This window comes from Oryzias latipes, chromosome 21 (genome assembly GCF_002234675.1).
Source record: "Oryzias latipes chromosome 21, ASM223467v1".
In the NCBI taxonomy this organism is placed as follows: Eukaryota; Metazoa; Chordata; class Actinopteri; order Beloniformes; family Adrianichthyidae; genus Oryzias; species Oryzias latipes.
In genome coordinates, this window is record NC_019879.2 from 10,216,194 (window position 1) to 10,338,089 (window position 121,896).

Genomic DNA, 121,896 nt, shown 5'->3' on the forward strand with positions numbered 1-121,896 from the left:
TGTCAGCAGGATATTACGATAATCTTAAATTATAATATAATAATAATAAACTTTATTTGTATAGCACCTATCAGAATAAAAATCACAGTGCTTCAAAATAAAACACGATAAAACACAGTCAAATACAATAAAACACCAGAAAACAGTAAAAAACAGAAAATAAAAAATAATAAAGAAAATGCAATATTAAAAAGATAGGTTTTTTAAAAGAAAACACTGAGTCTGCAGATCTGAGGCTGAGAGGAAGGGAGTTCCAGAGAGAGTCACCCTTAGTCTTTAAACAAGTTCTCTTAACGACCAGCAGACCCTGGTCACAAGATCTCAGGGACCTGCTGGGAGTGTACGGCTGCAAAAGGTCTTTTATGTAGACTGGTGCTTGGGTATTAAGAACTGTGTAAGTTAAAACCATGATTTTAAAATACACTTGGTAGCGGATGGGCAGCCAGTGCAGCTGGATTAACAACGGGGTAACGTGTGAAAACTTGGATGAATTAGTTAAAAGCCTTGCAGCAGCAATCTGGACAACCTGGAGCCGTTCTAAAGATTTTTTGCTTAAACATGTGAAGATGGAGTTGAAGTAATCAAGACGAGATGATATAAAAGCGTGGATGAGCATCTCCAACTCAGAACGCGACACAATTGGACTCAGTTTTGCAATATTTTTAAGATGATAAAAACAAGAGCGAACAAGTGAGCCGACATGAGAGTCAAGGGATAAAACCGGGTCTAGAGTCACCCCAAGGTTCCTGACAGACGGCTTGATAAGGGAAACAAGTGGACCGAGCACCTGGACTATATGGGGGAGGCAACTGACTAGAACCTTAGTTTTGGCTTCGTTAAGTTGGAGAAAATTATCATTCATCCAATTATTGACTGAATTCAGACACTTGCGTAAAATCTGTATTTTAAAAACATCCTGGGGTTTAAAAAAGACATAAAGCCGAATATCATCAGCATAAAAATGAAAATTGATCAAACCCATTGCCTCAGATTTCTCCTTGAGATTTTTCCCCCATCATATATTCTGATTGGTTTTCCAGTTTATTTTGTGATTTTACATTTGTGCATGAGTTGTCTTTTTGGTTGTCTAATCCCTTAATATCTAAGAATTAAGAAATTGGACTAAAACATGGAAAGAGATTCTAAGATTCCATCACAGATATATAGGCCTACAAATAAACTTTTTTAAACTTTGCAATACTTTACAAAACTGAATAAATTCTTGTTGTTTTCTTGTTCAGGTTTAAAATACTTTTAACCGCATATACCCATTTGTGTCATACTTAATAAACACATTTCTGAGACTCTTGTCTCATTTACATGATCAGAACTTTCCTCAAAAACCTATCGTGCACATGTTTACTGGCCTGTAGTTCATCATCATTCCACTAGGGGCAGTAGAAAAGGCTTTTCTTGCCCCTGTCAAAATTGGTTGCTTCCATGAAATCTCAAAAACCTTTTTGGCAATAAATAATTTAGCTAATTTTCAAAACTTAATGTCGAAAATAACTATTGTTAATTATTTCTTAAATAACTTCTTGCTGTATTATAATGTAATTATTTTTATAAGGAATTATTTATAATACAGTTACAGCATGTTAAAATGTGTGGATCAAATTTGAGACAGAGGGTAAATAACATGTTTTTTCCTGAACATTGATGTCAATATTTTTGCGTCTTAAACTAAAATTGTTGTGAGCAAAAACTAACAAATTACCCAATGTATGAAAATTGATATTGTGGGGAGCCAGTTTGGCTCGTGCTGGTTTGCGGCGCCTTCCATCCGTGAAACCAGGGTTCGAATCCGTGCTGCTCCCTATTCCCTTGTCTGCTTCTGTGCCGGTCCCAAGCCCGGATAAATTGAGAGGGTTGTGTCAGGAAGGGCATCCAGCGTAAAACATTGCCATGTTAACCATGCAACTCAACCTCGAAAGAGTTGCTGTTTCACTGTGGCGACTCCTGATGGGAAAACCCGAAAGAAAAAGATTATCTCATATTTTTGTAGAATTCTTCAGAGGGTTTAAAAAACATTTTAATTCCACAAAATTGAAGCTTTTGTCATTTTTTTATATATCAAAATCAGAATCAGAATATGTTGTTGTCCTTATGCAGTGCACAATGAAATTATCTTCAAGCAGTTCAATAAATACCTATTGAAGTAAGAAAGACTGTACAATAAAATATGAATGATTATTGCACAAAAAATTAAAGTACAGCCATAGCATGTCACAGTGGATTGGCAGGGTATAATGGGTTATGTTAAGTTTGTGAGGGTGGGGGTGCCACAAGTGTGGGGGTGGATGGACTTTACAGCTCTGGGGAAGATGTTACGGTTTCAGTCACTTTGTGTTTTGTTCCTTGATTTCCTGTTTTATTTTGTAGTATTTCCTGTTTTGTTGTTGTTTCGAGTTTTACCTTGCCCCATCAGTCCTGAGTGTTTCCACCTGTGTCTTGTTGCCTTGTATGTATTTAAGTGCTGTCTTTCCCTTCCTCCTGTGCTGGTCCATATTGTATTCTTCCCCGGTTTCTGAGCTTAGTACATTTCTAGTGTTTCGAGTTTTGCCTGCCGTATGCAGTGGTCTTGTTTTTGTCTTTAGTTTTGTTATTAAACCCCGTTCTCCTGCAACCTCCTGCCTCCTCTCCTCTCTGCGCCTGGGTACTTCCCATTCCCCCCGTAACAGAAGAAGCTGTATCTCAGTCTATTTGTTTGTGTTCTGATGCTCTTGACTCTTTCCAGAGGGAAGCGATACAAACAGTTGGTGTACCGGGTGGGTGAGGTCTGCAGCTATGCGACCAGCCTTCCGTCGGACCAGGCTTTCATGTATGCAGGGCTATACAGGGATATACGACTTGAAATAATCAGAAAAGTAATTTGATTACATTAGAAATGTCCATCCATCCATCTTCTTTACCTGCATTATCCCTTTTGGGGTCACAGGGCTGCTGGAGCCTGACCTGGCTACTGTTGGCCAAAGGCGGGGTACAGCCTAATAGGTTGCCACTCCATCGCACGACCCACAATCACTCCCACACACTCACAATCTAGAATAACCAATCAACCTATGAAGCATGTTTTTTAACTGTGGGAGGAAGCCAGAGTGCCCGGAGAAAACCCACAAATGCATGGGAACAAACTCTACACAGAAAAGTCCCAGCTGGGATTTGAACCTTTTCACTGTTAGGTGTAAGCGCCAACCACTGCACCACCATGCGGCATACACGTCTGAGTCCAAATTGTCCATGAAGTAGAAAACACCAGTTCAAAAAGGGGGGAACATTAGAAAGTTCAAGTGACACCAAATTATAAATGTCAGACCAGAAGACATTTATGTGTTTATAACTTTGTTATAAAGTTTAACACATTTTCATTAAAGGATTTTTTTCTTTAGTTTTGAGCTACCAGCTGTATCAAGGAAACTAAACCTATCAGTTTAGACAAATTCTTTAAATTTTAAAAAGGTATTTAAATACTCTATTTTATTGCACTTGATTAAAAACGCATATGTATGTACGTTTGCACTCCACCAACTAGTTTTTTGTATATAGTGTACCGTTACAATTTTTTAAACAGTTGATTTTGCCTTTGGGTTTTTTACGTTTTTTTTTCTAACTGTGTTTCTTAAAAATTTTTGTTAGATTTTCTTTCCTGTTTTCAGTCATTTCCACTTGATTGCCACTGCTGATGTGGTTTCAGTGTTTATCTGATCGACTGCCAAGTCCTCCATATAATTTACAATTGAATTGTTGATCCAAATTAAAACCAAAATAATTTGAAAACCATTTTTCCCTCCAACTCCCATGAAACTATTTTATTTTCTATTGCTTTCATGTACATCCCTAAGAAGATGCTTTGATTTTTCAAAATTTAAATATAGACCGGTTCAAAATCTGTGGTTTGAAAGCTTGAAAACTAGTAGAAATATTGTCCCGATTAGAACATGTTACTCTGACTGGGCTGTTCTCCCACCAGCTAAAATATACACAGAATCGTCTTATTTTTAAAATGCTTCTTAAGGTGCTGTCAACTAAGAATAGCCACATGGAAGGAGGTTAATTTAAACACTGCACTATTTGGAGTTCACCAAGAAAATCACACACTTAATGCGTGTTTGGGTCATGAAAACTGACCAAGAGTAAAACGCACAGAAAAGAAAACTTCCCATGAGCCCTCTCACCATCATTTATACATATCCACCTTGTCATTGTACTAGATTTACCAATGAAACATTATTTTTCTTTTTTTGTTTGTTTACCATGCACAAAGTCTATATTTCATAGTCTCTTTAGTTTTCATCTTCTTGATGAGATAATTGCATTCTTATTGTTCAGCAACAGCACTGGGTTTTATCTAGAAACCTTTCTGGGTTTCAGGTTTCAAGCTTCCATATCCAATTCCAGAATAGGATGAAAAGCCTGGAAGTGTGGAATGGTGAAGTTTCTAAGATTGACTGTGGACCCTGCCTCCGGCTCGTCTCGCGCCCCCAGCTGTCCCCCAACTTCATCTGAATGACGTCCATCTGCTGCGCCATTTAAATATGTAGATTTAGAATTAGATAAGCTAATTCTTCTCTAAGAGTTGTGATACATTGTCTGTCTGTCCTGGAGAGGATCGCTCCTTTATGTGGACATCCCTGAAGTTTCTTCTTTTTTTTCTGGAATCCATTTTGTTTAGGAGTTTTTCCTTACTGCGAAGGGGGGTCTAAGGGCAGGGATACCCATTTTAGTTTAGTCTGTTTATTTTAGCCACTACCTATTGAATTTATATGACCTCTTGTTCTTTATGATTTCATGTTTGTTATACAATTACCGGTTTGAAGCCCATTGAGATGACTATTGTTGTATTATTGGGCTGTATAAATCAAATTGAACTGATTTGAATTAAAATTACCTTCTCTGGTCGGTTTAAGAAGAAAGCAGTTCTTCGATGAGACTAGTTCACATGCACCAAAATCTGAAAAAAGCAAGCTGAAGACAGGATAACTTGATGTTTGTTATCCAATGATGGCTGTAATCTGATCATGAGAAATCCAACTAATATGTTGATTTCTCTCCAAGAAGCCACCACTTCCCACATGTACCCAATTTAATATTTGGAAGTTTTGTATTAGGCTTATACTAAATAGGCTAATAATAAAAAACAAACAAACAAACAAACAAACATGGGAGATAGAAGTCACGCACCCCAGAGTATCGTTGTGTAACCAAGGCAACTGCTGTTTCATCCATGCAGAATACAAAGAGAAAACAGCAGTCATATGTTGACTGTTTTGATAGAAATCAGTTCCCATATTAGCAAAGTCAATGCTATGACCATTGATGTTGTACTATTGATAAATAAATGAAGGGCTGCGGTTTTGTAAGTAACAGGAAGTTCTTCACGTTCTCTACAAAGACTGGGATTTTCTGATGATATCATTTCCAAGGTCAGTCTGATATGCTCACTTTCAGTTACTTTTGTAGGCAAGTGAGCATTAACTCCTATGATAAAATATTTGTAAAAACTTTTCACCAACTTTTGTGTAGCCCATAAAACCTCATTAAATGTTCTATTCATCCAAACTCTTGTTGGGGAGATGAAATGTGGTTGGGGGGAATATATTCAGCTGTTTTTATTTAATTATCTTAGGTTTGTACATTATTTAAGATATAATTGATTGATTGACAAGTTGGTGGATTAATGGTGGACTCAACAAGACTGTCATCTAACTTTGTGTCGCTCAATTGGTCATTTTTGTAGAGCATAGTAAACTCCAGTCAGTTTTCACATTCCAGGTAAAACACCCACTGTGAGCATGAAGCTCCATTACATACATGACAGTTTATGAACATGCCATAGTTTAAATCATTGACTGTATACAAGAACTGGACCGAGTAAGTATGACATCCCCCATACTAAACGGCTTACATCCGGTATAGGTACAATAACTGTTCGGCCTACAACAACCGTTCGGGGTCCTTTGACTAATGCTGACGTCACATTATGTGATTCGCTGTCCGTTGGTCCGATGATGTGTAGATAGTGATTAGTCTGGACAAATTACTATACTACCATAGAAGAAGATATTATGAAGTCTGTTGTAAACAAGCAGAGTTCCGAAAGAGCAAGATTATCTTCTAAACGTGCTTTTATTATTGTTATGATTATTATTAAGTCCATTTGCAGTCGAACGGACTCCAGTCTGAACCCTTCTCCGGACCACACACTATGACAAAGCATCTTCCCCGCCTGGAAACACGAAGCTACGAGACTCCAGCTGCTCTGATCAATTAGAGACACAGTTCATTCTAACAGCCACAGATCTTTTTACACAGTGGGTTGTGGAAAAATCTCTCCATAAACACCACAAAGAATAATGTCAGACACAACTTAGGAGGAAAAAGACTTTAGGTTACAAAAGGAAACGTGAGATGAAAATATATAGTGCCCGAGCAGATCTCCACGCTACATAGTTTGTCCAAGTGGGGCCACCGTAGTGAAACTCGAAGGACCCTGAACAGTTGTTGTAGGCCGAACGGTTATTGTACCTATACCGGCTCCGACCAAATGACCTAAATTCAGTTGCCATTTTTTGTGATACAGACATCCCTATGTTGGAGCCACGATGTCAGTAAGCATTGATTGATCCAAGTTGGTCGGAGTCAACGTTTCCATGACAATCATGTGTGGGCTTGTTGGAAGTCCACACCCCTACCAGGTTTTAAATGTTCAACGTGGGCGCCAGCAGCCACCACCTACTTTTGTTGAGACATCTGATTAGTCAGTTTAAAACTTACATAACTTGCAATAAAGAATATGTATAATGAAAAAAGAAATTGGATTAGCCTGAACATGTTAAAAAAATTATATTTTACAATAGTATGTCAGTATTATTGGTTTAACATATATTATAATATTTTTTTGGGAGTATTTAAAATGGAAAAATCGTTTGGTCCGATAAGTTTGACTCGAGTCCTGAACCTTCTGTTTGGTCTGTATTCAGATTGCTGAATACCGGACATTTCTATTTTGAATCTAACCTTGTAAACAAAATCATGTGACTAAAGATCTCTTCAATCATTGGTCAGGAATTACGAGGGTGGGTAATTAGAGTAGAGGCAGAAATTATGGAAGTCCTGCGCTTTGCAGTCCTTGTCGGGATATTTCATTCAAACCTTATATTTCACTGACCAATTTTCAACATTTGTATCAAGGTCAGGCTCGACACTTGTTACCGCTGCTTTGGTCCGGTGGAGACATGCTGCAGGGCGGTTCCTGAGGAGACGACGGCTAAGAAGGTACACTGATAAGTGTTGATGACATATAGATTGTCGGAAAAACTGTGTGAGAAGCAATGTGTGTTGCGTTAACAGTTATTTTAATGAGCCTGCATTCATCCGACCACATTTCAATGAGTTGCTGTGTCTCATCGTCATGGCTGCTTCTTTCTTCTCTGTTTACAGTATTCAGCTTGGCTTTTACAACAAGGATTTTTTTTCTCTGTACATCCCAAATTATTGTATTCTTAACCCAGCCCAAATTAGCAGGAGACAAAACCACTGGAAAACTGACTGGATTTCGCTGTTCTGTAACATGGAGTTAGTCTCTGTATTGGGACCATAGTAGTAGGTTTAAAGGTTGTCATTTGGACTTAGTTTTTATAAGATAAACCTTCTCTTAATAAGAATGGTGGTCTCAGGTTTATTCTTCCATCCATGTAGAGCAGTGTTCTGAAACCCAAACAAACCAAACCAGTTTCACCTAGGTCATTAACAGCTGAAAGAAATGACCAGGTTGGAGAGGGTAGCCACTGTCTCCCCAACCCCAGCTGAGGCAAAGGACTCCTTACCACTGAAACCATGTAGTCCAAATAGACAAAACTATCCAGTTTCAGGTCTGAGTACTCCCCCATGAGTACATATAAACCAGCTCTTTTACCATATATTTCAGAATTGACAAAGCCTTTTGGACAAGAGGTGAAACGTCTTCAACTTTAAAAAACTAAGTCCAGATGACAACCTTTAAATCTACTACTATGATGGAACCTACCTGGATGAATGTGTCTTCATAGACATGTATTGGGACTGCTGTTTTTCCCTCAAATCACAAAACAGAAAAACTTCTGTTTTTCAAAGTACTTTCTGCACTATAGGGCGCACCATCAATAAATGGTCTATTTTCAAACTAATGTCTTACATAAGGGACAACAAATTATGAAGTGAGACAAAAACAAGTCAGTCAGACTGTATTAACTGTGTTCACAGTAACTTTAGAACATGATTGTGACACGCTACACATTAGACGTGTTAGCGTATTTACAATACCTGTAACTCCAAACCTTGTTGGTAACACGTAAAAAAACACAATCTGATACGCTAGCCACGTTAGTGTATTCACAATAACACACAACCAAACATTTAGACCGAGCACCATGTATCTCTCATAAATCGCATCGACATCCATGAGTACAACCAGAAATAATCCATTTACACAAGGGGCTCCGGATTATAATGCACACAGTCATTTCTTGGAAAGAATTTAAGATTTTTAAGAGAATAAGGCAATTATACTTTTTCTCTTCTCAACAGTGTGGGTGAAGCGATAATCAGAGATTTTTTGTCTGTTAAACACAGACGTGTAGATCTGAGTTTGCGTGTTTAATCTGCTCCGGGGTTCAGTTTAGTTTCTACACCCGGCAAACAAAATGGAGAGACAGGTAATCTAAGATTTTTATGTAATTGAGACATCATGGTAAACATTTGATGACCCACAAATGTAGAATTACAATACAAGACCATGAAGTCTAAACTACCTACTGATCTGATGCTTGTACCAAACACTTAATATTTCTTTATGTGATCCTTCCTTCTGGCCTTCTAAACCCACCTGAGGAATCATGGTAATTACAGAGAGCCTTTATGACCGAGTGGACCTCAGTAGAAGCTTCAGAGAGAGATCTCTCCATTAATGAAAGGCCAGACAGACCCAGCCAGAGCAGGCCTTCAGGGACACCGGCTGTTTGACTTGGCTCATGAATAGGGCCGAGGCACAAGGCTACAGTTGTCCATAGGCACAAGCTGCAAAGCAGCAGGTATTTCCTGACCAAATTTCTCTGTCCTATTGGTTCCAGTTATGCAGTAAAGAAACATTACAAACAGAACAAGGACAAGAATTAGTCACAATTGAATCTGAAACTTCATTTTTCGGAAAGTGAGTTTTTTTCTTTATATATATTTGTGAGACGCTATGTAAGCTCCTCGTTTTGCACCAAGTCCTTGTGTTTCTCTGCACGCATTCAACCCAGAGTGTCTCCTCTTTTCTGGTTCCTCTGTTTTTCCTGATGGCCAGATGTTGCTCGTCTCTCTGTGTTAAATTCAGCGCAAAACGCTAATCGCAGAAATGTATCCTGGCGTTCCAAGAACACTTTTCACCATTACCCTAATGGACGTTTAGGAGGAAGGTACATTTAAGCACCTGCCATCACTGCAAAAAAATAAATAAATAAATAAAACCAACAACAAATATATGGATGTTTTTGCAGCATTTGCCTGTGCTTCATCATCAATTTTGCCCCTTTTCTGAAGATCCGCGGGGAATAATGATTGTAATTTTCCCACATTAAGCCCCCCTCTGTTACGGTTTCTGTTTCTTTGCCCTTGTGGTTTGTTTCCTTTTTGTTCTGTGATGTTTTCAGTTCACTTCCTGTTTTAGTTTGTAGGGTTTCCTGTTTTGTTTTGTTGTGAGTTTTACTTTGGTTCCCCATCCTGCCTGATTGTGTTCACCTGTGTCTCGTTTGTCTGTATGTATTTAAGTCTTGTCATTCCCTTCCTCCTGTGCTGGTCCATAGTTTGTAATTGTGCTGTTCCCTGGTTTTGAGTGTTTCTGTATTTCGAGTATTCTAGCCTGCTGAAGCAGTGGTTTTGGTTTTCTTGTAGTTTTTGTTATTAAACCCCCATTCCCTGCATCCTCCTGCCTCCTCTCCTCTCTGCGCCTGGGTACTTCCCTTCTCCCCCGTTACATTATGGACCAGCCATACCAGTACCCAGCAGAGGGGACCTGTCTCTGGTGGACCCCTGGGTCTTCCCAGGTCTACAAGGACTTTAAGGGGAGTCGCCTGGCCGTAAGAGGGGGTCGTCGTCATCACCGCCGCCCCCATTCTGAGTCATCCCCTGTTTCCTGGATGGAGCAGGACGTTTTCCGGCATAGGTCCTTCCTGGACCCCCTGGACCAGGACCTATGGCTCTGGGATGACTTGTTTCTGGAGGAGGAGGGGGCCGCGACCCAGTGGACCTCGGAGTGTTTTCAGCTCCCCGCCTCCTACTTCAACGGGAGTCGACTGGCTGTAAGAGGGGGCCGCCGTCGTCGCCGCCGCCCTTCTCGGCGTCCCGTCATGGTTCCGGAGGTGGACCTGGAAGCTCCCCAACCCGGTCCTGTGTCCAGGAGGGCGCCTGATGCACCCCAACCCGTTCCGGCTCCAAGGACGGTGCCTGACCCACCACGACCCGTTCCGGCTCCGAGGGCGGTGCCGGAACCACCGCGACCCGTCTTGGTTCCGGAGGTGGAACTGGAGGCGTCCCAACCCGGTCCTGCGTCCAGGAGGGAGCCGGACGCACCACGACCCGTTCCGGCTCCAAGGAGGTTGCCGGACGCATCTCCTCCCGTCCCTGCTCCCAGGAGGGTCCCGGACGCACCACGTCCCGTTCCGGCTCCGAGGAGGTTGCTGGACGCAACTCCTCCAGTTCCGACTCCTAGGAGGGTCCCGGACGCACCTCGACCCGTTCCGACTCCGAGGAGGTTGCTGGACGCAACTCCTCCAGTTCCGACTCCTAGGAGGGTCCCGGACGCACCTCGACCCGTTCCGACTCCGAGGAGGTTGCTGGACGCAACTCCTCCAGTTCCTGCTCCGAGGAGGGTGCCGGACCCACCACGACCCGTTCCGGCTCCGAGGAGGGTGCCAGAACCACCACGACCTGTTCCTGCTCCCAGGAGGGCCCTGGACAGGGGGATGGCAGACCGGAGGGAACCGGACGTCTGGCCCGAGCCCCCCGCACCGGACGTCTGGCCCGAGCCCCCCGCACCGGACGTCTGGCCCGAGCCCCCCGCACCGGACGTCTGGCCCGAGCCCCCCGCACCGGACGTCTGGCCCGAGCCCCCCGCACCGGACGTCTGGCCCGAGCCCCCCGCACCGGACGTCTGGCCCGAGCCCCCCCCACCGGATGTCTGGCCCGAGCCCCCCGCACCGGACCTTGAACCCGAGCCGCTTGCCGCGGACCCCGAACCCGAGCCGCTTGCCGCGGACCCCGAACCCGAGCCGCTTGCCGCGGACCCCGAACCCGAGCCGCTTGCCGCGGACCCCGAACCCGAGCCGCTTGCCGCGGACCCCGGGCCGCCTGCCGCGGACCCCGGGCCGCCTGCCGCGGACCCCGAGCCGCCTGCCGCGGATCCCGGGCCCGAGCTGCCAGCCGTTTGCTGGTCGGACAATCAAGGCCGGACGGCGCGGCCTCCCGGCCGCCCTCCAGACCCGCCTGGACGGACAGAGGGGCCTCCTGGCCGCCCTCCAGACCCGCCTGGACGGACAGAGCGGCCTCCCGGCCGTCCTCCGGAACTGCCTCGCCAGACAGAGCGGTCTCCGGGCCGTCCTCCGGACCCGCCTCGCCGGACTGCTGTTGGCCTTTTGATTGGCCTTTTGGGCCCCCTCCTCCTGGACTCTAGGAGGAACCTCGGTGCGGTTCCTTGAGGGGGGGGTTATGTTACGGTTTCTGTTTCTTTGCCCTTGTGGTTTGTTTCCTTTTTGTTCTGTGATGTTTTCAGTTCACTTCCTGTTTTAGTTTGTAGGGTTTCCTGTTTTGTTTTGTTGTGAGTTTTACTTTGGTTCCCCATCCTGCCTGATTGTGTTCACCTGTGTCTCGTTTGTCTGTATGTATTTAAGTCTTGTCATTCCCTTCCTCCTGTGCTGGTCCATAGTTTGTAATTGTGCTGTTCCCTGGTTTTGAGTGTTTCTGTATTTCGAGTATTCTAGCCTGCTGAAGCAGTGGTTTTGGTTTTCTTGTAGTTTTTGTTATTAAACCCCCATTCCCTGCATCCTCCTGCCTCCTCTCCTCTCTGCGCCTGGGTACTTCCCTTCTCCCCCGTTACACCCTCATTCATGCATAATGGTGAGATTGAGGACACAGTTTAACCAGCACGTTTGTGTGTCACCTTTGATAGCACAGAACTGTTTTGTGAGTGGTTCCGTTGAACCAAACATGAGTGTTTTGTCTTCGCCTCATGAATTCAAAAGCTGTGATTAATTCCTTATCAGTTCAGAGTCTGTACGGTGGCCCTGAAGGGCATATCACATCAGCAAATCACTCACAAGTGCAAAAGCATATTAAAGATCACAACATCAATTAAGAAAGCAAAACAAATAAACATGCTGCATTTTAGAAATGAAAACACAATTTTACAAACCAAAACACGATTCCAAAAATTGAAACAATTCATAAAACAAAAGTAATTTCCCGAAATGTCTCATAGGTTATGCCCCACCTTCCTTTTCCAGTTTTTGTGTTTCAATTTTTAACAATTCATTTTGATTTCTGGATATTACTTTTTGGAATAATTTCATTTTTATTAGAATTGTGTTTTGGTTCTGAAATTTTGTTTGGATTTCTAAAATGTCATGTTTTGTATTATTTGGTTTGCCTTTTTAATCGCCGTTGTGATCTTCAAAATGTTTTATGCATTGAGTGATTAGTTGATGTGAACTGCACTTCAGGGCCACCGTAGTCTGCCTCTTCTGAGAAAGAGGAGTATTTCAAGAAGAAAAAACACAAAAGTGAGCAGATTTTAGTCGTGTTCGTGTCATATTTCTCTTTTTGGGAATAAGTTCAAGCTTTTTGATCATTTCCCTTTCTTGCCTTTTTCATTTCTCTCTGCACCCCGACCGCCACGCTTTGCCTCCCCTGGCTTTCCTCTCTTTCCACGCTGCTTCTGCTTCTGATTTAAGCACGCAGCGGGCGGTTGTGGGTAAGGGGGCTCATGCTGTGAAGGATCTCTGTGGCTCGGGCAGAACTGAAGGTCATGATCAGAACCGCAGGATGACACTGAAGAGGTGGAAGAGAAAGAGCACTCAGATGAACTTCAGTCCTGTTTGGAGAACTCAGAGCCAAGAAAAAGCCCAACGGCAGAAGAATTATATAGATCTTGTAGCTTGATCGATGAGAACAATCAATAAAAAAAGATTTTTTTGGATGTTCTCTGTCACCTTCTCAGTGAACTTGAGAAATATGATGGTACAAGTAACTACAATGCCTCATTTTTTGCTGTTTTATCCACCTGGTCTATATTTTCTTCTTCTTATTTTGATCTTACAGACACAAAAGTAAATAAACAACACTAAGAAAGAATAAAGAAGAAGCAAGCATGTGTTTCTTTTTGTGGGAAACTCCTGGAGCCCAGATGAGACTACTTTTCCTTTTGTCTTTCACATTTTTTTGGAACTAATTTACATATTTCAAAAGTATTCATAAGAAAATAGCCTGAGGACAGAAAGGGCCGATCTGCATACTGAAGTCTGAACAGAGGACGAGGGGAGGGAAGCACATGCAAACACACACACAGTCCCGTTAATTGATTTAAGGTTGATCTGAAAGAGAAAAAAAAAATTGTTAATTAACTGATTGTGTCAGACTCGTTATGCAGGATTATTTGCAGCACTCACAGCCAAAAAAACAGGCTGGAACATTGGCTGTCAGGCAGCTGCACAGAAAGAGTGAGAGGTTGAGGGAGAGGGGAGGAAAAAAAATGTGCATCATAAGAAGGCCTCTTCACCCAGCTTCCTTCATGAATAACAAATAGAGGAGCCGGTGCTGTGACCAGGCAGCACAACACATGAAAAACATTACCGCCTTCCCTGACTCGTCTGGCTTTCTGCACATTATGCTGGTGGGCTCGGAGCATGTGGAACACTGCGGCGCTTTGTGCAGCCTCTCTGGACGTTCAGCTGCTTCCCTGCATGCAGGCAGAGCACAAACAGGTTTAAAAGCTGTAGAATAAAAAATAATGACAGATACATTTTGAATAACTTTGAATTGTCCCAGCATTCAGATCTTGGTCAAATGAACGTCTTAATTGGTCATTAACAAAATAAAATGTCTCTCAGATGAAAACAGTAGAAGCAAAATTATCTGAACAATAAAAAAAGTCAAAGTAAATCACTCGGCTAAAGTTTTAGGGTTACAACAACGATGTTTGGAACTAAAATGACGGTATTTCCAAAAATAAAACACAATTGCACAACATTTTTTACCATCTTAATATATGAAAACTTCTTATGTGTTGAATAAATGAACTGTAGAAGATTGCAACCCAAGATAGCCATGATTCTTCATGAAAAAAGTTACTAAATTAAATGTAACTGAGTAAATGCATCACATATTGGGACACATTTCAGGATGAGCTGCAGTTTTGTTTTTAAAAAGTGTTGGATTGTTGATAATGTCGACAATGTTTCTGATCATTCTATAACCGGTTGCAACATTTTTGAATAAATAAAGCAGAAGGTTTTTCTTTACTTTTAGTAACAAAATAAATGTTTGTTATAGGTTTTTATTTTCATGACGTTGTTACTCTTTTAAACCACAATCCGCTCCTGTTTTATCAAGATAAAACTAAACTCTATGTTCTTTCCTTGAAGGAAGGGGGGGGGGGTTAAAGTCTATTTATCATTTACCTTTTGGATAAGATCCAACATAAATATGCTAAAGGACATAAATTAGCAGCAACCTGGCTGTCTAACAAAACTCTGTGTGTCTTTTCCCCTCCAGATCCGTGAAAGCTGCGTCTTGATGGGCTTTAAGTCCATCCAAACCACCGTTAAGAAAGTCTCAGCAGAACCAGTTTGAGGTTTTTCTGAGGATGGAAAAAAAAGGAAGCTGGAAGTTTGTGCGCTCAGCTCTCCCGGTGCGTCACTCCATCGTGGCTTCCCCGTTTCAGCGTGGAAAAGGGGAACTATTGATATGCAGAAGGCGTTCAAATCATCCAGAGCTGCAGCGACGCAAACCTCTGACTAATTTTATGTAAATAAGAAAAACTACTGTTTGTTTATACTCAGCAGAGGCTGTATATGTGTGTAAAAAGAACATATATGGTAATGTCAAAGTATTTCCTGCAAAATCTTAACCTCCAAAGATCCTTTGCGCATGACTGAGTGCCTGCAGTTCATTCATGGTAAATTATTTTTCCTTCTTATTGTTTTCTTCTGCAAGTTGTTGCTTTTTCACTCGCAGCAGGAACTTGCTTCTCCAAATGCGGGAGGCACGAACTCTTCCACGTCCGCGCGTCCAATCAGCAGGTAGTCTGCAGCGCGTTCCTGCTGTCATTGGACAGGGACGGCAAAGGAAAACGCAGCTTTGGCACAAAGTAAACTCCAGCGAGTCTGCTGCTGTGCGCTGTGGAAAGACGCGTCGGATGGAGAGAGATGCGACTGACTGGACGGCGAAGGCTTTAAAGGTTTAGCTGCTCTCATTTCTCTATATTCAGTTAGGCGCGGATCAAAGAAAGGGGTTGGTTTTTTTTGTTTTGTTTCCAAAGTGGATTACGCACGGCGCAGCTGCGGGACGCAGGAAAACTTCTGCAACTGTAGTTTTTGTTGTGCGGGAGCTCAAAAATGTGCGTTTTTCTTTTTGAGTTTCTGAAAACTTGTATTTTTTAAAGAAAAAAAAATCTCATAGACAAGTTTTTTTCTTGAATTCATTAAAGGCAAAACGCTTATCCTGAAGAGAGCTTGATGGATTAAAAGCAAGCTACACTTTTGTTCGACACAAGTAAGGACAGCAGGGCTAAATCTATATGCTTTGGGGGATGGCAGCAGCCACTTCGAGCCCGTACCTCGCCAGTAGCAGAATTTTATCCGGCCCGGTGGTCCACTCTGAGCGCAGAGGTGGGGGCATGCAGCCGGGCAGCACCGCCGTCACCACCGTGTCTGGAGGATACAGAGGGGAGCCCGCGGTTAAGATGGTGCAGAGTGACTTCATGCATGGAGCCATGGTTGCGAGCAACGGGGGCCACATGCTGAGCCATGCCCCCCAGTGGGTGACCTCGCTGCCTCACGCGGCAGCTGCGGCGGCGGCGGCGGCAGCGGCGGCGGCAGAAGCGGGATCCGCGTGGCCCCCGAGCCCCCAGCCGCAGGAGCTGAAGAGGAACAACGGCAGAGACGAGCTCCATGCCGGCTCTGCTCTGCACCACCGCCCCGCGCATGTAGGACCCCATCAGGCGCATCCGGGTAGTTGGGGGGGCTCCTCGGCGGCGCACATCAGCCTCGGTGAGGGGCAGCAGCAGTCCCTCATCTACTCCCAGCCCGGAGGATTTACAGTCAACGGGATGCTGGGCGCGCACACCGGACAGAGCCTCATGCACTCTGGGTTGGTGCGCGGAGAGTCACCGGAGCTGGACCACAGCAACCATCACCACCACCACCACCACAACCACCACACGCACCACCACCAGCACCACGGCGTGGGCCACGATCCGCAGTCGGATGAGGACACCCCCACGTCGGACGACTTGGAGCATTTTGCCAAACAGTTCAAACAGCGGAGAATCAAGCTGGGGTTCACGCAGGCGGACGTGGGCTTGGCCTTGGGCACCCTCTACGGGAACGTCTTCTCCCAGACGACCATCTGCAGGTTCGAGGCGCTCCAGCTGAGCTTTAAAAACATGTGCAAGCTGAAACCGCTGCTCAACAAATGGTTGGAGGAGGCCGACTCCACGACCGGGAGCCCGACCAGCATCGACAAGATCGCCACCCAAGGCAGGAAGCGGAAAAAGCGCACATCCATTGAGGTGAGCGTAAAAGGCGCATTGGAGAGCCATTTCCTCAAGTGTCCCAAACCCTCCGCGCAGGAGATCAACTCTCTTGCGGACACTCTGCAGCTGGAAAAGGAGGTGGTGAGGGTCTGGTTCTGCAACCGTCGGCAGAAGGAGAAGCGCATGACGCCACCTGGACTCCCGCGCAGCCCCGAGGACTCGTATTCACAAGTGGGCAGCCTGGGACCAGACACCCCGTCCCCGTCCATAGAATGCAAGCGGATGTACAGCGACACATGAAGTGAAATTCTTCATCATTGCTCCAATTTTTCTAGAAAAATCTCCCCTTTTAGAAGATTTGGTGACATTTTTATCCCATGTTAGTGTGTTTATTTCAGAGCCTTTATTCTTCCTTAGGTGTTTATCTGCACTATGACTCAGCATCTTGGAGAAAAATATTCATCTTTAAGCTCAACTCAAACATTTAATGAAAAACTTTCCTTCTTTTTGCAGATTAAAACTGAAAATTCAACTAGTTTTTTTCCCTTGGAAAACACCTATTTTCCCTGTGATGCTGCAAAGTTTGCTCTCCCAAGTCTTTAGATTAAAGCCCAAATTTAAGAACGTGTATCCATGATTATTTTTTATAGCAATAACTTTTCCTTTTTGTCATGTCCCAATATGTTGTGATCCTAATTTAAATATTCAAACATTATAATTTTCTTAAACAAAAAAAAGGCAAACCTCCTCCTAGGTCTGCTGTGTGTTACTGTGTGATGATTCAAACTATTTATTTTTTTCCCACTGTGTTTATTTTCATGAAAAAATATTTAATAAATTTGGAGAAAAAAACATTTTCAGATAATTTCTAGTTTTTTCAGGGTCCATGTTCACTATGTGAAATATTAAATGGATTCTGTCACTTTTGAAAGGATTTAACTCGCCAGCTAAACAGTATTTAAAAGTTTACTTTTTTTTGTTTTAAGAATCCCTTTAAAGTTATGGATTATGTGACCTATCGTTGCCAGGTTTTGAGTGAAAGATTCAACGCAGATACAAGGTAATGATTTTAGTTTGTATTTTTGATCAATCTGTTAAAAATCACACATTGGCAGCAGCTCTTTCTTTCTTTTCTGCAAAAATAAGAATGTGTAAAACAACAATTGATGCCCTGTTTCCCAAATATTCCGCCAAAAGTGACAGAACTCATGGGAAGAACTTGTTTCCGTGGTTTTTGTAAACGTTTATGGGGGATATCTGCGCGGCAGAACTATAGACCGCAGCTCCATGGATGGAACACAGGCAGCCAAAGTCAGCTATCCCAGATGGCAGTTCACCTCGGCAGCGGTTGCCAAGGAGACAGCAAGATGGAGTGACACGAGGCACCATGTGATGGCTTAGGCAACTGTGAGCTGAAAACAACGCTACAAGTCACAAATGCAGCTCCACTAAGCATACGAGAACACACTCTGAGGTCAAAGGTCAACAGCAACAGTAGCTGCTGACAACTGGGACAGAAACACAGAGTGAGCACGAAGCAGAAGTTAATACTGCACCTTCCACAAGTCCATTTAGTTTGAAATCCTGCCTTTCTTGTAACCAGCAGTTAAATAACAGACAACATACTGCAAGTTTTTCATATTTTGATTCTTTTGAGTGTCTGAAAGACAGGTGGATACAATTAAGAGAAACGTTGAAAGGAAAAATGTACAAAAAAGAAATGAAAAAGCAACAAGAAAAATTATGAAATGTGAGAATTTTGCATTTATCACATCAAAAAACAATTTAAAGACACACTGAGACTCAAAAACACACAAAACAGCTTTATTTGAAGTTAAAATCAATGTTTAAATGCTTTGCATAATTTTTTTTTTTTTTTGGTGCTGCAGTTTTTCTATTTGTTTCATGCCAATTTCAGGTTGTTTCATTTTTTTTTAGCCTTATATCAATGGTGTGTGGGTTTTTTTCTTAAAAACATTTTGGGGTTTACTTTATATTTCACCAAATCTGTGGGGTTTTTTTTTAGTTTAAATGACGTGTTTTTATTATAAAAGTCTCAGTGAATTTCATGTTTTATGGTAAGTTTGGTTTAAAACATTTTTGTGTCCATTTTATTTTTTTTGAAGGATTTTCCAAACATTTGTATGCTTTCTTATTATCATATTGTCTTCTGGATACGTTTAGACCTTAGGTTGTGTTTTATCAACTCATGTTGTACCTGGAGACACAGACAGGTCTGCATGAAGCACTAAAGTCATTTTAAGTCATTAAAAAAATACTAAAATCCTCTGATCTGCCTCAGTCCAACTGGAAATAAAATGCAAATGTGGAGCTGCTGTTGTTCATCATCTACAGCTGCTGCTCATGTTCATGCTATACTTGTGAACCTGAACACTGGTAATGTGACGCGTGTTTAAGAATGCGCTAAACGCGGGTTCTTCCAGGCATGTTAAGCTCATGGTGTTTACACTGGACAAGCAGGGAGGGGCTTCTTCTTCTTTTCTTATTTTGCTACTGTTTGCTAGAGCATGTCCACCTACAGTTGGAAGAGGCTTGGTGGAAACTGTCAAAGCGGTGTAAATTTCGGAAATCTCGCTCCAGGCGAAGTATGAAAGACTAATACGGTACAATTCCATGTAAAATAGCAATCATTGATTTTTCCTCCATGATGAATTTTCAAATGGTTATCACTTTCGTGAATTAAAATACGTCACTACCAAAGCCGAGTTCCTCATTGGTCAAAGTTCCTCATACAAGCTCAAAGCCCGGTGATGTAAAGAAGAGAGATAAAGTTGAAATTGGAGAGTAAAAAAAATAGTTATAGGATAGTTTGCCATCTCTCAGTGGGTGGCGCGTTCCTGTCCCAGGTGGAGGAGTTAAAAAATCTTGGGGTCTTTTTTATGAGTCAGGAAAGACCAGAGTGTGAGATTGACAGGTGGATCGGACCAGCGTCTGTAGTTATGCGGTTGCTGTACCGGTCCATTATGGGGAAAAGAGAGCTGAACAAGAAAGCAAAGCTCTCAATTTACCGGTCGATCTTCGTTCCAAAACTCACCCATGTGCTCTGGGAAAGAACGAGGTCCCGAATACAAGCGGCTGAAATGAGCTTCCTCCGTAGGGTGGCTGGGCGCTCCCTTAGTGATAGGGGGTGAGAAGCTCAGTCAGCTCGGAGTAGAACCGCTTCTCCTCCACATTGAGAGGAGCAAGTTGAGGTGGCTCGCCCATCTAGTCAGTCCTGGACGCCTCCCTGGGGAGGTGTACCGGCTTGTCCAACTGGGCGGAGGCCCCAGAGAAGACCCAGGACACGCTGGAGAGACTATGTCTCTCAGCTGGTCTGGGAACGTCTCGTGGTTCCTCCTGAGGAGCTGGAGGAAGTAGCTGGTGTGAGGGACTGCTGCCCCTGTGACCTGGTTCCGGATGAGCAGAAGAAGATGGATGGATTTACAAGGTTTCGTCATTAAACTGCTCTCACGTCTAACATTGAATATCAATGCTGTTATCTGATGAAGTTCCAGACGCTCCTCAGGCAGCATTTGTGCTTGTTTGCTCACCTTCAGTTTACAGTCATCACGGTTTCCTGCTTCTCTGAGCTGTGGGATGATTACAGTTGCCCTACTGAGGATGTTATTACCCTCTTCCAGTTGTAACCACTAATATAATTGCTCATAATTGCTCCTAAAGCCTTGTTCAGAGGGACTTTATGGAAAGTAATTAGTACACAATTGATGCCTCCTTTAATGCTTGTTGTTTGTGTCTGAAAGCGTGACACACATACACACACACATGCACACAAACGCACACACAGAACCTGTCAAACCAATCATTTAACAACTGCAAAGCCCTAATCTGCAACTCTGTCACTTGAGTTTGTTCATTAGCATTCCTGCTGCTTGGTGTTAATTATTTTCATGAGACCGGGAATGGTTAACCACCAAGTCCAAGACTGATTAACACGCTGTGACGTTCTCAACTGAAACTTAAGATACACAAAATTCAAAGAAAACGCCACCGTTTCCATGTGAGGGAGATCAAATGTGAGTCTTTACAGTTCAACACAAAGAGGGCAACTCATTTTCACTTTGCACGTGTTTTTGTATTTTTTTTTTTGAGCGATAGAGCAACTCCAACCCAGTTTCTCAATCAGGGAGAAATCAAACATCTGCGGAATGAGTGTGTGTCTGCCACTGAACGTGACGGGCATGCATGTGTCAGCTCACTGGAGTGGAACTCCATAACGGGCATGTTCTGCGCATGGGCATGGCGCCAGCGTGGAGGAGGAAAAGCCTCTGAGCATCAGGTTGCAGATGTTTAAATGAAAGGAGCGGTTGTCCAGGCGGAGTGCAACTCAACTGGCTTGTCTCTGTAGGTGCAGTTTTGGTCTCCACTCCATCCATCACTTTAAATTGAAATCCATTTTAATCTGCTATTGGGTGATAATTATTTCTGAGTTTAAAGATGATCCTTTCATAAAAATGGTACATTTCTGTATTTGTAGATTAACACTATAAGAGTAATTTGGTTCAGTTTCTTTCCGACCAAAAGTCAGTGAAAACAACAAAGTCCAACTTTTCCATTTATAAAAATGTGGAGCTGTAGGACCCAAAAAGCTGTAGGACCCAAAAAGCAGGAGACCATCATATGGTGTCAGAAACACAAACATGACAAAGAAAAGGAACCTACAAAGAGTTGACAAAACAAAGTGACAAACCTGAAAAACGGAAAACCAAACACAAAAATACAATAAACTAAATGAAGACAGCTGTGGATGATCGACCTTTGACCTGGTGAGACTGACAAGGAAAACAGAACACGAACCCCCCCCAACACTTGGGAGGACGGGACCAGGAGGAACAGCAAAACAAAAGCTAAACTAGAAAACAGTTCAGGTTCCTGCAGGCCAGTAGGAGTGAGGGGTTACAAGAATAACCCCTCCTAAGGAACTGGCACCAAGAGGAGCAGTCCCAATGACTATCCCCAGGAGCTGGAAACATGAAGGGTACAAGGCCCAGTGACCCTCCTCCTAAACAGGAAACATCCCGGAGGGGGGCGAACCCCCCTTAGGAACAGACACATGAAGAGGAGCTGTCCCGGTGACCCTCCTCAGGAACAGAGGACCTATAGTATCGATGTGGATGTGGCTTGAAAATAGCTGCAGAAAAACTCATCTGCCATGGCGTGATGTGGATTGCAGTAGCAAACAAACCTACTACTTCAACAAAACTTCTTCTGCTGGGTCCGGGGTGTTCAGGTCATTCTATCAGGAACTAGAGGTGTAGGAGGCCAGGCATGGTAGCATAAACATAACAAAACATAATCAACTTAAACATGACCAAAAAAACAAGTGGAAACAAAAAGAGCAATTAGTAGATTACTTGGCAGAAATAACCGAAAACCAGATACTAAAATACATTGAGGGCAATTAACCAAATGACAACAGCTGTGGATGATCAACCTTAACCTGGTGATACTTACAAGGAAAACAGAAGATGACAAAAATTGGAGACACATCATAAAAATCCCAGCGCTGAATCTTCACATTGTGGAGATTAAACCATGAATTTATAAAATATAGCTTAAAAACAGTTACATGATTTGAATTCTAACAGTGTTATATTTTTATTGTATTACTTTTGACGGCAGGAGTTCCTTTCAAAATAAATTACATCCTTTGTCAGTTAAGATCCTCATACTGTGGGATTTTTCTGCAATAAAAACTTTGCTTCTGAAAAGCAAAAAAACACGAGATGAGAATATGACTTTAAACTTTCTTTGGGATAATAATCGCAAACAATTAAAAACTTTCCTTCAGTTATCTGACATGTTTGGCTTTTGGGGGACTGGTAGAGCTCTCTTGATTTAGTGTAATGTCAGCAGTGGTTAAAAAAGAAAGGAGTTCATTTTCACCTTAGTTTAATCATCTAAAAATATGACAAAACTTAAATGTTAATTTATCAAATTGTTAGCATTTTTCTTCAAAGCCAAAGAGCCTCAATGAAGGGGTAAAAGTGCCACATTCAACAGCTTGACCGCTGCAAATGTAACACTCCCCTCTGCTGGACAAAAAAGAAACTGCAGCTCAATTTTTAAACATTTTAACACCCAATCAGATTTTTCATTAATCAATTAGTTACAAATAACCAATGATAAAATTTTAATCTAAAAATAAACTGCATTGTATAAATATATACGCTTGCGAAAAATGTATATTAATAGATCAGACGTGACTTTCAGTTTTTATTAAAGCCTTTTTGGGAATTGTTGAAATTACTTTTTAAAATATTTTCAATGCAGCTGGAGCCAGCAACTCCAGCGTGCATTGGGGCAGTGAGGAGCGGCTGGAATGAGGTCAGCACCGCTAAATCTGAGGCCATGGTTTTTGACCAGAGAAAGGTTGTTTGCCATTTCTCGGTGGGTGAAGTGTCCCTGCCCCAGGTGAAGGAGTTTAAATATCTTGGTGTCTTGTTCACGAGGGAAGGAAGACCGGAGCGTGAGATTGACAGGCGGATCGGAGCAGCGTCCGTACCGGTCGATCTTTATTCCAATACTCACGTATAGTCATTAGCTCTGGGTCATGACTGAAAAAACGAAGTCCAGGATACAAGTGGCTGAAATGAGCTTCCTCGGTAGGGTGACTGGGCGCTCCCTTAGAGATAGGGGGTGAGAAGCTCAATCACCCACAGATAGCTCGTAGTAGAGTCGCTTCTCCACATCAAGAAGGGTCAGTTGAGGTGGCTCGGGCATCTGGTCTGGAAGCCTCCTGGACGCCTCCCTGGAGAGGTGTTCCGGGCATGTCACACTGGATGGAGCCTGGAAATGCCTCAGGGCCCCCCAGAGGAGCTGGAGGAAGTGGCCGGGGCAGGGGAAGTCTGGGCATCTTTGCTTAAGTAGCTGTCCCCGCGACCCTGGTCCTAGATAAGCCTAAGAAAACGGATGGATGGATGGATGGGTTGATGGAGAGATGTATGTATGTATGTATTTATATATATATATATATATATAAAATACATACATACAGACATATACAGATATATATATCTGTACATACAGATATATATATATATGTATATATATATATATATATATATATATATATATATATACACATATATACACACACACATAGATATATTATGTATTTAAGTCCTGTCTTTTCCTTCCTCCTGTGGTGCTCCATAGTTTGCTATTTCAACATTCAAGTGTTTTCAAGGTTCTCTGGTGGATTTTGGTTTCTAGTCTGTTTTTAAGTTGTTAAAGATCTTGTTCCCCTGGAACCTCCGGTCTCCTCCTCTCTGCACCTGGGTACTCCCTCACCGCCCACCGTGACATCTTTATCATCAGCTGATTGCCCATAGGAGCAGCTTTTATCATCATCTAGTGCTGTTTCAGTCAAAGGATAAAAACATTTTCAGTGTTATGGTACATCTACAGTAGTTCAGTGCTTCTCAAATAGAGGGGCGTGCTATTATGGGTTGTATCACAGAGTGTAAGTCTACCTAAAATTGTGTCTTTTAATATTAACAAAAGAAAAAAAGCAATATATATCCAAGTTCAAGATATATTAACTTTATTTTGCCACACAGAAACCCTGTTATAGTCTAAAACAGAAAAAAGCTGAAAGTGCCTGAAATAAAAAATCTGTCATTCCTTATTCAAACTAGAAACATTTTAACCAACTGAACCATTTGATGCTGAGAAAATAATTCAGGGACGGCAGTTCAGTTTCAGGTTGTTACAAACTCTGTGATACAATACATAATAGGAAACCAATAGTGGCGCAGATTTATTTTCAAGCACTGAGCCGCTGTCACCGCAGCCCCCCTTTTGCCCCCCAAGCAATTGCCTGTATTACCTGTGCCTAAAACCGCTACTACCTCATTATTTGAGAAGTTCTGCTCTAGGGGGACTTCAGGCCGTTCCCAGGCCAGCCGACAGACATAGTGTCCCCCAGGGCCTCCGCCCAGTGGGACATGCCCGGAACACCTCTCCAGGGAGGCGTCCAGGAGACACCCGGACTAGATGCCCGAGGCACCTCAACTGGCTCCTTTCGATGTAGAGGAGAAGCGGTTCTACTCCGAGCTCTCCGCGGGTGACCGAGCTTCTCACCCCCTATCTGTAAGGGAGTGTCCACAATCACACACCCATGCACTCTTACATTCACACCTAGGGACAATTTAGATTAACCACTTAACCTATGAAGCATGTTTTTGGATGGTGGGAGGAAGCCGGAAACCCCGGAGAAAACCCAGACGTGCACGAGGAGAACATGCAAACTCCACACAGAAAGGTTCAGGTTTGGTTCTGGTTCAGGTCCCCCCAACCAGGGGACTTCTTACTGTGAAGCAAGAGCGCTAACCACTGCACCACCATGCAGCCTATTTGTAAATTATGTTTGAAAATAAGTATCTGATCACCTACAAACAAACAAGATTTCTTCCTCTCACAGACCTCTAACTTCTTCTGTAAGAGGATCCTCTGTCCTCCACTCGTTACCTGTACTAATGGCACCTGTTTGAAATCATTATCTCTATAAAAGACACCTGTCCACAACCTCAACCAGTCACACTCCAAATTCCACTAGGGCCAAGACCAAATAGCTGTGTCTAAGGACACCAGAAACTAAGTTGTTGACCTGCACCAGGCTGGGAAGACTGAATCTGCAATAGATAAGCAGCTTGGTGTGAAGAAATCAACTTTGGGAGAAATTATTAGTAAAAGGAAGACATACAAGACCACTGATAATCTCCCTCAATCTGGGGCTCCCCGCAAGATCTCACCCTGTGGGGTCCAAATGATGACAAGAACAGTGAGCAAAAATCCACACGGGGGACCGAGTGAATGACCTGCAGAGAGCTGGGACTGAAGTAACAAAAGCTATCATCAGTAACACACTATGCCGCCAAATCCTGAAGTGCCAGATGTGACCCCCTGCTAAAGCCTGTACATGTGCAGGCCTGTCTAAAGTTTGCTAGAGAGCATTTTGATGATTCAGAAGAGAATTGGGAGAATGCCCTACGGTTAAATGAAACCAAAATTTAACTTTTTGGTAAGAACTCTACATGCTGTGTTTAGAGGAGAAAGAATGCTGAGTTGCATCCGAAGAACAACGTACCTACCGTAAAGCATGGGGGTGGAAACATCATGCTTTGGGGCTGTTTTTCAGCAAAGGGACCAGGACGACTGATCAGTGTAAAGGAAAAAAAATGAATGGGGTCATGTATTATCGGATTTTGAGTGAAAACCTACTTCCATCAGCAAGGGTTTTTAAGATGAAACGTGGCTGGGTCTTTCAGCATGACAACGATCCCAGACACACATCCTGGGTAACAAAGGAGTGGCTTCGTAAGAAGCATTTCGAGTTCCTGGAGTGGCCTAGTCAGTCTCCAGATCTCAACCCCATAGAAAATCTTTGGAGGGAGTTGAAAGTCCGTGTTGCCCATCGACAGGTCCAAAAACATCACTGCTTTAGAGAAGATCTGCAGGGAGGAATGGGCCAAAATGCCAGTAACAATTTGTGAAAACTTTCTGAAGATTTACAGAAAACGTTTGACTGCTGTGATTGCCAACAAAAGGTATATAGCAAAGTATTGAGCCGAACTTTTGTTATTGACCAAATACTTATTTTCCACCATAATTTACAAATAAATTCTTAATTTTTTTTCTCCAATTCTAAAATCAATATATTGTAACCCAGTTCTGCTTCAAATGTCACCACTTGCTGAAGAAAGGCCATCACTGCTCCTTTAAAGCAGAGAGCAGCCCCTCCCTCCCCTGCGTCAGCATCAACATCACCCACAGGCGGCAGGATGGCGATCGATCCGGCGGTGGAGCGTTCAGCTCAGAGGGAGATTTGTGAGGAGGACCTGATCACACAGCAGAGCTGAGGCCCAGTCTGCGCTTCCAGAAGGGCTCTGGCATCATGAACAGAGGTAACCACCCTTTGTCGTGTTAGAGTTGGTTCGCTCTCTCACGCGATGCTCAGTGATTCCGCTGTGGCTGTGATGCAGTTATGATTGCAGACGCATTCAAGTGTCTGGCAGCTGCGTGAAGACAGGGATCCAGGTAGGGAGACGTTATGATGGAGGATCATACCCCATCTTTAAAAAAACACATCAATCTAAAGCCAGGCTGGGCTTTTGTCTCAGAATCTTGTAACCTGTGAGAAATACCTCTATCCAGACGGTCTGAGCAACAGAGCCCACCCCTTGATAAAAAGGAATGTTTAATCACACACTTACTAACAGGGGATGGGAGTACAGGGGCTGTGTGTTGCCATGGAACTAGTGACTTAGTTGGCATAGCAACAGTCAGCATCACTATGCAGGATTACTTGAAAGGGATATTGAGCCATAACTTGGCCTCCACCATTAAATAGGTCCTCGCTCACGTGAGATGTGTTAATAAGGTTAGTAAAGATTTTGATTTTAACCTAAAGGAAAGGAAATGTACTTATAACCAACATCATAACTAACATAAATACATCTTTTTCAGTAGCTGAATTTTATTTTTTCCCCCAAACTAAAGTTTAACTGCTAAAAATTCAAATAAAGACAGAGTAAATAACTAAATAAATAATATTAAGTACCCTTAATATTGCAAGATTCAAGATCTATTCTTATTTTTAATTAAATTAGCCAAATCTATTAGGATTTAGTTTAGTTAAATGTTGGATTCTACTTGTAATCAAATGGGAAATTATCCATTTATCAATTTGAGTTTTTTTCTACTATATTCTAATCATTTTAGACAAACAACTCAAAGATCAAGTTAAAAGTGTTATTTAAACTGCTAAAACCGAACCCTTAGAGATAAGTCTAAAATTATTTAGCCATTGGTAGATTTTCTTTAAATAAGCAAAAAGAAAAAGTCTGCTGATGGTCTAACCAAGAATTCATATTTTAAGAAAAAAATTCTAAGATGTTTTCTCAAAGTCAGATTATTTTTCATTTGAAAAACTTTCTTAATGAGGTTATTTTTCTTGCAAGACACAAAACAAGACTTTGTCTTTTCTAAAACAAAGGTATTTTTACTTTCTTAGGATTTGGTTTTTGCATTGTAGTACAGGAATAGTGTTATTAAAACGTTGAAATAAACCATGAATAATGTTTTTTAGTAACATTCTTTCTTCAGGATCTTTTCACTCTCCTTTGATTCTCAGCTTCTGCCAAGACGGAAGCAACATACCTCGTTTTATTGACTGTAAATCTCTGTTTCTCTGGCCTGGAACAAACTGAAAACACATTTTGCCAAAAAACACAAAAAATCCCCCCAAATGTCTGCAGGGTTTGTGAATTCTCACACATGAGGGACAAAGCCTCATCCCTGCTGGAATGTTAAATCTTTTTCAGAATGTCCACAGGTCACTTTTTAAAACAGTCACAGCTGTCTGTGGCAGCTCTGATCTGTGTTTAAAATCTGTCAGCAAGGAAATGTAAGAATTGAGGCAGCTCATGGTGAGGAGCTGAAAAACAGACAATCGGATACTTTGAGGACATGAACGACTCACATGTTGAGGAAGATGGATGTGCACTATGCACAAGCTTTAGGAAAGACTGTGAGACATAACAGTCAGAGGGATGCTTTCTTGTTGAAACATTTGATCTTTTTCCTATAAATTATGTCTTAAAAATGCTTCTGCTTGCAGCCTGTGCAGTAAACCGAGGCGCTCATCCACAGTTTTTGCCCATAAGGGTGGTTTCGCACAGATTTTCACACCTCGGTTTGCTTTGATTTCAACCACGGCGCTCTCTGCTGTGAACAAAAAAAACTGGATGAAAAAATCTTGCAGTTCCAGCAGCTGCTCAGTTGGGGGCAGTAAGCACACTCTGATCAGCAAGTGACAGCAACACAAACATGAAAAGCAGCTGGTTCAGTGAGCCCTCAGACATCAGCACCTCCGCATTGATCCATGTAACATCTCAAAACTTTTCCTTCATCAACCTTCACTTACTTTGGTGTTGTGGACTGTTTTTTTATTGTTACTAAAGCACGGCTTTTGTCATGTTTCCCTTTGCTGTCACTCATTTGTCCTTTAGGAAATCTGTCTGCATTGTCACAGACATGAAGAACACCAGATGATGTTTATGAGCGAAGTGATCTGATGTAAAAGTGTTTCCAGTTGTTTTTATTATTATTATTATTATGATTATGCCGTTTCTAGCCAAAAATGTAAAAAAAAAAAACTGTCGTTTTCAAGGACAATGTTGCTGCTGAGTGGCTGGAGTTCATAAGAAATTCGCCTCTGAATTGTGGGCGGGACAGTTTGTTTACACAGTCCTTTTGTTTACACGTTCTCCTGCTATCTTAAAATCCCTCACACCCCCAAACTAACATAATCAGTGCAACAAAAATGGCGAGCGATATTGGAGCTATCCAGATTCCAGCTCAGACGAGGAAAACAAAGACGTCCACGGATCTGTTTGTCTGCAAGTGGATGTAGGAAGTTGGTGGCTGTACCCAACGTATTTTCTACGTCTCAAATATGATCTTTTCCCAACAGTAGTTTTTTTTCTGCTCCTGATTCACAATAATTTGAAAAAAGAAATACTCAGAAAAGCAAATTTAAGCTTCATTTTCTTTACATATTCCCTCAGTCACCAGACGAATGCCACAAGAGCATGTTAAAAACACCAAAAACATTGGTGTGAGTCTGTAAGGAAACCAAAGTTCACTTGGTTGATCCTCACCAAAATGTAGTCAGATAAAATTAAAGGAACTGAAATACACCCTGGTGTGAATCAAACCAAAGAGTGGCCTTGAAGCCTAAGCAAAACTAATGAGCGGTTCCGTTGATGCCACACATTGATGGATCTCTTTCTCATTTCCTGAGTCCTACAACATTCAGATTACCATGAATTTAATTCCTGAAAAACACAAATAATGAAATTCACTTATAACCTGTATCCATTACAAGCTTTTAAATCATGTAGAAGACCTGGGAAGTGACGATATTTCTTCAATAAAAATGTACCTACTAGCTCTTCTAAAAGCTTTCAAACTTATATTTGAGAACAAATATCGACAATGTGCTGTTTTGGCTTCTGTATCAGGCATGATGAACATGTTTAAAGGGATTTTTATTGTCTATTAGCTCTCCTGATGTCCTGCATTTGTCTGTCAAACCTAAAAATATCCATACGTGTCGTTTCATTTTTGTTCACATGGGCACAGCCAGCTTTGTGCTCTTGCAGTAAAATGTCAATTGAAGCTCAGACCAAAGCCTGCATGTAAAGGTCATCTGGACCAGGGACCTTCTGTAACTGTGAAAGGTTGCTGTCAACAACTGTGGCTCAGTTTATCTGAGTGCTTTGGGAAGAATGGGAGTGGAACCTGCAGCAGAACCTGCAGCTGTGTGTCAAAGAGAGCATAGACACATTTCAGGTGGTGGAGGCACTCATGATGCTGCGGTTTCACGTTGTCTCCAGGTTCTAGACGTTCATCAGCTTTGAGTTCTTTCCATTTGACAAGATGTGTCAAATTTCTAAACTGTCTAGACTGTCTTCAGACTCACCATCTAATACATGTGTCAAACTCAAGGCCCCCCCCATGTCATTCTATGTGGGCCACGACAGCATAAAAGTTTTTAATCTCTTAAATAAAAAATAAAAAGTTGTGTGTATTTATTCCTATCTAGGGGGAATCGAACTTAAAATATTGGATTGGGCAACTATACATCAGGACTTAAACACTGTCCATACAACCTAACCTGACAGAATCAAATCTAAAAGGATTTATGCTAGAGTAACAAGCAAACATATGTTTTTTTTTTTCATGCAACTGCAATTGTCACTTTAAAAAGTTATAATAAATAGATAATGAGTGATTTAACATTAAGGAGTAGTTACATTTATTTTTCATTATTTGGTTACATGTATAAGTTATATCTGGCCCTTTGAGGACAACCACTATGCTGATGTGGCCCTCGGTGAAAATGAGTTTGACACCCCTGCTCTAAAAGTTTCTAATAACACCAGCAAATATTCCTACATTTGGTCCTGTTTTTACGTTAGCCATTATTATTCCAAATTTAATAAATCCGGGAAATTAAAGAACCATTTCAAGGAAAATTGTGTTTTTTGTGTCGTTAACATGGTCTTGTGGCATTTTCCTGATGATGGAGGAGATATATAGGGAAAATAAAGCTTAAAACAGTTACTGAGTTTTTCTTCATTCAAATTCTTGTAAATGAGGAACAGAAAAAAAATAATGTATATTTTGGAAAAAGATCGTATTTGTGATGTAGAAAATCCGCTGGGCGGGCCACTATATCTTCCTGCTCCGCTCCATTCAAATGAATCCACTTGTAGACGAGTAGATCCATGTATGTTTTCGTTTTCCTGGTCGAAGCTGATATCTGTCTAAAACGCTGCCCAGCTGGGTAGCTCCAATAGTGCTCGGCATTTTTGTTGCACTGGTAATGTTAGGTTGAAGGTGTGAGGGGCTGTAAGCCAGCAGGAGAGACTGTAAACAGTTCTAAGTTTTGAGTGATGGGGATGCGGGTTGCTCCACACCAACAGTCCCGCCCACAAAACTCAGAGGAGAATTTCTAAAGAACTACTGCCGCTTTGCAGAAACTATGAACTAGACAAATATTTTTGATTTTGGCTAAAAACTGCACAATCCTAATTAAAAGATCTCACCGAATGCTTTTACAATGGATCAACAGATAATCGGAGTGGGACTTTAAAACCGGTGCATACGTTTGATTTCAGCCCACGATCTGATCATTATTTTTGGGTGCAACTGTGTCTGTTTTTTTATAGTTGCACACAAATTCTGAACTTGTTTTTCTTTTTTGGCTTCAGATGATGCAATGGAGCATCAAATGCTGTTGACATTTTCACAACAACATTTGAAAACTGTCCATTTTCCTCTTGGCTGACATTCCTGAAGAAGAACATCATGGCTTTTTGCAACGAGAGCCTGCTGGAGGATTGTCACTTCATGGAGCCAGAGCTGGAGGAAGTGGCAGAAAGCCTGCCGTCGGCGGGCAAGACTCCTCTCATTTCGGTCACGCTGCGCGTGAGCCTGGCAGCTGTGATGATTTTCATGATTGCTATTGGTTTTCTTGGCAATGCGATTGTGTGTCTGATAGTTTACCAGAAACCAGCGATGCGTTCTGGGATCAACCTCCTCCTGGCGACGCTGGCCTTCTCGGACATCATGCTGTCCCTGCTCTGCATGCCCTTCACCGCCATCACCGTGGCCTCTGCGGACTGGACCTTTGGCAGCAAGTTCTGCAGAGCGTCCATCATGTTGTATTGGCTCTTCGTCCTGGAGGGGGTGTCTATCCTCCTCATCATCAGCGTGGACCGCTTCCTCATCATAGTGCAGCGGCAGGACAAGCTGACCCCGCACCGAGCGAAAGTGCTGATCGCGGGGTCGTGGGTGTTGAGCCTGTGCGTTTCCCTGCCATCAGTGGTCGGTTGGAGGACGGGTGCGGTGGGTGTCGGTGGTGTTTGGGCGCCCCAGTGTGTACTGGGATACAGTGAGTCGCTGGCGGACCGTGGGTACACAGTGTTACTGGCTGTGGCAGTATTTTTTGTGCCATTTGCAGTCATGCTGTACTCCTACATGTGCATCCTCAACACAGTGCGCCGTAACACCCTGCGCATTCACAACCACACCACTGAGCACTCCTGCCTGCCAGCCCTCAACCAGGTCAGCAAAATGAGGCTCACTGGGCTGCAACGGCCACCTCCCATCAAGGTGGACATGAGCTTCAAAACCAGAGCCTTCACCACCATCCTCATCCTCTTCGTTGGCTTCTCTGTGTGCTGGCTGCCTCACACAGTGGTCAGTCTGCTGGCAGTGTTCAGCCGACAGTTTTACTACAGCCCTGTCTTCTATCCGGTCAGCATCGGGGCCCTGTGGCTGAGCTACCTGAAGACGGTCTTCAACCCCATCATCTACTGCTGGCGGATCCGGAAGTTCAGAGAAGCCTGCCAGGAGTTTATTCCCAAAAGCTGCAAACTGTGTCCCCGCGTGGACAGGAGCCACAGGCGCGTCCGACCCAGCAACATCTACGTGTGCAGTGAGACCCAGTCATCAGTGTGAAACAACACTCTTCAGAACTGTGGGTTCACTTTGTTATGATGCACTGATGAACATAGATCGGTGGAAACATTTACAGCTGTGACTGAGGCTGCTAACAGACGTGAAATGTGTTCTTAGGGGCATTTTTCTAATGACATAAAGAAAATGACACTCAATTTCTGAATTTGTCTTTATTTCATTGGGAATCAGGAGCAGACGAAAAAATGCATTTGAAAAAGACAGTATTTGTGACGTAGAAAATATACTGGGAGCGCCAAAGTTTCCCTACTCCGCTCCATTCTGATGCAGCCACTTGCAAACAAATAGATCCATTAATGTCTCATTTTCCTCATCTGAGCTGGCATCTGGCTCAAAACTGAACAACTGGACAACTCCAATATTGCTCACAATTTTTGTTGCACCGCTAATGTTAGCTTGGGGTTGTGAGGGGATGTAAGCTTTCGGGAGAGAGTGTAAAAAAAAAAGGATGATGGGATATCAGTGGAAGGTTAATTCCACGCCAACAGTCCCGCCCACAACTCAGAGGAGAATTTCTAATGAATTCATGTCTCTGCAGAATATTTGTCTTAAAAAATGGCATAATCATAATTAATAGACTACTGGGAGCGCTTTTATAAAAGATCAAACTATAGTTTGAGTGGGACTTTAATACATGTCCACCATCATCAGAAAAATGCCACAAGAACATGTTAAAAACACACAAAACACATTTTTTATTGGAGTGCATTTTAAACAGATCCATCCAATACGTTGTGAAGTTGATTTTCCAAGCAGCACATCAGACACATCTATGAATGCCATTGATTTATGTTGAGAAAACCAATCTCGTTCTGTGCTGCCTTCCTGTTGCCAGTTTGTCTTGTTGCAATCTAAATGTTCCTTCGGAAAAAAACTCGACAAACAAAAAAAACAGTATTCCCAGGAGGCAGGAGGTTGAGCAATCATCTATTCATTTTCTAAACCCGGTGTGTTCCTGTTTGGAGTCATAAGGATGCTGGAGCCTATCCAGCTACGGTGCACACAGGAAGAGCACTATGGCAAATGAATCATCAGAAAAACACACAACTTAGATTTACCATAAGAAACTTAAACAAAAGAAAACACAAATCACAAATCTAATCATTTTACACCTTTAATGAGTTCTTTCTCCTCACTACATACACAGCAGTCCAGTTTGTTGCAATCCTGAATTTAGCATTCTCATGAACACAGTATTTGGCTATGTCCGAATTCCTTCACTACGCACTACATAGTGCACTATATAAAGCATTCACCATTTTATAGTGCTGTTCCAAAATTGAGTGCCCTAGAAATTTCCCAGAAGTCTCTGCAAAAATCAGTGTGCTCAATAGATGGTGAATGTGGGGCCAAAATGAGTTGCATTTGAACAGCTGCTTTTAAAATCCAGGCCACTAGATAGTCCCGCACTTTATAGTAGTTAGGGAGTAGGGTGGGAATTTGGACATAGCCATTTTGTTTGTGGATTGTTTGTTTTTTCTATTTCATATCTTGATGGTGCTCATTCTGTGTTACAGAATTATTTCCTTTGTTTCTAAATAAAGTTAATTTTCATTGGTTTAGTCTGTAGGCTAGATTTATGACTGCCATGCTCCCTGTTGTCAGAAAAAACAAAAGTTCTTTAAATTTTGTTATTTATGTCACATTTCTGACCATTGCAGTTTTCAGACTCCTCATCTAGCTTCCACTGTTGGTTGTTCCTCTTAAATTTTCCATTTTTTGCTGTGTACATAATCAAACATGTCCACTGTTTTTACTCTGATACCTGTTTAAAACAAATCAAATTTGTGGAAAAGGGAGCAACATTTTGTCTTTAATTTGAATGTTTTTGATTGCTTGTTTACTTAGAGAAAATATAACTTATTGAAAAAACAGTTATTTTTTAAAATTGGTTGCATCGACAGATTATTGTGTTTTGGAAAAACAATAAAAGGTCAAATATATTATGATGTATGGAGCCCTGGACAAATTGTTCCCTCAAATCAATAATTTTCAGCCACAGATCAGTATATTGTCGGGCACAAATTTGTATTTTATGGGATCAAAATATTATTTTATGCACACATTAGGATTTTGCGGGCACAAATTAGTATTTTGTGGCCACGAATTAGAATTTTGTGGGCACAAATGATCATTTTGCGGGCAGGAATTAGTATTCTGAGGGGAACGAATTAACATTTTGTTGGTACAAGTTTGCATTTTGCATGCACATAGTATTCTGTGGGCACATATTTGCATTTGGCAGGCACAAATGAGCATTTTGTGGGCACTAATTAGAACTTTGTGAACACAAATTAGTGTTTAGTGAGCAATATTACCATTTTCTTTAAACAAATTAGCATTTTGTGCGAAGATTTAAACTTTCTTGGTAGAAATTAACATGCACAAATTTCGTGCAAAATTTTTCTATTCTGTGGGCACAAATTAGCATTTCCTGGGCATAAATTTGCATTTTGCATGCACAAATGAGCATTTGTGAGCACAAATTAACATTTTGAGGGCATAAAAAAGCATTCTGTGCGCACAAGTAAGAATTTTGTGACACATACAGGTATTTTGTGTTCACAAAATTGCATTTTTAACAAGCAATTTAGGGGGACAAATTAGTATTAGTATTAGTATTAGAAATTAACATTTTTTGTGTTCAAATGAGTATTTTGTGTACAGAAAATTAGTAGGAGGAATTGATTATACATAAAATGCTATTACATACAGGGTTGAGAATGGCAAACAGTAATTTTTCTTTCCTGTAGGGAAGGTTGGGATCCTTCTAGACAACGTATTGAATTCTAAATTTGTGATAATAAATCTAACTTTTACAATTAATTATTTTACTATTACATTAGTCAAGAAGACTCTTGAGGCATTCTAAAGCACAAAGTGCTGCCTGGTGTCAGAAAGGTTGATCTTACTGGCTGGACTCAGATCCTCCAATAAGATTTTTTTTAAAACAGTCAAAAATCATCCCTGAAGAACTAATAGGAAAACACAGAAATAGCCCTTCTATGAGCTCTAATCCAAGGAACTGTAGTTGTCAAAACAAAATCTTTTCATTGTGGAGTCGAGCTGTGGAAATTCCACATTTCCGTAGCTGGCTTTCAATAGCCTGGATATTCCCTAACTATGTTCTATCGCAGAGAGTAAATAACCATAATTTAATTTTCTTTTTCTTATTTTTATTTTGGCCAAAATGTTGCAAAACGTTTATTCATTTTTTGAATTTCTTCTCAAAGCAAAAAAATGTTTTCCAATGGAAAACTTTTATAATGCCTAGAAGCAAAACAGAAGGAGTCTGATAAATGTTTAACACAAACTTTGTGACATTCTCACATGTGGCAGCATGTGATGACCCAGCCTCGACCCTCCGGCTCCTAATGTAGACCTCATGGTTGTTTCTGGATTGTATTACAGCCCTAACATGGTCACTTAACTGAGATCTGGATGCAACTACTTGTTTAAATGGAAAGATGTTAGCAAGGAAAAAGAGTTTTATTCTCATTTCCAGGGGGTAATTTTTCTCATGTTTTACTTGTTTATCAGTCAAGAACAAACTTTCTGGTTCAAATCCCGGTTACTTCCACCACAGCAACAGTGTGGAATTTTCGAATGGCCCAAATGTAGGCTTGAGGCTGGTTGATGAAAAGTTACATAATTAAACTTCAAAAAACAAATCAAAACACATGGGAGGATAAAAAAATTAATACAACAAAAAAACACATATGAATGGTATCCTGCTGAGTCTTTCAGTATGGAAACATATGTGTCTCATCTTTCAAAATAAAAGTCTATACTGAAAATGCTTCTTCATTTTCAGGGAAAGTTCACCGTGTCTCGCTTGTTTTTGTCCAAATGACGCCATCATTTGTTTTTAAGAAACAAAGTCTAAAGTCTTCATAGTTCAAGTACCCAGGTTTACCTCCTTGAGTCTCATCTCCTTCTGCTTCATCCCAGTCTTCAAAGTGATCAAATTCCCCAACAATAAGGTATGTCAACATATATATTTTGATATTAATAGGAGGTTTGTGGTCAATTTTTTTGGATTGCTCAGAAAAGTGTTGCTTTTTGTCGTGTTGAATAAGAACGCTCTCTTAGTTGTTGTTGTTTTTTTCCTGAATTGTTCAAGAAAAAAATGTTCCCTGGTGGTGCAAGTAAAAGCTGGAAGTCAGTTATAATAATAAAATAAATACTTCAATTAGGCACTTTTTAAATTGTATTTTGATCTTTTACTGTGTCACAATATCTTAAATTTAAGTGAAAATACTTTCAAATGAGGCTGTCCATAGCAATTATTAGGTCAGCTTAAAATTAGATTGATCACAGGTAATAATTAACAAATAGCACAAAAAAATGCCTGACAGCATTGTTTGTAAATTTTATATGAAATGAATTTCATATATAAAAACAAAAGTTTAGGTCAAGAAAAGAAAACATTTCAGAATCATACTTAGAATTACTTGATGAACATTTAACTTGATGATTACGTTTAAGCAAGTTATCATTAAGAAAGTCGTTATTTTTTAGAATAGTTTAAACCATCATTGTTTTTTAAACAATAATGTACAAATAATTTTTGTTTGTAGCTAAAATTAAAAACTATTATTATTAAATATTATTTTACAGTACAGCGCCATCCAGCAGGGGGCAGCAAAGTCGCAACAGCGTCAAGGAGAAACTGGAAACTCCAGCGGAGAAGAACAGCGTCAAACATGGCGGCTGTCTCAGGACAAAATGGAAAGTGTGTTTGTGCCTCAGATGCGGGTCTGCTGTTACACCCCGAGCTGCAGTCGAAAGATTTCCTTCAGCTTCTTTTAAGTGAGGTGAGTGGAGGTTAGAGCAAAGATGTCTGTTCACTTTAAACCGAAGCGACGGGCGCTGAGATATTAGCCAAGCAGCTAACACAGCTAACTGTGTTACCTCACTTGAAGCCAGTTGAGTGGAAAGTGAGCGGAATCAATGTCTCATTTATATACATCAGAGAAAAATCTGCACCAGGGACTGTGGAAGCAGGGACCAACTCACTGAGCTGTACCTCCGGAACGTCATGCCGCTGCCGCAGAGGAGTTTACCCAACAACCGCTGGGGACGGAAGGTGGAGAGGAGCCGAGGAGGACGCACTTCTGCGGGGCAAACGTCAGAGAGGTGACCGCGAACGCACCATGTGTTTGTTGTAAGAAAAATCAAAACAAACTAGTATTTGTCTACTCGGAAGTCTCCAAAGTTTTTCTTTTTTTAATCAGAAATAAATTTCAACAGAATGCAGGGAAAATTGAAAGTGTTTTATCATGAATACAAAAGAATAATTTGAATGTCCACAAATCAATTCAAACTTTATGTAATGAAGCTCTTTTCACACCTGTGTAACTCACAGTGCTTTACATAGTGGAAACATGTCCCAATAATAAAAAACCTAAACAAAGACCTTTACAAACGATTATGAAATACATACAATAGCACAAGCGACTTCCTCAAACAATTTATTCATGTATAATAAAATATACATTCATTTCAACCGACGAGTCATTGTTTATATAGAACTTTCCATGCTTTATATTGATTGTATTTCTTATTAGTATGCAGTAAAACACATGTTAATGAACATGTTTTGTGACTATTCACACTAGGGTTGTGCCGATAGACGATACCATCGTCCATCGTGATGGGTGACTGACATCCCGATGGAGAGACACCATCGTGATGCCACGCCCCCGCCACGTTGCGAGTTGACACCATAATCCGCGGTTACATGCGCAAAATATCTTGATGGGATCAATGGTCGGATTAGAATATAACCGTGTACATGGGCCCAGAAAAACGTCTTCAGAATATAACAAACGTTCACTAAGGTCACACTTTCAGTCGGAATAAATCATTCGCACATGCGCAGTAGGGTTTGACAAACCGGAAGAGGATATAACTTCCGCCGATTTGTTTTTTCTTTTTTCAAACTTTATTGAATGTAAAAATTCAATACAAAACAATGTTAAACAGCGCCGAGCGGCTATATACATTGACATGTCAGCTCGGTAATATACGAGACAATCTTCTAAACGTGCTTTTAATAATGTTACGGTTATTATGAAACACCTGCTCGCTCATCGTTTGAATTTTAATCCGTGTGGTCAGTGCTTTTTCTTAACGGAGCCAGAAAGAAGCCAGGATCATTAGCAGTATGCTAACACGGGCTAACAACATTAGCTTTGGGTGGCGCTGCATCCTGGCTGCACGCAAACATTTGGGAATAACATCAGCCTTTATTTCGTCGGCACACGACTGGAAACACAAATCCACGTGATTTTTTGAACGGTTTCTAAGGACTGAGCGACATTTCTGCCTCACACCGCCGCTGTGTGTGCTGACGATCCGAGCTCTGCTCCGAGACACACACTTTTAGACCCGGTTCTGAGTTCGGTAGCTAGTTCCCCCAGAGCTGCGGGACGGATCGCAGTCCTAAATCTCCCACACATAGCGCTCATGTAACAAAGCACCCCCCCCCCCCGACCCTTCCCCTCAAACACAAAGCTGTAAATCCGCGCTCCGCCGGTCCACTTCACTAGTGAAGTGCGGGAGCAGACTACTTCTTTTCTATTTTGTTTGTTACTTTTTTTGTTAAAGTCACTTCCCTCAGTTTATACTGGATCATCGCGGATGAGTCATTAGTTGGGAAATAAAATAAATAAAGTAATAAAGTAAAATAACGAATAGCAATTATCTAAGACAGAAAAATTAAAAATAGCCCCCCCCCCCACGACGATATCATCGTCCATCCCGATGGTTGACAGCGAACATCGTCAACGGCCAATTTAGGGGACATCGCCCAACCCTAATTCACACACAATTTTCTAAAAACGTGGGACCAGTACTGAACTTTTTTCTTTGCCGCAAGATGTTTTCCCCAGCGTGCAACCCTCCAGCGTGTTCTACACAGACGGCGCAACACACAGTCATCATAGCAACAAGCGGACAGGGTAGTAGGGGCGCCCTAAAGCAAATTTAATTAATTTTACGCGGAACAGGGTGGCTTTAGTCTAGGAATAAAAACTGGCTGATCTGCCTCTACGAGATTACCACTGACTGTCTTTTTAGAAGAACTTTCCATCACATAACAGACTCTGGTCGGCGTTCACAGCTGCAGACACGCCCCCTCCACACGTTCACGCTGCTCTCTTCCTCCTGCCCGCTCGCATTACCTGACGGTGTTGAGCCACCACGGCAATCTGAGAACATAATAGTTATTTTATAAAACCAAAGAGCCGCAGCACAGGGAGGAAAGAGCCGCAGGTTGCCGATCCCTGGGCTAGCATCACAGATATCGATACTTTTTCTTAAAATGTTTGATTTAAGAAAAACTTTGGAAATACACAACATTTTATTCATTAAATGTGTAATAAAACACAGGCCAGAGACTTTTGGCAAATAAAAATGTTTTACTAATTACAACAATCGTAACTGAACATGCATCAAGTATAGAAAACATGTGTATTAGTAAAGGTATAACACAATAATAAAAACAATAGAACAATAAAATGCTGATTTATCCTTGCTATTATGATCTATCTATCCATCCATTCAATTGCGTTTTTTTACGGACCTCCTGTTGATTTTCTGTAGTGCTTGACGCACAAAAATCAGTCTAAACATTGACTTAGTTTTGCTTTACGTTACTTTTTCCTTTCCAATATCTTTTAAAAATTGAGAACGATTAATTTTTCTTTAACCAGAGAGCCACAAAGAGCCGCCCGTGACTCCGGAGCTTCAACTTGCAGATCTCGAGTGTTGACGCTCGGCAACTTTATTCAGAATAATGATGCCAAGTGTGGTTAGAGCACATGGTGGTTTTTTTATTCTCTTCTAAAAGAATGGGGGAAAAAGTATCTCTTTGTGGACAATTGGAGATAAACTAATTTGTTTTGTAACTTAATAAAGCGACACAAAAGGTGTCAGGTACTTGAAGTATTTGTGTTTGACACACCAGTTCTAGGAAAAGCTTGTTCTACTGCATTCCACACAACAGAAGAGGACACGGTTCACTTGATTCAAGTCCCAAACTGTAACGCTGACATTTATCCACAGCTCCAGGAATGACCAGAGCAGGAAAAGACCTCTAATCGTGTTTGACGGGAGCTCTTCTAACTCCGGCCCCGTAAAAGTGAAGAAATCAGAGGGAGCGGCATCATCAGGAGTCGCAGACCGATTAAAGCCTCCTCCAGCTGCTAATCTGACCAACCCCATTCGGAAACTCTCTTCCAGCTCGATGACATCATCGGCCTCGCCGCTCCCTCCCAGTACAGACTCGGCAAACCTCAAAAAAGAAGGAAACTCATTGGTAGGAACTTCAGTTTTGCTTTCATTTGTGAACAGCTTCTGGGGTCAAAAGACTGCAGTGTGGTTCTCACAGTCATCTTTGAACAATAATTGTGTGACTGAGTGATGTAAGCGTGTTGAAGCTGTTTGTTTTATATCTCATATCTGAACAAAGAAGAATGATGCTTTTTTTTTTTTATTGTTGACTTTTAGTTGGCCCGTGGAAGAATTGTTTCTGTTTTGAAACCATCATTGATTTTCATTGTTGTGTGTGTTGTACATTCTTTAGGAGGCGCTAAAATCTCCTGAAGTGAAGAAAAAGATCCCTCGCGTGACGTGGCCCTGACCTCTGTGCCCTCATGACGGAAGCTCCCACTTTTCCAGGCGGGCTTCTCCTCTTCCAGCTCAGCCACGCCCATCACAGTTTGCCACACAGGAATCCCTTTAAAAGTCAGCGTACAAGGCTAGCATGTCTGCAGTTTTTCTAAAAGCCGGCTGCTGACGTGGGAAACGCAGCTTTAGATTCACTACAGGATATAAAATCATTATTGATTCAAACAAAGCAAAATTCTGAGTCTGCTTTGTGGAAATCAAAGAACCTCTTAAAGGCGGATTCATGCTCTGGGAGACGTGAAACCTTTCTGTATTTTAGTGCTGTGCTTTGAAAGACAGGAACAAGTATTTTTCTGACTAGGATATCTCAGTTATGGGTGGGACTGGTAGCACAGAGTAAGCCTGCCCTCACTCCCCATTATCAATCTGTTTACACGCTTTCCCACTAACTGGAACCCCCCCCCACTAAGATTAGTGGCGCAACAAAAATGGTGAGCAATATTGGAGTTTAGATCCAGACGCCAGCTCAGACGAGGAAGACAAAGACGTTCATGGATCTGACTACAAGTGGATGCATCAGAATGGAGCAGGGAGTTTGTGGCCCGCCAAGCGTTTTTTCTAAGTCACTAATACAATCTTTTTCCAACTGCATTTTGTTCATCTGCTCCTGATTCACGACGATTTGAATAAAGAAAAACTCAGAAATGCCATTATGATCTTAATTTTCATCATATATGTCCTCCATCATCAAAAACGTGCCTCAAGAACACGTTAAAAACACCATTTACATCAGAGTGGGTGTTAAACGCAGAAAACCTTCACAAAAGCCCCTTTTTTGTTCAAAACTGATCCCACGGTAACCATACTACTTCAGTGTTTGGAAATCAGACAACACAAGTTTAAATTATGGGATGTGAGGACTTTAGGGCTGCATGGGCAGGAAAATGACTGAACATTTTTCTGAGACTGTCATGCGTTTTTTTGTGAATCTGCTCTTCCTGTGACCAGAAAGGAAAAATCTTCAAGATAGAAGACGTGTGCTTCTGGTTAAAACTGATGTCAAGGTCTGGATTTTGTTTGGCCTGTAAGCTGGAGGTTACGCCGTGTGTTCAAGTGATCAGCTTCCTTGTTTCTGTTTGCTGTCATCAAGTGTCCTTGTTGGCAACACGATCAACATCTTTGATAACTTCCTTCAGGAAAACAGCTGTGTAGTAGGGAATAAGAGACCACCGGGTTACTCAAACAAAGGGGCAAAATGGTTCTATTTTTTTCTGTGCAACTTGAAATTGATGTAAATCTAAAACAGATTTTCATCATGGTTGGAAAATTGTGTCAAGTGAATCTTTTTAACTGATGTTTTTACAATATATCCATCACTTCTGTCATCCATGCCACAAAATTGTGGATTTTACACTAAATATTGTGTTTTGGTTTTTATGATGGTTTGATGTTTGTACTGGATTTTATTTTTGAAGCAGGAAGTAAAAAAAAAACGTACATTCAAACTAAGGAATAAAGCAAAAGAAATTAGTTATTTTCAAGTATATTTATTGCTTTGTGTAAATACAGTTGATATATTTGATGTACAGTTTAGTTTTTTTCTGTTTAAAAAATGCATAGAATTATTTGAATTGGTTTCGTGTTTGAATTTTTAAAATAAACTTAATTCAACAGCAGGTTTTTCTGCTTTTGCATGATTTCAGGTGCAGCAAAAAACAGTAATTTAACCAAAAAACAAGAAAACAAAAGTTTCTGCAGTTTGTTAGAAATTCTCCTGAGTTGTGGGTGGGACTGGAGAAACCCCGCCCCCTCTTTCCCTCCCTGTTGCTTAGAGCTTGTGGCCCAACCAGGTTATTTTCTACCTGACAAATACTTCTTATTCAAACTGCATTTTTACATCTGCTCCTGATTCACAATGATTTGAATGAAGAAAAACAGGCAAATTTCTACCAAATTTCCTTATATCCTAATATGTCATCAGAAAAATGCCACAACTTTAATTGGAGTGGGTCTTAAAAGTTTTACACGTGAGTGTCATCTTCCCACAGGTTTTTTTTTTTTTTTAAATTCTTTAGAGTATCTCTGCTATAAAACAAAGTCTGGTAAGTTTCCTCTTAGCTAAACTAGAATAGCTTTAATTGACAAAACAAAAACTCAACCCCCAAAAATGCGGATCTACTTACAGCAGTAGTCTGTTAAACAGTTGTTACTACATACATTTTTAGACATAAGTGTGCATAAATATTTAGATTTCACTTCATGCAGTGTCTTATATTTCTGCAATCATTCTGTTTCATAAATAAAATGCTTTTCATATTCATGCTAACAGATATTAGTATTGATCTGTAGAATAAATCCAAATCTTATTAGTAGGTCTTTAGCTTAACAGCATGTAGAGATGCTGAAGTAAATATTCTTCTCATTTGTTTGTTGATCATTGAATAAAATGTCATGTTTCGGTTAAATTAGATGTCTTTGCCACACTCGGGGCACAGGATGTCATCGCGTTCAGTCAGGAAGCCACGCCCCACCAAGGACACGGAGCACTTCTTGCAGTTGAAGCAGTCGTTGTGCCACTGGCGCTCCTCAAAGGAAATGTACTTGCTTCCTCCCAATCCTGAGAAAGCAGAGATCAAGAGTAGCAAGTCAAATGCCATCTTTAGAGCAAACCTCCGAGGATTTGTTGGGGGGCTTACCACTGATGGGGGTGGTGCAGGAGGCACATTTCTTAGCATAGAGGTTACAGAAGCAGTTGAGACAATATGCAAAGTCATCCTTAGAGGTGAACCTCTGGCCGGACAGTTGCTGCTTGCAGCTGGTGCAGAGGAAGCAGTCCTTGTGCCAGGGCTGGTCACGGTAAGTCACGCCACCGGTAGTGATGGGCTGAAGAAAAAGAAGGGCCACACTGGAGTATTGTTTCCTCTCATGCTACGTTTACACCACCCTCTGCAAAAAGTTTGTTTAAGCAATCACTTCCAATGAAAAGTCTATTTAAATGCACGTCAATGCATGTTACGGTACAGTATGTTCACCCAGAGCATGTGTTGTGTGTTCAAGATAGCACTATACACGGTTTCACGAAAGTGCATTCAGCCTGCGGTGTTCTCACCAGACAAGAAGGGAGCTGCAGGGACGACTTCCTATTCTTTTTATTCTTTTGTTTACCAGCGCATGTCCACAACATACAACTGTTAGAAGCGTGGTGTGAATTGTCAAACCGGGGCAAATCTCATGAATTTACGTCCTAGAATTCGTCCTAGAATTCTGGCCGGGCACAAGAAGTGCGATTATTATTTTGTCTTTCGTGATCACTGTTCAACCGGTTGGCACTTGTGCGTACGTCACTACCAAATCTGAGTCCTTGATGGGTCAAATTTCACCATTTTCCCAATATAGCAGTCAAAAGTTCAACTGGTTAAACTTCCAGCGGGTGATCAATAAACTCCTGCGGAGCTCACATCTAGACTTTAAAACTTACGTAGCGATGCATGACCAGGAGTATTATGAATACGGAAGCCCGAAATGGGGTTTACGTGCAGAGACTTTTCATCAAAAGTACCAGCATGAACGCGAGGCGACTGGTGTGAGACAGACAGCAAAAACGGTCACTCCAAAAGCAGTCTTTTAAAGACCGTTTTTGTTTCTACGTACAAAATGTGCATCCATGAAATGCAAAAAATACATTGTATACAACGGAAATGCCAACCATTTGAAAATTGATCATGGAGTAGCAATTAATAACTGCGGTTTGTGTCCGGCTTGAATTCTATCACACCAAGTCTTACAATGGAATAGAGCTGTGAAAGAAAAAGCCTGGAGCAAGATTTACCAGATTTGCACCGCATTGACATTTCATACCAAGCCTCTTCCAACTGCAGGTGATGGGCAGTTGCTAATCGGGTAGCAAAAGTCCAGTGTGAACGTGTGTCACATACCCGGTGTAAATGTGGCATCAGATTTTTGGGAAACACGATAGTGTGCAAAAGGTGCCTCACCTTCTTGCAGTGCACACACTGCATGGCAAACTGTTTCTCATAGCAGGGCACGCAGTAATTGTGGTTGTCCTTAGGGATGAAGCTCTTGGTGCCAATTGGCTGCTGGCATCTCTTGCAGGTAAAGCAGGTCTCATGCCAGCTGTGCCCCTTGTGCTCCATCTTTCTGGAGCCTTCATAAAAATGTAAATGCATAACAAAACAGATGTTTTTTTTGCAAAGAGGAACACTTTTCCATCATCATTTACTAACAAAAATCAACTGATAAGTTCTTACATTCAAACAACCATCAGTATTATGATAAAACGCATAAAGTTTGATTCATCTTTAGTAAAATAAAACTATGAATTGGCTTTTTTTAAGGACTAACATGCTAGAGTCATTTTTGTGTCTTTTTAAATTAAATGTATGCTGGAAAAAGCAGCAACTCCCCAACGCCTATTGATGCAAAAATGCATTGAACTTATTGCAGCCAGCTCCATTTTTCATGGCTTGAAATAAATTCAGGCATCAAAGATTTAAACCAATATTTTTCTTATTGATACTCATTAACATTTTCTATTTTGTTTTTGAAGATTTTCTGTGAAAAGGATGTTCTTGACGGACAAAAATTGAGTCATGGACTCTGTTCGCTCGGAAGCTTTCTATGCACCTAAAGGCTCAGTTTAGTGTTTTTCTTGTTGACCTGCATTACTGTCACCATGTCTCAACACTGTAAATATTCAGTCAGTTGAATCTAGTGATCATGATTCTGCCTTCTGTACCCCAGTTTGAATCCAGTAGTGGACAAAATTGTTGGTACCCCTCAGTTAAAGAAAGAAAGTCCACAATGCTCACTGAAATGACTTGAAACGTTCAAAAGTAACAATAAATTATTTTTTTTTTGAAAATTAAATAATAAAAATCAACCATTACTTTTGAGTTGTTGATTAACAGAATTATTTTTTTTTAAAAACTAATGAAATAGGGCTGGACAAAAATTACGGTACCCATAACTTAATATTTTGTTGCACAACCTTTTGAGGCCATCACTGCAATTAAACGGTTTCTGTATTTGTCAATGAGCCTTCTGCACCTGTCCACAGGTATTCTGTCCCACTCCTCATAAGCAAGCTGCTCCAGTTGTCTCAGGTTTGACGGGTGTCTTCTCCAAATGGCATGTTTCAGCTCCTTCCACAGATGTTCAATGGGATTCAGATCTGGGCTCATAGAAGGCCACTTCAGAATAGTCCAACGTTTTTCTGTAAGCCATTCTTGGGTGTTTTTGGCTGTGTGTTTTGGATCGTTGTCCTGTTGGAAGACCCATGACATGCGACTGAGACCAAGCTTTCTGACACTAGGCAGCACATTTCTACCCAGAATGCCTTGATAATCTTGAGATTTCATTTTACCTTGCAAAACTTCAAGACACCCTGTCCCAGATGCAGCAAAGCAGCCCCAAAACCGAACTGAGCCTCCTCAATGTTTCACAGTAGGGACAGTGTTCTTTTCATGTATGCTTCATTTTTGAGTCTACGAACATAGAGCTGATGTGCCTTACCAAAAAGCTCCAGTTTTGTCTCATCTGTCCAAAGGACATTTTCCCAGAAGCTTTGTGGCTTGTCAACATGCATTTTTGCAAATTCCAGTCTGGCTTTTTTATGATTTCCTTTCAACAGTGGTGTCCTCCTTGGTCGTCTCCCATGAAGTCCACTCTGGCTCAAACAACAATGAAAGGTGCGATCTGACACTGATGTACCTTGATCTAGGAGTTCACCTTTAATGTCTTTGGAAGTTGTTCTGGGCTCTTTGGAAACAGTTCCAACTATCAGTCTCCTCAATTTGTCATCAATTTTCCTCTTCCGGCCACGTCCAGGGAGGTTGGCTACTGTCCCCTGGGTCTTATACTTCTGAATAATATGTCCCACTGTCGTCACAGGAACTTCAAGCTGCTTAGAGATGGTTTTATAGCCTTTACCTTTATGATGTTTGTCTATAATTTTGTTTCTAATGTCCTGGGACAATTATCTCCTTCACTTTCTGTTGTCCATGTTCAGTGTGGTACACACCTTTTCACAGAACAGCAACGTAACTATTTGTCTCCCTTTAAATAGGCAGACTGACTGATTATGGGTTTGAAAACAGCTGTGATGTCAATTAAAGGACATACCTGGGTTCATCATGACCCCCTGGGCAATTATCGTATTTTCGAGACCATGAGCCACTATTATTGTCACCAACTCTCGACCCTGCGGCTTATTCCATGATGTGGCCAATTTATGCTTTTATTTAACGACTGCCAGGAGCACTCCAGCAGCCTCAAAGTGGAGACTGCCTGCATAATTCTATGTCCAGGAACAAGCATTATTACTTTGACACACTCAAGCAGCCCAAGAGCATGGACCTGACTTCAGTTGTTAGACACTTAAGTCATGGTGCAACTAACTTGCAACTAACTAACTAACAACTTGTTTTTAAATTTTATTGTATTTTATGCACAGCACTTTGAGTGACATATGTTGTTGAAAAAGTGCTATATAAATAAAGGTTGATTTGATTTGATTTGATTTGATAAAGAAACACCCATGCCCAGCCGCATCCCACAATCCTTTGGTGCCATTAGAGCCAACGCGCACGTGACCGCAACTACAATATGACGCAGCTTTCAAGTTAAAAGCAATCGTTAAAAGCAGTGTGAAAAAATCCACCATCACCAACGGGTTTGGAAAAGCCAGTCTGCTGCGTCCCAGAAGTTTCCTTCACTGTTGTGGAAAAATTGGGAGGGTGCGGCTTGTAATCAAGTGCGCTCTACAACCCGGCAATTGTGGTAGTTCTCAGTCTTTTATGGAGGTACCATCATTTTTGACCAGCCCTAGCCATATTTAGGGCTGTAGCTTGTGGGGTCTTGCCAAAGGAAGCGAACCATGGTTTCCCATGTGCGAGTCCTACACCCGACTGAGCCATCCAGCCACTGACTATACAGATACTGTGAACACAGTTAAAGTCCAACCGATTGACAGACTTGTCTCAGACCCTTTTTGTTTTCCTTAATGCGGCTAATAAAGGAAATAATTTTGATAAAAGACCTTTCATTGACGGTGCGCCTTAAATCTGGTGTGCCCTGTAGTGCAAAAAATACATTGTATAACAAAAAACAAAAAAGGTTTGTGTCCTAAAAATGATAAAGCTCACACTGGGTTGGGTTATATGTACAATGGGTTGAATGGAGTTAAAATATGAGAACTCTGCTCCCCACCTGGCATGATGGTTTTCTTGCACTCGTGGCACTTGGAGGAGTACTCATTGGAGTAGCACTCGGTGCAGAGGAGCTGCTCGTCTTTGGTGGAGAAGGGCTTGTCCACGAGGGAGCGCTTACACTGGAAGCACTTAAAACAGTCTTCATGCCAGTGACGGTCTTTGTAGGACAGATCCTACAAGAAAATCCGATATTCAGATGGCGTCACAAAAACCTGTATGTGTAACTGAGCTCATGGAGAATTTGCAGCCTGTTTCAAAACTCTAGTTTGTTCCCCAAATAATATTTGGTGTGGATTTGAATCTTGCAGATGGTACGAAACTTGCAGCTGAGTCGAAGTCCTGCTTTATTTTGAAATCTCTTACCCTGGTGTTGCAGCCAATAGGCTTCTTGCATTCCTCACAGGTGTTGGAGTACAGGCTTTCGTAGCATTTCACACAGTAGGGGTTCTCCTCTCTGAGAACATACTTCTTCCCAAACAGGGACTCCTTGCAGTAATGACAGTCGTAGCGCTCGGTCATTTTGTCACAGGGTCACTCGCCTAAGACACAAAAAGAGACATTCAGCCACCTTTAGAGGAAAATATATTTTCCCCCATGTTTCAGTTCCCGCCCCTTTCATCTGCTCTCTTTCCTATATGTCTGCATCAGGGGTAAAGGGGGACTGATGAGGGGGGATAAAAATAACCCCTATCAGTCCTGCTTAGAGACAGTCAACTTCTGCTCTGGCCGCATACCAAAGCCCACCCTGCCAGTTGCAAGCTGACCCATCCATTGTCCCACCTCCAACTGTCAGCACCAGGTCTCAGCATCCCCTGCCTTAATGTGTTTGTGTGCATGAATGCACGTTCAACTGGACATCACTTCTACCAATCAGCAGCTGTGTGTAGACAGCCTGTTAAGCCCTCTGTCTGAGATGCATTACACCCCCTGTGTTGAGCAGATAGTTTTTGTACGATACCACAAAAATATAGATATTCTGACTCCTTGATTATATCTAAGTTACCATTGTGTCTTAATTTGATTCTCACGATTTAGAAGCCATTCATTAGTACCCTCACCCAAAAAACAGATCTAGGAGTGATTTGTCATTTTCCTACCACTGAAGAAGTTTCGTTTAATCTGGATTTCGACTTTGAGGCTTTTAATCCATCTCTCTAAGCACTCTCAGCCCCTCCCACATTCCCTTATTGTCTGTTGCTCTCACTGTGAATCACCTAGTTTATATAAGGACTTATCTGACTCCTAAAAATATAAAAGGATAATCTGAAAGCTACAAATAAAACCTCCAGTTATTCGGACGCGCTGTGCAGCTGTTTCTCAGCTTCTGGGGTCCCTTTGATGCTGTCCATCTGGGAGACAGAGTGAGGTAGAGCCTCAGAAAGTTAAAGCCTTTGTCAACTTTAGAACAATTCACTTTAAATTTTACTACACAATCTATATTCTTTAGGATTCTACAATTCTTACAATGGTTCATTTGAGAAGTTTTATCTTTAATGATCTGATTCAGAAGCTAAAATGTAGTCATTTCCAGCTTCCCCGAAACACTGTTTAGGAGAACATTCCTTCAAACTTAATTCCGCTATTCGCAGCCTTAAAAGTGGATAATAAAATTACAGATTAAAACTCTAATTTGAAACATCTTCAATTAAACCAAGTGCAATTCTCTGCATACCAAAACTCAACTCAAGAACAACCTGAACAAACAAAAAAATGATCAAAATATTGCACATATGAAGAAAATCTCCTTTCTAATTTATGACCTGAGTGTGTTGAGTGACGATTAAAAAAAAGTTTTCGGACTTTTGCATGAAATTGTTTCCCCGTGAAATGTTAATAAAACACATAAAAGGACGGCACAGCGCTTTAATGTAAATAAATATCAGTTTCATGGTGAGCAAGAGAGAGTGAGATAGATACAAAGATTGGAATGCACGAGATGAAGCTTTTTTCCCTTATGGATGGGAATCAATGTAGAATGAGCAGACCAGTCATGGATAACAGTGGGGGGGATGAGAGAGGGAAAAGGGTGTGCAGATGAAGAAGTGGGTGGGTGGAGGAGGCAAACAGGAGGTTGCCAGAGCAGCAGTGGGGAGCAGAAGGAGCCCTGGAGTGAGGAGGACATGAATGAAACCAGTGAGGATGGAAAGGTGAAGCAGCTGAACAAAGTTTGATCTTACCTTCCTGTTTGAGGAGTGCACGTCCGTGCTGAGTCCGGGCAGACTGAGAGAGGAGTGTCTGGAAGAGCTCTAGTTACTCCTGATTGCATTACTCCACCCACACAGGGCTAATTGAACATGGGGGAGGAGTTATAAAGGGAGGCAGCAGGGGGCCAGGGGTTTCTTTTTCTTTTTTTTTGAGATGATCTATAAATACAGCCGTGCCTCACAGAGATAACCTCAAGGTCTCTTTCAGTTGCTCACCCAGACACCAGTGAGACCATGTAAGGTCACTCAGTTGTTGTCCACTTACTCACACTCCCTGGATGGGTCACTAGTTCAGTTGCTGACATTTTTCCTTATCCTCCATCTATCCCAAGAAAATCCTTTTTGGATCACTCCTCGCCAGCCGACTTCCTGTCAGAACTCCTCTGTTTGTCTCAAGTTTTGTTTGCTTTTCATGAAACATTTGTTTCCATCAACTTGGTGTTGTATTAATCTGCAAACATTTACACAAGGGCAGTTTTCCAGTAATCTTTCATGCAAGATGGTAGCTGTGTCAGAGAAAAAATGTCAGAGATGTCTTATCTGTAGCCGTTATTTTCTTTTTTTATTTAATCGCCAATGACTTAACAGACTATTAGGTTCAGTGCATAATTTGAGCTTGCTACAGAAAAAGAAAAGACCCACTCCGATGTAAATGCTTTTTTTTTGGTGTTGTCAGCGTGTTCTTGTGGCTTTTGCCTGATGAAGAAGAATGTATAAAAAGAAAATTAAGCTCGAATTTGCATTTTTGTGTCTTGCATTGCTGTGATTCTGAGTATTTCTTTATCCAAGTCATTGTGAATCAAGGGCACGTGAAAAAAATGCAGTTTGAAAAAATTATAGTTGTAACTACAACCTCATAATACAATGGGTGGGCCATAAGCTCCATGCTCTGGTCCATTCTGATGCATCCTCTTGCAGACGAATAGATTCATGTATGTCTTTGTTTTTTCCTCGTCTGAGCTGAAATCTGGAACTAAACTGGACGGCTGGATAGCTCCAACATTGCTTGCCATTTTTGTTAAACCGGTAATGTTAGGTTTGGAGGTGTGAGGGGCTGTAAGCTAGCAGGGTAGAGTGTAAACAGATGAATGATGGATAGAGGAGCAGGCTTACTCCATGCCTACAGTCCCGCCCACAACTCAGAGGTAAACTACTGAACTACTACAGCTCTGCAGAAACAAAGTCCTAGAAAATGACACAGGTTAATTGATTTTGCTTTGAAACGTCATAATCATAATTAAAAGACCACTGGGAACACTTTGAAAGTAGAGCAAAACACTTATTTTGTAAAACCGCAACCGTCTAAGCTTAACTATCTATCCTTGTTGCACACTATGGACTAGATGCATTATAAAGAGGCATGACAACCTCCTGAACACATCTCAGAAATGTTATTTTATAAATATGACACAAAATAAGTAGAAATATACGTAATTTTTAGAAGTAAAAGTTCTTGGGGAAAAAAAGCATTGACCAAAGTAATACTTCATTTCTGTGCTAACCCCAATATTCCATTTGCCATCAATTACTTGCTTCAAAGAAAAACAAAGTTTTGGGCTTAAATAAGATACATATACTAAGGGAATAGGTGGCTCACCCTTTTTAAAATCCCAGCACAAATATAATTTTGTTGAAATCAGACCTAACCCTCTTTGATGTTTAAACATCAAATTTTGGTTGATATTTCTCACTGTGATTTCCACTTGAACAGGTAAGTCATGACTTAGCTAACTTTCACATTATATTGTGAAACAAATCTTTTTTTTTGAATTTTAGTTGGAGTTTTAGTTTTTAAACAAAGTTAAATTCTTAGGGGTGGAGCCACAGGGGGCCTGGGGGGGCAGCTGCCCCAGATTCAACCCCCCCCCCCACACACACACACATCAATATTAGTATCATTATTGACAAAAATGTATTAATCATCTACAACAATCTTCTTTAAGTGTTGCAAAAATTAACAAAAGCAACATGTTAAAAAGGACTTAAAAACAACAACATTAATGAAACAGTTTGAAATACATATTTTCAAAGCTTCCATAACTCTGGTGTTTTGCCACCCTTCCGATGTCTTCTGGCCCCCCTACCCCCCACAGAAAAGCTGACCTCAAACCAATTAGGAATCTTTGAAGCATTCTCAGGCAAAATATCTATAAGGGTGGCAATCAGTATAAAATAGGGGATCCATGCTCAAATGGAATTCGACTGGAAAGCTTTTGACTTTAGTAAATATGACCTCCTAATGCAGTAAATTCAGCAAATGACCATTTTCAGTTGGTTAGAATCTATCAAATGCTGTGGAAGTCTGTGGTGCGGATGTGGAACAGGTTTTGATTTTTGAAAAAAAGACTGCTGTCATTAGAAAGTTTGTTTAATGACATTTAGTATTTGAATATTATAAATTAATATTGACATTAATTTAGCATTCTAATGGTTAGTGACTTGAAAATTATGCTGACCATCATTTGCATTGAGTATCAAGAAAATCATAATAATAATTTGGAACTGGCTATAGAGGAAAAAAACTTTATCTACAGAACAGCTTTTACCTAATCAGAGGCAGTGTGGGGATTCAAAGGCTTTCCTGAGAAACTACTGCATGCGGAACAGATGGGAATCCAACCACTGCTCTCATTTGAAGATAATCACTTTTCCACTTGAGCCTCAGCCACTCTGACATATCATATCTGATCTGTGAAGGCACAGCCCACAGGGACCGTCAGGGATCTACTGCTGGGGTTTGTGGTTCCTGATACTGTGGGACACATTTAGTCCTCTTGGAGAGTCCGTGCCTGAAACCAGTGAAGAGTTGTTTTGACAACAGAAAACAGACAGATCTTTTTTTCTCTGTAGCCATTCAAATATGGGCTGAATCTCAACTGTAAGGCCATTTCTGAGCCTGCTAAACAAGTTTGATGCATCAAAACTGCAGGTAAAATCAAAGTCAGATGACAGTTTGTTAGACCCTGTACTTGACATGCCTTGGAGTGTTTTTATCTAATTAGTTCCCCTGTAATAGACATGTGGCATTTAGATTTTAACCCAAGCTTGGACAATAATATCAATTCAACTCACTTAATTTCAGACATGCGGTCTAACTAATACCTCAAGGGACAAATCTGTGTAATCCCCTATTAAAAATATGCCCAAGACAAGTCTTTGCATTCCCTCAATCATTGCTTCGTCTTCCTCACATTTGGCAGGCACAATTTTTATCCTCACTCAACCCACAATCCCTGGACTGGGGCCTCCACCTCAGCTGCTAAGGCCAGGGGATAAAGCTGCAGCTGTCTGGGATGTGAGGGGCGATCATGATGCTAAAGCCTGGTGCTTACGCCCGCTGCAAACACGGCCGTGTGGAAAGGTCAAACCAGGCAGACCCCATCATCACTGCTGGACAGCTAATCGTTAACGCAGCAGTCTCCAACCATAATAGAATTTCTTCTGGTCATCCAAGATCCAGCTTGCCCCCCACCCTGGAAGAAATTTGCTCTGTCCAAGTGGTCGAAATGGATCCCGGCAGCATACTTTTAAGACTGCACAGCGTCGTGATGGAGGTCTCAGAGGGGCAGTTAGGGTTGATGAAGAAAGATGGAAATATTTGGGGCTTCCTCTGTGAGAGGAGAGTAGCAACTGTCAGCACAAGTCTATTTGGAGACTCAACTTCAGCTGAGAGTCTCACAGGTTTGGGTTTCTTTAAATCTAAAATTGTTCCCAGTGGTCTTTTAATTATGATTTAGAAAAATTAAAAAATCTGTGTCGTTCTCTAAGGAAGTAGTTTCTGCAGAGCAACAGGAGTTAATTAAAAAAAAATGACTTGTGGGCGGGACTTCATCCATCTGATTAAGTGCTCTCCTGCTAGCTTACAGCCTCTCATAGTCCCAACGTAACATTTCCGTTGCAAAAAAAATGAGGAGCAATATTTGAGTTATGCATCCGTACAGTTTTGATTCAGATTCCAGCTCAGATGAGGAAAACAAAGGAGATGGATCCAAGCTTTTTTTTGGCTAAAATTCAAGGATGATTTTGCATGTAGATAAATGTATAGGTTTAATAGATTAATACTTATTTTCCAAGTAAAGATTGCATCAATATTATGCATTAAATTTTAATTAGTCCTACCAAACTCTGAATTAGTTCGATTTAGATTCACTTAACTTGTCTCATGATTTGACACATTTTTGAATGTTTTTTATTCAAAACCAATTAATTTTGGTTTGGTTTTCTTTATGAGGTTTCGCTTAACTAGAAACAGAAAATCAACTAAAGAGGAACTTTTTCTTGAAAAGGTCAAAACGTCTTAAAGTGCCAATCCAACCATCTTTAAACGTCTTTTTTAAATGTTTCAAGTGGTCTTTAAATTATGAATATGCTGTTTTTAGACAAAATCAGAAAACCTGTGTGGTTTTCTAGGACATAGTTTCTGCAGAGCAGCAATCTTCACCTCTGAACTGTGGGCGGGACCGTCGGCATGAAATAAGTCTACCCTTATTTGCCATCATTCCCTTGTTTACACTCTTTCCCACTAGCTTAAAGCCCTTAACAACTCCAACCTAACATTACCGTTGCAACAAAAATGATAAGCGAAGTCGGAGTTTGAGCCAGATTCCAGCTTAGACAAGGAACACCATGACGTACAGTACATGGATCTTATCGTCTAAAACTGGATGCATCAGAATGGAGCAGAGCAGGGAGCTTGCAGCCTGCCATAGTACAGTGTTTCTCAATTAGTGGGGGGCACGATATGATGCGATATGTGCAGTAGTAGCGGCTGTAGGCACAGGTAAAACGGGCAATTTAACGGGGGGGGGGGGGGGGTGACAGCGGCTCAGTGCTTGGAAAAAAATCTGCGCCTCTATTAGTTTCCTATTATATGACAGTTTGTAAAAGCTTTAAACAGGGACTGTGAACGTCCCTGCGGCTGCTCGCTCCCGTCTCCTGTCACACGCGGCTGCGTGACTGAGAACGAAAGGGGAGGGGTAGTGGGCTCAGACTGCAGGTGGCACGGGGCACGCGAAGAGCTGCAAACGCTGCCGGGATTGCGCAACACCAGGATCATCGCATGCCTTTAGATTCCTCAGCTAATGCTAATAATGTCATTCTTTATTAACTATTGTAGACATTTTTGAGACAACTTTATTTTCCATAAATGTATTCTTTGTCTGCCTGTCGTTTAGTTGGTCAGTATTTGACATTAAGACAGCAGGAAATGCAGGAAAACAGCTGCACTTTATGAGATCATAAATAAGCAATCGATCATTTAGAAAAAAGATCAGCACAATGTTTTGACCTGTTTCTTCAGACAAAAAACGTTAAATATATTGGTGCTGCTGTGTTAATGTTTTAGATCAATTTACATTTAATATTATTTATTGATTGAATAATTTTCCCTCAGCATCAAATGGTTCAGTTGGTCAAAAATGTTTGTAGGTGAAATAAGGACTGACAGTTTTTTGTATTTCAAGCACTTTAAGCTTCTTTTCTGTTTCAGACTATAACAGGGTTTCTGTGTGAAAAAATAAATGTAATATTTGTTGAAAGTGGATTTGTATTGCTTTTTTTTATTTTTTTATTGTTAAAAGATACAATTTTAGGTATACTTACTTAACTTTTTATAGATACTAACCTAATATATTGTCACCGTGCGGCTGTGTGTGGGGGGGTGGGGGGTTAGGGGGGTGCAAAACATTTTTTTTTCATAGGGGGGGCCTGGCAAAAAATAATTGAGAAGCACTGCCATAGTAGCTTCGACGTCACTCCTACGAGCTTCAAAGTGCATTTTTTCATCTGCTCCTGATTCACAACAATTTGAATAAAGAAAACTGCAATTTTACGCTTGATTTTAATTAATTTATTCATGTCCTCCGCCATCAAAAGAACACGTTTTTTTATTGGAGTCGGTCTTTAGGAAAGCGCACAAATAAGAACAACAAAATAAAGTTTTAAAAAATCAAAGAGTTTGGGGAAGTTTATGCATAATAAAGTTTCTGGAGCTACTAAGGCTTATGGTTCAGCTTTTCTCTTGTAATATTATCCACTCACATTACTTGGAAAGTTGTGTTTTCATGGCACAAAGTTAAGCGCATGTGATGGCATGTGACTCTTATGAAATCAGCAAGTAAACAAATTCTGAAGGATTCATGGATGATGATCTTATCTAAATATGAGGAGTCATGAAAAGAGGATTGAGCCATTCCTAAAGAAGATTCAGAATTTTCCAATTTCATATGTAAATGTAATTTAATTGATAATAAATAAATACATAAGAGGCAAGAAATGTAAAGATGTGTTTTCTTTCTATTGCGTTGCACATTTAAAACCTAAACTTTAAAATAGATTTTTTTTTAATTTGTATAACTGGAACAGCTGTCATTTTTGTTTGGTGGTGGCTTTGTCGTCTGATGGTATTATCACATCGATGATTAAAAGGCTCCTTTTCCCATTTTCACTTTCCTCTCTTGGTGCCGCCACACTGATGTGGGTCTAAATATGACATGGCAAATCCTCAGTCATTTGGCCGGGTGTCATGTTCCCCACGGTCCGGTCCTGTGGGGAATTAATGGGATATTCCTGCCGCAGCAGTGGGACAATGCTTTATTTAGAGGATGAGGTTTGGGATAATTCTTTATATTTACTTCATTTGTCTGAAAACTCAGATTCCAACTAATATTCTTTAATTATTAAGTTGTTGCTTAAAACAACAACACAAGAGCTTTAATTGTTCTGTTTTTAATTACCGGCAGTAAAAATGAAAAAGCAAAATGTATCCCTTAAAATTCTACTCTTTTCTTTTGTACATTATTTTTAGCTTTAATAAAACTTTATGAAACATTAATCATGTTATTGGTGGTGAAAAACACAGAAACACCAAAAAATAAAAATCCTTCCATCACAAATATGGATTTTACTGTGTAAATTTCTCTCACCGCACTGAAACACTCATCCATGCGTTTGTTACGTCGAGGCTGGATTACTCTAACTCCTTGTTAGCAGCGTGTCCTCAGAGTTCCTTAAGAAGTCTTCAGCTTGTTCAGAATGCAGCAGCAAGATTGTTAGCAGGAATTAGCAGAAGAGATCACATCACTCCTGTGTTGGTTTCGCTCTATTGGCTCCCAGTTGATTCCAGAATCAAGTTCAAGATCCTCCTGCTAACCTATAAGGCCTTACATGGACTGGCCCCGTCCTATATTAAGGACCTCATAGTCCCTTACCATCCAAACAGAACAATTCGCTCGCAAAATGCAGGACTGCTTGTGGTTCCTAGAATTAGTAAAAGTACAGTTGGAGGTAGAGCCTTTAGTCATCAAGCCCCTGTTTTATGAAATAAACTCCCAGCTCATGTAAGAGAGGCCGACACAGTTTCTACATTTAAAGTTAGACTGAAAACATTCCTCTTTGGACAGGCTTATTGTCAGACTACTTAGTATTCAGAGATTACTTAACTTAATGTTAATGTTTTTAAATTAAACTTAATAACAACAACTACTTGCTGTTAGTAGGCTGCTAGAAGTTGAAGTTGGGGTAGCTATGGTGCACTGGGGTTCTGTCCTCTTTTCTCCTCTACTTCTACCCTTCCTCTCTTCTCTATTCTTGATCATTATTCATCATTCAGTTCTCCATGCCTCTGTTTGGTGCAGTGCGATTCATGTACTCTCCCTCTTTCCCTCTCCCCTCCTGGGGAGTGGGAGTGCTTCCAGATTGCAGTCGGTTCATCCGTGCTCCTGTTCCTGACCGTGTACCTCGTCTCTATTACTGCTGCTACACCTGGCTGTGGATCCTGTCCCCGGCTCGACTCGACTGTCCCCCCAACTCAGTCTGGATGAAGCTCGTCTGCTGGACTTTAAACATGTAGTTGTAGTGTTAGATAAGTTAATTCTTCTCTATGAGTTCTGGTAAATCACCTGTCTGTCCTGGGGGAGGATCCGTCCTTCATGTGGACATCCCTGAGGTTTCTTCCTTTTTTCAGGAATCCGTTTTTTTTAGGAGTTTTTCCTTACAGCGAAGGGGGGTCTAAGGGCAGGGATGTTCAGTTTAGCTTAGTCAGTTTGTCAGTTCAATTTAGTATTTTCCTATTGAATTCTATGTATTCATGATCCTTTTGATTTCATGTTTAACTTTTTCAATTACCGATACGAAGCCCATCGAGACAACTGTTGTTGTGAATTTGGGCTATACAAACAAAATTGAATTAAATAGAATTGAATTGAACTAGCGCTCTTCATCATCAATCAAAGGAGACGTCGGCATCTTATTTAGGCCATGGAGCGGCGAGCTCCTTACATGTGGTAGTGGCCTTGGATGAAGCCATCTTGGAAAATCGTGGTTGGTGATTTTACAGAGGAGCTGTGGATCCAACAATTCCACATGACACGTTCAATTTTTAATGAGCTGTGTGACGCTGTGGGCCCTCCTGTGGCGTCAGCTATACAGTGACCTAAGCAGCCAGTGAGATCCGGTTGTTGGTCACGTGACTCAGTTCATTCAAAAAAAGTGTTTCCAGTGCAGTTTTGCGAAATATGTCAATTTTGATGACCCTCAAAAACCACCTCCTCCAAACACAAAAACATTTTTATGTGAATTTTTTCAAAAATGTCGTGTTTCTAATAGGCAGATTTATCATCGCTAGTCCAATGGAAATGCATCTAGCAATGGCCAAACAAGGCGGAAAAACTCTTATAACTGTTTCCATTTCAAACATATCCATGAAATCATAATAAAAAGGAGTAATATTTAATCTTCATTTTGGGATTTTGGACTCTAACTCCTTTAGAAGTGACATAAAAAAGAAAAAGCTGAGCAAAAATATAACAAAAACTGTCAACATTTATTTTATGGTGTGTTTTGGGTCGTTCCAGAAGAAAATTGCTTCTCTATTCATTCATATAAAACCGTTTCTGTTACTCAGCAGTTCAGTTGTTTTTTTCTGACCCCCAACTTTCATAATCAACCAATAAATGGAAAATTGCAAAGCCTCATTTTGAATAATAATTTATTAAAATGTCAGTTTTTTGTAATTACTTTTTTATTTCTCCACCTTTAATAGAAAAACGGGGACTATTCTCTGCTGGCTGACATTAGTCCCTCGTGTCTGTGGCTGCACGTACCTTACTAAATCTGTCTTTCACTAACTAGAACAGCTGGTCTGGTTCTCTTTCTGGCAGCCCATGCGTGGAAGACAGATCCCACAGATCTGATGCTGATAGGAAAGACTCAGATGGATGTTCTAGCGGCTGCTGAAAAACCAACTGTGCATACTTTGTGCCGACAAAATTTTTCTGGCGATAATTGTTTTCCGGTGGATCATTTGTGGGCAGCAACTTCACAATTTTTTATAGGGAAATGTAGTAAATTTTGTAACAGCTGTTGCCAACAAACAGTGACAGCTGGAGACAGAGCAGAGTTTGGGCTCCAATGGCTCATGCAGGTTGGAATCCAGCATTTGTCTGAGGAAACTTAGGGACTCTCAGAAGGACAGCACCAATTTCTTGCAGGAGGAACTGTCGATGCAATCCAACTGCAAGAAAAACGTAGTATTGCTCTGAGCTTAAGGTGAATTTCTTTATGAGTCTAGCAAAATAATATCTTTCTATGGGGTCTAGTTATATTGGATATAATTTTTTTGTTAGTTTATTATCATAATTTAGACAAAAGCACATCAATTTATCTTTGTTCATGCTGACTTTCAACATAATTCTCTTAAATTTTGCTGATACCATTTTGTTCTTTATTAATATCTCCTTTTTTGGGGTCATTATTGTTCATTTGATATAACTATTCTTTTCATTCTAATTACAAAAAATAAAAATACAAACAAAATGTTTAGTAAGTCAAAATGTAAACAGTTATGAACAGAACCAGCCTTGTATCTTCTTAAAGATGTTTTTGCTTATTTTAGATTAAATTCATTTTTTGAATTCATCCATCCATCTTCTAAACCCGAGATCTATGTCATGGAGACTTCAGTTGTCTTACAATTGATTTTTTTTTTAATCAAGTATTTCTTACAATTTCTTAGAATTTTACAAACATTTAATAAGTGTATTTAGTTGTATTTATATTCCAAAAACAGATAAATAGAACAATAATTAAAATGATTTTTTATATAGAAGCAAAGCAATAAAACTGATAAATGGAATTTTGGTTAATTTGGTTCTTTTGAAGTGTTTGCTAAAATTATTGCATATATCAACTTCTGTTGTCTATTATGGTGGAAACTCAAGGTATTACTACTGCGATGTCAATTACATAAACAACAGTGGACCTGAAATATCGCCTAAAACATTTTCCAAATCATATTATCAAATTGAATAAAGCCTGTATAAATCCGTATAAATAAAGACATTCAAAGTCAATCCTCTGTCTGTTTTTCAACATTCCACAGAAACACACCACACAACCTGCTTTTTGCCACCGAATTTTTCCAAAATTCAATTTGATCTTGTTTATGCCACGATGTGAGGCCAAGTGAGGAAAAAAGCAGTGATGAATACAAATGTCACAAGTCTCACGGATTTAAATCTTACCCTGTGACGATCACAAATACAAGGCAGATAACTTTGATAGCAATTAAGATAAGACTTGGTCAGAGACGATGATACATGCTAATAATATTCAGAGAATATAAAACTGCTCTTGTCTTCCTCCTCTGGGAAACACATATGTTCCTCTGTGATGTAAATCATATCACTCTGATCTAATTCTTTACTCTCATCATTTCTTTCTTTTTTTTGTATAACAGTGAATTTCTGTTCCCCTTTTTGGCTCTACAAATTAGGAAACTTTTCTTGGGACAGAAGATAACTGCTTCTTTCATTAAGAAAATCCATCGGAATTAATCTAGCTTGCTTGTTTTTCACATGAAAAGAAAAACCGAGTGCAGTGGCAGGAACCCTGCAGTCCTAAAAGAAAAAAAAATCAATTTATCGATAAATCAGACCATTAATTTGATCTTTTTATCTGTGAAACTTGAGATAAGTTTTGTTCTAACATCAGTGTGAGAGGTAAAATGAAGTTATTGAATGAGTTAAGTAACCTAACAAACAGAATTGTCTTTCCTAAAAAGATTAGGTTTTTTTAGACTCTTGTTGGTCTGTTTGAGACCAAATGTGCTTCCAAATACAGTCACGCTACACAATCCTCAGTGGCATTTCAAAATAAACTAGAAGCTGCGTGTTAGATTTCCGAAGCCTCTGCTTGTTTCAAAGATTTCTCAGAAAAAAAGAACAGGATGTTTGGAGGATGTGCCACGACAAAAGCCTGATCTCTCCGGCAGCACAGGGCAGCACAAGTCATTTCACAAGCCGACCTTCCTTTGACAAGTGCTTTGGTGCCAGACACATTTGGGATAAAAAAAATAAAAAATAAATACAAAAAGCCAGAACACCTAAAATCATCTGTCAAACACAGCAGTGAGGGGATTATGGTTTAGGGTTTATGTTCTTATCTGGGTCAGATTATTGCTACACTTTGATCCGGAAGCAGGAGATACCTGATGGGTAAAATTTCCTTGTACTATCTTGTGGGGTCCAAATGACCCCACCCTCACATTGACGTGTTCTCCCTACCATGACAAAGGTGGATAAAGGTGAAGAGGATTTCATGTATTCCATGGACACCATGGACACAACAAAAATCATTGAAGAAAAAAGGTTCAGCGCACTATCTTGTGGGGTCATCTGGACCCCACAAGACAGTGCGCTGAACAAGCACAAGCACAAGGGGTATGTCTGGACCCACTGTAGCAGTTTCTGCCTATGAGTGTTGTTTAGGGGTGGTTGACGTTTACGTATAACTGTAAGCCTCTGGAGGATCCTAAACCTTGATGTTCGTGGGACTCCAAAGACACTGGTAACTTCAAATATGTGCTTGCTTCTTTGTAATGGTACTTTTTGCCTCCAAGGCACGCTTACGTTGGGAGTGGGGTCATCTGGACCCCACAAGCTAGCACAAGGGTTAAGTAAAACATGGTTTAAGTTTTCAGCTGATTTCAATTTAACCTTTAGGGTTAGACTTAAAACTTGTTTTGCTAAATGAAAGACCCACTCCAATGAAAATGGTGTTTTTAACTTATTCTTGTAAAGGAGGGCATAAATAAAGAAATAGGAAATACAGTATGTGGGGCGGGCCACAAGCTCCTGATGCATCCTCTGGCAGACAGCTAGATCCATGTGCGTCTTTGTTTTCCTCGTCTGAGCTGGCATCTGGATCAAAACTGTATGTCTAGATAGCTCTAATATTGCTCACCATTTTGATATGAGTGGCTGTAAGCTAGTGAGAGAGCACATAATCAGTAAGCTTTCAATTATGGGTGATGGGAAAGGGGGCGGGGTTGCTCAGCTCCGACAGTACCACCCACAACTAAGGGATAAATTTCCAATGAACTACTGCCGCACAACACAACACAAATTTTTTTATTTTTGGCTAAAAATGGCATAATCATAATCTAAAGAGCACCGGAGGCGCTATTAATATAGATCAAAAGATGATCGGAGTGGGACTTTACACTTGACCATGATGACCCATAACAATGCCATTAATCGTGCGTCTGTAAGCTCCAGTAACTCTTCATGCTTACATCATTGTTGCCTTCGCTGACTTGTCTCTCCTTTTGTCTTCTATCAGATGTTCCAGTGTTGGTTTGTCTCTTTTTGTTCATATCGGCGACAGTTTAGCTCAGGCGGTAGAGCAGGTCGTCCAACAACCGAAGGGTTGGCGGATCGATCTCCGCTCTCCCCAGCCAGCTGCCCCCCCCCCGAGCGCAGCCAGCCTGCAGCTCACCGTTCCCCCAGGGGATGGGTCAAATGAGGAGAACAAATTTCAGGTGTGTGACAGATAGTGGGACTTTAACTTTAACTATCTGAACAAAACCAGTCAGGAAAAATGGGCTGGAAACAACCAGTTCATTTCTTTCCACTGCTGCCAAAAGCATTCCGTCCTCTTTACTAAATTAAAACATTTTTTTTCAGTCTCCTGAAAGTGGAAATATTTCAAACATAGTTACAACAATATAACCTGAGACAAGAATGGAGTGGTTTGAATGATGCAAACTTGTATTTCTCTCTCAGATAATTTGATTTTGATTTCAATTAGACCGTAAAAAAATTAGTTCACTTTAATAGTGATGACTGAACATGTTCATTTGGTTGTTTAGTCAGTGTTGCTGTTGAACGGTTTCCCCGCCCAGTCTGGTGGTTTTGATTCTAACTTGGCGGGGGGAAATTGCTTTGGGCAGATGGACATTATTGAGGTGAGTTTGGGGTCTCTTTGGCAGTTTTAAGTTCCTTCCCACCCATACCACAGCCAGGTATGTGTGGGCAGAGGAGGCACGTCAGCCAGTACTTCACATGTAATCAGTCTCATCGTGAGTAACTAATGATAAAATAATAATATGTTCACTAATCTGTTCCTTAAACACAATTTATTTGACCTGTTTTTATCCTTAAAATCTCTGAATTTTGAGAATTTCCTGTTTAATTACAGCGCAGGCCGTGAGGTCATGGAGCACTGAGCTCTTCCTCACGGAGGATTGTGCAATCCCATGTTTACTGGGCTGACTGTGGTCGTTTTCTTCACTCAGCATACGCTGATAATTAAACGAGTTTTTTAAACAATTTTTTTTAGCATTGTAGACATTTTTATCACACAACCTAACTTTCCATTGAATAGTTAAATTTATTTCATGGTTGTCCTTCATTTGGTGTTTGGATCTGACACAAAGCTGCAATGAAATGGAACAAGGGGAGACAGAGCAAAACGACTGTGCTTGTTTTTGAGAAGTTACTATAGAAACAATAAATAATTTGTTTTATGAATACATAAATATTTTTGGAAGGATTTTTACTTTTGGTTTTGCACAAATTTAGGAAAATAGGAAATCATCAAATACTTTCTTGACCAATCAGGGAACGTAATTTGATGTAGCTTGAAAGGCTTTATTAACTCTGAAAATCAAATTTATTTTCACAATAACAGGTGCAAGACGATTTTTCCACTTTTGATTGTGATAAGAAGTTATACCAGAACCACTGGTATTTCATTATTTTTGTTTTTTTTTCCCCTTTCCTGCTTTTTCTTTCCTTTTTTGATTGTTCCTGGTGTTTGAGAATAATAAGGGTTCTTCAGTTGGTGTTTTTTTCATTTTTTATTTATTATTATTATTAAATTACTTGTAGTGTATGTAGATACACTCACTGGCCACTTTATTAGGGACACCGTGCTAGTTTCGGGTTTGACCCCCTTAGGCCTTCAGAACTGCCCTTGGTGGCATCGATTCCACAAGGTACTGGAAACATTCCTCAGACTTTGGTCCATATTCACATGAAAACATCACACAGATGCTGCAGATTTGTCGGCTGAACATCCATGATGCCAATCTCCACATCCAAAAGGTTCTCTATTGGGTTGAGATCTGGTGAGTAGAGGGTTGGGTAACCAAGTCCAGTTCTCTTATAGAGTCAATAGTTCCAGCTCGGAACTCACAACCTCCACCTCATGCGCCGGGCTCTATAGGTAAAGGAGAACCTCTCAGCTGATGGCCTGTCCAGATCGAATTGAGTTCTTCTTCCAGAGACAGATTAAATTATGCACCACACACACACTTCATTTGTTTAGTTGTTTAGTTGGATTTCAAGGTTTGCAGGTTCATAGAACTACTTTGGACCTGATGCAGGCACTCAACCCCTTAAGATGTCCTGGATGAGCCCCCACTATTCATGAAGCTCGGGAAGCTTTTAATTCCTTTTCACTCCATTTTGGATGTTTCATGGTTTTATTTTGTTTGTTTTTTACATTTTGTCCCATTTATCCTATAAACTTTATGTCAGAAATAAAATATTATCAGCACCAAAAACATAATTTTTAACTTTGACAAAGTGCCCATTTCGCACTTGGAGGAAAAAACTGATTCCAACCACAAAGAAAGGGGGAGCACCGAATTGGAGGATTTGGTAAACAAACTGTTTTCATTCAGAGGTTTTGCATTTCATGACATTCTCATTTTTACTTGTCTGTAGTCCAAACAATATCAAGGAGGGGCTGCAGGTTGTCACGTGTGTCATCACCTACAGTCAGGTGGGCTTCAGAACTGGTGCCTTTAAGCCAAAGTAAACATCCAGTGATGTAACCAAAGCTGTGCTCAGCTGCAGTCCTCTCAGCAGCTAGTCAGTGAGACGATGGGGAGAATAAGTGGAGTGGATCTAAAATGGAAGCCCTCCTGCTTTTAGCAGCAGCAGCAACCCAAGTGCTGACAGTCGTCAAACTCCACGAATGAGCCCGACTCGCCTCGTTTTTCAGTCTAAGAGGAGAATGTCATGAACGAATTCTGGAACATTTACTGCTCAGACCCTCTTATGTAATGTTGCAGATTGAGTTTTGCCTTCAATTCAGCTGTGAAATCCAACAATGCCAACCATCAGGGTGCTCACCATGCCTCTCAGCTCTTTCCAATTAAAGCTTGAGTCAGCTGTTCCAAAACAGGCCCAACATTAAAGAGGTCTTCAACAAAAAAGCATGCGCTTCTGGTTATTTGGCCCCAACTTGTAATTAAATTGATTTCTTGTGATCAAAACTTTATTGTATCGCCTCAATTAGAGTGTGTGGGTAAAATACGCAGAGCTGCTGGTTATTTTTACATTTAGTTGTGACAGTAACAAACATGAAGAAATGTGTGGAATGTGACATGGTTGTATGCTGGGATGTTCTGCCCCCTTGTGATTTAAACGGTACATCTAACAACCATAGCCAATTTTACACACACACACACACACCCATACACACACACACACACACACACACACACACACACACACAAACAGTCTTTTGATTTTAGTAGTTTTTCATTTATAAACTGTTTCAGATGAAAGAATAGCAAAGTTCTGAAAAAGACTAACATTTTTTATGTCCTGTGTTTTTGCCTTCATCGCGCATGAGCACAATTTTTCAGCAACGATTCTTATATTTTCCATGATGACTGCCATCTTTTATGGTTTAACTGAAGAAAATTTGACTGCATTAGATAATTCATAATTTTGAAACACAGCTTTTTCACGATTAAATTGTGCAATTTTGCACCTTTCGTTTGAAGAATGTATGAGGAAGGTTGCCTCTATAGCTTCATTTTAATTTTTTAAAGTATGTCTTTTAAACAAATTAAGATTTTTATTTCCTTTACAGTAGCAAGGAAATGCGATCTACATGAATAACAATGGACATGTGGCTTAATCGTCTCCTATTTCTCGCTATTATCGCCAAGGGGCGACATATTCCTCCACAATCTGTCCATTTCCCTCTGGCGTTGTCCTGTTCTCGTCCCGGGGTTAGTGACGTCACAACCAGGACCGGGGATCAAGCTGAACGTGAATATCAGAATCAAACCGGAAATTGAGGCGGAGTCCTAACAAATAAAAGCAGGCTCGATTTAACAAAAAGATTCTGAAAGTTAGCATGAAAAAAGGAAAATAACCAAACTAAGGTACGAGTAAACTATAAACAACATCAGTTCACCAACAGACATACATGTAATTTTACATGTAATTTATATGTAATTTTACATGTATTACATTTAGGCCTGCAGCCTTGCTTCAATGACCATTAGGTAAATACACTTCTGACCGTTAGCAGTTGGTAAATAAAAGATTTTTTTTTTACGTTTTGAATTGCATACTCATTTACCCACATCACAAAGGATAAAGTGTAACCATAGAGCAAAACAAAACAAAATACGATTTTAAATGGATAGGGATTGACCAAAAAAGTAACTTGTTGATCTTTCTATTTTATTTAATTCTTATGAAAATTTTTCTGGATTAAATATTTGTTGTTTGATGCCATCATATGGACTTCAAAAGAAAAGAAAATAGTAAACTACATGGAACTGCTGTTAGCGAAACTGCTGAAACATCTGCAAAATGATAAAAAACACCTACACTTCAAACACATATACCGTTAAACTGTGAAGAACCTCTTTTTAGATGTTCCTCACCCAGACAGATATTGGCAAATGAAAACACATTAATTTAAAAAAAGAATAGAAAGAATAAATGTTTCTGCTAATATTCCACATTCATTTGGTTTCAAAGTTTTCTCTTCCTAAACATTCGTATCATCTTTTCTTTACATTTTTGTATGCTGTTGCTAAGATTTTCATTTTTGACATTTAAAATAGGTCAAATAGACGACAAAACACCTGAAGAAGTACAAGTTGAATATGTCTAAAAATGTACTATTTCAAAAAAGAAAAAAGTTAATTATATATTAAATAAAGATAGTAGTGGTGAATAGACAATAAAGCAATAATAGTACAGTGTACATTTTTGTTTATCACAGGCATAAAAATGTGGAAAAATGCACACGTTTGTTATCATGAACAATATTTAACCATATTTAATTAAACTGTGTTTTCTGACTGCATTTAATATTTTTCAAATTTCTAATATGTAATTTTAATTTACTTGTTTTTGCAAAAATTGTACTTTTTAATTGAATTTGCCCTGTTCAAACCTAGCTTTATTTTGAAAAATCGGAACGGAAGTGAAGAAGTGTGTATCTCCTAGCTTGAAAGGAGGCTGATCGAGGCGGAGGCAGTCAGCCTGCGACGGAAAAACAAGCGACAACACGTCGAACAGTACAGGTTTAGTCAGTGTTTGAAGAAAGAAAATGAGATAAACCAGAGGAGATGAGGACTTAAACGAATTTTTTTGTCACTTTGACGAGGGTTTGGTCACTTATTATTGTTGGACCCGCGCGCGCTATCCCTGTGCTGTGACGCTTGTCTGCCCATTCTGACTGGAGTGAACACTAAGGTAAGGTAAGCCTGAAATACACAACTGTGTGAGTTGCTTCTGCTTACATTACTCTTTCCAGCTGCGCGTGCCGTAGATTGAAAGGGGTTTTATTGGTCTACAGAATTATGTGTGGAGGTTTTCCTCCGTAGTGGGAGTGGGAGGCTCGGAGTGTCACTTTCTCGCGTTGAGACGCTTGGTCTTTGTCCACTCTGACCACAGACTTGGCTCGAATCTCGCTCCAGTGTTCGCGAACCACTTTTTAAACCCCCACAATTGTATAAATTTGTTTAAATTCCCACACTTAAAATCATCAATTAAAATGTTCACTAACAACATTTGTACTTTTTCGGTTAGTAAATATTAGAGGGGCCTGACTCACAGACCATGGTCGGTGGTGGTGGATTCCAGGCTGTGGTCCGGCTTTGTTTAAAATAGTTTCTTTTAACTTCAGTTCTACAATTTCGTACTTTTTTGCGTGGAAAACAATTTCTGCCATCATAGGTGTTTGGTTGGTGTGGTTCGAGATCCTGCTGACAGCGCTACGGCTCACACAATGAAGCACACTTGCCAAAGAAGCAGCAGAAATCGGCCGGGCGCCTGGTGCCACATGCCGAGCTTGTCAGTGCTCCTAGCGGCCGTTGGTGGGAACTGCACCATGCTGTCGCCTCATCAGCCCCTGTGGATCAAAGGACGCCTTGTCTGTTCTCTCACTGACTTGATGCTGGATATTTTTGTACATTTTATTTTAGATTTAGAATTTGGGTTTTCAGATTTAAATCCAGGTGTTTAAAGGTGCTGAAAGTTCTTGCGTGGTTCAGGTAGACTTGTCACACCTACTGCAGACACACCCTGTGCAAAGCGCTCTCCCGGTCTACAGTCCGCACTGACAGGTATGAGGAAGGAGGCTGCAGGTCCTGTACTGCAGAAACTCCCGTTGCATCATTTCCTTGGAATTCGATACTTGGAGCAGAAATGTTGTTTTAGAGATGAATTTCCACCCCCCTCTATGTTTCTGACACCATTCTCCCTGTCAGCTATTAATAACTCACTCTGATGAAAACTGTGGAGTTTTTTTAATATGTTCTTGTTTTTTTTTTTCATGAGGGAGGACATACATGAAGAAAATTTAGATATAAAACTGCATTTATGAGTATTTCTTTATTCAGATCGTTGTGAATCAGGAGCCGATGAAAAATTACTGTCGGAAAAAGCTTGTTGCTTTGACGTAGGCGTTTACAACGGCAAGCCACAAACTCCCTGCTCTGCTCCATTCTGATGCCTCCACTAGTACACGACTGTGCATCTTCGTTGACCTCGTCTGAGGTGGAATCTGGCTCAGAACTGTACGGCTGGATAGCTGCAATATTGCCCGCCCTTTTTGTGAAACCCCTAACGTTAGGTTGGGATGTGTGAGGGGCTCTAAGCTAGCGGGAGTTAGTGTAAACAGATAGATGACGAGATGTGGGGGTGGGCTTTCTCTGTGTGCCCACACCTCAGAGGCAAATTTCTGATGAACTCCTGCCACTCTGCATAACTATGTCCTAGAAAACGACACAGATTTTTTGATTTTGGCTAAAAAGAGCATCATCACGCTTTTACAGTAGATCAAAAGATGATCAGAGTTTGACTTTAAGCTATGTTCTCATCGCCCTCGGCAACATGTTTTTCAAGCAGACACCTTCGATGAGAAGTCTATGTAAACACTGTTTTATGGGCTTTTTTGCTCAAAACTCTTGTGTTCATGCCTGGCTACGCAAGTTTTTATGACAATGAACACGCGTTGGAAGTTAAACCAGGTCGAACTTTGACCAATCAAGGACTTGGATTTTGGAGTGACATATATATGGTTTCCTTTGTAATTCACGAAAGTGCCAACGGTTTGAAAGTTGATCATGAAGGAGGAATTAATGATTGTGGTTTGTGCCCGGCTGGAATTCTGGCATCAAGTCTTTAATATATTGGAATATAGCTGTCAAAGAAAAGACAAAAAAATAAAACCTGGAGCAAGATTTACCAGATTTGACTTTTTGCACCAAACCTTTTCTAGTACATGGTAGAAAAAGAAAAAAAAAGGGTACTTTAACATGCATTAAATGCATGGTGTGTATTAGAGGTCCAACGGATCACGGATGACCCTTGATGACCCCCCCCCCCCCCATTTAAATCGATTGTCCGTTCAAACCAAAGACAATTTGTGCGTCAAATTCAATTAATTTGAGTTAAAATAACAAAAATGAGTTTTTTACAAATACATCATATTGTCAACAATCACGATTTTGAATATGTGATTTAGAAAAATGTAAACAATAATTACTGTATTCTACTATGGATGTATTGTGAAGCTTCTAGGAGTGTGAATTCTACATTTAGGTTTTAAATATTGTTTTCAGAATTGCCTATTTTTATTCATATATTAAATGGATCCGTTTTTTAGTTTTTAGTCGTTTCTTTTAAAACAAACCCGATCTTTCCTGTCATCTTCTTAACCGTTTATTCCCTTTCGGGGTCACGGGGTTGCCGGAGCCTATCCCGGCCACTTGGGCGTAGGCAGGGGATACCCTGGACTGGTCGCCAGTCTGTCACAGGGTAGAATATCCTCAATCACACATCCATTCACTCTCACACTCACACCTATCGACAATTTAGAGTTGCCAATCAACCTATGTAGCATGTTTTTGGACAGCGGGAGGAAGCCGGAGATCTCGGAGAAAACCCACGCATGCACGGTGAGAACATGCAAACTCCACACAGAAAGGTCCCCCATCTTTCCTATAAACCAAAAATCAAAAGTACATTGGAGTAGAATATTACAGTATTTTCAGAACTATGAGCGTACCAGATTATAAAGCGCTCTATTTTTGAACTTTTTGTGTTATATAAGGTGCATTAAGGAAGACAATAGAGTCACAGTCCGTTGGTTAGTCAGACTTTTTTAACTTTGTTCACAGTTATTCTAGAACTCGTTCGTAATCCGCTCTGGTAGAAACTTTAGACATGTTATTGTATTCGCAATACCTCCAACTTCCGATCTTATTTGCAAAACGTAAAAAAAACAGACTATTTACTCTACGCTAACTCCCAACCTTGTTAGTAACGAAAAAAAAAAATATTACACCGCTACATATTAACTGAGTTGGCATGATCATAATAACACCCAACTAACCATTTTATAAGGGTACCTCACAAAATCGCTTTAAAATCAGTATCAGTATATCTAAGGTGTTTCAGATAATTTTTTGGAAAAAAATTAAGGTTTTTAAGGTCACCATATAGTGTAGAAAATACAGTAGTCCAATATTTTCTTCCTCCCATTTTCTGATCTAGCTCAATTGAAAGTGTAATTGTTTTCTACCTGCTAAAATTCTTAGGTCTGTCGGAGAGATGAAGGAAATATAAAGACTAGATTACATGTTAGTATTGGTTTTGAGATGATGTCTTTTTCATTGTCAACGTGATCATTTATAATAAGCGGAATGGGTTATCACACATCCAGTCTAACTGTATGTACCACAGCAGTCTGACTGCATGTAGACTGGTGGTACATGCAGTTTTGTGAAAGCATTTCCTTTTATGTGACCCTGGAATCTATCAGGAAAAGAGGGTTCATGCTGCTACCAAGCAGAAGCAGACGGAGCGTGGTGTGTGGTCTTCAAATTGAAATTGTTTGTTTTACTTCTCTTCTTCCTTTAGTTTGCTTAAATCTTCTTGGGTTAGCTTACTGCAGCACGTATCACCAGATAGAAATGCACAAAAGACAATCCTTTTGTCTTTGCTGTCAAACAGTTGCAGGGTTGATATTTGGGTTGAAGTAAATCATTAATAGTAAATGTAATTACATTACTCGTCTGTAAAACTTATGTTCAACCCATGTTCCTATAGAGAAGAGGTCTGGTGGTGGTTCCTGTGACTCAGTGCCAGGCTGCAAAACAGGCAGCAAAAAAATAAATAAATACATAAACTGAATAACTGCAGTCTCTAGGTCCTGTGACCCATATCATCACTCTGCCTCTGCCGTGCTCAACACAAATGTGGCAAACAATAACTTTCACCATCCTCACTGACACCTGAGATGCTTAGGTTGTACAGTAGTTAGGATTGTGCCGATACCATCGTCCATCGTGAAGGCTGACTGACATCACTATGGAGAGACACCATCGTGATGCCACGCCCCCGCCACGCTGCGAGTCGACACCATAAGCCGCAGTTACATGTGCAAAATATCTTAATCGGATCAATGGTCGGAATAGAATTCAACCGTGTACATGGGCCCAGAAAAACTTTTTCATATTATAACAAACGTTCACATGGGTCACACTTTCGGTCGGAATAAATCCTTCGCACATGCGCAGAAGTGTTTGAAATACCGGAAGAAGAAATGAGTTCTGCTGAGAGGCTACATACCTAGTAGGCCTGCACAATATACCGCACATTTATCGTTATCGCGAAATCAAGCTGTGCAATATGCATACCGCAAAAGACGGCAAAAATCGCAATAAATTATTACCTTAAATGTGCTAAAACAAACTCATGGCAGCTTGAAATATTGAACAAAAGAAATAAATCCCTTTATGCATTTAACCAATCAGAAGGACCCATTTACGTTGTTGATCAATCAGATGAGCCCTTTTATGTTTGATGTTTGCCTCCTATGTCGACAAGGGTCATTTGGAGTATAATTTTTAAACTGTTGCAGTGAAATGGAAATTATGTTTTTGTTTTTTTTGCTATTTGTTTATATACCGCAATTTATATCGTTATCGCAATATTAATCACCAATATCGCATATCGCGAGTTTTCCTCATATCGTGCAGCCCTAATACCTAGATATCTGGCTGCTCTGTAATATATGAGATGATCTTCTAAACATTCTTTTATTATCGTTATGGTTATTATGAAGCGCATGTTCGCTCATCATTTTAATTTTAATTCGTGTGGTCAGTGCTTTTTCTGTTGAAGAACGGAGCCAGAAGAAGCCAGGGCTAAGAGATGCTAACACGGGCTAATATCATTTAGCCTTTGATGAACATAAATCAATGCAGAAATGCTGCAATCTGCAGCTTGGCTGAACGTAAATATGTGGGAATAACATCAGGCTTTATTTTGTCGGGACATGACTAGAAACACAAATTCATGTGATTGTTTGAACGATTTCTAAGGACTGAGCGACATTTCTGCTTTGAAAAGTTCAAACACCGCCCCAAAGCCGCTGTGTGAGCTGACGGTCCGCGCTCTGCCTGGACCTACACTTTTACCGGAAGACCCGGTTCTCCTGAGTTCGGTAGCTCGTTCACCTAGAGCTGTGGGAAGGATCGCAGTCCGAAGTCTCCCACACATAGCGCACATGTAACAAAGCATCCTCCCTTCCCATCAAACACAAAGTCTGACTGCTCTGCTCAGAGACACGGTCGCTCGGTCCACCGGTCGACTTGACTAATCAAGTGCAGGAGCGGACTATGTCTTTTCTATTTTTTTTTTTTTGTTAAAGTCACCTCCCTCAGTTTATACTGGATCATGGCGGATGAGTTATTAGTTGGGAAATAAAATAAATGAATAAATAAAGTGAAATAACAAATAATAATTATATAATAATGAAAAATTAAAAATACCCCCCCACGATATCATCGTCCATCCCGATGGTTTACTGCAAACATCGTCAACTGCCAATTTAAGGGACATCGCCCAACCCTAACAGTAGTCCCATTTTAATATGCTTTTTAAAATAAATGTCTGTTCCCTGTTTGGCTGTAGACTATTATCAAGAGGTTAAGCAAGAGCTAAATGGATGAAAAGGTGAGGGGTTTTACCTAAATGTCCCACTTAGACTATATTTTTATCTATTTTAAAATCGTTCCCAGTGGTCATTTAATTATGATTATGCACTTTTTAGCCAAAAAGCTAAAAAGCCTGTGTCGTTTTTTAAGACAGTTTCTGCAGAGCGGCCGGAGTTCATCTGAAATTCGCTTGAGTTGGGGCTGGATTGTTGCTGTGGATATCCCATCATCCCTTTGTTTGCACTCTCTCCCGCCAGCTTACAGCCCCTCACACCCCCCAAGCCAACATTACCAGTGCAACAAAAGTGGCGAGCAATATTGGAGCTATCCATCCGTCAAGTTTTGACACAAATTCAGCTCAGATGAGGAAAATGAAGACGTAAATTGATGTATTTGTCTACAAATAGATGGATCATAGTAAAGTGAAGCAAGGAAGCTTTTGCCCCCCCCATTTCAGTTGTGGCATCACAACTGAGAGCTTTGTCAAATGCAAGTAGCACCTAATCCAAAAGAAATACTTAACAATGCAGTTTTAATCATAAATTCTTTATTATGTGTCCTCCATCAGGTAAAAAAAAACAAAAAAAAAACGCCTAAAACATAATCTTCATTGGAGTGGGTGTTTGAAAAACCCATTTAATTGAATTTAGCAATTGCCATCTATCGCAGGTTATTTTTAAAATGTAAGTTATTTTTAGTATGTCATAAATGAGGGAGCACAGTTCTCATCACAGGGAATTGCCTAGTTTCACTTCTCTCAGGCTAACACTGACAAGTCCCTAATGATCCTGGCTTTAGCGCAGATGTTTCATACATCCCATAGTAGGTGGTGCTACGCATCCTTTCAATTTTTACTATCTAGGGAAAGGCGAGCAGGTATGTAGAAAGGAGGATTCATAAAGCTAAAATTGTTTCTCCACTATGATCTGTCTTGTAGATCACAATTGGATTTCAGCACATTCGACTCTAACCGTCACACCGGATCAATACAGCTCTGAACTGTGCTTAGGTCGACCTCTAACATCGGCCATGACACATTTGATCAAGCAGCTCACAGAACCGGACGATTACCCCAAAAATTGGACTTTTGAGGTGTAGTGTTGTTAGTCGCATATCACCTGGTGTTAGTTCATGTAACTGTTGGTAAAATTGCTGAAATCTCCACCCTTGGTTATACTTCTGGAGAATATTAAACTTGAAATAGTACACGTCTCCCCATTTTGATCCAACAGTTTATTCTTTGAGGTCCACTGGTCGCCCTTCTGTATTTATACATGCAAACTAGAAGCTCAGTTTGAAGAACCTGTTTGGTTTAATAACCTGCTTGTAAATAAGACGCTGTAGTTGCTGTTGTGATTGAATAACCTCATTCTTATTATACCGTACATACCTGACATTTCTGTCTGGTTTAACAGAAGTAAACTAATCAGAGGTAATGGACTGTAGGTTCAGTTTTGGTTTTTGTGCAGCTGCAGAGTGAAAGCAGATTTTTATTAATACGCTTATTCAATTTTAGGGTTTTATCACCAAATAATTGTATGTCCTTCTCTAAAAATTTAAATGACAGCAGTTTTTCAACTTTTGAGTTAGAAGGCAATATGTTGACAATTCTGTGTCAATTCTGGCCTCATTAGTATTCATCAATAGTGTTCATATTGTATACAATATCCTTACAGAGATTTAGTTAGCCAGTGTCAAAACATCTAAGGAGATTTCTATTTGTCCTTTTACCAATGTGTTTAACGCAAAGAAAATTTGGTTTGGTGGAAAAAGTCAAAGTGGTCAAAAGCAGTTCACATTTTGATCAAATCATCAGTGTGTTTCCTCATTCCCTTTAGGTTTCACGTCTGTTTTCTATGTCTTATTGATTGTTTCTACTTTTAGATTATCTTTTGTGAGTTTCTTCTTTAGTGCTTTAGCTTGTGTCCTTCATATTTGTCAACCCATTCCTCCTCTCCATTTTTGGCTCCCCAGAGCTTCCGTAGTGTTAGTTTCACACGGCGGTATGGTAAGCGACAAACAACAACATCATAGCACACACGAAACAGCAAGCGACAGCACGGCTACCAGTGAGAGTGGGAACTTTGTTCCCAAGAAAGGAATAAAATCATCTGTTGTTTGGAACTGGTCTGGGTTTACTGCCACAGACGTGGAGCAAGAGACCCCCTCCCACACTGCAACATTTGCCCATCACAGTCAAAGGCAGCAGGAACCACAAACCTATTCCAACACCTGGGGGAACCTTTTATTACTGTTCTCCTTCACTCCATAACACCAAACATGGACGCGGACGCCCAACACATGTGCACGCTCTCACTCACTCTCGCACGGCACGCGCTCCTTCCTCTTACACATGCAGCACGCTGACACACATACTCATTCTACAACACCTATATAGTTAGTTCATTAGTTAGATAGTTAGTTGTTACTGTTATTTGTTAATAAATACTACTGCGTTGTACTTATGAATTGTATTCATTTGTGACGCGGCCGCCGGGGGATTTTGTGTTCAGCGGCTGGGGGGCGAGGTGGTGGTGGTGGTGGTGGTGGGGGGAGGCGGTAGACCGCGACTCCTGTTGCTTTGTCAGCACGGTGATCAAAGATCCCACACCATCACAGCTCTAGTTTATATCTTGTGGGCCAAAAAAAAAGCGACTTCTCCAGTCCCGATAGCAGATCTGAGGTCAGATCTTAACAATACTGCGGTCTTAAAGAATGTTGCCCCGGGGTTCGTTAACTACCAGGGCTCGGTACCCATCCCTAGGAAAGGAGCACAGTGGAGAACAATCACCGAAGCGGTCACTTTACATAAAGACATGTTACCCATATATACCGTGGAAAAGACGGGGTTTCTTAATTTAATTAAAACCTTAGACCCCAGATATGAGCTGTGTTGTTAATCCTTTAGAAAGTGGTGCTACTCTCGAGGTGAATGTTTGTCTCCTTTTAGTCTAGACTACAAAGTGTCACTTTAAACACAGCTGAGACTTTGATTCCAAACTTGTGTTCATTTATTTACTATTCATCCCAGGAATGGGAGTTACATTTGTCTTACGTTTGATTAAATAAAAGCAAAATTTGCTTTAAGTTGTCTGCCGTTTGTACTTATTGCTTTCCTTAAGTACGGGGGGAAAAATCTGGAAAAATCGGAAATCGAATTAAAAAAAATAAAATCGGAAATTTTTAGGCCAGATCGCCCAGCCCTAGTTAAAGTTATTTTTTTAAAATAAAGGTCCACCTTTGTTTGATTTATATCAATAGTTTAATACTCTTTTTAGAACTGCAAAAATTGGTTTTGATTCAAATTTACAGAAAAGAAATTGATTTTTAAAGACCCACTCCAATAAAAATCGCACTTTTCTGATAATGGAGGACATATATAAAGCTGCAAGCCTCCTGCTCTGCTCCATTCTGATGCATCCACTTGTAGATGATAAGATCCATGTACTGTACGTCATGATGTTCCTTATCAGAGCTGGAATCTGGTTCAAACTCCGACATCGCTTCTTATTTTTGTTGCAACGGTAAGGTTAGGTTGGAGTTGTTAAGGGCTTTAAGCTAGTGGGAGAGAGTGTAAACAAAGGAATGATGGCAAATGAGGGTAAACTCACTTAACGCCACTGGTCCCGCCCACAGTTCAGAGGTGAAGAGTGCTGCTCTACAGACACTATGTCCTAAAAAAATAACAAAGGTTTTCTGATTTTGTCTATAAACAGCATATTCACAATTAAAAGACCACTTGAAACATTTAAAAAAAACGTTTAAAGATGATTGGATTGGCACTTTAAGACATTTTGACTTTTTCAAGAAAAAGTTCCTCTTTTGTTAATTCTCTATTTGTAGTTGAGCGAAACCTCATAAAGAAAACTGAACCAAAATTATTTGGATTTTAATTTTAAAAAAGTGTAAATTCATGAGACAAGTTAAGTGAATTTAATTGAACCAATTCAGAGTTTTGTATAACTAATTAAATTTAAATGCATAATATTGACTCAATCTTACTTAGTAAATAAATATTAATTAATTAAACGTGCATTTATCTACATGCAAAGCTATCCTTGATTTTTGATAAAACAGCTTAGTTTTTCTTTAAGAGTTTATAATTTTATGCATGCGACTGTTTTTGGGTTCATATTACATTTGGAGCAAAAGGGAAATATAATGCCCTTACAGGTGCTAAGCAGTATGTGAATATGTGAACCCTGTCTATGAATTTGACAAATGGATCCATAGTTTGGATAAAACAACAACAATTACATACTCAGAAAGTTCTAAAATATTTGCCACTTTCTGAGAAAGTGGATTTCCTTTATTGAAGGTAAAGGCCATTAAGGACTCAGTTTAGCTGAAGGATTCTCTTTGAACAGCAAACAATTATAAGATTAAACAAAAACAAAATTTTTTATTTCTTATCTGCAAAAAGCACAAGTTAATTAAATCAGAGGGAAATATGGTAGATTGTCACTTTTTTCCTTGAGTGATTAAAAATTGTTTTCTACAATATTTTTATTCCACGTTCCTTTGTCTGCAGAGGCTTTGACAAGCCCTTCACGCTTTAATTGATTTAATGAAGTGGACATTTCCCCCTTTGGCTGTACTGATGCCCAAAGCATCAGCATGCAGACATGCATCGAATTATCTTACACTCTGCAACAAGGACGTTGCTTATCTGCGTTTCACAGAACCATCCGAGCGCAGCTTAGAGCATCACAGCCCACGTAACATCCATCCATCAGCGGTTCACTCCTATTACCAAATGATTGTGTTGCTGTGGAGGATCCAAAAAGAGCACTCCAAAAACATCTGCTTTGTGATTTGTAACAGACAGATGTGCATTAGCCTTGGGATTATCCAATATAATTGCTGCTTTGTAACAACACAATACCAGCAGCTGCCACTCAAAAAAAAAGTTTTCAATATTTTCAATTCATGTGTTTGGAAAATATCATTTATCAGATGCATCCGTTCTGATTGGCAATTTTATTTTCTTTAAAAAAATGTATACTTGCTTTTTGTTTCTTTAGCTTTCTAGACTATTTAAGGTTGTAGGGCCACAAAGATTACCAATTGGAAATGTTTCTAGGTAAACTTTGTAAGGTTGCATTAGAAAAACCCCACTAATATTTATCAAATTGTGGCAAATGAACTTGTGATGCTCTGCTCTAAGACAAAATAACCTGAGGGTCTATGCGACCCTTGAGTGTCGTCGTGTCGGCATAAAAATCTCTGCCAAACCACCTGTGCGAATCAGTGAAAGCTGATTTGCTGTGGCATATTGAAATAACTTTTGCTTCAGGATTCATTGTTTCCGCCTTAAAATAGGGGAGCTTTTAGTTTAATTTCTACCCACCTTATCCGCTTTTAACCCATTATTAATGTATATTCTTTTAAGACCTTAAACATTCATTACACATTCAAAATCTTTGCAGGACATTAAATTCTTCATCTGGGGAGAACCCAGTGGAGAACATTTTATCGAACTGATTTCAAAAGAATTTAAGAACGCACATTAACAGAGAGGTGTCAGTAGATTTATTTTATGTGGTGACTGAACGGCTGAGGTCACACATTCAAACAACTGCATGTGTTTGCTCAACGAACTAAACTTGTCAAACTCCTTCAACGTTGCTGATTTGATGTCCAGCCAGTTCTTTAAGCTCTTATCCTCCTGCAACAACTTCATCTATGCTTGCTTTGATTCCCCTCTTCCTTTTCACTGTTTGCCGTTGTGGCTTTGAAAGCCTTGTGTACCTCTTGTGTCTTCTGCTGTAGGCCACACCTTTTTTTTTTCCTGTGTCTTTCACCATTTCCCACTACTCTTATCATGTCCAGATTCTGCTCAAAGTCGATTCTAGATGTTTTAAGGCTGTAAATCGCCCTCAATACACACTTTTTTACACTTTTTTCAGACGGACATGAACATTTTCACACTTATCTCTTGTTTAATCTCTCAAAGTTTAAACCTTTTGTAGAAAAAATGTGTAGCGTTATAGGATCAGAAACCAAGATCTGCTAGTGATCTATGATCTATGTAATTCTGGTTAGCTGAACGCATTCTATACAGGAGACACGAAACAAAGGAGATTGATTGACAAGGTCAACAACCAATCAGGATGCAGAACAAGTTCACTGTGTCAAAAAAAGAAAGCATGCACAACTGCACTAAAAAAAATTAGCGAAATGTGAACCGCGATATAAGAGTTGTGGTAGTCAGAAGAATGTTAGCACTGGAGCTAAAGCTCTGGTGTTAAATGATTCAATCCTGCTAACTCTGTCATACGGTGGCACAAACATTTCTTGTTGCAGGTTATTATTGATAGCTTTTCACATAGGTTCCAGGTTTCATTGAATCAATAATGGAATAGCTTTATTTGATAAAGGTTTTCTCATAGCCAACAGAGAAAATGAGAAAGTGTGTGAACAATGTGTGCATATGTTTGGGCATGCATTAGGGGTGGTATTATACTGTATGGAAGGAATTTAACTCTAAAAGCGGGCCTCATCAGAACTACACAAGACAAGACACAACGCAGATCACCTGACTAATTGTTGCCACCTTAGTGATAAGGTGCCATAGGCTTTAAATTCCCAAGCTGCCTTTTTTTTTTTTTTTTACAGTGCTTTTAAATTCTGATTTAGACTCCATTAAGATTTATCTCCCTAACCAATCTAATTAGTATTTTTCTTTTGTACTTTTGTAAAAATGTATTTTGACCTGTGAAATACTTAAAACAAACCTTTCTAGTCTACTTAAATGATTGAGAGCATTTTTTAAAAGAACAAATACAACTAATTTATGGCCAAAGCTGATGTAAACACAAAGAGGCAAAACATCTGAAGTGTTAAAATTGAGCTTTATTTTTAATGTTTCTATATGCTTGGGAGTGTATACTTTAACTGAATAACAGTGTGATAGGCTTTTAGAATCTGCCAATACCCTCTCCAACTCCCTTATGCACAGATGCTTCCACTTGAGGAGGGTGAGGCAAATCATGCTATATTTATAGGATGTATGGTGGAGAATGCCACAGGGTTCCCTTGGGGGTTCAGTATTGAGAGCATTGTATTTGCCCTGCTCAATGTCTGTATCTTGCTGTCATGCACATGGTATCATATCACACTTGTTAAGCATCTGTTTTCCCTTTTTTTGCCAGTTTAACTTGGCAGAATTACAACCCGGTGTAGCCTTGGCAGTCCCTTGTGAGATGCCAGCAGATGCTTACTGACTGCAGCCTTTCTGCATTTTTATGGAATGTGTGATATCATCTGTATGTCAGAGAAGCAGAAGTGCTCTAGCATGTTCAGGCCACATCACTGCAGTAGCAGAGGAGTGTGATGGAAATTATCAGGCCATGGACTCCTGCTGTGCTGAAAACCATTTTTGGAGCAGTGCAGCTCAAATGGCTAGACAATTTCTTTCAACTTTCTTTCAACACACAGAGGAATTGGCAGTAATGGCATGCAGGGTTTTTCCGCAAACCCAGTACAGGCTATGCAAGGTGATCAACCTCTGCTTGAATACAAATACGTCTAAAATAATGACAATATTGTGTAGAAAGTTGAATTTTTTTGTCAGTACTTTTTAAATTGATCCCGGCTTGATGGATGTTTAAAAGACAGTCATTGACACCCTTCACAAGGAGAGCAAGCCGGTTGTTCATAGTGCTGTATCCAAGAATATTCATAGAAAATTGAGTAGAAGGGCAGTGTTATAGAAAAACAGCATCAGCAACAGAAATAACCCTATAGATAGCATATCAAGCAAAATGTATCCAAGAATATTGTAGGGCATCACAAAGAGTGAACTGAGACCGGAGTCAGAGAGCCACCATACTTGGACAAATATTAGACATGGACTACAAATTTTGTTTCTCTGTCAAGCCACTCAGAGACGAGGTCAGGAATGTCTTACCTGGGCTAAGGAAGAAAAAAAAGACTTTTACTTACTCTTACTCTGAAGTCCTCTTTTCATATAAGAGTACATTTTATATTTGGTTTAAAAATTAAGGCCTCAGAGTTGAGGGAAAGATTTGAAGAGGCTCAGAATCCAGGTTTCTTAAAGCCCAGTGTCTGTATGGGGTGCCTTCTCATCTGCTGATGTTTGCCAGCTGTGTTTGCCAAAGTCCACATCAATGCACACATCTATCAGGAAGTTCTGGAGCCCTTCATGCTCCCATCTACTGATAAGTCATAAGGAGATGGTGATTTTATTTTCCAGCAGGACTTGGCGCATGCCCAGAGTGCCAAAGGCACCGGTTCAATGATCATGATGCTTCTGTTCTTGATTGGCCAGCAGATTTGTCTATTTGAGGACAAATCACTGTGACATCTGGGTTTGCAATCTTTATAAACTTAGTTGAAAGTAGTATAACTACATTTCAAGCAATGTTATTATCACTTTAAAACTGTTGGATTTTATGTTTATAAACTAAACAAACTGTGTGCTGTTTACTGTCACCAGAAGTAAATAAATAAAAAGTGTCAGTGAAGATTATCGAGCGTTTTTTGTATATAAAGAGACTGCAGATAAATTTACTGAAATAATTTATGAAAATAGCTAATCTACTTTAAATATAGTCAATAATTTGAATAAAAATATACAATGATTGTACAATTCAGAATATTACGAAAATCTCGTGATCAATTATGTGACGCCATATTTTGGCATTTCCACTAATGAAAGAAGTCAGTTTATAAAACATGATGTATATTAGAAACACAGTTGTCAGTTCAATTCAAAGGTTTTTGTTTTTTTTTCTAGTTACATTTTTGTTTAGGTGTTGCTTTGTCTTTAATTTACCAATCTCTTGACAACCACAAACGGAATGGTAGTCAACAAAACTTTGAGGATGGAAAAACTGCTGAAGTTAATGGGGACGTTGACAGTAAACATTTAGATTGTGACTTTGTTTGTGACCAATATGTCTCTCTTTCAAATCTTTGTATTTTCATCTGTTGTGTTTAGCTAATTCTGATCTCCTGTAAATGTAATAATGATTTTAATACATCCAGTAAAGAACATAAATAGCTATAGCAACCATTCAGACATATTTATATTAAATAGTAAGAATCATGGTACAGTGTGTGCATTGTTGATCTTGATTACTTGGAGCTTTTGTTTTATCAAAAGCCTTAAGAGCTCATTTCTGCCTTGTGTTTATCAAACAAAATTAAGAACTCTCCTCAATCTTCTTAGGCAACATTCATGTAAATTAACGCACTAAATAAATGTAGTATTAAGTTTCACATCTTTTTTCAGTTGTTCTGCTGTGGTGTTCCCATTGGATCAGATGTCAGCAAATTATGTAACAGAGACAAATAAACATCAGCAAAAATAAAATAAAGAGAGCAGAAAATAAAGGACAGAGCCATGTCTAAAAACTCTTAGAATTCCCACGTGTCTTGGAAAAACAGACTAATTATAGATTTTTCTTTATTTCTCAGTAATCAGTCCCAGCACACAACAGGCTTTCAATCAAAACTGTAAAGATAAGGTTGTTGGAAATGTTTTCTCTTGGGGGAAAAAAAAGGAGTGGGGATGTCAGCCATATATATATACAGTATATCTATGTACCGTATTTTCACGACCATGTGGCGCACTGGGTTACAGGGCGCAGTCTCACTCATGGGTGATTTTTCAGTATTTGACACATACAAAAGGCACACCGGGTGTTAGGACGCGGGCACAATAACACATACAGGGAAAACATGCATGCTAGTGTGTATTTAAAAAAGGCAGTGGGAGAAAAACTGAGTTGGTTGTGATTTATTTTTAATTTTTTCAGTCATCAATCAGCATCCAAAAATCCATCAAAGTCCTCATCGTCTGTATCTGAACCAGTTTTTAGTACTTTATTCTTGTTAGTTTTTCGGTTTGGATCGCTTTTTTCACAAAAAGCGTGTTGCGGCGGAGCGTGAGTCCGTTTGTTGCCGTGCGGCTCCTCATGAATGATGCCGGCTTTTCAGCACTTCGAAAGCAGTGCAAGCAGAAACGTTAGCCCAAGCTTCTACAATCCATTGTAGCATAACTTGCCCGGCGTTGCCTCCCACAACAATAAAAGACGACTTTTCCTGCCCCGTTGTGCGTATCGCTACCGTGCTGCTACCGTTCTTCTTGACAGCGTATCTCACCGGGATGCCGAAAGACAGCGGCGCCTCATCCATGTTGGTGATGGGGCTGGGCTGGTGGTGTTTATCGGCGATCTTTTTACTGCAGTATGAGCGGAAAATGAATAGCTTTTCATTGTAATCCACTCGAAGTCGCTGGAGCACCGTAATCCTCGCCCAGATGGAAAGATGACGGCGTTTCATAAAACGAAAGTAAAAAGCTTCCTCTGTAAGTGTTACTACCCTCAGTCGAACGGTGACGGCAGAGAAGCTTCTCCAAGCTGATCATTAATCTATCACCTGAGTCGCCTTATTTTCCGCGGAAACTCAGCTGAGTCATCTCGACTGTCGGAGTTTGTTTTCCAGCTTCCTCCACATGTGAACCGTAGATTCATTCATCTTGAATTGTCTCGCAGCTGCTGGATTCCCATGTTCCTCCGTGTAGCTGATAGCTTGCAGTTTAAACTGCTTCAGCCATGTTGTAAACAATGTTGCTCACGCCCACACTTCCCTCCCCCATTCTCATGCCGTCTTCTTCTACGTCCCAGTCTATATCCATTCATAATTGCCCTTATGAATGGATATAGACTGTCTGGGGGCCAAAAATGAGCAAACCTATACGCAGCATGCATAAGACCTGCATGAAACATGAAGGGTGTTGAGCGCTCAGTGAGCCCGTAGGGAGAAAATGTTCATTTACATTTTTCCTACAGGCATGCTGCAAGCAACAGGTCATACCAAACACTTATACAACACTCAGGGGTACGTAAGGGTGAAGTACACTTATCACATGGATGACAAACGTACATTTCACTGTCGGCGAGCCTCAAGGGAACTGCAAAGCCCACCTGCGCTTCCCTTCAAAGTATCTACGACCTTTCATGAGCCAGAACAACCCAAAAACCCATAGCACCCACACAGGTCAGTCCATTGCAGAGGTAGATGTGACTACGGATTTCATTCATTTAACGTGGACAGCACGGACAGGCTGTTACTCAATTGGGCAGAAATATTCGGACAGTCATTGTTAATAACATCGTCATGCTTTTACAAGCCAGTAGCTCTCATAAAAACTAAGTGGGCAAAAAAAAACTTTATACAAGAAACTAATGGCGCAGGATGTCTCATTAAAATGAAATATTCTAATTCCAACATGACAGTACTGATCTAATTTAAGACATGTGCATGTGATTCATGCTTAAGGAAATTCCTAATTAATGATCTCATAATTTGAACACTTTCTTCTCATTAGTTTCTACTGTCTACCCAAAATAGTTCACACCTCAGAAATGCCTGTAAGTTTTTCCCGTGGGACTTTCAAATGATTCACTCATTGACATTTTCTCTTCGAGTGTTTCTATGTGAATAACTGAAAGTGAGCATTAAGGATCAAGTGTCATAAATAATCATGGACAGTGACTGTAGCAGTCTCGCTCTTCGGTGTACATTATTATGACTGGGAAATGAACTGAAATGCAAAAGTAAGGCAGCACTTAAAAAAAACTTGTTTTCTCTAGTCTCAAATATTTATTTATCTTAATAAGAGATTTAAAAACTCTTTACCTCTATGCATTGTTTTGGTTCAATGACTTTTTTATTTTTTGCAATTTATTAGTTAAAGCTCTTCAAGCTTGTATAATTTTAGGTCATTACAAGTTATCTTTATTGATCGCTGCAGAGGTTTGAAAAATAATTAAATCCTTGAATGAAAAAACATTAACATCCAATCACAGGTAATTAAATGTGAAATGTGGAACACATAAATTATTTGTATCTAGCTGTTTTGGACACTTTTGGTACAGATTATGGAAATGGTCGTTGTGTGAACTCAACGGACGACTAGAATTTAAATGCCTTAGAAAAGAAACGTTTGTCCGCATGTTCAACAGGTCCGTGGGGCGTTATACCGGTTTATCTGCATTGCAATTACTACAAAAGTCTGTTTTCTCATGGGAGCCTCAGGGAATCATCTGATCAAAGAGAATAATGCAGGTCCATCGCTGAGGAAACCACCAAGGAGAAAGCCTGTTTAGCAAAAAAGGGCAAAAAGAATATAAATCTCCAGGTTTGGGCGTAGTCTTCTGTTTTTTTGTTTTTTCTGATGCAGGTTGAGGGACACAGGGTGCGAAGAATTTAGAGGGCTTTATCTGGAATATGTTAGTTTCTGAAAGAGATGGCCTCATTTCACAACTTAAGTTTCACACCATGTTATGATTTAAAGATAATGTTTAGATAAATAAGCCAGATATCTGTTGGTGGGATCTAGAGTTCATTTCCTTTTCTCATTTGTGATCCTGCCTGTTCATTACATGCATTGCAAGTCAGTAATTGAGGGAAATGATCCATCGTTTCCATGTCACCTTATTAGCAACCTCTCCACTTGCTTCCTGTTGCTTACTGTTTTCTCTTGGTTGTTGTGATGTTGACACGTAAGTTATGTTTTCCTGAGTTGCAAATGACGTGTCAAGATGGTGCCAAACACGAGGTGCTAACGCTTAGCAACACAAGAGCTGTGAATAAAAAGTCAGTCATAGGAATCCCCTTCAGTATGATTCTGGTCTTTTGGTGCTGTAAAAATAATCATCTGTGAAATCACTCAATACTTTAAACTTTTTCTTTGTAGAAATTAACCGGTTTTAACAATTTTAGAATGGTGTGACCATTAAATTCAGATTTTTTACTTTTTTTTTTAATAGTGCCCCCTCACGTATCCAACGTCTCTTTTTAACCTTAAAAATAAAGAAAAACACTGTTTTAAAACTTTAGCAGTTTATTCTAGGACTGTAAAGCATTTCTGGGAAAGAAAAAGGGAAAGAACAAATATTAAAATGACAAATTACAGGCATTTTTAGTCACATACTTCTCCCATTGTCTCTTCTTTTACTAAGTACATACCGGTACTTTGTTATTGTTTATTCATTTGATTCCTGATTTACTGCATTTGAATTATCTGTATAAAAGTGCTTTAATCCATTGGGTTATTTGTTTGTTGTATAATTTTTCAAATAACTTATCCGTTCCATTTTTAATTGACCAGCTTCCGAATTGTCCATCAAAGATTACAGATGTCATCTAGATGCTGAGCTGTTAAAATGTCCTTCTGTTGCTGTGAGGTTCAACTGCTTGGAGATCGGTTTAGCCTACATGAGGTAGGGGATGTGGAAGGCCAGCACAGTGGCTGCCACTGTTGCTTTGTGAGAATAGGTAGAAAAATCCTTGTGTCCTGTCAAAGTTACAAAGTCTCAAGAAATTCTTGAAAAAAGTCTCTAGATTGGTCGCTAGGTGCTGTAGCTTTCTATAGCATACAATTTTATTTATACTGTCAATTTTAAGAAGACCAAACTTCAGCAGGTGGTGGTTTAAAACTCACATGCAACTGGGAGGAATTTAGATCTGCAGGTCACCATCCAGAGCCGGTTACAGGAAAATTGGCCGGTTCCAATTCCTGGAAGATTTATCGGTGTATCTCTAACTCTTAAAGATTAGTTCAGTCATCCAACAGTGGCTCGATGTGAGCTTCTTCCACTGCACATGAAAGGATAGGAGCATCTGGCCAACCTGGTGTGGTGTCACAGGCACATCCTACCAAATAGAGGCTCCCTCAGGGCTCCAGACTAACTTTTTTCACTAGGAGCACAGTGGCCCCTAACTGAAAATTTTAGGGGCACAACCAGAAAATTTAGGGGCGCATACCGTAAATCAACATGCTAACCAAATCTACAAATTTCCACTGTATTTCTTATAAATACTTTAATAATAGATGCAGAAATTACAATGTGCTGTTTCAAATTCAGTGTCACATTTTATTCTGCTCTTTTGAAGATGCAACAAGAAGGTAAACTGACAAAAGCATCGCTGTCATGACAGTACAAATAAGTAAAGAAAACGGATGGAAATTTATCTTTGTGACACCAAATAGGTGCAGCCAGGATGCACAATAAGCGTGTTTGAGATCACCCAGGTGAACTCAACGCTGCGCAGATCACCTGGTGTGTGACATATATTTTTGTTTTTGCTCCAACATCACCTGTCAATCATCACAAAAATATCGCGAGAAAGGGGTGGGAGCAAGGGGCAAACCTACCCGGACACAGCTGAAAACTGAACTGACTGAAAGCTGCCCTACAGACTACAAAACAATGCATTATGGGACATGTGTCCTGATGGTTTGTGTAGTTGAGTGATTAATTGAAATAATTTAAAATACCAATTCATTAAAAAAAGGCTACATAGATCACAAAACATTAAAAGGGGGAGAGGAAAATTAAAACTAAATTGAATGTTAAGGACAACTCCAACTTCCTATCCTCCTTCAGTCTTGCTGCAGATTCGCCTTCATCTCACAGCCCCCCCCCCCCCCCCCCCCCCCCCCCCCCGTTAGCTTTAAACACGCTCGAGCGTGTTTAAAGTTCAAGCCCCGTTAGCTGTCACGCATGTAGGTGTGGGACATTTATTCTCCTCAGCTGACCCGACTCCCGCGGGAGCGGTGTGCTGTCGTAACACAGCCGTGCATAACCGTTTGATGCGCCGCAGTAACCGTAACCAAAACTTAACCTTCCTCCGGGTCTGTGTGACCCAGAGAAAAGTTCAGCACGGACTGCATGTATGTAGAAAATTACGAGCGAATAGATACGTTCTAAAGGAAAGTAAGGAACTCCTTAATGTGGTCCGGGGAGGGGGCTGTCAGGTTTCCTGCTTTCAAGCCCTGTCATTGTCCCGCCCCCAAGAGTAATTTACTCCACTGTGATTGGTTGGTCATCTCCGTGCACGACAATGAAAAAGTGTCATTCATTAAAACTGGCGGCCTGCAGTAACATTAAACTTTCATATTAAGGCGGGGGCCGCAAAATATCATCTTGGAGACCGCAAATAGTCCGCGGGCCGCGAGTCGAATCAATAGTTCACTTACTCATAGCTCAGACGCACATATCAGGTTGTGATGATATTCGTCTCCGTTTCCTTCACACAGATGTTTACGCGCGCTCTATTGTCTATAGGCCCCTCCCCCTCCACGCATTTTAGCCACTTAAAGTGGCTTTCCCTTTATTCTCACACGCAGTGGCCGCCTCACAGACGGGCATCACGCGAGTGTGTGCTCGCGTTTCATGAGTATGTGCGCGAGTGTGTGTGTCTGCCTGCGTGCGTGTGCGCTCGCGTATCACTGATTATTTCATTGATCATTGACGTGTCCCTTCCAAGTTTAATGTATAAAAAAATCCGTAGGGTGGGGGAGGCAAATTTACTGGTCGCGCATGTGCGACTGGATGTAAAATTCAGTCGCACACTCACAAATTTTGGTCGCAAAATGCGACCAAATGCTCGCAGTCTGGAGCCCTGTCCCTGATAGTACACAGTGTGCAGAGCATGAAGGGCATTAATTGACCATAGTCTACAACCATTTAAGACAGATAATATAATGTGCTGTAACAAAAAAACACAGATAGGATTGAATGCAAATTAAGCACTACAGTATAGAGATGTTTTGTTTTCCTGTGAACTTAATGTGGTATGAAGTATTAGGTTTTCCTCATCCCCCAAAGCAAGTTTTTCAAGGGCCATTCGCCGCTCTCCTGTTTATCCAGTTTTCGAAAACTCTTGGACTGAACCTTAGAGGTTTGGGAAAAATAGAGAGGCGATAATGTCAAAAGTTAGCAGAAGTATCAGTTTAAAAGAAAGTTGTTTAATAATCTTTTTAGCATCTGAATGTTTCATCCCAAAGGAGCCCCGCTATTAGAGACTGGCATCTAAAGTAATGAACATTTGTTAGTCCGGCTACTATTGAAAGGTGTACAGTATTTTTAAACAGTGATCCACTTTGTATTTTTAAAGTTAAAAAGGAGACGTTTGGGTGCATAGATTAAGAAGTTTAATATAAAAGTATAAAATACTAAGTGTAGCAACTTGTTGAGGAAAAAATGACAACTTGTCACTTCTTAACAGACTGAGGTTAGATTATACTTATTAGAGAGCCAAATTTCTTGGTTTCCCCTAATTGTTACTTTGCAATAGAAAATTGAAAATAATGAAAAAAAGGAGTTTTCTGAATTTTTGTTGCTGCGTAAAATACAAATCCTTTATTTATTTATTTATTTTTGATTTATTGATTTATTCTATATCAGTTCATTTTCGTTCACATCAGAGAGAAAGATTGAGTGTGGGATCCTTTCGATGGGTGGATTATTGTCTTTGCTAGTTTTGCATTTTGGAATTTCTGTTGCCAACTCTGGACCCACGTTTACAAAGTAGTTATTGAGACCGTTTGCTGCTACATTGATGTCATAGCTTTGACCCTTCTCATCTGTAAAGTAATCTGGATAAGTTCGCTTTTTTGTCCCATATTTAATGATGTCATTTAATATTTCCCAAACTCGCTTTACGTTGTATTTATTTTTATTCAGTAGATTATTGAAGTACACTTTTTTTTAAGATCAGATTTCTTCCTTGCTTCAATAAAGCTGCTTTGTGTTTCCGATTGACAAACTTTAAGAGGATTGCTGGTTTGTCGGTGTCTCTTTTCCTGGGAAGCGGTCTGCAGATCTCCACATTGTTGGTGTCCAGAGAAATTCCATTGGACTTTAGGAAGTCCTCCACCTGTTTTTCCACAGAGCTCGTCTCCTGCTCGTCGGATTCCTCACCGTTCCCAGCAGTCACTGCATGCGCGTATGACCGGGGTTTGATTTTCAATCCGGTGATTATCACGTCGTTAGATCTGGAGATCTGCTCTTGGTCATCCATTCGTTTTTCAATTATATCCATCCTGTTGAAACACTGCTCCTGCAGAGCCCGAACCTGCTTCACCTCTCCGATAGCATCCAGAATTTGTCCGTGAACAATCTTCATAGCTTTGATCTTTTCCAGCACGAAATCAAGCATCTTCCTCAAGTCCTCATATTCCTCAGACGCTGGGTTTCTTCTCGGTGGCATGTTTAGGAATTGCTTTTCTCAATATTTACGCTTTTATGCGGTAAATAGAGTTGAGAACTGCAGCTGCTCTATGCCTGCGTGGCGTCTTCTCCGAGAACCGAAACAGAAGCGTGACCCAAAAATTGTGGTTTGAGCCGAACTAGGAAGAAAGTTTACCGTTGCATCCCTAAAACTTATATTATTGTTTTATGTTAATAAATTCGTTTTTGCATTTTGTTTTTCTGTAACCAAATCACCACGTTTGACCAAAATGTTTAAAATCCTGTTGTGTCATTATTTTTTAAGTGATTACTTTATAAATTCTGGCGTGGTTTAGTGATATTTTATTCAGATTGTAAATACATCACGCGGATTCCTGTTTGTTTGTCAAAGAAACTCTCATTTTGTTTATTTTTTGCATAACAGTCTTTTTGGCTGTATCCCAAACTCAAACACACAATCACCTCCTGTGTTTCCATCTCATAGAAGCAGGACAGAAATCCTGTTTGTCTAAACTCCTTTCACAATATTTTCTCCACTGAATTCTACTAAACTGGTTGTTTTTCTTAGAGGTAAGAATTCAAGACTATTTAACTGCGTTTTAACTGCTAAGTCCCCCCCCCCCCCCTAAAACTAGTAGTTCAAAATACTGAAAAATGAAGTAAAACTGCTGGTGAGTAAATCTCTAAAGCATAAAATGTCTGTGGGCAGAGTTAAAAAATATTGTGAGCAAACCATTCAATAGAGGCTCTCCATCCTGTGTTTGGAGTGCAGGAACGTGTGCAAAGTGAACAAGCACCACGCTGTTATTGAAGCAGCTGAAGTTGGCATCAAGGAGTAGAGAACACAACCCAAGTTTAAACTTGGAGAGCTGTGCCTGTAGAAAAAAAAAGGAGTTTAGCATTTCAGGACCGCAGGGAACTCAGTGTTGTTGATCAGTTTTTATACCATCATTATGACAGAATAATAATAGAAAATTTGCATGCCCCACGGCAAAGTACCTGAATTAAAATAGGAAACAGTAACTCACATTGTGCAATATCTCTACAATTAAACAGATGAGGGGGTTGGAGGTTGGGAAATAAACAAGAAATGTCTGTGCCTCATTGGGATTTTTGATGCATAATTTTCAGTGCAGTTTTTATCACTATTGTGTGCTTGACTTGGAAATGCTTTATATGGGACATGCTTTTGATTTTAAACCTCTTACATGCACAAAGTGACATGAACTCATCTCTCTAATAGGGGTGAGGAGTTTACACTGAACGATTAATCTGTGAAGAAGCAGCCAATCTGTGATGTCAAACAGGTATCAATGTGCAGGACTTTTCCATCTGATGTAATAAATCAATTCATAAATAGCTAATGAGACCTAATGACTTCAAATTTGCATTCATTTGCATAATTTTTAGTTGAAAATAAGTTGTTCTTCAGTTTATTTTTATGTTTACCTTAGCTTTGAAATAAAGGCCATTGTGTTACCGGTAATTCAGGCTTAAAGCATTTATGAACAGTTTCTCCTTTTAAGTCCAAATTTCCACAAAGCATTTTGCCAACATGCAAGTTGATGCTTGGAATTGACTTCATATATATATATATATATATATATATATATATATATATATATATATATATATATATATATATATATATATATACACACACACTTTTAGATACACTTTTAGACACACTTATGATAATTAAAACATTTGCACATTAAGGCATCAGACCCTATTATGAGCATTTAACAACTTTGTTTTGATTTGCTCTTTTTATTTTGGTTGCAGTTTAATTTTTTTCATTATCATTGTTTTTAGTCAGATCATATCAGATTTCTAAAATCTCAAAGCATGAACTAACCCCCAACCCCCTGAGGAAGCAGTAAACTACAGTCACAGTTACACTCAGGACCTATTCAGACGTAAATCTTTCCCAACATTGATGCTGATTTTCAATCACACGACACCACTTGGCCACAGAACTTTTAATCTACTATCTTAAATTCTACAATTCCCTTTAATTTTAATAGCAATTTATTTGGGGGATCAAAGATTCTTCTTTACAGGAAGACCAGCATAGTTTTCTTAATTTATCTTACTGGAGTTCAGGTCAACGTTACACTTTTTAAACAAAGCAGGTCTTTGAAGTTTGCTGCGGCTTAATTGATATTCAAGCATGCTCTTGTGAATGTGCAATAATAATAAATCCAAAGAATAATCAACTTATTTATTTGATTCTTTTCTTTTTATTTTCACATTTGAAAAGGAGTTGGTAAAATAGTTTTCCGGTGGTTTTACTGACTTAGAAAAGGGTAACCATAAAGCTAGACATCATTTTTACCAACTGCTGTTTGTAAGACAGTGAACTCTTAAGTGTTCAACTGACTTCCAACATTTCCACCCTGAGGCTATTTACATGCAATGTCATTTATGAAGGAAAGACTCCTCATGTGTGGTTAGGGTTTGCTTTTGAGCTTTGACTACTTTGAGTTAACATCTTCAAATATCATGATGACAGCCATATTTTTGTGGTCTGAATTTCCCTAACCTCAGTTTTATTTAGCTACAAAGAAGAAACACTTTTAAAGATGTGCTTCAGTGGTTAAGTCAAATATTTTTATTCTTATTTTGATGGCATCCATGTGTGCAGAGCCAATTTAGCACTCTAAAACCAAAGAGGAGCATCACAGGGAAGCAGATGTGCTATGGTCATGAACCCCATCTACCCCCTATGGGCAGGCACAATATGTGATGATTGTGTGTGGAATACAGGCTTAATGCTTTTTTGGGGTTAGTTTTCACACACATACATTTATGTAGTTGCTTGTAAAAGAATGTTGCAGCAGTAGGGAAGGATGTGGAACTTTTTGTGGACTTTTCTCTGTTTCCAACACATGTGACAGTTGTTAAGGTGGTTGTCAGGGCAAATATTTTTGTCAAGACTACTTTGGCCTTTTAGCCATGCAGCCATGTCAAGTTCAACTCCACCAACTAATTTCTTTACATTGACTCTACATAAGACCTGGATTGAGTGACCCCTCCTATTCCAAACAGGAAGTGCCTGCTGGCTCCAAGAAGCCAAAATCCCATAGAGACATAAACACATATTACTAAGTCAATATATTTGTCAGAACAACCACGCTTGCTCTGATACATTTTTTAACGTGTTCTTGATAATCCTTAATTTTTTCATCATTATCTCTATAATTTATTCAAGTATAAACTGGCCAATCAGATACCTTAATAAAAGCATGTGGTCCTTTGACATTTGATTGACAAATTCTCCTGAGCCTGCTTTCAGTGGTAGATGTGTGGCCTTTCAACAAGCTCACTCCTGATTTGCTAGAGCGGTTGCCATAGAAATGTTGACAGAGATCAACTTGGACCGATCACTGCTTACTGATGATTTCTGGCTCCATCCAATATGGCGATGTCCGAATAGTGAAAAAATGGCGACTGAATTGACTTTAATTTGTTGGAGCTGGAAGGAAGTCATTTTAAAAAAAATAGTTTGATTTCTATGGGTGACGTCACACTCACTTGGTCCAGTTTTCATAGATGGTCAATGTTTCTTTAAGTTCACTTGAAATACATCAGACACTGATTTGCCAGTTAGGATTAAAGCGCTCATCTTTTATTTTGCACATGGAGAACAGCAACTCACTTTAAGTGAAGGGGAGGTCAACTCATTTACTGTATATGAGAAGACTATGGGATTTTGGCTTCTTGGACCCAGCGAGTACTTTCTATTTGGATCGCAAGGGGCAGGGGTCACTAGAGCTGTGACGGTGTGGGATTTTTGATCACCGCGGTGATGAAGCAGCAGGAGTCGCGGTTAACCGCACCCCGGTGTGTGTCAGCGCGCTGCATGTGTAAGAGGAAGGAGCGCGTACCACGCGAGAGTGAGTAAGAGCGCGCACAAGTGTGTTGGGGGCGCGCGTTCATGTTTGTTGTTACGGAGTGAAGGAGAACAGTGTTAAAATTTTTCCCCCAGAATAACAGTGATTGATTCTTTGTTAAACTGCTCTCTGTAGAGCTGTGATGGTGAAGAATCAGCAAGAGTCATGGTGTCAGGACTCTTGCGACCCCCCCCCCCCCCCCCCCCCCCCAAAAAAAATAATTCTCCGCACACTCAAGAACGCACGCAGCTTGTATTGGAATTGAATACAATGGAAATTCCCCCAGAAGCCCCAGGAATCGCAGAAAAAGTAAATTATTAGCGAAGACGATTGTGATTATTATGGTTCAAATCATGCACCATATGCAGAACTTTAAAAAGAAAACAAAGAGGAACGTGCGGTGATGAGTCATCACCGCGGTAATGCGGTTATCGTCACACCCCTATTGGTCACTCAGTCCAGTTTTCATATGAGGGTCACGAAAACTAGGAGTTGGAAAGCTTTTCTATTTTTAAAACAAGTCTTTCCCAAATTAATTGTCTTGTGCTTTTGAAAAACCAAAATGAATCTTTGTTTTAAAAAAAACATAGACAATTTTTTTAAACAAAATTAAATTTAAATTAAATCCTGGATCAGATTAGTCTTAAGTTGAGTTCATTAGAAGTTCACCTTTGAGTTGGGGTTGGCATAGAGCGATCCCACCCCCTCTTTCCCTTCCCGCTGCAAGGAACTCGCAGCAGGGAGCTTGTGGTCTGCTGTTGTGCTTGAAAATTTTACCAACTTTTATTTTTGAAAAAAAAACTCAATTTTTATGCTTCATTCTGTTTATGCCTTAGTTGTGGCACTCAACCACACCTTAAACTGATCTTTACCGTAAACACAGTTTCATAGTTATGACTAAGAATGACCACCCATCCATTACGTACAACTGCTCACCACTTATTAGGGTCATGGGAACTGCTGGAGGCTATATCAGCTATAATAAGGTGAAAGCAGTATAGAACCTTGCTAGTCTCTCGCATGACCACATGTATAAAATGACAGCTTTTTTCTTAAACAGAAAAACAAGAAAACCCGAAACATGCAAACACAACACAGGAAGAATCCAACCAGGATTTAAACTAGAGCCTTCTCACTGAAAGACGACAGAACTAACCACCATGCAGGCCCATCTTGTACACAATGTTGAAAGGCTCCTTTGTTTGGTAATCAGTTTCCATGGCAAAAGTATTGGGACAGTCATGATAGACTCGTGGTTTTCCTATGTTAAATGTGTTATCCTGACCAAGAATAAACTTTGTAATGTTTATTGTCAATTTTAATTGAAGCTTCATAGCTTGGCTAATTTTCAATTTTACTTGGTACATAACTCACTTAAAAAAAATCCATAGATGGTGTGTCCTGATCCAGCTTTGAATGTCCACAGACGAGATGACACGCAGAAAACTCCAAACTTCTGAAGGAAGTTTTCCATAAATCTGCCCGTTCCTCATTGTTTTCTGCACTCTCCAAGGAATCACAGCTGCTGTCTTTGTCACTTCCTGTCTGTCAAAGTAACGCCTCAATCTTCATCCTTCTGTTGTCTTTGTTGCTCCAGTCAAAGCTGTGGTGTTGTGAATAGCTGAAGAGTTGAACTCGTGGCGTTAACTTTTGCAGCGTTGCACAACTCTCCTGTTTTCCTTTTCTTTGTTCTCCCTGTTCGCCTGTGAAGAAATCCAGTTTGACAAGCTTAGTCACTTCAACAGGACTTCATTTACAAATCCTCTGCTCTGCAGCGTGTGTTGTTGCTACTCGTTGCAGATTTTAAAGTCAGCTGTAATCAGTTTCTTTGGTTTTAAACAGACTTTTTGCCCTGGTTGTGACATCACATCAATTTGGTGGGATGTGTTTGGGGGTTGTGGCCTAGACTTTAATTCTATCTGGTTGAAAAATCATCCAACAGTTTTTGCTTTTATGATTTGATTGTCATAATTAGTAGCAATGTATGCAAGATATCAATCATTTTACCAATGGTGTAATCTTTTTATATTTTAATTTGTGCTGCTATCCTTCTCATGAATTCTAATTTTCTTTGGTAGATGACTTTTCTTCTACACCCTGCATAACCATTTTGAAGAAATATAAATCGAATGCAATGTTATTGCTGCATATTAAGTGTTAAGTGAAGTGTTTTACCAATGCTTCTATAAAACTCAGTTATGGGAACAATCTTTGTGCATAGAACTGCATAAAGTGGGAAAGGATTCCAATGACAATTTTTGAAAATACTGTAACACATTGTGCCTCGTCAATTCATGTGTCCTTATTAGGTCGGATGAAATATGAATGAATCATGAACTTTTCTTTCTATTTACTGTCAAAAGATCCAATGATCATCTTAACAGATTACTGCCTAAAGGATTTCATGCAAACATATAAAAAAATACTGAAGTATCAGAATAATTTTAATGGATTCCAATAAATCTATCGCAGATCTAGATTAGAAATTAGAGTAATGAATTTAGATTACTACTATTAATCTAATTATTACTAAAGGTTTGAAAATCTAAAGTTCTATTTTCTTCTGCTCACACTGCTTCTTTCATAGATTTGCCCACTTTTACAGTTTCATTTTCATTTTCCCACTCCAATCATCTTTTGATCTATTTTTTTAAAGTGTTCTCAGTGGTCTTTTAATTCCGATTTAGGGCTGCAGCTATCGATTCTTTTTGTAATCGATTAATCTAGCACTTTATCGATCGATTAATCGAGTAATCGGATAAAACGACTTGTGTGTTTTTGAACGACCAAAACAAATAATGCATAACAAAAATGATGTGGTTGTAAAAGGAAAAAGCATTTGATTTTAAAGATCCGCTCTGATGCAAATGTTACTTTGGTGTTTTTAAGTTGGTCTTGAGAAGTGGCGGAGCTAGAACATTTTGTATGGGGGGGGGGTACAGAAGACTTTGAAAGGGTGGCACAACACCAAAATGGAAGGCCATTAAAAATAAAAGAATCAGAGAAACATATTTGATCATTATCATTGTTTATATTTCTTGTAAAAATAATGCTTTTGTTATTTTTGCAATGCTTAAAGAAGCCTCGCGGTCCGCCGTGTTAAAGTTGTCAAATATGGATCATTGGTGACTGAATAGTTGAAAAAAGGAATTCCATTAGTTTCATAATTTCATTTTTATAACTTAAATTTGTTTTTTCCAGTTAGGTACTGTAATGTTTCATATGTTTAACATTTGATGTTATAGTGTCAAAGCAAACAACAATAAGAATATTTTTGCATTTGTGTTTTAGCAGTCAAATGCTCATTTATTTTATGTTGTTCATTTCATCTATGAGAAATGAAGTACAGAACAGACATGGGCTGAAAGGCAACTCTGCCAGGAAGAAGCCAGTGCTCCAAAAGAAGCATAGGAAAAACAGATTAAAGTTTTCTAATGCACACAAGGATAAAGACTAATTTTGGAGACGTCCTGTGGTCTGACAAAACTCAAATTGAACTGTTTGGCCACAATGACCATTGTTATGTTTGAAGAAAAAAGGGGGATGCCTGCAGGCCTCTAATTACCATCCCAACTGTAAAACATGGGGGTGGTAGCTTCATGTTGTGGGGTTGTTTGGTGCTGGAGGGACTGGTGCACTTCACAAAATAGATGGCATCATGAGGAAAGAAAAGACTGTGAAAATATTGAAGCAACATCTAAAGACATCAGCCAAAAAGTATTAAGTAGTAAAGTTTGGACGCAAATGGATCTTCCAAATGAACTATGGCCTGAATTATACTGCCATACCGGTTACAATGTGTCTTAAGGATAACAAAGTCAATGTTTTGGAGTGGTCATCACAGAGCGTGGATCTAAATCCTATTGAACATTTATGGTCAGAGCTAAAAAGGCATGTATGTACACGCAAGGCGACCTACAAACTAGGCTCAGTTACACCAGTTCTGTCTGGGAATGGACCAAAATTCCTACCAAATCTTGTGATAGGTTTTTGGAAAGATATCCAAGACATTTGATCGAAGTACTGCAGTTTAAAGACAATAGTACCAAATACTAATGAAATTTATGTAGACGTTTGACTGTGATAAAAGTGATAAAAACTTGTCTAAAAACAACACTAGTCTCAAAAAAAAGTATATGTGTGTTTTTATGTGATGTATATTAACTTCTAGTTTCAACTGTAAATATTAATCAGATTAGATTCTCTATATTTTTTATTTTCAAAAAGCAAAGTCTTTTAGTCACAGCAGGCCTTTTGAAAAAAGCGTAAAGGTTATATCAAACGCTGCTCATCTCTACACCATCTCTAGACTACAGTTGTTCTGCAGTAAGGTGATCTTGCTGGCCCATGTCAAATAACATTTACGCAAAGCCTAGTGAAGTAGAGCATGTAATCGCTCACTGTCCATCTAAAAAAGCCTAATAGACAAGGTTTACTCGTGCACAATGGAGCACAGACAGATTGAACACTTTAAATTGATTTTTTTGTGTTTCGGTGCTTTCTCCCAAAGAAGCCATTTTAGACGGGATTCTTTTAAAGATCGTACCTTTAGACCCACAGTTGGTTTGGTCAAACTTCCTGCTGTCAGCTATGAACCCTTATCGGGGTAAGAATCTAAGGCTAATTTATGTTATGTCATTTTTAAAAAGACAGTTCTGGCACAAAATGCTACTTTATGTATGACCTGTTATCTTATGAAGAGCCAACCTCTTTAAGGGTTAACTGGACTAATGCTCGTGTGAGCTGTGATAAGCTGTTTCAAAATTTGGTGCAGGGATGATATCTCACACATTATTTTGCTAAGCCTAATGCACATCATTAAATATGATGTTACATTAGGAAAAATCTGCACTCTGATTTATTCTTTATGGGAGGTGGATTTTGCCACCTCGTTGAAATGCTTCTAGGGCCATCTTGTTACATTACACACTTTAAAACCCCACTATTCAATGTCTATTAATGAAAATGTTGGGGTGACAGTGCAATAGGCAACTCTGAAGCTGAAGGAAGAGCTGGACATGCTTTTTATACCCAGACCCAACTTAGAACTGTGATAAATACTCAGTGGAACAGGGATTTAGGCTCCTACACATTTCCATATATCCTTTTGGTTTTGCATTCATACATATTCTTAGATATTCTAAATGGGTGAAACGTCACATCCTTTCATTTATGAGTTACAGCTGTACACTATAATTTTTGTAAAAAGGCTTTTTATTTAGAGCTAGAACATATTTTACCCAACCATCTATTCATTAATCCCTCTGTCCATCCATCTATTCGTCCATCCAACCCTTCATCCATCAATTTATTTATCCATCATCCAACACTTCATCCAGCCATTCATTTATACAATCAGACATTTCTACATAAGACAATATATAGATATTAAATAAAATACATTGCCATACAGTGAAATTACTCATGTACTAGTGTATATGCTTTTAGTTTAAAAAGTATCTTGCCAACAATAATAAGTGGAACTCCCTAGATTCAAAAATAGTGTAGACTGTAAGAATAGATATGCTTCATTGGGGCACAGGCACACAATCACAGGTTTTGTAGGTTTACTTGTATTTGCCATGAACACTGTTACTAAAAGTTATTAGTTTGATGTTGCTGTTTATATCAACCTAGATTGTATTTTGCCTGTAAATGAGAGGAACTCTAAAACAAGTACCAGTAGTCGAATATATATTAGTTAAATACCATCAATCATTAGTATTACTCTGTTTTATATCTGTTTACTTTTTTTTAATTGTATGTATTGGCAAAATGGGATTATAATCAGTATGGAGTCTTTCTAGTTTCTCAAATGTTAGTTTTAAAGTTTATTTAGGTTGTGTCAGAATTCCTTCACCACTCACTACATAGTGCACTATATAGTGTGTTTGCCATTTTTCTTAATCTACTATTCCAAAATTCGGTGCTCTAGAAAATCCCAAGAAGTCTTTGCGAAAAAAATATTCTGCATCAATGCTCACTAGATTAACAAATGTAGAACACAATGCACTCCATTTGAACAATTTTTGGGGGGAAATAAAATGTGTTTTCCTCCTTAAAACACAGTGGTTTATAAATAGTCTTCATGAAATGAACATATTGTTTGGGTTTTTACTTTGCGAAATATATTTGCCATATAAAAACAAAAAAGTAGTGAGCACGGTGTCTGAATTGCTTTTAAAAACCAGGCCACCAGGTAGTCTAGCACTATATAGTTTTCAATAGTTACGGAGTAGCGAGGGAATTCGGACATAGCCTTACAGATGAATAGCTTTAACCACTTATTGGTCTTAAAACCTGACATTTTGACTGACTCCAGAACCCTTCTTCTCTGCAGGGGGAATCCATGAAAGATGACGGAGGAGGTGATTGTTGTAGCCAAGTGGGATTACATGGCCCAGCAGGACCAGGAACTTGACATCAGAAAAAACGAGCGTCTCTATCTCCTGGATGACTCAAAAACATGGTGGCGTGTCCGCAATGCCTCCAACCAGACAGGATATGTGCCGTCAAACTACGTTGAACGCAAGAACAGCCTGAAAAAAGGTTCACTGGTGAAGAACATCAAAGACACTCTAGGTAAGAAAAGCAGGTTGTGCTGGGTGGAATCATTTTATCCAAGACTGAACATACATACATATAGGTTTTTGTGCAGGGGTCAGTGCGTGTTTGTTTCTTTTTAGGAGCTTGTTTCAAGCCTGGATTCTGTCAAAAGTAAAATGTGCTTCTGTGATGGTGGGGGGCTGTCACTGTACTCTGCAGGGATCCGTTGAGTTGCCTGTTGCTCCCAGCTGTCAGCACACTGTCGCTCAGTTACCAATCATGACTGGAATATATTAGGCTGAATCTGGGCATGGCTTTCAACACTGAGAAGGATTGCTTTGCATGATTAAAGGGTGTCATGCGCTTCTCTGAAATTGGATAAGACTGCAAAATCTTTACATCCGTTTATATAGAATGAGAATTTAGGGATATAGAAACATCCTAAGGGTTTCTGAATTAAAAACTGTTTTATTTCCAGTGACATTGAAAAGCAAAAAAAAAATGTAGATTTTATATTTAACCTACTTTTTTATTTAGATTTAATGTTAACTTTGTGAAGTTCTTTTTCTAACATGCTAAACTCACCATTCATTGCTGTTGACTGAAGTCTTTAGTTTTGTTTGGTTCCTTTTCTTTTTGGTCCAGTTTGAATTTAAATTGTATTTAAACATCTGTAGATTAAAAAAAAGAAATGCATTACAATATTTCTTGAAGTATTTGAAAATAGTTATTTTTCTTATAATTTAAACAAATTAAATGGAATCACAACTAAATTAATCATATATTTCAGGCTTTAACACAGAGCTAGATATAAGTTGTTAAGAGTATAGCTAGATTTAAAATGAAATGGTACACATATAATTAAGTGAAACAATAACACAATAATTTAGTTTGGTTTAACACTTGTCTTTTTTTTTATTTAATCTATTTATTGGTTGATGTATTTCAAGCCAAAAAAAATAATTGAACACTGCAATAAAAAAATCCCCAAACACAGATACAATAAACCCATTTTGGATATGAAGCAATACATTGGTTAGAATATAAATAAAAAATAAAAAAATTATGTCAGAAGATCATGCCATCTTCTTGACAGTGTACAGTAATAACACATTATCATAATTGGATGTTTTTGCACACAATACACTCACATCACATTAGAGTAAAAAATGATCAAATAAAGTCAAGTAGAGTTTGATGTGTTGCTTAGATGGCAGTGGGGAGAAGCAAACCTATACTATATATATAAGGTATATTGTGAAATTAGATATTAAAACAAAAAAAGTTGAAAACCCAAAGAGGATTTAAGCGATTGAAGTTTTTACTATCAGTTTTAATTTATTTAGACCAAACAGTTAATTTGACCTTTTAAGAAACACTTACTTTATTGCAACTGCTGTTAATCTAATCTTCAAGATAAGCATGTGTTTGTTAGAATAAACCAAAGGTTGCTGTTTTGGTTACAGCTCTGATGTCACACTTGTTTGAGAAAAATCTGCATTGTAGCTTCAAGACACTTTGGGATCTGAAGTACATACTTTGGCTTTAGTTGGTCAGGAAAATTAGGGGATCATTTAGAAATCTGTCTGGATCAACTCCCCCCAACCTTCAGCGATTGTCACCAATGTTGAGACAAATTTAGGACTTCTTGTTCATACGGTTGTAACTAAAAGCAGGATTTTTTTTTAAAGCTTGTAATGCATAAAGCTGCAACACAGAAAACCATATTGTTTTTTTATTCCAGTTACAATAAAACATGTTCATACTAAAAGTGAGTTATTTTGTTTCTGGAAGTAACTTTTGCCACTAAAGTGACATAAACTCATCAATTATTGGGTTTTGTGATGAGATTTAGCCAAACCGCTGCTTTTTAAACAAACTCCTCCTTTATTAACCTTCCTATAGAATTTCTATTAGTTTTCTATCTGCATAAACTTTTATGAGACATTTTCACAGAGTGGTCAGGGGTTGACATAGCCCAGAAATTTGCACTGGCCCATAGGGCCAGTAGTTTTTGAAAGTTACTGGCCCGACACCGTGCACAGCGAGACCCGCCGCTCCGCAGGTGCTTGCAACTTTAGGGGGGTCCGGGGGCATGCCCCCCCGGAAAATTTTAATATGGTGCAATTTGGTGCATTCTGGTGACATCTAGCACTTATTTATACACTTTTCAATGACTAAAAATAGAGCATATAAACTTAAATCTGCTCTAGTCTGTTTCAGATGTTTTGAAGAGAGCGCTGCAGTGTAGTAGTTAACACTAGTTAAGAAGTTTTCATGCTGCTTCTAATCACTGCTATTTCACATTTGTTCCTAATCAATAGTTAAGAAGTTTTATTGACTTTTTTGCCCTGACTGCCTTAAGGTTCTGCTTTTTGTTACTGTTGCAAAGTTACATTTACTTTTTAGTTACTTTAGTTACCTAATTAAATTAAATAATTGAAAAATTAAATACAATTAAATTACTGAGATCATTCAGCTAACTAGAAATACTTACTGCTTACAGTGTTGTAAAGAAAAACAAAATTAAGTAGTTTGACCTTATACTCCATTTGAGTCTGAGATTCAGGTATTTTGAGTTGCCTTCGATTCTTTGACATTCAGCTTAAAGCTTAGTGCATACAGTTTCATCTTCAATGCATTCATTAAATATCTTGCTGTCCATACTACTAATTCCACCCGTTACTCCATCTAACATATTCCTATCTATTCCTGCCATGTCTTCCGTCTCTCTTCAGTGACGGTGTTGGATTTATGATCATCGCGGTGAAAAACCACCAGGGGGCGCGCTGATATGTGTGTCAGTTTAAATATATCTGCCTAAAATGTAATAATAACCCACTGGCTTGTTCCTTCGTTGTTGCTGTTTAACATTGTTTAGTATTGAATTGTTACATTCAATAAAGTTTGAAAAAAAAAATGAGTGAGCGCGTGCCGCGTGGTGCTCGGCAGTGACAGCCGCGCGCGCAGGCGGGAGAGGAGGAGAAGAGTGATAAAAGGTTTCCCATAGAAACCCTTGAAGTCTGAACACAGGACTAGCAGAAAAAGTGAATTATAAAGACGAGGTAAATCTACACGTTTTCGCAAAATATACTTTATTGTAAAAGGTGAAAAATGTATTAATTGTTAGATATTTTAGTGGCCCGAGCGGACAAGTAAAAAATAAAGTCTTGTGGTCCGTACTGCTCGAAAAACAGGACCGGGCCAGCGGACAAATGGCTATGTCGAGCCCTGGTGGTTAGAGAGTGTTAAATCTCTAATCACAAAGCAAGCAGTTTTGTTACACAAATGCCACTGATGTGGCCTGCATCCTGCTGTTCCCTTCTTTAGCTTTTTTTCTTTATATGTTTAAAAGGAAATTGTTTTTTTTCAGAGATGTAGGAATAGATGAGGAGAGAACAAGAGTAGAAAATTGAAACGTTTCTCATTTTGACCTTGGGGTTTCCAGTCCATATTCTGCACACGTGTTCCTGTATATTATTCCAGCCACTTGATTGTGGCGCTCCATGTATGCTTTACCTGCCAGCACCTTGCACCCTGCAGTTATGTGCTGGATTGTTTCAGGCGCCTCTTTTCACAGCCTACACCTTGGGTCTTGTCTGGTGTGGTAGATCTGAGCCTCTATCGCTCTGGTGCCCAGGGCTTGTTCCTGAGCTGCCAGGATGAGTGCTTCAGTGCTGTCCTGTAGGCCAGCCCTTTCTAGCCATTGGTAGGACTTCTTGATATCAGCCACTTCAGTTATGGTCCGGTGGTACATCCAGGGCTCCAGACTGCGAGCAATTGGTCGCATTTTGCGACCAAAATTTGAGAGTGTGCGACTGAATTTTACATCCAGTCGCACATGTGCGACCAGTAAATTTGCCTCCCCCACCCTACGTATTTTTTATACATTAAACGTGGAAGGGGCACGTCAATGATCAATGAAATAATTGAGACGCAAGTGCACACGGACGCAGGCAGACACACACTCGCGCACATACTCATGAGACGCGAGCACACTCTCGCGTGATACCTGTCTGTGAGGCGGCCACTGCGTGTGAGAAGAAAAGGGAAAGCCACTGTGAGTGGCTAAAATGCGTGGACGGGGAGGGGCCTAGAGATAATCGAGTGCGCGTAAACATCTGTGGGAAGGAAACGGAGACAAATATCACAACCTGATATGTGCGTCTGAACTATGGGTAAGCGAACTATTGATTCATTCTTCCGACCTGCAGTTGGTGTACCAGGGCCAGAGTGTACAGCAGGGGTCTCAAACTCGCGGCCCGCGGGCTATTTGCGGCCCCCAAGATGATATTTTGCGGTCCCCGCCTTAATATGAGGGTTTAATGTTACTTCAGCCCGCCAGTTTGTATGAATGGCACTTTTTCATTGTCGTGCGCGAAGCTGACCAACCAATCACAGTGGGGTATATGACTCTTGGGGGCGTGACAATGACAGGGCCTGAAAGCAGGAAACCCGACAGCCCCCTCCCTCCCCGGACCACATGAAGGAGTTCCTTACTTTCCTTTAGAACGTATTTATTTGCTCGTAATTTTCTACATACATGCAGTCCGTGCTGAACTTTTCTCTGGGCCGCACAGAACCGGAGGAAGGTTTAGGTTTTGGTTACGGTTACGGCGGCGCATCAGACGGTTATGCATGGCCGTTACGGCAGCACACTGCTCCCGCGGGAGTCGGGTCAGCTGAGGAGAATAAATGTCCCACACCTACATGCGTGACAGCTAACGGGGCTTGAACTTTAAACTCGAGCGAACAACAACAAGATCAGTTTTAGACACACTGAAAATACGTGGGGAAAATGCAACGATAGACATGTTTGAGATGAACCAGCGGCTCGCCTGGATCGTTGGGGAGACCAGGCCGGGGGGGGGGGGGGGGGGGGGGGGGGGGGGGGCTGGTCTCCCCCTTAGTATGATCTGTGTTATTATATATTTTATGATTATTTCAATATTTTGTGATGTATGTAGCCTTTTTTAATGAATTGGTATTTTAAATTATTTTAATTAATCACTCCCCTACAAAAACCATCAGGACACATGTCCCATAATGCATTGTTTTGTAGTCTGTAGGGCAGCTTTCAGTCAGTTCAGTTTCCAGCTGTGTCCGGGTAGGTTTGCCCCTTGCTCCCACCCCTTTCTCGCGATATTTTTGTGATGATTGACAGTTGATGTTGGAGCAAAAACAAAAATATATGTCACACACCAGGTGATCTGCGCAGCGTTGAGTTCACCTGGGTGATCTCAAACACGCTTATTGTGCATCTTGGCTGCACTTATTTAGTGTCACAAAGATAAATTTCCATCCGTTTCCTTTACTTATTTGTACTGTCATGACAGCGATGCTTTTGTCAGTTTACCTTGTTGTTGCATCTTCAAAAGTGCAGAATAAAATGTGACACTGAATTTGAAACAGCACATTGTAATTTCTGCATCTATTATTAAAGTATTTATTAGTAATACAGTGGAAATTAGTAGATTTGGTTAGCATGTTGATTTACGGTATGCGCCCCTAAATTTTCTGGTTGCGCCCCTAAAATTTTCAGTTAGGGGCCACTGTGCTCCTAGTGAAAAAAGTTAGTCTGGAGCCCTGGGTACATCCCATGCAGGGGTTTGTCCTCCCATGAGGATCTGTCCTCCAGCACTGTATCCTCTGCTCTCCATTGCCTGAGAGATTCACTGAGCAGACTGTCAGTTGGGACCTTGAGCTTGATGTATTCATGCATCTTGGATGTTTCATCCTGGATAGTGGCTTCTGCACTCGCTAGTCCTCTGCCTCCTTCCTTGCGACTAGCATACAGTCTCATGGTGCTGGATTTGGGATGGAACCCTCCATGCATGGTGAGGAGCTTTCATGTCTTAACATCCGTGGTTATGTATCCCTTTGGCCATCTTATTATTCCAGCAGGGTGTCTGATAACTGGCAGTACGTAGATGTTTATTGCCCGGGTCTTATTTTTGCCATTGAGGTGGCCTCTCAGGACTTGCCTTACTCGTTGGAGGTAATAATTAATACTTTATTTATCCCAAAATGGGGAAATTCTTCTCCGTATTTGACCTATCCCCTGGGGGAGCGGTGAGCTGCAGCCGAACCGCGCTCGGGAGGTAGTAGCCTTAAGGGTCTTGCCTAAGGGCCTTCACTGGGTGATGTTAATTGCTCGCCATTGATAAGGTAATTGCCCCAGTACCATTGTTCATTACCCTCCGGGAATCGAACCCTGGATTCCTGCATGGTAGCCTCTAGGGGTGTGTATTGGCAAGAGTCTGGCGATACGATACGTATCCCGATACGCAGCCTGCGATACGATACGTATCCCGATATTTTACCCAAACATGATTTCTTTCTGTGTTTTTAAATATGACATTGAAAAAACTCAACCTGAATTTTAATGTCTTCCACTGTAATAAAATGGTCAAATTCGGTTTAATGATCACAATGTTAAGCACTGCAATTGTATCTCATATATAAGTTGCGTTTACCAAAGTAAATTCATAGTGCTTTTATTTTGGTAAGTTAAAATATAGAAAGGGAACAGTCAACATTGTCTGATTAAAAAAATATATATTTTTTTTTTCAGTGTAAGAAAAAACAAAGAATGAATGTTTGTTTGTTGTTGTTTTATAATCAAACCTATTAATTTGGAATTGATTTGGTCATTTTTATCAGAAACTGTGGAAGAGTTCAGACTAATGATAGTTTATGGGTGCAGAGGTTATACTGCCTTCTGTTCCCTGCTTATAACAGCGGTAGTGGAATGATGGATCCCCCTTTTGCCCCCTAACTTAGTTACTTATTGACTACAGCATTATGGCACTGTTCCATATTGGTCTGAGCTTCCTGCCTGCAGCAGCTTTAGTGTTTAAAGCATGGAAAAATCCAGTAGGCGAGAACACGATCATGATGATGAGCAGTAGGTGAGGTCAGAGGCTAATGGAACTTAGTCACACACTTGCATTAAGAGCCTGGTTGGCTGAAAGCGAGATTACGTCGCTCTGCCTGCAGCCTGACATTTGTTTGCACCCCCTGAGCCAGTCCACGTAATGGTTATGGAGAGTTTGGACGGTCTGTAATTACCATTATCTCCAGCTTTTCCTTTTGTTCAAGGTGATTTTTACTACTGCCGTTTCATCACCATCTATTTCAATATCCAACTATAAATAACTTCATGCTGCTTTGTACCCTAGTTTTATCTTTCAGTAAACCAAAATGTGTGTTTGGTTAAACAATTCAGCAGATAACCTACTTACTATTGCAACTGGGTCAGTGCCCACCTGTCCCCTTAGAGCCCTAACAGCATGGGTAAGAATGACCTCACCTGTCCAAAACAAAGCAAATGGCATTTTTTAGGAATAAAAAAAAAAAAAAATTATTACTTTTAAATAGGTCGATGTTTTTTTCTCTGTTTTTCGACTTTCATAACACTTTATTTTGAAAGTCTTTACAGTTATAGAATACGGCGCGCCTACTTAAATCCAAAACAACACATTTATTATAAATATTGGTCAAAAAGATTGAGTGTTTTGATCTTTATTCTAACTTTAACACATTTTGTTAAAATAAGTACTTTTCTAAAGCCTTAGTCACATTCACCTGTACAGGGTTGATGCTGTGGTTTTTGGATTGTCTAGGCCCATGGAGGGTTGTAGACAGAAGCGGCTGAATCTTAAGGGGAGTGCAGGGTCTTGCAGTTTCCTTGAGGCTCATACGACCTCTCTTTTTCAGAATCCGCTGGAACAACGTTAATTCTGTAAGCATTTGAAGACTTACAGTAGTTAAGGGGGCAAAGGGACATCATGAAAATGGAACATGATATGATTGTAGTGCGTGTGGTAAGTGTATTCTGAAGTATTCGGAAGGATAAAACAAGTTGCACGCCACTTATGACATACAGGCGATGCCGTCTTACCGGTGCCCTTACGCACACACTTGTCGTTAGTGAGGTGTGTGTGCTGGCCCCATACTGACCGCGCACAAATGCTGCATATACACTGTGTGCACGTGATACGCAGGTGCCCGTAGGACGCCCTCACAAACTATGCTGCGAATGTCTAATTTCTAGGGGTGTAACGATGCGCTAAAATCTCAATTCAGTTTGATTCATAATTCCATAGGGCTCGGTTCGGTACTGCTATTTAACAAATCTCCCTAATATGAACTGCTATTTTATGTACTATTATTTTATTGTTATTTATTGTGTGTGTTTTGCTGCCGGACACCTGAATTTCTCCCTTAAGAGATTAATAATTTTTTTATCTATCTATCTATTTTCGATATTGTTTCGGTACAGAAAACTAAGGCAGAAAAAAGTTACTTACAATTATTGGTTTTACGTAACAATAAATAAAATTGACCTATGTAGGTGATCTGATTAATAAACTAAGAAAATTATCTGCCATGAACCAAAAAACTTCGGATACTTAACACTGGCCTGAAAAAAAACATTTTAACTTGAACATATTTTTTTCTTGTAGACCCGATTGTTACAGTCGGGTGATGCCGTTTTAAGTTTGTTAACAGATTGGATGTGTTACTGTGGCATATGCTATCTTTGTGTAACAATGTCAACACGCAGCATTCGACTTGTCCTATTGTCTTTTCCCTTCATGGATGCTGACAACAAAGCCACAGTGTTCCCACACAGGAGAGCGTAAGGAGATGGGGGTGGTCCTCATCTTTGGCCTCGCGTCTGCATTAGCCATATGTTGACAAGCTTACTGTCCGTCACCTAATTGCGTCTCGGAGAAAAATCACGGCTAACATTACTTCCGCCTCGGCGCAAAGTTAATACAGTGGCAACCTGACAGTTAGGCCCGCCTATAGCCACTAAAACTCATGGGAAGTGTGAAATTTTGTGTTGAATTCTTCACTATCACTGAGAGAGCTATGAAGAGAAGTGAGGTTCATGTTGTTACGCTGTTCATGTGTGTTCATGGGTTTCAATGCCAGGAAGGAGATGGAGCAATCTATTTCTCTGTCTACTCTCTCTCTGAGACTGTTTGAGGGCGAGTGGAGTATGAGGCAAGAACAGTCAACGCAGCTAGTTAACTGGCTGCTCGGCTCTCGTTTCCCCACTACGAGTGACAAAGCAGCTGTGCGGGATAAAAAAGAAAAAACATACCGAAACGGTACAGAAGTGAACCGAACTGAAACTGCCGTACCGAAATGCCTCGGTTCAACTATGTGTATCATAACACCTCTACTAATTTCCCAAATCTAACAGTAAGGTTGCACTATAAGTGCTTAAAAAGCACTAAAGCTTCTTTCGTAGTGTGCAGGTTTTGAGGAGGTTGAAAAAATGAAAAATCCGTCCTGCGTCTCACCTACTTCACCCTTACTTAAAGTGTTCACTACGGTCTGTTGCTTACAGCATGCCTATTGAACAATGTGATTGAACAATTTTTCTCTACGGGTTCACTGAGTAGTCTGCAACCTCTATATTTCCTGTGGGCAGTGGCGGGTCAATACTAACTTACTCCCCGGGCGAGTAACCCCAAAGCAAAATAAAGACCTCTAATAAAAATGTCCACAATACTTAAGAAAGAATGATATTATTAGCATGAGCTGAGTAATCTAAAGGCACGATATGATCCAGGTGTTGCGCAATCGAGGTTGCACTCTGTGCGCCATTTTAGCCTCCAGCCCTCCCCTTTTTCTTCACATGCATTTGTGGCACCTTCTCAAAGACAGGAGCGCGTGCAGCTGCAGGGGGCGCAGATTTGCAGGTTTCAGGCCATTCCAAACTCTGTGATATAACAGATAGTAGAAACCCAATAGTGGCGCAGATTTTTTTATGTCTGTTTTCAAGCACTGAGCCCCCTTTAAAGTTGCACCCCGGGCAATTGCCCGTAAGCCCAAGCCTAAAACCACTACTGCCTGTGGATCACCTGCGTGCCCTGTACAGATTTGACCCTTTTTCCCCCACAGGCAGCCCATTTTCACCTTCAGGGGCAGTTGGGACTGAGGCCCAAGTCGCTGAGCTTTCGGCAGCTTTTAGTGGCTTTACACAGAACATGCATTAGCAACTCGGAACTTTTATAGTAATACTGATATTAAGAAAACATGAAACTCACCTGGGATTCACTCCAAACACTACACCCAACTGAAAAAGCATTGTTTTGAAGGTCCTGTCTCTGCATTTTCTTTATTCTTCCACACTAAAAGACTCACTAAACGCAATTAGACCCATCGTGTCCCCCTAGCACAGGAACTGCACCAGCTCTTTCCATCGAAAGTTTCTCCACTGAGTAAAGGAATATGCTGCAACCTGCAGGCTTTCATCAGCTACCTTCACTCTGAATTGAAGTCCTCTGGGCTTAGAGATCAAGCCTCCTTTAACGAGATGAAGAGGAAGGTGAAGGTTGCAGTGGAATCCGCGGGAGGAGTGAAGCCCACTGCAACGCTAACCAACAGACCGGCACCTTGAAGTGGAAATGAGATGAGAAGAAAGGTGTGTGGATTCAGGTGTTCTCGCTCATTTGCAGGGAGTGTGTGTTCGTTCCCCTCCTTTGCTCTTTTAGAGTGTTGGTTTTAATAGTTTTTTTTTTGTTTTTTTTATCCTCTTTAACCACCTAAAGCAGGTCTTTTCAGCCTGTGCAACACCACCTCGATCATGCATATACGCTGCTATCCGCAAACACGCTCTGCTTGTTATTCCCGTCTCATCCTCCTCCTTAGCGTTTTTGTCAGCTGTGGCCTCTGATGTTCTGGGTCTCCTGAGTCCAGGAGAAACAGCTGCCAGGAGACCTCTCGTTGTTCTCAGCTGCACTTCTCCGCCTCCCTCTGCCAGCAAGTTTCATGCTACTCTTTGTGAACCCAGAAATTTTCCAAACGCTGCGATCAGCAGTGACATTTCTGTGGCAATTCAGCACACCGTGGAGCAAACTAGGGGGGAGATGAGCTGTCAAGATGCTCTGTCATTAGCAGCACGCAGGAACGAGCACTTCCAGCAACCCCAGCTGACGAGTAAATGGAGTGAAATTGCACATAGTGTATAATAAGCACTAGCATGCATGCAAGAGAATTGGATAAACATCAGGGCTCACTGAAGATCCAGGCTGTTTACTGGCGACTCTTTGGGAGGACATGAATGGAAAGTCAGGAGCATCCTGAAGATGATCGTCATGATCAGACTGCTCCACTTGTCTTTCAGCCTCTGCTCCATTCATGAAGCTCCGTGAAAGTGTTTTAAGTGTCAATGTTACCACCAGTCGTAAATATTTACCATTTCCCCACTGAGGTTTCTCTAAGGTTATCGTGTTTCCGGACCAGTTTGTGCAGAGCTACTGATGGCGCCTTCTAGGAGCATGGCAGAGAAATGGTCATCTTCAGCTGATTTCATGCTGACCACAATCCCTTGTCTCCCCACAGAGCTTCCTGCCACTCAAAACTAAATCTAATCATGGCCGTCTGTCAAAACTAAGTCCTTCTTTCAGCAGGTTCTTCTTTCAGTTGAAAGCCTGATCTGCAATAGCTGATTGATTAAAACACTTCCAAACTATCACTTCAGTAGGTGGCACCAAGCTTGCTGAGTGTTCCAAAAGCACGATGGCGTGTTTTATGAGGACAAACAAGTTAAACAATGCCACACCTTGTGCAGTTCACATGAGGAAATGCAGGAAATGCTTCATGTGTTTGGCTAATCATTGGAAAGGTTATGCAGTAGCAATAGAAACTCTTTAGGATTGAGTTTCTATGTTTCTATTTGAGTCTGCAGGCTTCATCTGCACTGAGTTTATTCAGTTTGTCATCATTGGACGTTTAGGAGCACGTGTCAAGGTATATAACACAAGGATTCTTCCTTGATCCTGGAAAAAGTTTTTTTTCTTTAGTTTTTAATACTTTTTTTTTATAAAAAATTGAAAATTTAGAAAAACTGACTGTTAGAGAAAATGCTTAGGGAAAAAATTGTAAATATTTGCAGCTTAGTCAGAAATGAGGTTAACTGTAGTTATGAGACTTGGCACATTTGTTTGATTTTCACACTGCTTCTTCTTGGCGCATAAGCTTTAATTCAATTACCTATAGATATTCATCTCTCATGTCCACAGGTTTAGCTGTTAAATGTTATTTTAGAAGCCATTTGCACCACTCTACACGATGAAATTGTGAAATGTTCTTTTTCTGATCATCTTTTGAACTATTGGAAAAGTGTTCCCTTTTAATTAGGATTATGTCGTTTTTGGCCAAAATAAAAAACACTGTGGTTTTTCTACATCATTGTTTCTGCTGAGCGGCAGGTTTTTTCCCCCACAGAAATTCTCTGTTGAGGTATGGGTGGAACAGTTGCTGTGGACTAGGGCTGCACGATATGAGGAAAACTCGCGATATGCGATATTGGTGATTAATATTGCGATAACGATATAATTTGCGGTATATAAACAAATATCAAACAAACCAAAAGCATCATTTCCATTTCAATGCAACAGTATAAAAATTATACTCCAAATGACCCTCGTCGACATAGGAGGCAAACATCAAACATAAAAGGGCTCATCTGATTGATCAACAGCGTAAACGGGTCCTTCCGATTGGTTAAATGCATAAAGGGATTTATTTCATTTATTCAATATTTCAAGCTGCCATGAGTTTGTTTTAGCACATTTAACCCTTGTGCTATCTTAGATGACCCCCCCCCCCCCCTTCTTACATTGATGTGTTCTCCCTACCATGACAAAGGTGGATAAAGGTGGAAAGATTTCATGTAATCCATGGACACCAGTGAGGATCACAAATCATTGAAGAAAAAAGGTTCAGAGCACTGTCTAGTGGGTCTATATGACCCAACTCCCAATGTTAAAGTGCCTAGGATAGCACAAGGGTCAAGGTAACCATTTATTGCGATTTTTGCCATCTTTTGCGGTATGCATATTGCAAAGCTTGATGTCGCGATAACGATAAATTTGTGGTATATTGTGCAGGCCTACTGTGGACCGTAATCAACCCTCCTGCTCCCTGTTGCTGATTCACAACGATTACATAAAGAAATACTCAGAAATGCAATGTTGAGCTTAATTTTATATACTGGTCTGTCCTCCATCATCAGAAAAATGCCACAAGAACATATTCAAAACACCATTTTCATCAGAGTGGGCCTAAAGATTCAATGTTAAAGAAAGAAACCACCTTCATACTGTTTGTCAAACAGCCAACAGAATCGCCTTTCTAAGCAAATAAACTCTTTTGTTTGTTTCTTTAAATAAAGTTTGTTTGGCAGGTGTGGACCAAAAACAAGGGCCTGGCTTCAGTTGCAAGTGAACCTCGATACGATTAAATACAGTGCAGACAGACTATTCAGTAAAAGTGTACAAAGTAGCATAAGGTACAAATGTTTTTAAAAGGTTTATATGTAGTGTGTGGTGTGATGACAAGGGGAATACGTTGATCTTTGTGGGACAGTGAGGGACATCCCGGCTTTTCCGTAGTCTGGGTCAGCCTTCTCCTCATGCCCAGGATTCCTCCGACTTCAACATTTCCACTTAGTCTGTCCCAGATTTGCTTGCTTTTTATCTTGAACTGCTTTTGCACCTTTTTTATTCAAAGTAAAGCATGTGTGGGTTGGTGAGAGACCATCCTAAAGGTCCTGCTGCAAAAAACCTCCCTGAACAACCGATTCTTCAGAAATCTGGAGAGCAATGTGTAGGAACAAAGGAAAGAAAGAAATTGTGCACAGAATCAGGCGGATAGAAGTAGCTCTGCAGCTTCTGTCTTTGAGGGGATTTCACGTGTATTGTGATTCATGCTATGCATACTGAGTTTTAAAAAATCCATTCATTGATATTAATTTCTACGGAGAAAATGAACTCCGATTCATCAAATCACGAACCAGTTTTCCTTTTAAAATGGTTTGGGTTATTTTGAATGGAAGAATCTGTAAATTTTCAGCTGAGAAAACAGATTTTCAACATGAAATGAAGTTGGTTTAAAATGAAATTTAGACAAAAATCACGAGAGCAACAAACAAACTGCATCCCTAAAGTTAAAAGAAAACACTCCTAGACTTCTGTGAAGTCTTTCTCCTGAAGTTTAAATAAAAAAACAACTAAACATAGATGTTAAATTGAATGTTTGATGTTTCTAAACTCTCAAAAGTTTTCAGTGTCAGCTCTCTCGTTTGATTTGCTTATCTGCAGGTTTGGGAAAGACGAAGAGGAAGACGAGCGCTCGGGATGCCTCCCCGACGCCCAGCTCGGACACAGAGTTCCCCTCCAATGGCAGCGGAGGCGGTGGGGGGGTCGGAGGCGGCGCAGCAGAGAGGATCTACGATCTGAATATTCCCGCTGTGGTGAAGTTCGGCTACACGGCCGAGCGCGACGACGAGCTGACGCTGGTTAAAGGCTCCAGGGTCATCGTGATGGAGAAGTGCAGTGACGGGTGGTGGCGGGGAACTCAGGCCGGCCGAGTCGGCTGGTTCCCATCAAACTACGTCCAGGAGGAGGTGGGAGGGCCGGAGGACGGAGGCAGTGGAGATTCCCCGCGGGGCTTCCACGGGGGTTCTGCAGGGACTTTGTTAGCTAACGGGCGGGCGGGGGGCCGCGGCGGAGTTCTTCACAGGGTCCAGACTCTGTATCCCTTTACCTCAGTGACAGAGGAGGAGCTGAACTTTGAGAAGGGGGAGATCATGGACGTGGTGGACAAGCCGGAGAACGATCCCGAGTGGTGGAGTTGCAGGAACGAACGCGGCATTGTGGGACTGGTACCTAAAAACTATGTGATTGTGCTGGACGAGCAGCCCGGCACGCCGTTTCCTCTCTCCAGCCCCAAGCAGAACCGCCTGGCGCCGCCGCGCTCAGGGAGGTTCGCTGACAGGGACTGGTACTACGGAAACATCACCAGACACCAGGCCGAGCACTTCCTCAACGAGAGGGGAGAGGAGGGCGACTTCCTCATACGAGACAGCGAATCCTCGGTAAGTTCAGAAAATCCTCCTGAGATAAAGGAGTCGCAGTTTTGTTTTAGACGCTTCCAACAGCCTCTGAGTTTTGCTGGAATCATAATTGAGGTAAACTTTAGGAAGTGAAGATTTCTAATAGACAGTGATGAAAGTCTTCCGGGAATTCCCGGAAATCCGGGTTTTTGAGCAAACCGAACGTACTTTCCGGGAAATAAAGACCTGATCTCTACGGACAAATCGCTTTCCGGATTAAAAAATGGTCTGAAATCAGCTAATTTTAGCTTTATTTTCTATATTTCTCCGCAGATAGCTTCCTCTATGGTCGTGGCCATCCCTCGTCTTCCCGGCCTAATTGACCAATGACGGGACGTTTTAGTTGCTTTCGGATGCGTCGACGGGTCTGATTGGCTCTGTCTGCACCACGTGGTCAGCGTGACTCGCTTCCCTAGAGACCAAAACTGGCGGACCCACGCTAAATTTTCACAAACACATCTGAAGAGTTTGCGATCAAATTTGTGTTAAAATAATGGCAGGCATCGTCATTATTGAGCGTGGTCACGACCTCAGTTGTGAGAAGACGATAAAAAACAAATTGAAGTGGTCTTGGCTGGAAAAAAAAGATTTTTAAGGTAGTGTAGGTCAAATACTTTTTTGTGTAAAATAATCTCAAAACCACATTTTGAAATAATTTCAATTTTAGTTTTGAGTTTCAGTTTTTATTTTGAATACATTTCTTTATCTAATTTATTTGTATTTCCTAATTACCATGATTTAGTTCAGTATAGTTGACATTAATTATAAGTATTTGATGGTTTGGACCCGCACTCCCTTAAAAAATAATGTTTACAATGTTTAGTTTAGTTTGTATGTTTGTTTTGATATTTCCCAGATTACTTAGTATTGGTGTTAAAGAATTGATGTATTATGTTATAGAATTATAGTTTAAAGCAGATCCCATATTTTGATGTAATTATAGTTTGAGAAAACAGTGCAAGTGGATGTTGTACATCAGTCATTTCTAAAGCAGAAATAATGTATAAATAACTGAGGTATTTTCATAGAATATCATAGTTACTGGTGTTCTTTTTGCCATTTGGGGCTTTGATGTTACTATATTTTAGCAATTGTATGTTTTGCAGCTTTAAGGAAAAGCGTAGATTGTAGGATTGTGTTACTTTGAGCAATTTTCCAAATTCTTTTTTAGGACCAGCAAGTCCTTAATGGAGAGTCAAACTAGGGGTTTGAATGACAAATCATGATGCTCCAATTAGTCTTAGTTTCTTGATAAAGAAGTGAATAACTAGTTGCCAGAATGCACCAGAATGCATCTAAGACCACGTATTTTTCCAAAATTTCGCTCTGTGCCCGCCATATCGCTCAAAGAAAAGTTCAGGGATTTTTTCCTTGCCTGACTTTCATCACTGAATAGAAAAATCCACCAATTAAGGCTTCACCTGGAGTCTACTTGAATTATTCATCACAGTACACTTCCTGCTCAGAGCAGCAGTTAGTTTATCAATGGGATTCTTGATGACTCGGTTTATGTTTTTGCTGAGTCATGGTTCTTTTTTCTATTAAGCATTAGAAGCCCCATATATTCTGCTTAGTCATGAACAAACAAAACAGAAAGGTGAAAAGACTATTTAATAAATGAGAAACATTTGCAATCTCTGATTTATATTTGGAGGCATTTTAACCCTTTAAAGCCCCCCACCTCACTGAATATTCAACTTCTTTCATTTTCTACGTCACAAATACGCTTTTTTAAACGACATCTTTTCGTCTGCTCCTGATTCACATCGATTTGAATAAAAAAATACTAAGAAATCCAACTTTAAGCATAATTTTCTTTAAATATACATATACATGTCCTTCATCATGAGGAAATTGTCACAAGAACATGTTAAAAACACCGTTTTCATCAGAGTGGATCTTTAAAGTTTAAGTCCTGAAGTTCACCTGCATTTCCTTCTCGCTTCTTTAAAGACTTGGAGCCAAATGGTAGCAACTATTTCACCATACAAGGAAGTAGCACCAAACAAAAATCCTCCTGAAGACAACTGGATTTATTTATTTTTATTATTTTATCATTCTCATAAACTTCTTTCAGACTTTTCCAAAGCATAGATAAGGAAACCTAGCGCCCTGACTCTGCACTTCCAGACTGTTTCCGTCTGAATTTCGGCACCAAAAACTAATTCTGTTCTAAAATATTGTTGAGCTCAGAAGCTTCTGAGCTGAGAGTTATGACAGAATTAGCTTCATGTCTCAGAATGAATCAAACTTTAATAAAAGGTTTCATCTTTTTCATCTTTCATCTCTTTTATGCTCCAACAGAGGAACTCAAAGGTTTGCTACACGTGTTTTAAATTAAAGACATTTATACATACATTGTATTAAATATAACTTTATACCAGAAATGCATAAATTACCTGTGTTTTTTTTAAATTGTGTTTTTTGTAACATCTTATTAAGCGTTTTGTCTCTTTCATACAATAAACACTCTTTAAAATAAACAAGTCAAACATAATGTAGATTAGTAGATGTTTTGTTTTTCTTCCTTGCCCCTCTAAATGAGACGATTTATCATTTTGGAGTAATTAACTCTTTTCTGATGTTTGGGTCAAAAAAAGTTTTTTTTTTTTCCTTTAAAAAAATGTGGGGATAAAGATTCAGACCGAAAAAAATGGTCTGTTTTTGCCACAAAAAAAAGGTTTAACAAAAGAATATTTTATACTTACATAAGCAACACATTTATTGTCCACTTAAGTGTGGAGCCCAAAAGCCTCTCAAAGCAGCTCCTCAGACCTCCTCTTTCATTACATGTGATCCATAATGCGGAGCAGTTAGGAGCAGGATAAAGGGAGTAAAAGGAGGTTTTATCTGGAACTATCTCACAAAAAAGACAAAAAAACACAAAAAGAAACAAAAGCCTGAAGCAGAAAGGCTGCAAATGGGAGACTCTGCTGCCATCTGCTGGAGAGTCGGCTCTAATCCATCTTCTTTGTTTTGCAGCCCAGTGATTTCTCTGTGTCTCTGAAGGCGGTGGGGAAGAATAAGCACTTTAAGGTGCAGCTCTCAGACGGAGTGTACTGCATCGGCCAGCGCAGGTTCAACTCCATGGACGAACTTGTGGAGCACTACAAGAAAGCCCCCATCTTCACCAGCGATCAGGGGGAGAAGTTGTATCTGGTCAAAGCGCTGCTGTGATTCACACGCCTCGACGCTCTCATAGCCCCGCCCCCCTTCTTCCATTACCTGTCTCACTTGACCAGGTTTCAGATCCTCCGGTCTTCCACCGGCCTCTCTGCCCTGGATGTGTTTCCAGTGAGCACATCTGCTGCTAACAGAACGTGTGAGGCCTTGTTGGGGTGTGGGGGGGGGGGGGGGGGGGGTCTCACTCTGATGTCACTCATCATGTCTATTTACAAGCAGGGACGTTGTCAGTCGCACCGTCGCTCTTAAAACACACAGGAGATCCAAACCTTGAGCTCTCATTTTCTTTTAAGGACTGCTTTCAGACCTCTTTGTTTATATTTCCTCACCAGTTGTTTTTCACAAAGTGACCACAATCACTCTTTTGCCTTTTTAATCGTTTTTCTCCCACCATTCCTTTGATTTCTGCAATTCCTGAATTTGTCTGCCTCAGCCGGTCTGAACTCTTTCCTTAAGGCAGAGGGGGGCGGGGCCTCATTGCAATAGAGGAGACCGCCAAGTTCCTGTAGAGTCGATGGGTGTAACCAAACGTGCCACTCTGCCCCCGGGGGTCACTGCACCTTCATTCCTGCTGTGCTCCTGCTTTATGCTGAGACTCCCTCTGCAGATGTGCCTGGAGCTCCACCAGGAAGAACAATAACCCAGATTTTAGGAGCTACTAAACCTCATCCGTTCCCGCCATCGAAGGCTGCTCTTCGTAGTGTTTGGCAGATTTCCAGAGAATTGTATAGAAAATATAGATTATGGAGTCAATGAGACGCGTTTAAAGACTAATAGGAATCAACAGCCTTAAGGTATAAATGGATAAACCCAGATTATTTGGTAGATTAACTAGATTAACCGTTATACCACACATTGGTTCTGCTCCTCTCAGAACTGGCTTACCTGTCAAACGCATGGAAACCCAGAAAGGAGCAGCTGGAAGTGCTGCTGCCTGGATTTGAGGTGATGCTGAAACCTTAAACAGGGACAGGAGCAGCAGCTGACGTGGTTTAGGGGGGAAATCTGCTCTTTTTCACCATCATCCCCCTGCAATCTGGTTTCTTTTAACTCTCCATGTGCGTTTGTTTACCAGTGGAAGTGTTGATCAAGGGGGTTCTCAGCTTTTATATGATCCATTTGAATGTTATTGAGCATTGTTATTTAATTCTTGTCTCCACTGTATGTAAATATCAAAGTAAGAAGAGGTGCATATATGAATCATTCAGATCCGACCATGGTACTGTATCACCGACAACCTGATGAGAATTCAGATACTTTTGTTCAATAAAACCAGTTTTTGGAAAACCAGCTGTTTGTTTTTTTGGTGGTTGTTCTTTTTGTTTAACGGCTTCATGAAGACGTTCGGTTCGTTTGTTGAACCGCCGTCAAAGCTGGGAACTTCTGAGGAGCTGCTGGAGTGAAAGAGTTCAGCCTTCTACCCCCACTTTTTGACCCATTCCACCGCCCGATACCCCACATACAATTAATAAATAGCTGTTTTGGGCGGCCATGGTGCAGTGGAAGAGCGGTCGACCTCTGATCGGAACATTGCAGGTTTAATTCCCGCCTTGCCGCCATCATTGTGTGAATGGGTTTGTGACTGTAAAACACTTCTGGCCTTTGAAGAAGGTAGAAAAGCGCCATACAAGAATACAACATTTATCAGTTTAAGGCTGAAAATATTATAGAAAAAGTGAAATTGTAGATAGTTTGCAGGTCACTGAAAAATCTCAGTTCACTTCTGGTGATGCTCACTAATATTTGAACATTACCAGCCCTCAGTTGGGTCTGGGGATGGTCTTCATATTTTTCCACACCCGTGCACTGCAAAAATAGAAAAACTACACTTGAAAATTCTAAAATTATCTGTCATTTTTTCTTGACAAAACCATAAAAAAATATTAAA

At 40.2% G+C, this 121,896-nt stretch overlaps 5 protein-coding genes and 1 long non-coding RNA gene across 7 annotated transcripts; 4 read left to right on the forward strand and 2 right to left on the reverse strand.

The window, feature by feature from the left end:
* The first annotated feature begins 15,144 nt into the window (after positions 1-15,144).
* On the forward strand, positions 15,145-18,588 carry LOC101174234 (POU domain, class 3, transcription factor 3-B). Its single transcript, XM_023951151.1, has one exon. The coding sequence runs from the start codon at positions 15,809-15,811 to the stop codon at positions 17,063-17,065; it is 1,257 nt and encodes a 418-aa protein (XP_023806919.1). The 5' UTR covers positions 15,145-15,808; the 3' UTR covers positions 17,066-18,588.
* A 7,961-nt stretch (positions 18,589-26,549) lies between these two features.
* gpr45 (G protein-coupled receptor 45) lies at positions 26,550-32,973 on the forward strand. Its single transcript, XM_004081485.4, has 2 exons — positions 26,550-26,691; positions 31,567-32,973. Exon 2 carries the CDS (start codon positions 31,664-31,666, stop codon positions 32,816-32,818), a length of 1,155 nt encoding a protein of 384 aa, XP_004081533.1. The 5' UTR covers positions 26,550-26,691; positions 31,567-31,663; the 3' UTR covers positions 32,819-32,973.
* Positions 32,974-33,317: 344 nt separating this feature from the next.
* c21h2orf49 (chromosome 21 C2orf49 homolog) lies at positions 33,318-41,963 on the forward strand. The gene is made up of 5 exons (XM_004081486.4): positions 33,318-36,819; positions 37,457-37,653; positions 37,812-37,975; positions 40,907-41,159; positions 41,427-41,963. Exons 2-5 carry the CDS (start codon positions 37,543-37,545, stop codon positions 41,481-41,483), a joined length of 585 nt encoding a protein of 194 aa, XP_004081534.1. The 5' UTR covers positions 33,318-36,819; positions 37,457-37,542; the 3' UTR covers positions 41,484-41,963.
* A 1,038-nt stretch (positions 41,964-43,001) lies between these two features.
* Positions 43,002-51,005, reverse strand: LOC101169645 (four and a half LIM domains protein 2). Its single transcript, XM_004081487.4, has 6 exons — positions 50,877-51,005; positions 49,063-49,238; positions 48,698-48,872; positions 45,466-45,635; positions 44,167-44,353; positions 43,002-44,087 (listed from the first exon to the last, which is right to left on the reverse strand). The coding sequence occupies exons 2-6, from the start codon at positions 49,216-49,218 to the stop codon at positions 43,936-43,938; spliced, it is 840 nt and encodes a 279-aa protein (XP_004081535.1). The 5' UTR covers positions 49,219-49,238; positions 50,877-51,005; the 3' UTR covers positions 43,002-43,935.
* A 6,273-nt stretch (positions 51,006-57,278) lies between these two features.
* On the reverse strand, positions 57,279-57,939 carry LOC110017381. The gene is made up of 2 exons (XR_002292756.1): positions 57,827-57,939; positions 57,279-57,470 (listed from the first exon to the last, which is right to left on the reverse strand). It is a non-coding gene; the product is annotated as an uncharacterized LOC110017381 (long non-coding RNA).
* A 10,493-nt stretch (positions 57,940-68,432) lies between these two features.
* nck2 (NCK adaptor protein 2) lies at positions 68,433-121,298 on the forward strand. 2 transcript variants are annotated; one of them, XM_011489376.3, is made up of 4 exons: positions 68,433-68,703; positions 101,700-101,941; positions 116,032-116,807; positions 119,808-121,298. In XM_011489376.3, exons 2-4 carry the CDS (start codon positions 101,716-101,718, stop codon positions 120,000-120,002), a joined length of 1,197 nt encoding a protein of 398 aa, XP_011487678.1. In that variant the 5' UTR covers positions 68,433-68,703; positions 101,700-101,715; the 3' UTR covers positions 120,003-121,298. The 2 variants fall into 2 exon arrangements, with proteins under 2 accessions (XP_011487678.1, XP_004081635.1); XM_004081587.4 differs by having other exon boundaries at positions 68,434-68,698.
* The last annotated feature ends 598 nt before the right edge of the window (positions 121,299-121,896 follow it).

What these genes read in the sequence shown, in the direction of transcription:
- LOC101174234 (XM_023951151.1), top strand. Translation starts at nt 15,809, where the DNA reads ATGCTTTGGGGGATGGCAGCAGCCACTTCGAGCCCGTACCTCGCCAGT.
- c21h2orf49 (XM_004081486.4), top strand. Translation starts at nt 37,543, where the DNA reads ATGGCGGCTGTCTCAGGACAAAATGGAAAGTGTGTTTGTGCCTCAGAT. An exon ending in TTCAGCTTCTTTTAAGTGAG is followed by an intron (nt 37,654 to 37,811) that starts GTGAGTGGAGGT and finishes TATATACATCAG; the next exon opens with AGAAAAATCTGCACCAGGGA. An exon ending in AAAAAGAAGGAAACTCATTG is followed by an intron (nt 41,160 to 41,426) that starts GTAGGAACTTCA and finishes TACATTCTTTAG; the next exon opens with GAGGCGCTAAAATCTCCTGA.
- gpr45 (XM_004081485.4), top strand. Translation starts at nt 31,664, where the DNA reads ATGGCTTTTTGCAACGAGAGCCTGCTGGAGGATTGTCACTTCATGGAG.
- nck2 (XM_011489376.3), top strand. Translation starts at nt 101,716, where the DNA reads ATGACGGAGGAGGTGATTGTTGTAGCCAAGTGGGATTACATGGCCCAG. An exon ending in GAACATCAAAGACACTCTAG is followed by an intron (nt 101,942 to 116,031) that starts GTAAGAAAAGCA and finishes GCTTATCTGCAG; the next exon opens with GTTTGGGAAAGACGAAGAGG. An exon ending in TACGAGACAGCGAATCCTCG is followed by an intron (nt 116,808 to 119,807) that starts GTAAGTTCAGAA and finishes TTTGTTTTGCAG; the next exon opens with CCCAGTGATTTCTCTGTGTC.
- LOC101169645 (XM_004081487.4), bottom strand. Translation starts at nt 49,218, where the DNA reads ATGACCGAGCGCTACGACTGTCATTACTGCAAGGAGTCCCTGTTTGGG. An exon ending in CAAGAAAACCATCATGCCAG is followed by an intron (nt 45,636 to 48,697) that starts GTGGGGAGCAGA and finishes ATTTTTATGAAG; the next exon opens with GCTCCAGAAAGATGGAGCAC. An exon ending in AGTGTGTGCACTGCAAGAAG is followed by an intron (nt 44,354 to 45,465) that starts GTGAGGCACCTT and finishes CTTTTTCTTCAG; the next exon opens with CCCATCACTACCGGTGGCGT.